This window comes from Castanea sativa, chromosome 3 (genome assembly GCF_040712315.1).
Source record: "Castanea sativa cultivar Marrone di Chiusa Pesio chromosome 3, ASM4071231v1".
In the NCBI taxonomy this organism is placed as follows: Eukaryota; Viridiplantae; Streptophyta; class Magnoliopsida; order Fagales; family Fagaceae; genus Castanea; species Castanea sativa.
The window spans coordinates 22,527,190-22,662,618 of record NC_134015.1 but is presented as its reverse complement, the minus strand read 5'-3'; the positions used below and the strand labels follow the sequence as shown (position 1 = coordinate 22,662,618).

The 135,429-nt window shown below is 36.0% G+C and overlaps 11 protein-coding genes and 1 long non-coding RNA gene across 16 annotated transcripts in view; 4 read left to right on the top strand and 8 right to left on the bottom strand.

The window, feature by feature from the left end:
* The first annotated feature begins 3,731 nt into the window (after positions 1-3,731).
* Positions 3,732-9,884, top strand: LOC142626698 (glucan endo-1,3-beta-glucosidase 3). Of its 3 annotated transcripts, XM_075800406.1 has the most exons (5): positions 3,738-4,239; positions 5,868-5,928; positions 7,406-8,659; positions 9,006-9,033; positions 9,210-9,884. In XM_075800406.1, exons 3-5 carry the CDS (start codon positions 7,447-7,449, stop codon positions 9,364-9,366), a joined length of 1,398 nt encoding a protein of 465 aa, XP_075656521.1. In that variant the 5' UTR covers positions 3,738-4,239; positions 5,868-5,928; positions 7,406-7,446; the 3' UTR covers positions 9,367-9,884. The 3 variants fall into 3 exon arrangements, with proteins under 3 accessions (XP_075656522.1, XP_075656521.1, XP_075656520.1); XM_075800407.1 differs by lacking the exon at positions 5,868-5,928 and having other exon boundaries at positions 3,732-4,239; positions 7,406-8,677; positions 9,210-9,270; XM_075800405.1 differs by lacking the exon at positions 5,868-5,928 and having other exon boundaries at positions 3,739-4,239.
* A 15,129-nt stretch (positions 9,885-25,013) lies between these two features.
* On the top strand, positions 25,014-28,256 carry LOC142627569 (uncharacterized). 3 transcript variants are annotated; one of them, XR_012842880.1, is made up of 4 exons: positions 25,014-25,127; positions 26,678-26,760; positions 26,950-27,043; positions 27,835-28,256. It is a non-coding gene; the product is annotated as an uncharacterized LOC142627569 (long non-coding RNA). The 3 variants fall into 3 exon arrangements; XR_012842881.1 differs by having other exon boundaries at positions 25,069-25,304; positions 27,835-28,187; XR_012842882.1 differs by lacking the exon at positions 25,014-25,127 and adding an exon at positions 25,172-25,308 and having other exon boundaries at positions 27,835-28,187.
* Positions 28,257-38,096: 9,840 nt separating this feature from the next.
* Positions 38,097-41,430, bottom strand: LOC142627529 (F-box protein SKIP28). Its single transcript, XM_075801409.1, has 2 exons — positions 40,738-41,430; positions 38,097-38,908 (listed from the first exon to the last, which is right to left on the bottom strand). The coding sequence occupies exons 1-2, from the start codon at positions 41,143-41,145 to the stop codon at positions 38,309-38,311; spliced, it is 1,008 nt and encodes a 335-aa protein (XP_075657524.1). The 5' UTR covers positions 41,146-41,430; the 3' UTR covers positions 38,097-38,308.
* A 635-nt stretch (positions 41,431-42,065) lies between these two features.
* LOC142629686 (dynein light chain 1, cytoplasmic) lies at positions 42,066-47,368 on the bottom strand. Its single transcript, XM_075803727.1, has 2 exons — positions 46,733-47,368; positions 42,066-42,403 (listed from the first exon to the last, which is right to left on the bottom strand). The coding sequence occupies exons 1-2, from the start codon at positions 46,964-46,966 to the stop codon at positions 42,245-42,247; spliced, it is 393 nt and encodes a 130-aa protein (XP_075659842.1). The 5' UTR covers positions 46,967-47,368; the 3' UTR covers positions 42,066-42,244.
* Positions 47,369-63,978: 16,610 nt separating this feature from the next.
* Positions 63,979-64,512, top strand: LOC142628689 (uncharacterized). The gene has a single exon (XM_075802734.1). The coding sequence runs from the start codon at positions 63,979-63,981 to the stop codon at positions 64,510-64,512; it is 534 nt and encodes a 177-aa protein (XP_075658849.1).
* A 503-nt stretch (positions 64,513-65,015) lies between these two features.
* Positions 65,016-65,549, top strand: LOC142628688 (uncharacterized). Its single transcript, XM_075802733.1, has one exon. It carries the CDS (start codon positions 65,016-65,018, stop codon positions 65,547-65,549), a length of 534 nt encoding a protein of 177 aa, XP_075658848.1.
* A 762-nt stretch (positions 65,550-66,311) lies between these two features.
* LOC142628687 (serine carboxypeptidase-like 42) lies at positions 66,312-67,778 on the bottom strand. Its single transcript, XM_075802732.1, has 3 exons — positions 67,521-67,778; positions 66,544-66,651; positions 66,312-66,400 (listed from the first exon to the last, which is right to left on the bottom strand). The coding sequence occupies exons 1-3, from the start codon at positions 67,759-67,761 to the stop codon at positions 66,312-66,314; spliced, it is 438 nt and encodes a 145-aa protein (XP_075658847.1). The 5' UTR covers positions 67,762-67,778.
* Positions 67,779-72,410: 4,632 nt separating this feature from the next.
* LOC142628686 (serine/threonine-protein phosphatase 7 long form homolog) lies at positions 72,411-73,927 on the bottom strand. The gene is made up of 4 exons (XM_075802731.1): positions 73,374-73,927; positions 73,234-73,273; positions 72,654-73,055; positions 72,411-72,563 (listed from the first exon to the last, which is right to left on the bottom strand). The coding sequence occupies exons 1-4, from the start codon at positions 73,925-73,927 to the stop codon at positions 72,411-72,413; spliced, it is 1,149 nt and encodes a 382-aa protein (XP_075658846.1).
* Positions 73,928-90,137: 16,210 nt separating this feature from the next.
* LOC142626811 (protein PLANT CADMIUM RESISTANCE 3-like) lies at positions 90,138-92,011 on the bottom strand. Its single transcript, XM_075800527.1, has 4 exons — positions 91,750-92,011; positions 91,395-91,466; positions 91,090-91,302; positions 90,138-90,530 (listed from the first exon to the last, which is right to left on the bottom strand). Exons 1-4 carry the CDS (start codon positions 91,937-91,939, stop codon positions 90,448-90,450), a joined length of 558 nt encoding a protein of 185 aa, XP_075656642.1. The 5' UTR covers positions 91,940-92,011; the 3' UTR covers positions 90,138-90,447.
* A 16,284-nt stretch (positions 92,012-108,295) lies between these two features.
* Positions 108,296-110,907, bottom strand: LOC142626810 (protein PLANT CADMIUM RESISTANCE 1-like). The gene is made up of 4 exons (XM_075800526.1): positions 110,535-110,907; positions 108,936-109,007; positions 108,643-108,855; positions 108,296-108,509 (listed from the first exon to the last, which is right to left on the bottom strand). The coding sequence occupies exons 1-4, from the start codon at positions 110,716-110,718 to the stop codon at positions 108,427-108,429; spliced, it is 552 nt and encodes a 183-aa protein (XP_075656641.1). The 5' UTR covers positions 110,719-110,907; the 3' UTR covers positions 108,296-108,426.
* A 22,776-nt stretch (positions 110,908-133,683) lies between these two features.
* On the bottom strand, positions 133,684-134,112 carry LOC142628685 (uncharacterized). The gene has a single exon (XM_075802730.1). It carries the CDS (start codon positions 134,110-134,112, stop codon positions 133,684-133,686), a length of 429 nt encoding a protein of 142 aa, XP_075658845.1.
* Positions 134,113-135,030: 918 nt separating this feature from the next.
* LOC142628684 (uncharacterized) overlaps positions 135,031-135,429 on the bottom strand; it is an 892-nt gene continuing 493 nt past the window's right edge. Inside the window, exon 2 of the mRNA XM_075802729.1 lies at positions 135,031-135,429. This exon is cut by the window's right edge and continues 88 nt beyond it. Coding sequence (XP_075658844.1) covers positions 135,031-135,429 — 399 coding nt within the window.

Sequence of the window (135,429 nt, the reverse complement as noted above, 5' to 3'; positions counted from 1 at the left end):
CTGGATTATCTGGGAGAAGTTGTGTCTTCCGAAGAACGAGGGGGCATGGGATTCCGGGAGCTCAGTAAGTTCAATGACGCCCTTTTGGTCAAGCAAATTTGGCGCTTGTCAAATCATGAGGATTCTCTGTTTCACAAGGTTTTCAAGGACAAATTTTTTTCCGAACTGCTCAATCTTAGAGGCAACAAGTCACCATAAAGGTTCATACGCTTGGAAGAGTATCCTCCAATCCAAGCATGTCATTGAATCGGGTTCAATCTGGAGAGTAGGTGACAGTAAGTCTATCAAAATTCGAGGCGATAAATGGTTACCAAACCAAAGCTTTAGAAGTGTCATTTCCTCGATTTCCTCTCTTAGCCCTGATTCTATGGTGAGCAACCTGATTGATGATGAATCTCGGACCTGGAAGACTGGTCTGCTAAAGCAGGAGTTCCTACCCCATGAAGCTAGTATTATTGCTGGCTTGCCTTTGAGTATCAATTAGACCTTGGACAAACAAGTTTGGTTTCCTTCAAATAAAGGAATTTACTCTACTCGGAGTGCATATCAGATGCTAGCTAAGTTTGAAAGGGGTCTTACTCCAAACTACTCTAACATGGATCGAAGTAAACAAATGTGGACTGGAATTAGGAGCTTGCAGGTCCCCCCTAAGGTAAAACACATGCTATGGAAGCAATACATGAAGCTATCCCCACCCTGCTGAATCTGTGGAAACACAACGTGGTCTCTTCAGTCACCTATCCTAGATGCCACTCGGATTGTAAGGATACTATCCACTCCTTATGGAGTTGCCTTGCTTTGAGGGTCATTTAGGAAGCTAACGCAGTTGGTCAAAAGCTTTTAAAACACAAATTCACGAGATTTACTGACCTAATGGAGATGTTAGTGGAGTTGGGTGATAGTTTTGATATCAACCTGGTTGCTGTGATCTTTTGGATGATTTGGGAAATGAGAAATTCTAACCGTGTGGGGGGCTGCTTTTTTGACCTTCGAACCATTTGAGTTAAGGCTTTGACCTTTCTACATGACTTTTCCTCGGCTCAGCTTCCTCGTCAAGTGCAGCCCTCAATAGTACTAGATGGATTCCTCCTAATCCTCTAGTGTATAAGGTGAACTTCGACGGGCAATCTTCAAGGAGATGGGTGCTGCTGGCTTAGGAGTGGTTATCTGAGACTCTACAAGAATGGTTATTGGCACTTTGGCTGAAAGAATTCCTCTGCCATGCTCAGTAGCCACAGTGGAAGCATTAGCTTGTAGAAGAGCAGTTTTATTTGCAAAGGAGATGAGCATTTTTGAAGCCACAGTCGAGGGGGATGCTGAGATAGTCACTTTGGCACTCAAGGATGGGAGTACCAGCAACCCAGAATTTGGTCATATCATCCAGGATTCCCTTGTTCTAGCAAATGATTTCCGTTTTTGTGTTTTCTCTCATGTAAGAAGATTAGGCAATACGGTTGCCCACTACCTTGCTAGGAAAGCTAAATATGGTAATGAACTTCAGGTGTGGATTGAATCCGTCCCTAATGACATAGCTCCTCTAGTGTATCGAGACTCTTTGTAGTTCCTTTCTTTCCTTTCAATGAAATTGGCATTCGGGTCTGGATTCTAAAAAAAAAAAAAAACTCTCTCCTTAACACAAGACAAAACTCATAAAATAAAAATTAAGGGTATGTTTGGTAACTGTTTTTCCCCTTATTTTTTGTTTTCAAAAATAATTTTTTATTTTTGAGACTAAAAAACTTGTTTAGCAACTCAAAATGGGCAAAAAACAAAAACTGTTTTCAAAACTCAATTTGTGAAGGAAACTGAGAACATGCATAAGACTGTTTTTAGTTTCTAATTTTCAAAAGTCAATAAAAACACACATTTAATTTAATGAACTTCTCTCATTTAATGAGTTAACATTAAAGTTCAAATCCTAGTAACAACATATTTTAATATTTTCAATTTTTTTCTTCAAAATTTTTTTTTTAATTTCAACTAACCAAATATATTTTTGATTTCAAAAATACAAGAAAATGTGAACAATATATATTCGTAAGCCTTGCTCTGCACTAATATGCTTATTCTTCGAAGGTGTTGGAAGCTTATGAATAAGGTCCCTTAACCATTACTATAGTCAGTGTCAAATTTTTAATAAGTATTCCATCTTTTTAAGCCTCCAACTCTCAACTCTGCACATTGCAAGATTATGAACTGGAAAAAAAAAAAAAAAAACCATCTCAAACTTTCACTTGTGCTACTCCGTTTATTGTCCTCAAGTACCCACAATGAATTCGTCTTCTACTGAAGCAAATCCCCACTCATATATTTCCATCTTGGTAACATTTTTTTTTCCTTTCATTATTTCTATTTCAAGTTATTCTATTACCATTTTCTCAACAAAAAAAAAGTTATTCTATTACCATAACATTTTTTTTCATAATTCTAACGTGACAGATTGTGAATAGTTATCTATTTTGGACATAACAAATTTATGACATAACAAATTTCTGACATTTCTTTTTACCACTCACAATATCATATCAGAGTTATGACAAAAGAAAATTATGGTACTTTGCTAGGTAAGAGCTTGGGCCAACATGCCTTTGGGTATGAGTTCGAGTCAGGGATGAAGCCAGAACTTGTTGTTAGGAGGGGTGGTTTTATTGTTAGTTATATGCAGTAGCTTCAGCTTTTGGCTCTATTGCTTATAGCCGGCAAATGCTTTTTATTTATTTATTTATTTATTTTATGTGTGTGTAGAGTGTCTTTTGTTGGTAAGGACAAAATTATTTTGTTTAAAGTTTTTTAAAGGGCTAAGATGTTTGTTTTTGGTAAAATTGGTTGATTAGTCTCAATTTTTTTTAGTTTTGCTACTGCCTATTGGTAATTTTTGTTATTGGACGAATATTTTGGGCTTGTATATATATATATTTTGGATGTTAGATCTATAAATTTTTTTATGGACTTTTAAAATAAGGAAAATACTAGATCTACAAATTTTTTTACAAATTTTTGTTGTGATTAGTGGTTATTAGTAAGTAAAAAAGTGATGTAAGTGGTGGACTCAGATGCAAACTAATAAGAATAGACTCAGATGCAAACTAATAAGAATTTGCTACCTCAATAGTCTGTAAAAATGTTGTAAAAAAATTTGTAATTGTAGCGTTTTTCCTATAATGATAAATAAGGGGGACAAAATGTATTTTATTGAACAAAATTGCTAAAATTAGTACCTAAATATATAATGATATAATTATATTATTTAAAAAAAAAAATTAGGGGGGCCAGCCCCCTAGTCCATGAATGGCCCCGTTCATGATTCAAGTCCTCCATTAAGTGCGAATTGTGACTTCTTTATACCTTACTTGCAAACTTGCAAGTTGTTCACTTAGATCATTGATGATTATAGCGTAGGATCTTAGTTCAAGGATGTTTAAGGTGCTACTATAATTATCGCTTGATAACAAAGGTACATTGATCAACCTATCTAACCATTTTTTGCTCAAATAAAATAAAAGAGAAAAGAAAAAGAAAAAGAAAATTATGGTCCCAGATCTTCTCTTCTATACTGCCGGTATGCAAACAACTCTTTCCTTGCCCCTCGTGGGGCTTACCTTGTCTAGAATACAAAAAAACAAAGAAAGAAAGAAAGAAACAATAAAATATGTCTGTGTCCGGAACATAACCGTTGAATCCAGCTACAATACCACGTCATATACTGGTTTCCTCGTGGATCGTGACCCTCTGACACGCATTGGATTCACATACAAAGCCTAAAACATAGTTTAAAGCCCGGAAGTGAAACCCCACGCCCCAATTTCTTCTATTCTGTGCTACTCCTCACTGCTCACCATGCACCCTCATGTCACTCTCAGCCGTTCGATTTCGGTCAAATAACTCTCTTTTTCTTTCCCACCTCAAAAAACCCAACTGCTCTAAACTTAAACTAAAACTTAAACTAAAAAGGAGCTCAAAAACCCTTCTGCTTATATATAGTTCCTCAACTTTTACGCACACCTCAAAAGGAGCTCTCTTTTCTCTCTGTCTCTCTCTGTCTCCAATATTTTTTATTTTATTTTTTGGTTATCTCTTTTGGGTTGGTTCAGATATCCTTTTTTTTCTTGCTTTCTCTGAGATTGTTCTAAGTGGGTTTGTGTTGTTGTTTTGGAAGATTAAGGATTTCATACTGGGATTCAATGGCTATGCTGTTGCTCTTCTTCCTACTAGCAGTCTCTGTGGTTTCAGCTGATGAAGGTCAGCTTCTTTCTTTCTATTTTTGCTCTCATTGTTTTCCTTTGTCTTTTTATTTGTATTATAACTTCTGGCTATCCATTTTCTTTGCTGAAACTGAGCTTTTGTGTGCTCACTTATTGCTTATCTTGCTTTATTAGTCTATATATGTTTAGCATTTTGATGATTTAAAACTAATGGGTCTCATTCCCTTATACCATTTTTGATGTACTATCTGCTAATAGCCTTTTCTTTTCTTCCTTCCCCTTTCAAGTTGCATTATATGTGTGCTTGATGTGTTTTCTATGTGGATTTACCTCTATTTTATGGGTATCATATAACTTTTGTTGAAATGAACAATTTCTTTCCCTTCATCTTTAAATTGGGGGAAGTAGTAGTTCTTTTTATGTGTCCCATTGATTCAAACTCAGTTATGTAAAATGCCCACTTTCCTATTTTCCTCTATAATTGTATAATGTATTGGCTAACTATTGAGCGATTTGAACAAACAGTTTGTTGGAGAGAGAGAGAGAGAGAGGAGTAGACTAGTCATGGTGGTTATCTTTCTTTCAGCTGACCAAAGCAGGAAGTCTCTGTAGAAAATCTTTCCCTTTTATTTTAAAATCTCTGATCTGTCCTTAGGCTCTTTAATGGGCTATACCTTATTGCACCACAGCTCACTTGTCAGCGCTTTAGCACCTTACTACAGTTCCAAAGAAAATGTGGGACCAAAACATCTTCAGTGGAGTGTATGAATTGGAAATCCATGTAGTTCTTATTCAAAAAAAAGGGCACTATTGTCATTCTGATTCTGGAATCTAATATACTGGACGGTTGGTCCACTGTATTATGTGCATAAGCCCACACCTTCCTCAACTATTCTGAATACGGAATTGGCTATATCTAAATGACACAGATCTAAACCTTGGTGTATTTTAGAGTACAAAATTATAAACCATTTCATAGAATCAGGTAGGGTGATTGTAATAGTATGGTCATAGTCGTCTTTTCTCTATTGTACTTTTTAGGGAGTTGTATCTTCAGAAATTATGGCTGGGGACCACAGTTCATGAAGCAAAGGTCATTAGTTCGAATCTCCCCTTCCTCCTCCCTGATACCAATTGTCTCACAAGAATCATTTTGTCTAACAACTCTCCCTTCACCTAAATTGCCCTTATTAAGTGGGGTCCAACATGTGGGAATATATATTTTTTTTTATAGGAGGCAAGGTGGAGACAAGGTTTGAACCCAAAACCTCGTGCTCTGATACCATGATAAATGATTGATTATCCCAAAAGCTTAGGAAATGGTGAATTAAATTTTTTAATCAAACCCTTCCATTAGGCCACAACTTACAAAAAAAAAATGCTGAATCTTCAATTAGAAAAAAAAGTGTTCCAGGATTCTATATAATGGTTAAAATTTTATTTCTTGGATTTATGTAGAGTGCCATGTAATCTTTGGTGTGGCAGGCCTCCTAAGATGATAATTTGTTGGAAGCAATGCTACAAATCTTATGTGATGCTCACCGACCAGCCAGCCAACATTTAATAATTTGTACTTTCTTGCCAAAAATTTATTGATATGCATTTATGAATCTGTTCTAACGTATACATTGGATCTTTTTTGCCAAAACATTATTGATGTATTAGGAAGGAACAAGCTGTGAATGACCTTGAAGTCTGTCATGAATGAATGCCAGGTGTTAAGGTGGTGAGCAACTGAGCGCCACATGACTTTCCACCTAGGAAATTATGTGGTTTCTTAAGCTTGGTCTAGATATCTTAAATCATTTATATACATTTTAAGTTATGGGATTACAACCCCATTCCCTCTAACTTATGTGTGTATGTTTTTCTCAAAAAAAAGAAAATTTGAATTTTTCATGTGTGGGACCATGCAATTTGTGCTCTTAGTTAATGTTTGTTATTTTCTAGAAGCATCTAAACACTAGGATACTGTTTGATTACTTTGATTAGCAATCAGAGGTAAGCAAAGCTCCACTATTTTGATGCATGAATGTGCTACAGATGGCCAAAACTGTGATTTCTGATGATGGCATTCTATTGTTATACACACACACACACACACATCCTTATATATATACCAACCCAAGTATGGCCCAGATATTTAGCATCCTAAATTTTGTTGGCTGCTCATTCTCTTTCTAGTTGTCACTTGTCTGGAAGCTCATCATAGCTGTTTGATTGTATAATTTTTTATGTCTTGAACAGAAGAGGAAAACATAAAAATCCAGATCTCAATAGCAAGATTAGTAAATTATTGTCATCCATCAGATTTTTCCAGTAGCAGACATACAATGATGTCAGAATTTTATAATGCCTCTTGTGTCCTGTGTATTTCTATAATTTAAAGACTGTTAACTTTAGTTCCAGTAAGTGTTGCGATATCTAAGATCAAATTAGTCCTCAAGCTTAATATCTGACTTCAGAGGGACAAATAGCCCCATAATCTAGGGGCTGATCATAACATATCCCTTCCAACTAAATATTGGAGTGACAAATTTTGCTCATTGCTTCATGATGATTCTTGGAATTGGTCTGATTGGATTGGGTCTTACCCAGGTGTTAAACTAGACCCACTTAGATTAGATGGATGTTTGGTAATATCTGAGTTTTATATTTTCTGTTTACGTTTGATCAATCATGTATTTGTGGTTGGCTATATCATCAGCTTTACTAGTGAGACTTAACACACTAAATATTCTTGTTGATTATTCAGAAACTATGTGAATGGTAGATGATCATTTGGGTTTACCTCATTGTACCGTATGTAGCTTAAACTATCACACGGTAACTAGTGTTATTGCAGTTATAGCCAGTTTGTTAGGATTATAGGATGATATTGGAATATAATTAACTTTATCCTTGAAACTTAGAGCTTAAAATCTGCTTGTTGATTGTTCATAAAAAATATGTGAATATCATTTGATCAAGTCGATATTATAAGAAGGCCAATGGATGATATTGAAAGTCTTCTGAATGATTAGATTCTTTTTACTCTCATCTCAATATTGCATACATGTTTGATTGTTTGTCCACATTAAACTATGGCTTTGTTGCACAAAGTATCGTACTTAAGTGTTGTGCTTTATTGAATATGGAACATAATCTGTTTCCCATGGGCAAGGTATATGTCTAAGCCTTCAACCTTGTTTTTCCTTTTGCAGATGCCTTCATTGGAGTAAATCTTGGTACAGACCTCTCTAACATGCCAAGCCCAACTCAGGTAGTGGCCCTTCTTAAAGCGCAGAATATTCGACATGTCAGGCTCTATGATGCTGACCAAGCCATGCTCCTTGCCCTTGCCAACACAGGCATCCAGGTGACTGTTGCTGTTCCCAATGACCAGCTCCTTGGGATTGGTCAGTCCAATGCCACTGCAGCCAACTGGGTTACTCGTAATGTTCTAGCTCATGTCCCTGCTACCAACATTACAGCAATAGCTGTTGGATCTGAAGTCCTAACGACCCTCCCAAATGCTGCTCCAGTCCTAGTCTCAGCGTTAAAGTTCATCCACTCTGCCCTTGTTGCCTCTAATCTAGATCGCCAAATCAAAGTCTCCACTCCGCACTCTTCTTCCGTTATCCTTGACTCGTTCCCACCTTCCCAAGCCTTCTTTAACCGCTCATGGGATCCAGTCATGGTTCCCTTGCTCAAATTTTTGCAGTCTACAGGATCATACCTTATGATTAACGTGTACCCATATTATGATTACATGCAATCCAATGGAGTGATCCCATTGGACTATGCATTGTTCCGCCCTCTTCCTCCGAACAAGGAAGCTGTGGATGCTAACACGCTCCTTCATTACACTAATGTCTTTGATGCTCTTGTTGATGCAACTTATTTTGCAATGTCCTATCTAAATTTCACCAATGTCCCCATAGTAGTTACTGAGTCAGGTTGGCCATCCAAGGGCGACTCAGCTGAGCCAGATGCAACCGTTGAAAATGCCAACACTTACAACAGTAATTTGATCAGGCATGTGCTTAACAACACAGGGACTCCTAAGCATCCTGGGATTGCAGTTAGTACTTATATCTATGAGCTTTACAATGAGGATTTGAGACCTGGCTCAGTCTCTGAAAAGAACTGGGGGCTTTTCAATGCTAATGGTATGCCAGTTTATATCTTACATTTGACTGGTGCGGGGACTGTTTTGGCCAATGACACCACAAACCAAACCTTCTGTGTTGCAAAGGATGGCGCCGATCCAAAAATGCTACAGGCAGCACTGGATTGGGCTTGTGGGCCAGGGAAGGTGGATTGCTCACCTTTGTTGCAGGGGCAACCATGTTATGAACCTAATAATGTGGTGACACATGCAACATATGCATTCAATGCATATTTTCAGCAGATGGCCAAATCTTCTGGGACCTGTGATTTTAAGGGGGTGGCCACCATCACTACAACAGATCCAAGTATGGAATTCTGACTAGGTTAAAGTGTTGTATTTTGTCTTTTGTTGTAGAGATGGCTCAATATGCGAGCTCAAGTTAATAACCTTGGTAGCAGAGTGCGTGCATCAAGAATGAAAGCCAGCCTTCAAAACAGGGGGAAAAAACTAAACAGTCAAAGTGCATGCATGTGTCTCATCCCCTCCCCCCAACCACCCCCCCCCCCCCCCCCAACCCAATTTTCAAGAAAGAACATATAGTATAACTTGGTTTTAAGGTCAAAGAAAACACTTTTTCATTTTTACTTGTTTTTATACTTGCTTCTAGCACCTTAAAAGTACTAATGTTTGTTTTTTGCCGATTCTTGCAGGTCATGGTACTTGTATAGTTCCCGGAAGGTATGAACTGAAACTTTTAATTATATGGTTCTGTGCTACTTATCTCTTTGTTAATTGCTCAAAATCTTTATTTTCTCCAATGAACATCCATTTTTACTTCTTGATTACATCTTAAAAGTTTTGAAATAAGTTACATATTATGGCACTGAACTTCTCTGTCTGTTTTGTGGATGTAGTGTTGGGAAAAATGGCACGATTGTAAATGGCACATCACTGGCCCCATCTTCAAATTCTACCTCTTCTGGCTGCCTATCACAATATTTCCATGGTGATGGTTCTTTCACGAGCTCTGTGATTGTAGGCATTTTAGTTTTGAGTGCAGTTTTATTGTGAAAACTTCATGCATTTGTTTGCAACTCTTTCGACAAATGTTGGAATTGTTCAGAGATATATGCGATTCTGCATCTGTTGAAAAAACTTGCAGCATACCCAGTTTTGTTCCTCTGGAAGAGGATTTGAAGGGTCATATATATCCGGCAAGTAGTTAGTTGATAGTGATTTATCTATTGGATTCTGTACAAACAAACCGGAAGGGGATTAAGTGGGGATTATTTGTGTAACTAATCTTGTTGAGGCAAAAATTTGGTTTCCACTAACGTATTCTTTGAAGGGTGATCTGGGGACCTGACCCTTAAATTGTGGTACATGATGATCTTCATTTGGTCCCCCAATATGTTGGGAAGTTGTTTGCTTCTCAACAATGATGCTGTAACTTACATTTCGATTCTGTAGTGCCTTTCAATGCAAAAGATTCTGGATGGGCCCTATGGTTGACCTCCAATCATGGGTTGCCTAATTTGTAAACCCGTCTGTCCCTAGTTAGCAGATTAGAGAGACATTTGCTTTTCTTCCTTTTCACTGTCTCTTTCAACTCTTTTCTTGCCTTCTTCTTTTCATTTTATTTTTGGTTTCGTAAACTCTCTTTTCATTTTTGTGGGAAAATTTTCTACTCTTACAAACAAATTAGTAGATAAATAGGAAGTAGCACCAGCATGGGGTTATACCCAATATTAAGGTATACACTTGTGAATAAATCTTACATTTGATAATAATGAGAAGAATGTGGGGTTAATATAATATAATTGGATCCAAACTTATAAGCTTAAACTTTTGGGATTTTTGGTGTCCTTATGTGTTATATTACCTACTCAATTAGAGGTCCCTCTAAAATGTTATCTTCTCAACATTGAGTGCGTTCTTATGGGTATGTATAAAAATAAACGAAATGAAGTGCATATTAATCTTGCTACTTACTTAGAGCTTTGTAGTCAATAAATTTTAAGCGGTAAGTTGTTATTTTTTCTAGGTTGAGTACCACTGAAATTAAATTTATACCCACTAGTAACCGTCAATAACAATTTGGTACTTAGACTTTGTTATGAAAATATTGTCAAAACATTGTGGATTTCGCTTATGTTATTGTCAACTCTTTAAAAAGCCCTGCAAGGATATAATGTGAAGTAAACAAATTGTTTTTATTTTAGAGAAAAAAAAGAAAAGAAAATATTTTTATTACTTCTTAAGTTTCTTTCATCCCGATGCAATAAATTTACTTCATGTTTTAATTTTTTTTTTTTAATGAGATACGAATAACCAATTTGTTAGAATATGGATTTTTTTATTATTAAAATTTATATTTGAACTAATAATTTTTTTTTTTTTGGTAAGAAAATCTGGATTTGTTTTAAATTGATTGGAATTGGTTTCAAATATGATTAAAATAGAACGTGTTAGGTGGATTCAAAATATTTTTAATAGGTTATTACACATTCAAAGTGATACATATAAAAATTTTTAATTTTTTTTTGTTTTTTAAATTTAGATTCATGAATCTACATGTAAAGATAACTACTACGAAATTAAAGATGTTTTGACACTTGGCTCAAACTTGAAGTCCATTTAAAATCTGAAAATACTTGCATCTAATTAAAGATATTTTGGGATGCAATTAGAATCTAATTTGAATTCTTCTTTGAAATTTCACTTTAATATATCATACGAGCAAAATTTATGTCAGAAGTTCGTTTGAGAGAAGTGGCAGTTATATGTTCTCTCTCGTGCAAGATATTTTGCAATGACATGCAAGCTTTTTGTAAGGTATTTCAGATTTGCTTAACATCTTGCTCAAGCAAAAAAGCAATTTTCTCAATCGAAAGGCAATTTTCTCAAGAGTTGAAAGAAACAATTTGATGCTTCAAACTTTACAGAATTATGCATAGAAGTATGCCTTCAGTGAAGGTTGATTTCTTCTAATGCCTAGTAACAATTTTAACAATGTTTTGAAAGTTGTGATTTTTTCAAATGTGGCATTTCAATTTTACTTTTTTATGGGTGTCTCTTGATTTTTCATTTAAATAATTATATTCAAGTTAAGAGCTTTGTAGCTCAACCAGTACTTCTTGGTGTTTATAAAAGAGATGTTTATGGTTCAAATTCTCAACCCTTGTTATAACGGTGAAATTTATCCTCGAAAAAGAACAATCTATATTCAGTTTTTTATTATAGAAAAATTGTACAAGGAAATGCCGGAATTCTTAATTAAGATGCTATCGGTAGAGTTTAGACTTTTATTGCATCCTTGGGACAATTTGCTTGGAACCTGATAACAAACTCTATTTTGATTTAGGACAATTATTGTAGGCAACGATTCATTATTCCTCAAAACCAATATTTTTTATTCTTCTTCTCGTTCAAACCTTATTTTCCTAATAGAAAAAGGGTTTGGAAATGTTTTATTTGTTTGGAATTGTGTTTAAAGGTTTGATGTTTTTTTTTTTTATAATTATTTTTATAGTAGTCCTTTTTGTACTTAAAGTTTAATGTCTGTTTATATCAATTTTTTTTAGTGAAAAGTGTTATGTCCATATAACAAATCATAGATGGTTAGTTGTTATTGATTCTAATTTGAATTTATCCACTGAAATTACTTTTTTTGCACCACCACTAGCAACCTTTAACAAGAAGATGGGTTTTAGGTCTTGTGTAATAGAAAGTAGTTCTAAGTTTTATTTGTGGTTTATAGGGTTACTTTGTATTTCATTTAGTCGTTGTATTGTGATGTTTTGTCATAGAATTGATGAAAAGGGGGTTTCTTTGGGTTCATGGATGTGTTGGAAAATCCTAGTTTCAAAAGAATCAAAACACATTAAATTTAGGTTGTATAAATAGAAATGTGTTAGAGTTGAGTTCAGAAGCTGCTTAAAGATGACAGGGTTATCATCTGCTTAAGTATGATGAGTTGATGATCTTTTACTCATATTTTTTACACTAGAATATCTTTTTGCACCTCAAAAAAAAAAAAAAAAAATCATTGAAACTTTTTTCATTGGAAAGTATAAATGCTACTCAAAGATGACGATCTTATCATCTGTTTAAGTATGATGATGATCTTTTGCTCATTTCTTTTTATACCAGAATGTCTTTTTGAGTGAAACTTGTTTCATTGGAAAGTATAGATCCATTGATTTATAATGAACACCAATTTAACCAATTTTGATTTGAAATTAGTGAGAAATGCCCATTTGAGATTGGTACAACAATATTGTCCTTCTAAGTTTGCTTGAGTGAAATTGTGATAAAAAGTAGGCAAAAATGCAAAACTGACCCTCTAACTTTCACCTTTTTTTATTTTAGTTTTTGAACTTTCAGTTTTGTCAATTCAGTCTTCTAACTTTCAATTTTTGTCAATTTAGGACTCCGTTACAACTCAGTTAGTGCTGCTGTTAGAACCACTAAAACTCCGTTACAACTTAGCAACATTAGATATATATTAGTGCTAGGCTGGCAAATCACCAACCGTCCATTAGCTTTCATTAATGATTCTAGGGTTTTAGGGCTTGAATCTGATGGCGGAGGCGAAATCTCGTCCCTACTCAGCTCCGTACTTTGACCATGGCGCATTTCGCGTTGACTTTTCTCTTCGCGAACTTGCTCGTCTTCTTCTTCATCTTCTTCGATTTCTTTTGCTCTGGCTGGTCTGCATCTCCTTCGCTTGTCCTCTATCTGAGTCGATGTGTCAGTAGCGGCTTTTCCTGCGGACTCGCTGGAAGAAGACTCAACCTTGTAGACCTTGTACTTGTGGAGATTGATCAAGCTCCATGACTGGTTCCTTCGTCGCATTATCATTGTCGGAAAATCCGAATCCTAGCTGGACTTGTTTGTCTTCGGGGTGGTGGCCTCAGAGATCTTGACGAAGATAAAGACGTCGTAGGCGTAATTGTTTCGTGGAGCTTAGGGCTAAGATTGAGTTTATAAAACTCTGAGCCTTTGAGAACGTATTCTTGGCCATGAGCTGGGTATATGAAATCGTTCTCTGATAAGTCGTGCCAAATGAAGCCGTTTTTGTAGCTCCTGAATCTGAAAACAAAATCAGATATGAAACTGAAAGTAGCAAAGTAATTAGATCGAACGACTTAGATAGTAAGTGAGTGCTACCGTTTCGATGGGCGAAAATAGCAAATTAACCATAATTTTCCAACTATATAGTTAGTAGTTACTGATTACAAACTATATTTTTTATTAGCATCTCGAGTCTAAAAGACTCGATTTTGGGCCTACAAAATCGAGTCTTTGATGGTCGATTTTTATGGTCTAATTCTGTCTGGTGTGACATTTTTTCCACGTGACAACTACTTGGAAATCGAGTCTCTAAGACTCGATTTACATCCTAAACCTTTCTGCTTTTCCTCCTTATTTTTTCTACGTTTCACATCTCTATCCTCATTACATCTCCATCTGCTTCTTTCTTCCTCACTACCACTTCATTTGTTCCTTTCTTCCTCTTCATGCTGATCTCCGCCACAGACTCAGGCCGCGCGCGACCCAGGCCGCATCGAGCCCAGGCTGCATCGCGCCCAGGCCACGCGCGACAGCGGCGACCCAGACTGCGTCGCGGCCATGACGCGCGCGACCCAGGCCGCGTCGCGCCCAAGCCGCGCGCGCCCAGGTTGCGCCGCGGCCTGGGTCGCGCGACCTGGGCGCGACGCGACCTGGATCTGGGCTTGCTCTGGATTTTTTTTTTTTTTTTTTTGTGGTGAGTTTTGCTCAGTCATGATCTTCGTGGTGGTGGATGGATGTTGTGTGTTTCCGAGAATAGAGGTTAAGAGAGTTAGACTAATTTTTTTTGCCTTGTAAATCGAGTCTTAGAGACTCGATTTCCAGGTAGGCTCCACGTGAAAAAAATGCCACATCAGACGCACATCAGATGTGAAAATCGACCCTAAAAGAGTCGATTTTTAAGCCCAAAATCGAGTTTCTTAAACTCGAGATGCTAGTAAAAAACATAGTTTGTAAACAGTAACTACTAACTATATTCTTCAGCAACTATGGATAATTGCCCATTTTTGCCGTTTTGATGACCAATAATACAAGTTAGCAATTCCTTTGTAATGGAGTTTTAGTGGTTCTAACAGTAGCACTAACTGAGTTGTAATGGAGTCCTGAATTGAAAAAAACTGAAAGTTAGAGGACTAAATTGACAAAACTGGAAGTTAGAAGATTGAAATGAAAAAAGGTGAAAGTTAGAGGGTCAGTTTTGCACTTTTGCTTAAAAAGTAATTCGACTTTGAGGGCTTGACGACATAACGTAATGATTTCTGTATATAGAATCAACAATTCGACAGTAATTGAGAGAAAAGAGGTTACCAATACCATATCAAGATTACATTGAGAACAAACATTCTTAATCCTAAATAGTTCAAAATTTCTCTCCCTAAAATGTTTTCCTTGTGAGGCATTTTTCCAAATTTCTCTTTGGAAGTTCCTCTCCATGGTCCTTAATCATGAGATTATTTTTCAGTTTTACACACCGTAGATTGATAAAGGTATTTTTGTCCAACCATACGTCTTTGAAACTTGTCGCCCTTCGGGCTGTACCTCCCTCTAGTGGGCCCATAAGGGTTTAAAATATGCTGGTTTAAAAGGATGGGCGTTGACAATGCAACCACCCAGCGTCTCTAAAGGTGCTATCAGTAACTACTTGAGTAGGCGACGAGCGAGAATATCAACTTGAGCTGACAAATGAACATGGGACCAGGCCGATGGATGGAAGTGGGACCATACCAACAATTATTGAGAAACCCCACGTAGAAGGCAGATGAACCTGACAGACAAAGATGCAAGCCTGACGAATTGATGCCCCTAACCTCGACAATTGATTCATGGGTCCCATAAACCTTTACGTGTACACCACTCATAAATCCCTACTTGGCAATAACTTGCATAAAGCGTCCGAAGACCCTTCTACACGCTCGTATCATCCTAATATGGGAAGGAAACCCCGAAATCTTGGGACATTAAACTCCGTATCCTCCATACAGGGAAAAATCCAATATCCATGGGATCCTAGTCAATCTTACACCACTATATAAGCACCTAATCTCCTCTTGCCTAAAGTATGCAGAAAATCCCTAGCTCTCACACTATTGAGTTCTTGGTGATTATTCTTTCACCAATTTAATGTTCGGAGAGTCTTTGGCTAATACTCCACCGGTACTCTTTGCGGGTTCTTGGTTTTCTTGTTCCTTAGGTACCCCATTGGAGCACCCGTGGACAATCAGTTCACTGACGATTTTTGTGTATCATCATAGATGTTCATCTAAAACATAGAAAACCTAGACCTCTACCAGTGAGTTTATTGGTAGAATCCTCTAGAGAGTTCCTTGAGGCATTAGAGTTTAGGGTTGTTGAGAATGATGTTAGTTTCTAGAGAAAGTGCATGTAAAAGAATTCTAGAGTTTTGGGGCCATTGCAGTGGGAAGGCAAGTGAGCCATTTGCTGAGGTTACATAGAGAGTCTAAGATTGCCAAAGTTTTGCAAGTATAGGTTATTGTAATATTATGTCTTCTATAGTGGACTTAGCCAACACACTACACACACACACACTATAGGAACACTCATAACAGAATTATCAAGGGAATTCACTCACACACAGCACATACAGTATTTACAAGGCACCAAACCCAAATTTTATTACTCAATATTCAAGTACAAAGGAAGCCTGGAGAATACACACGAAATTCTCTAAGCCAAAATACACATTTTGCTGTTGACAACCCCAACAACCTAGGCTATATGCGCAGAAATAACTGTCACAGCAGTTACTGCCAAGTAACTAGCCCATGTCTAGGACTTGCTGCCACATGTAGTTTGACTTAGGATACCTCCAACTGATGCTGTCTTGTCCTACTCTTTTTTGAACAAGTGCTTCAATGGTTTTCCACTTCCTTACCAAATTTAAGTGCCTTTACTGTTTGATTGTTATTGCTTTTAGATAGCTGCAAATAAAATACTTGTGTGGGCTACTTGTTTGGAATAAGTCAAAAATTGATCAATTAATATGCTTATTGGTTGTTTGGGGGTCAAAATATGGGTTTTTCAATTGGTTACATGTCATTATGAAACATGTAGGGGACAAAATAAGAATTTTGAATCTAAATGAGCAATTTTATTAAGTGTAATGGTTATCACTTATCACACACATTGTGTAAATGCACACAAGTTAAAATCAAGTTTTGAAAACATGAATTTAGTTATAACAGTAAAATCGTGTTTTGAAAACACGATTTCACAAGTTGTGTATACGATTGTATGTAATTAATTGTGTGCAACAATAATTAACCTTTATTCAAAATCGAAGTTTTATTTTAATGATATAATATAAATAGAAATTATTCTATAATAAGACCCACGTTTACATGAGCAAAAAGTTTAGTCCTAAATAATTTCACTAGTTTCTAAATAATAATAATAATAATTTTACCAAATTATAGCCAATGAAACTAATAAATGGCTGTTATTAACTTGTCATCCCAAATAATTGCGTAAACCAAGTCCTTTTTTGCTTTTCTTTTATAATTTTCACGATCTTTGGCACGCCATTCTTGAAAAATCCGATCCTCGCAAAGTACCACGGTACATATGGTCACACAAATTACATGTTCTTTGTTGTTATCAAAGTCTGCGCAAGAATTTTTTTTTTTTTGAGACAGAATTTCAACCTATGACGTCCGCTCCTGATGATTGCTCTTTATCATCAGACCAAGACACCAATCAGTTTTTGGTGTAGGCGGGATTGAATTCCAAATCTCTTATACAACCATCAGAGACTTTACTAATTGAGCTAACTAGAACCCACAATATTTGATGCACTCTTCTTTATCTTTTAAACTTCTCCATATCAATATGTGAAGCTACAACCATATTGTGAGGTGAAAGGGGAAGAACAGAGGGAGAGAGAAGATCATTGGCTTTCATTGCAACAGATACAACTATAATAAACAATGTCACTATTGCCAAAAGTCTCTTCATTTCAATATTATCCATTCCTCTTATGCAACTCTTAATTTTTTTTTTTTGATATTTGAAAGTTGATACCATATATAACTTTTTAGACAAATGGTTTTATAATGCACATGTTATATTGAGAAGTTTCAATATAACAATATTTGGGTAAAGCTTTGATACAGTACCTTAAGTACAGTACCTTAAGTTCTTTTCTTAAAATTAAACCACCTGTCAAATTAAAAAAAGAAGAAGCAAACGGCGTTAAAATTGTGCACGTCTTTCTTTCTTCTTCCTCCTTTTTGCCTGACCCATGAGAAAACCCAATGGCTTCACAGTTTAGATCTCTCAAACTTCTCACCCCAATCTCATAAATGACTTCTCATCAAAATCAAGCAAAAGAAGGACAAAGGGGCTGGAAATCGTTGCTGGGGACGATCAAAAACAAGGCTAGCTCTTACTATTGTGAGCCATCAACTGCTATTGCTTTCAAGAAACTGTATACGCTAGGATTTAAGGAAGCTATTTGCATAGAAGATTTTGTTGTTCATGCGGTAATGTCTAGCATTAATCCTCTTCAATCTATATCTATTAAAATATAAAAATTAATCCTAAACCAACACTTTGTTAAGATTTGGAGTTTTCTAAGAGACGTTATTCATCTATAGGCAGAGGCACAGAGCATTGAGATGTTTTTTGAAGAAACAATAAATAGGAATGGCAACGGGTCGGGTTTAGGTAGGGTGTTTTGAAACTCAGACCCGACCCGCGGGTCCTCCCCTATTACTCGGACCCGGCCCGTTTAATAAACAAGTCTTTTTTTTAGCCCCAAACTTGGCTAGTCGGGTCTCCGTGGGCCTCATCCAGCCACTTCTGGGCTTAATCCGTGGCCCAATCCAACCCAATCTTATATAAATAAATAAATAAATAAATAAATAAATAAATAAATAAATAAATAAATAAATAAATATATATATATATTTGTATAAAACCCAAACACAAACAGCAACACAAATCAATCATCATTGTTATCAGTCTTACTGAAATGAGATTCTTAGACAGAAAATAAATAATAAATAAACACAAAAAATAGAAGAAATAAAATTCCCTTAATGGATCAATTTTTACATTAACACAAACATCAACTCCTATTCACATTTTTGAAGTTATCTTAGGCGCTATAGTCAACTAAACCAACACAAAATACACACATGCATTACATTCTATACAGATTGAATCCTCAAACAAATACCCAAAAACAAAAACTACTGAGAGATGAAATAAACTCAAAAAAAGAATGAACCAAAAAAAAAAAAGAACTCAGACCACTAAAGCTCCATCGGCGGTGCTTTGATCTAACAACACGACCACATCTCTGTCCGATCTAACAATCCCATGCTCCGATCTATGGATTTCATGCTCCTCCGTGACAAACGGCAACCACCACGAGGGTGAGGGTGGGTCGGTAAGTGAATGAGAGGGAGGGTGAGGATGAGATGTGAGTGAGAGTGAGAGTCAGTGAGGGGACGATGAGATGTGAGTGACCGAGAGCGTGAGCGTGAGAGTGAGAGTCTGAGTCAGTGAGGGTAGGGTGAGAGAGGCGATTGAGTTGAGAGAGAAATGAGGGATATGAGTTTAGGGTTAGAGTTGTGATATATATATATATATATATATATATATATATATATATATATATATATATACATATATATATATAGGTAGGTTTTTTTTTTTTTGTAATTTTTCATTTATCTAACCGGGTCGGGTTGGGTTCGGGTTTGGGTCAGGTTTTTACCAAAACTCGGACCCGTTTCGGGTTTAAAAAAAAAAAAAAAAAAACTCAAACTTAACCCTATTCTTTATCAGGCTGGGTACCCGCGGGTGGGTAGAAATTGCCATCCCTAACAATAAAGATCAATAGAGCCACTTAAATGGAAGGAGCAATCCAAAAAGGTCGTTTCCTGGTATAAAGCTCCAAATCCCATTTGAGGTTCTTACGAGATTTTTTTGAGAGATCTAAAGCCATCGATGATTCTGAGATTGAGTGTGAGAAGTTTGAGAGATTTGAATGAGAGATCTAAAGCCATTGGTGCTTCTAAGATTGAGGGTGAGCAGTTTGAGAGATCTGAAGCGTAAGCCATTGGATTTGTTACAGGTCAAAGGAGAAAAAAGAAAGAGTATTTTTAACGCCGTTTGCTTTTTTTTTTTTTAATTTGACAGGTGGCTTAATTTCAAGAGGGGAACCTAAGGTACTGTATCTAAGCATTCTTATAAGATAAAGATAAATTTCCTATTCAAAATTTATGGATAATTTATCTTTCTTGAAATAATTAATAAAATAAAGATAAATTTTCTATTTAAAATTGATGGGTAATTATCTTTATTAAAATAAATAAATAAAATAGAGATAGTTATTTATCTTTGTTGATTATTATCTTTATCAAAATAGATTAATAGAGATAATTATCTCTAAGCAAAATTTGGGCCAATCAGAGTACTACATATTTTCAAGCATATCAATTCAAAATGGAGTTTATCCTTTGAAACTACTATAAATAGAGGGCATCTGTAGACATCACATTTTGTACTCCTTACAACTTGGGCTCCTATTCTCTAATGATGCTTAAACTCTAAGACCTAAAGCTAGTTTGGAGCCCAATCAGATATTAAATTGACTTGAATAGTGTTAAAATGGAAAATATAACGTTTTAAATAAGCAAAAATCTATTTTTGAAAATAAAATGACCAAAGTGGCCATTGGCCTGTGTACGCGGGCCAAAGCATGCGTAGGTAGGCACATTCCTGCTATGTAGTTAGGGTTTTAGAAGTATATGAAAGACAAGTTTTCTACAATAATGACTGAGATTTGGAATGAATCCCACATTGTCTAGGAGCCGTTCCAAACCACATTTTTTCAACTAAAAAAATCTTTATATGGTACATTTTCAAGACACATAGAAATCTCATAGGAAAAACCTAGGATTCATCAGAAAATAGTGAATCAAAAGGAAGTTTTTTACAAAACACCCTCAAGTAATTTTTATTTGATTGGGACATTTTCTGGTCCCAATCCTTTGAGTTTAAAGTTTCCAATCACTATTTTATTGAATTGCGATAGATTTAACTGAGGGGAACGATTAAAATCAAGCTTAGGAACTTTTGCTTTAAGGTATTCTTTCTTTCTTCCTTTTTTTCTTTCTTTTTAGTTTTAATCTTGCTTCTTTGTGCAGTCTAGGTTTTTATATGTTTGCTTATATTAGTTTTATAATTTTGTTGTGTTTTGAGCATGCTAGATAGTTAGAATTAGGTTTTTGTATGTGCTTTGTTTTCTATTTTGGGTTTTTGGGTTAGGGTTCTTGAACAAGTCCCAGGCATGCATGTCATGAGCATGGTTAAATCCTGTGTACGCAAGCCTCTGGTTGGGTATGAAGGCACTTGTCCAGAAACCCTAATCTAGATTCCTCATGATGTTTGCTAGGTTTGTTCAACATGCTTCCCCCCCCCCCCCCCCATTTTTTAAAGTTTGCTCACATGTTTATACATGCCTGTACCTCTGTCTTATATATTTGTTTGCTATCACATGCTAGATAAGAGTTTTCCTTCGTTTTGATACCATACCATTCATTCACATGCTTATTCATCAATGCCATAGGTGTTGTGTTACTGAGAGATAAATAAAGGGTAAGTCATGCATTAGAAATGTCCATGCATTTGTGTTTTGGTTTTATTTCAATGATATGATGAAACATGCTTAGATGTACGACTAGGGTTTCTAATGTGTTAATGCCTGGTTAGTGATATGCGTTGTGTTTGATGATATGCTTTCTGCCTTGTTTTAGATGTATGATGGGGTTTTCACATGCTAGATGAATGCTAGGATTTCTTTTGTATGTTTTGGCTCTCTTTTGTTTGGTGGATAGATAAGTATGTTTATTTTGGGATGAAAGATGTCATGTTGTATGTTAGATGCATGTTAGTGTGTGTGTGAATTTAGGACACAAGTGTTGAGTTAGTTTTTAATAGGGTTAAGGTATAAGACAGAATGATGGGAGGCTAACCTTAGGGTTGGGCGATCTTGGGTGCCTAACACTTTCCCAAGAGCATACCTAAACTCCGAATCTATATCTCTAGTAGTAAGATCAAAAGGTCCTTCCTCGAAGGGATGCTATATATATGGTTCCTAGACTATTGCAAAAACTAGGTGGCGACTCTCCCCTTGTGTCCACAACATCCCCTCTCATTTTCAACACCAAGTTTTCAAGAAGCCAAAACTCTAGATAAATTCTGTCTCTAAAGCACCAAATAATTTCAACCTAAAATCCAAGAATCTTTGAAGAACATTTGAAGGACTTGAAGAACAACAAATCTCTAACAAGCTCAAAGCCAAAGATTTGTTGTAAAGACTGTTCAATCCATCTTCCAACCAAAGCTAAGAGCATTTCTTGTTCAAGTCAAGTTCAAAGAAGATAGAATTAGAGGAGTATTCTTTTGTAAAAGGATCGAAACAAAGATTGTACTCACTATTTGATTAATATAAAATTATATTTGTGAAACACTTTTTCAATTGTTTGATTTTCTACTATTAAGAATTTTGTGTTTACAGTGATATTATCATTATTTTTATATTATAAATAAAATAAAAGAGTGATTCAAAAGAGACACGTGAAGTGACTTAAATTAGATAGACACGTGACTCAAAATTGGACTCAAATTGAAATCTAATTTAGAATTTAATTGGATTTAGACTTTTCAATTTTTACTCACAATAGTTTATTTGACACAAAAATTAAAAATTAAGGGTCCGTTTGGATAGAGCTTATTGCTGAAAACTGAAAACACTGTAGCAAAATAATTTTTAAATGTGTGAATAGTACTGTGGGACCCATTTTTAATAAAAAAAATTCTGTAAAGTGAAGTTTGTGGGTCCCATGAACAGTACACAGGACCCACAAATGTGCTGAAAGTCAGCAAATGCGGCTACTGTTCATGCACAGTAACATGAACAGTAGCCTTGTCCCCCTGACCCGTGCTGCAGCAGCAGAAGAAGAAGAAAAAAAAAAAAAAAAAAACAAAAAACGCAGACGCAGACGCGGAAGAAGCTGTATCCAAACTCAGCCTAAATGGGATACATAGTTTACAATTGGACTTCAATTGAAATTAAGTTTAGATTATAATTTAAATTTCTCTTAATTTTGACTTTTAACATATATATATATAATTTATATATATTATATATATATAATTTAAATTTCTCTTAATTTTGAGTTTTAACACGCGCATATATATATATGTTTGTGTGTGTGTGTGAATTGTTGTGCCTCAACGCATTTCAAGGAGAACTAATTAGCTCTAGATTCAAGTGGCAATCCAACTGGGGGTAGACAGAGCTTGGACGAAATAGCAAAATAACCCTCAGTTTCTAACTATATAGTTAGCAGGCCCGGTTTGCAAACTATATCATAAACTAGCATCTCGAGTCTAAAAGACTCGATTTTGGGGCTATAAATCGAGTCTTTAATGCTCGATTTTTATAGTCTAATTCTGTCTGATGTGGCATTTTTTCCACGTGGAATATACCTGAAAATCGAGTCTTAAAGACTCGATTTACAAACCCAAAAAAAATTAAATCCAAGTCTTTTACCATCTGTTCCTGAAATACACAGCAGCCATCAAAATTCATCACGACAACCATCAAAATTCATCACCATGGGAAGATCACGCAGAACCCAGTACGCACAAAAAAAAATAAAAATAAAACCATTGCCCAGATCCACGGTGACCTGGGTCGCGCGGCCTGGGCGCGACCCAGGCCGCCGCGCCCCAGGTTCGCGCTACCTGGGGCGCGGAGGCCCGGGTCGCGCGACCTGGGGCGCGACCCAGGTTCGCGTTGCCTGGGCGCGACCCAGGCCTCCGCGCCCAAGGTCGCGTGAACCTGGGGCGCGGCGGCCAGGGTCGCGCCCAGCGGCGCGAACCTAGGTCGCGACTGGCCGCCGCGCCCCAGGTTCGCGCGACCTGGGGCGCGGAGGCCTGGGTCGCGCGACCTGAGGCGCGGCGGCCTGGGTTCGCGTGGGTCGGCGGCGGCTGGCGGCTGGGCAGATCAGCGTGGAAGAGGAAGAAAGAAGCAGATCAGATCAGGTGAGAAGAGAGTGAAACCCAGAAAAAATAAAGAGAAAGAAGAGGATATTTTAAAGGATATAAATCGAGTTTCAGATACTCGATTTCCAACTAGACGTCACGTGGAAAATATGCCACATCAGATGAAATTAGACTATAAAAATCGAGCATTAAACACTCGATTTATAGCCCAAAATCGAGTCTTTTAGACTCGAGATGCTAGTTTATGATATAGTTTGCAAACCGGGCCTGCTAACTATATAGTTAGAAACTGAGGGTTATTTTGCTATTTCGTCCACAGAGCTTCTATTTTCTTATTTTTATTTTTATTTTTAAAGGAAAGTAAGATCTCTTTCGTGGGCCCTCTCTCCAACGAGTTTTTTCTAGGTGTTGTTGACGTGGACTAGGAAATTATGTCTCATGGTTGGCTGCCATTGGAACAAACTCTAAGTCCAAGAGTGTTCGCCTTAAGTCATTCATTTTTAGAAATATTTTATGAAAAATTAAAAAAATTGCATTGGAACAAATTCTAAGTCCAAGAGGGTTCGCCTTAAGTCATTCATTTCTAGAAATATTTTATGAAAAATTAAAAAAGTTGTAAAATTTTTTAATATTCGATAAAACTTTTTCCAAAGTAAATATACACGGTTTTGTATTTTATTATTTTTTTTCTACATTTATGGGGTCCTACTATACTATTTCAGCTAACTTTTACCTTTATTTACAGTACTTTTACAATAAATTTTCAGTTTCAGCAAAATAAGCGGTATCTAAATAGACCTTATTCTTAATAAGGCAACTAAAAATATGTCCCAATTAGATTGATTTTTTAAATATTTGTTAGTATTCTTTTCAAATAGTTTTGAAAAAAAGGTAGGGGTATAATAGGAATATTAGTAAATTAGTGAATTTTATTTTTTTAGAAACATGACAATATTTTAGGACATCCCAAAATGGAATAAAGGACAAACAAACAGGGACGAAGGGAGTAATAAAAAAGAATAAAAAAATGTTATGTAATTAAAATATAATGTTGAATACATAATCTTATGTAAGTGTTTTCAAAAAGTGGTTGCGTAAAATATAAAAACTAGAACCTTATGCTAAAATAGACAGAAAGTGGAGAGAGAAAAGACTAATGGAAGGCCTTGCGGTTGGAATTCGATCTGAACCTTTGCATCTACTCTCTCTAGGAGAATGAATAAGCCTACACCTGGTGTCGATGTGTGTACTACCGGGGCCTTGATGAGGCAATTGTTGTGGGTATAACACATTTGTTGAAGCATTACTATTCAAATCACTCAACTTTTACCAAACATCATGTAAAACAATGGTTGTTCAAATTACACATAGTATAATATTTGTTACTGTTGCACCATAAAATAATTTTCTATTATATATATACATGCACACACAATTTCATCTTTCGATTAGATTCTTATTATATCTTACATGTTTGCAAAATATCAAAATTATCAAAAATCAATAACTATAACATAACGCGATTCTACTGTACCATCCCCAATCCTAACCATTAATTTATAATTGTTTCAATCTTGGCCATTCACATAATTATAATGGAAACCGGTTATTGGTAAAGTAGGTCATTGTATATAATCTAAAAAAAAGCTACAAAATTTTAAGAACGTTTTCGATCAGCAAATCAGAAGCAGCTTGAAGATAGAAATAGGTTGTTGCAGGTAATTTGTCTCTACAATACGATTCTGTCGTTTCTTGCCCTATTGAGTGGGGAGAAATCGTAGTACCTGAGATCAAGCAGTGATTTTTATGGCAAAAAAAATTTGTTCTTCAAGAAAACAAATCCATATCCAGTAGAAGAAATTTCCGACTCTAACGGGCTAACCAACCATCCTCAAGTTGGTATTTCATAGTCTAGATCCCTACCTCTAGATTGGCAAAATATGGGTTCTTTAATTCTTTGTAGGTCATGTATCTGTTTGAGAAAAAAAATTTCTTTGGTTTTTTCAATTCAATTAATAATAGAAATTTATGCCATGTAATTGATATTTGACATGTACATGCCATAAGGTTCATTTCCTCTCTTTCTTCTTTTGATTTTATTGGATTTTATGATGTGAGAAGATAATGTTGAATTGTGATTGAGTTAGTAAATAGGATTCAGGATGGAGGATTTTTTTCATTTAAAGTTTGAGTTTTATTTTTTTTTTAAATTTTTTTTATAAGAGTGCTTATTATGCATGTATACATGTTTGTAAAAATGCCAAAAAGGGCTTTTGTTTATTCATTTATTTATTTTTTCCTCTGAGCATAATGTTTCCTTTCCTTAGTTATTTAATAGACAATTGTAATGTTTTTGATGTGTTTGGATTCGGTTAGCTTCATGTCATGGCAATAGCTATGCTTGGCCGAGCTTTGCATTTGAGCCTGAGGATAATGTCTTAATTAATCTAGAAAAGAAAGAAAATCATGTCTAGTATTCTATGTTAATGATTAACTCATGTTCTTAGTGTCTTTTTAGAGAAATAGCCTTGATTGGTCCAAAAGTCTACAAGTGGAAACTATCATGATAACTATCATCATCATCATCATCATCATCATCATCATAGTTTCCACATGTAAACCCTTGAAAATGATAATAAACAGTCAAAATAAGAACTTATGGAACCTTCGTATGAAAGTAGTAATAATTCTAGAGACTTACAACATCTTTCTTCCATAAAAAAATTGAAACAAGCTATCCCAATAGACGTAGTAATTCAGCACAAAAAAAGAAAAGAAAAAAATGATGTAGTAATTTATAAAAGCAGAGAACTTAAATAGTTTGCATTTTTGCAACAAATATGATATTGATGGGTACAACAATGTTTGCACTGTAATTTTCATCTAGGACTTCATAATATGAGGACAGTTATGCATAATGCAAAAGAACTCTTGAGGTTTATGTCCATGAGATTCGCTTCTCATTAAATGGTAGTAATAGTTGCTCTGTTTGCCAATACAGTAAGGTGACTTCTACACTAAATTGGTATCATGAATACTATTGATATCAAAGACTAAAGTTCAAGTTATATAAAATAAAATTCTTCAATTGACTCAAGAAATTTGTTGGTTTCTGAAGGGTGCACTAGTTGATTCACATAAGGGGAGTTGCTATTTATACAATACATCTAGTACTAGTTTAGAAAGCTCTTTGTGTGTGCATGGTTGGTTTAGTCAAGTTTTTTGTGCACTAACTGTTAATAACTTCTTTATCTGATCATACTTTCAGAGAATAAGTTGAAACAAAAAAGCCAAATCAATTTGCAGAACAAGAAGAAGAAATCTCATCACAAGAAAATCTCTGGTTTCCAGGTAATCTGGTGGCTCTACCATCTTGTGCTTTTTATGAGATTATTATAAATTCAACTACAATTAGCTTGCCGATTTCTTTCTATTTTACTCTCTCCTTGTTCAGCTCACTTGGAAAGATGGTGTGTATGCTTACTTTGAGAGACAAGTTTGGTTGATACTTTTCAGTTGCTGATCAGTTTATCTAAACAGTTTGCTCCAGGTAGTTCATCAAAAGTTCTCATCACATCTGCAGATTCACGAATTCGGGTTGTTGACGGTATTGATCTGGTTCATAAGTTTAAAGGTATAAATAAGATACATCAAATTGTGTCTTCATTTATTGTTGTTACTTTTCTTTTTTTGTTATTTATTAACATGAAAATGCTTGATACATGAAATTTTTTTCTTAAACCTGATTGACATGATTAATTTGATTGTACCTCCAAAAGTTGATGCCTTTCTTCATTTCTTGAAGTTCTCAATGGTACTTTCATTATGCAAAGCGTTAAAACTTGCTTTGACCTTAATGGCCCTGGTACTCTATGGCTAACTCTTAGATTTAGGCTGTTATAGTTTTGACTTGCAACTATTAAAATATTGTAAATATTTGATCTTTAGGAAGGACAATGGTTAACTCACTAATTTGGAGAGCAAGAATTTATTGTTAACTTTTATGGTGAAACGCCACCGTGGATCACAAATTTTTTTTTTATAAACCATTGTAGTAGCCTTTTAGTTACAATATGCTAAACTTGTGACCTTTGGAAATATGGTGTAGCACAGATGTGCTTGACTTGGTGCTCTTTAGAGGCGTGTGTAGAACTTACCTATAAAAGAAACTACATAATAAAGTAGTTGAACTTTTTAATAAAATTACTTATCAAAAAAATAAATTAACAAATTAGTTGGAAAAAAACTTGCTGTCAAAAGGCGTGAATCTTTGAGTTGGACCTTATCAAAAACTTATCAATATTCTTTTATAAATTTTAAGGATATTGATTTATTTATAACTCTTGTGTTCCTTTTGTGTTTATCACTTTAGTCATAATGTCTTTATTATATGCTTTATTTGATACATTCCCCTTTGATGTACAGAAAACTACCAAAATTCTCTATGCAACGGGGTGTACTCTTATGAGCATCTCATTTTTCTAAGTGTTGATAGTTATACCATGTAAATGCAAATACTTTAGTTACCACTTGAGCTGCAAAAGGGACAATAATAAATTCCTACAAGTCAGAAGTTGCCATGTTGAGAACTTAGGAATGAAAAATCCAGACATGTAGACCAATTGTAAGATCTACATGATGGTCCTTTTTTCAATTATTGCCATGATGGTATTCAAATATAGATGTGAAGAAATACATTGTAGTGGATTTCTTTGTAAATGAATTTTTTCCTTCTTATGATGAGCAAGTAGCAGAGTAAGTAGAAGTGAAGATACTTATAATGGATTTCTTTGTAGTTTTTCAGCTTCCTTTAGATACTTTACAATAAGAGACTTGTTTGTAGTACATGAAATTGGGTTGTATATCATTTCAAGTTATTGTTATTATGAGGTAAAAAACACTATATTTAGGATTTAGCTCCAAGTGCAAGTAGGTGGTATGTTTTCGTTGGACCATCTATGGCATATACAAATAGAACTCATGAATTATTTATCCTTTCGTATATAAACTTGTGGAAAAATGATTTCATAGAGCATTCAGATCCAGAGAGCAAAAATATTATAACACCCAAAATTTGCCCAATCAATGCAAAAAATAAAATAAAGTAAAAAATTACATTAGTTTATGTATCAATTGTGCAAAATATGAAATTTAAAATTTAAAATATTTTAAAATAAATGGCCAAGAGGGGTAATATGTGATGTTTGTTCTACTGAATTACTTCCCAGGGCTAACTCAACTATATGACCGTGTGCTAACTACTTCCTGGTATTGCAGTTTTCAAGCTATAACAAGTTTTGTCCATGTTTAAAGATTACTTTGAGAAAATATTTAGATACATAATGCCTTTCATTTCTACATAAATTTATCACTTATGGAATCATCACATAATGTCCTGCTTTTTTCCCCATTTCCTTTGTTTTATTGTCCAATTTATTTTATTTGAGTTAACTCATTGCTTCTTTTTTTTTTTTTTTCTCCTTAGAAAAATACAAAAGCATGTGCTTATAAAAACAAACTTATTGACAATTGGAGGACATTGAGATCTTGTGTGGGAGGAATAGAGCTCCTAGAGTTGGTGTAAAATATATGGATGATGCAATTGAAGTTATGACTGAGGAAGGAAAAAAGTGATGAATTCTCCTATTGCACAACAACACGTCAACATTTAGTATCAATAAATTATGCAATTGAGCCTTGCCAAAGAAAAAAGAGTAGAAAAGATCCACTTTGAAACAATTTTTTAATTTGAGATTCTTAATGTTGTTAAAAAAAAAACCATGCATTTTGGGTACCCTCTCTCTCTCTCTCTCTTTAAAATATTTTAGTTGGCCAGAGTTGGTGAGACATTTTTTTAGTTGGCTATGATGGAAGATATTTAATCATTATCTTGTCAATTTGTCTATTAATGGCTTCTTTGTTTTGAATTTTGTGTAAAAAACACATTTTGGATATTTTATCTTCTCTCTTGAAATACAACTTTTTAGCTGTTCAGAACTTTGAAACAATTTTTTAGTTTGAGATTTTAGATGTTGAGAAAAAACTCATGCATTTGGGTTCTCTCTTTATGTTGATATTGAACATTTTAGTTACCAATAGTTGGCAAAAGAAGAAAAAATTTAGTTGGCTATGATGAATGATTTTTAGTAATCATCTTGTCAATTGGATTATCAATCGCTTTTTTATTAGCTCATTTATTTATTAAAAAATGTTACTAAAATTGAAATGTAGAAGGTTTAAGAAAAATAATAATTGGAAAAATATTTTATTGATCTTAAATCCATATCTAAATCCAAATCTAGGTATCCAAATAATGGAATTTCAAATCCTTCATTGTATAAAAAGACCCAAACAAGGAATTTGAAAATCAATGAATTTCAAATCAAGGCTTTTTGAATTTATTAATTTTAAAATCAATGGGTTTCAAATCAAGCAAATAAAGTGGATGTATAAAATTTGTAGAACAAAGTTTAACTATAAAAACCTTACTCAATAAAATAAAAATTACTACATATTTTAAAAATTTAACACACATGCCAAGTTTTGTGTCAATTGAATATTATTTACTATATAATCTATAAGCTTATATTTTATTCATAATTTTAAACTGCAAAAAGTTGCAACTTCAACAATTTATTGATGACATAGCTGTTGATCTTTAATTTTCTTGAAATTTTGCAAGCATGCAGGATATAAGAATAAGATGTAATCCAATGGTGGATTTGTTAAAATTCATTTCCAATAAAAATATATTGAGTAAGGTTACAACCAATTTCGTAGTCTAAAGCTACAACTAATTTTGTAGTTAAACATTGTCCAAATTTTTATTATCATTTTGGTCTTGCAAATAAAGGTTTTAGAAGGTATTTTGGTCATTTTTAGATTTCAAGGGTCCTTTGGCCATTTTTTAGGTTTCAAAGGTATTTCGGTAAGTTTCTAGGTTTCGGGGGCATTATGGTCATTTTTTAGGTTTCATGGTCATTTAGGTCGATTTTTTAGTATCTAAGAGTATTTCAATTTTTTTTAAGGTTTAGAGGGTATTTTAGTCTTTTTTAGGTTTTAGGGTCATTTCAATTATTTTTTAGGTTTTAAGGATACCCAATAATTTTTGAGAGTTTTGCGTCTATTTTGGTAATTTTTGAGTGTTAGGATGTGTTTTGGTAATTTTAGTATTTTAAAGGGTATTTAATAAATTTTAGATATTTTAGGAGTAATTTTGTTATATATATATATATATTCGTCGATTATTAGATAATTCGATGGGGTTGGGCTGGTTACGCCCATATGTAATATTGGTATGGTTTAATATGACGATAGAATTGTCAAATGTGAGTAAAAAAAAAAAACCATTGAATGTGACAAAAGTACGATCACATATGATGTTGGTACAGCCCAATGTGACAATGAAATTGTCAAATGTGAGAAAAAAATAGGATGTCACCGAATGTGACAAAAGTATAATCAGATTTGACGTTTGTACTATCTAATGTGAGAAAAAAAAAAGGGAACTACCATATGTGACAAAAGTATTGTCAAATGTTATGCTCGTATCGTCGAATGTGAAAATTGAACCATCAAATCTGAGGAAAAAAAAAGGAATCACTGAATGTGAGAAGAGTACAGTCACATGTGATGTTGGTACTACACAATGTGAGGACGAAACCGTCAAATGTGAGAAAAAAAAAAAAGAATCACCTAATGTGACAAAAGTACAGTCACATGTGATTTTAAAACTGCACAATGTGAGGATGGTGGAATTGTCAAATGTGAGAAAAAAAATAAGGGAACCACTAAATGTGACAAAAATACTGTCAAATGTGATGTTGAAACTGCACAATGTGAGGTTGAAATCATCAAATGTGAGAAAAAAAATAGGGAACCACCAAATGTGACAAAATTACTGTCAAATGTGATGTTGGAACTACACAATGTGAGGATGAATCCGTCAAATGTGAGAAAAAAATAAGGGAATTACCAAATGTGACAAAAGTATTGTCATGTGATATTGAAACTGCACAATGTGAGGATGGAATTGTCAAATGTGAGAAAAAAAATAAGGGAACCACCAAATATGACAAAAGTAATGTCAAATGTGATGTTAGAACTGCACAATGTGAGGATGAAACCATCAAATATGAGAAAAAAATAAGGGACCACCAAATATGACAAAATGTGACAAAAGAACTGTTACATGTGATGTTAGAATTGCACAATGTGAGGATGAAACTGTCAAATGTGAAAAAAAAGGAATCACCAAATGTGATAAAAGAGTTGTCACATGTGATGTTGAAACTGCACAATGTGAGGATGAAATGAGAAAATGGGTTTTTGCCCTTTTTGTTTAAAAACAATTTCCAGCAAAATGCCTAATTTTTCAAACTATTTAGGGAAATGCTCCTGTTTTGAAACTCGATTTTCTAAAAATCGAGTTTCAATTTAAAACTCGATTTTTGGACAATTGAGTTATAGCGAATTGAAAATTAATTAATTTTTTTAACATAGAACTCGAGTACTTTACATGGAACTCGAGTTCCAAAAAAAAAAAAAAATTCTATGTCCTCGTTCGCTATAACTCGATGTTCCAAAAATCGAGTTATACGTTTGAAACTTGATTTTTAGAAAATCGAGTTTCAAAACAGAGACAGTTCCCTAATTAGTTTCAGACATGGGGTATTTTGCTAGAAAGTTTGTGAGAAAGGGGTAAAAACCCATTTTGGCCGAGAATGAAACCATCAAATGTGAGAAAAAAAAAAGAAAAAAAGAGAACTACCAAATGTGACAAAAGAACTGTCATATGTGATGTTAGAATTGCACAATGTGAGGATAAAACCGTCAAATGTGAGGATTTGGTAACCTGGTATAGCAAGTTGCATACTAGTGGATACCATACTGTTAGGAATCCAACTACTGTCCAACTGTATGTGTGCATGTGGAACTGATGGTCAGGGTGTGTGGTGCTGATGCCCAATGCTTGTGGTGCTGCAGAGTGTGCCTAGGCTGATGATGTGGGGGGGCGTGTGTTGCTTATGGAGCACGCGTGCTCATTTGATGCAGGGTGTGGTTCCAGTGCAGCTTGGGAGTGTATAGGATTATGTTGTAGATAATGAGTGTATTGGTTAGTTAGCACTGTATACCTATATTGTAGGATAGTGACACGTGTATTAATGTAATGGTGATGTGGCAGGTGTATGTTAATTGATGTAGGAGTTAGTTAGAAGGATTAGCTGTCAAGGTAGTTACACAGCTAGCATTGAGGGAGTGGCTGACAGTATTAGACTTGGGAAAGGGTTATAAGGGATCATTAGAAGAGTTCTGTTAATTGAATACTTCCTTTTTCTCTATTCTCTATATCTCTATATCTGTCTCTGTTTTCTTTATCTCTATTCTTGGAGGTTAGTTGTCCTCGAATTCAACTATCAATTCTCACATTCCTTTCATTTGGTATCAGAGCTTGGCTTTTCTTGGCTATAGCAGAAACACAATCAAGCACTGCTACTTAGGAAGCCATTGCTTCACTCAGGATTGCGTCTGATCATTATGCTAAAGAAATTCAAGAAATGCGAACAATTCAAAAAGTGCACACGTGAACTCTGAATGAGATGAATCAGCAATTGGCAATTATGGTACAAAGGCGTGGTGGTTCAGATCAAGAAGTATTGCCCCCATCTCCAACAAATGGTGGAACCAGACATGCCAAATCTTCATCTTTTGCTCTGTCACGCCTTGTGAAATTGGAATTTCCAAGGTTTTCTGGGGAAGATCCTACTAGTTGGGATTACAAAGCCAATCAATATTTCAAGTATTATAACACCCCAATTGTAGAGAAGTTGATGCTTGCTTCATTTCACATAGAGGGTGAGGCTTTAATATGGTTTCAAGATAGTGAAGAAGCTGGTCTTTTTGTTGATTGGGAGTCATTGATTCAAGCCTTGCACATCAGATTTGGTGCAATAGTCTACGATGATCCTATGGAGACTCTCACTAGGCTAAGGTAGACTGCTTCAGTGGCCTTGTACAAGGCTCAATTTGAGGTTTTGTCCAATAGGATTAAAGGCTCATCTGTTTCTCATAAATTAAGTTGCTTCCTTAGTGGATTAAGAGATGAAATAAGGCTGCTAGTGAGGATGCTCAACCCAAAATCATTAAATGAGGCTTTTGGTTTGGCAAAAATACCAGAGGAATATTATTGGAGTTGCAAGCAAAGTGCTAAGTTGGATCAGGGAAAGCCTTCTATTTTGGGTGCCCCACCTAAAACTACTTCTCTTTTGGAATCCAAAGCCAGACTGCCAATTAAAAGGATTTCTCCTGCTCAAATGGAAGAGAGGAAGAAGAAGAGTTTGTGCTATAATTGTGATGAGAAGTGGGGTCCGGGCCACAAATGCAAGAATGCAATGTTATTTCTTTTGGATTATGAGGAATTAGCTCAAGAAAACATCAACTCAGGGGTGCATATCATTGAATTAGAGGAGAATGGTGTTGTAGATCAGATTGGGCAGGACCAGAGCGTGTTGAGATCACTCTTTATGCATTAAGTGGCACTCCTACTTCAAGCACTATATGAGTCATGGGGAGGATTAAGCATAAGTCCTTTGTCAATCTCATTGATTCAGGTAGTACCCACAACTTCATTGATGCTGCCTTGGTGTCACATTTGCACATTAATGTTGATACTTCTCAAGTTTTGGAAGTTAAGGTTGCAATGGTGATTTGATCAAGACTCAAGGTCTTTGTGAGGAAGTGCCTATCTGGTTGCAAGGGAATTAATTATTGGTACATTTGCATGTGTTGCCAATGGGGGGGGGGGGGTGTGATTTGGTTTTAGGGACTCAGTGGTTGGGCACTTTAGGAGTCATTCACTGGGATTTCAAGCTGCTTACAATGAGCTTTTGTTATAACCACAGGCAGGTTTTGCTACAAGGTTTGAGAGGTACAAGTTCTCAATTGCAAGATGAGGATTCTTTTTTGAAGCAATTAGTTAAGAAAGGGTTGGTTTTACACATTTGCTTCCAGCCTCAATTGTCAGCTGCAAATTGTTCAGCTCAGGTACTTGAAGAAGTAGTTGCTTTGTTGGATGAGTTCAAGTCAGTTTTTGCTACACCAGAGGGGCTGCCTTCCTTAAGGGACCATGAACACCAAATCAATTTGAATGAGGGAGCTCAAGCTATTTGCCAGAGGCCTTACAGGTACCCTTATTACCAAAAAAAAAAAAAAGAAGTGAAATTAAGAAGATTGTTAAGGAACTACTATTTGCTGGTTTAATTAGAAACAGTAGCAGCCTTTTTGCTTTACCAGTCCTTTTAGTTAGAAAGGCTGATGGTTCATGGAGAATGTGTATTGATTATAGGGCTTTAAATCAAGAAACCATTAAGGATAAATACCCTATACCTGTCATAGATGAGTTGTTAGATGAGTTGTTTGGTGCAACTATTTTTTCTAAATTGGATTTAAGGTCCGGGTATCACCAAATCAGAATGAGGGAGGAGGATATTCCCAATATTGCCTTTAGGACTCATGAAGGTCACTATGAGTTTTTGGCAATGCCATTTGGCTTAACCAATGCACCTTCCACCTTCCAATCCCTCATGAATTCGAAGCCTTACTTAAGGAAATTTGTTTTGGTCTTTTTTGATGACATCCTTGTATATAGCAAGAATTTGAGTGATCATGTGCATCACCTTAAATTGGTGTTGGAAGTTTTGGTGAAACACCAATTGTATGCTAAACAATCAAAGTGTGTGTTTGCTTGTAAGGAGGTGGAGTATCTAGGACACCTCATTTCTGGTGATGGGGTTAGAACAGACCTAAGGAAAAAAGATGCTATGCAGCAGTGGCCAATTCCTAAAGATGTTAAGGCCTTGAAAGGATTTTTGGGCTTGATAGGCTACTATAGGAAGTTTGTTAGGGGGTATGGTCAAATTGCTGCCCCTCTAACAGCCTTATTGAGAAAGGATTCCTTCATTTGAAACTCTGAAGCTTCTCATGCTTTCCAACTTCTTAAGGATGCAATGTCCAATCCTCCTGTTTTGGCTTTACTTAACTTCTCTAAGTCCTTTGTGGTGGAGTGTGATGCATCTGGTGTGGGTGTTGGAGCTGTCCTAATGCAGAACCAAAGACCAATAGCTTGCCACAGGCAAGCATTAAAGGGTAAAAGCCTTGTTCTTTCAACTTATGAGAAAGAATTGCTAGCTCTAGTAGTGGTTGTGAAGAAATGGAGACCTTATCTCCTTGGTAGGCCATTTGTGATTAAAACAGGCCATCAAAGCCTTAAATACTTGCTTGAATAGAAGGTTGGGACCCCTACTCAGCAAAAATGGATTACTAAGCTTCTTGGCTATGCAATTTTGGTTGAATATAAACATAGGAAAGAAAACTTGGTGGCTGATGCCCTTTCAAGGAGGGGGGCTGTTGAGGATGTGGCTGTTGAGGGTGTTAATGTGGGCACCCTTTGTATTATTTCTTTCCCTACTCCCACTTGGTTGGATGATCTCAAGAAGACTTACAATTCTGATTCTACAATTCAGAAAATAATTCTTGCTATTTAGTCAGGCAGTGATATTCCAATTGGGTTTACTTTTTGTAATGGCTTGTTGTTTTATAAGGGTAGATTGTTTTGGGTAATTCAGCTCAGGATTTGAAGACTCATGTGTTGCAGTAGGTTCATGCTAGTCCTCTCGGGGGTCATTTTGGCTATTTGAGGTCTTTTCAAAGGCTTAGGAAAGATTTTTTTTGGACTGGTATGGTGAGGGACTTAAAAAAGTTTGTGAGGGAATGTGATGCTTGCCAAAGGTTGAAGAGTGAAACTTGCTTACCTGCTGGTTTGTTGCAGCCCTTGGCTATTCATAATAGGCCTTGGCTAGACATTAGTATGGATTTTGTGGAAGGGTTGCCGAAGTCTCAACTTAAGTCAGTTGTTTTTGTGGTGGTGGACAGGTTCACCAAGTATGTGCATTTCATTCCTTTGGCTCACCCTTACACTGCTGCTAAGGTTGCTCATTTGTTCATGCAGTATGTCTTCAAGTTACATGGGATGCCCTCTACAATTGTGAGTGATAGGGACCCAGTGTTCACTTCCAAATTCTAGTCTGAGCTGATGAAACTACAAGGAACTACATTGGCTATGTCTTCTTCCTATCATCCCCAATCTGATGGGTAGACTAAAGTGGTAAACAAAAGTCTGGAGAACTACCTGAGGGCCTTTGCTGCTGATAGACCTCATTCTTGGGTGGAATGGCTGCCTTTAGCTGAGTTTTGGTTCAATACTAACTTCCACACATCCATTAAACTCACTCCATTTGAGGCACTTTATGGCTATCCCCCTCCTAAGGTTGTGGAGTATGTACCTGATGTGACAAGAGTTGCAGCTGTTGATTCTTATTTGCAAGATAGGCAACAACTTTTTTCCTTGCTGAAACACAATTTAAATATGGCTCAAGAGAGAATGAACTAGTTTGTTGACAAAAAGAGGGTGGATAGGTCCTTTGAGGTGGGTGATTGGGTTTATCTTAGGCTTCATCCATACAAGCAGTTCTCAGTGTAGTCCAGACAGTTTGGGAAACTTGCTCCACGTTTTTATGGGCCCTTTTAGATTGTGCAGAAGGTGGGTTAGGTTTCTTACAAGCTTGCTCTACTTGAGGGGTCACAAATTCATCCTGTATTCCATGTTTCAAGTCTCAAGGCCAAATTGGGTGCTCATGTGATTCCTAGACCTACTTTGCCTGCTGTGTCTGTAGATCAGATCATTGCCCCTGAGCCTGTGGCTGTTTTGGATTCCAAAACTCATCAGTTGAGGAGCAGGCTCATCACTCAAGTGCTTGGGCAGTGGCAAGGTGAGAGAAAGGATGATGTTACTTGGGAGAGCTTGTTTGAATTGCAAAAGAAGTTTCCACACCTTGTGGGCAAGGTGTTTTGAAGGAGAGGGCATTGTTAGGAATCTAACTACTGTCCAACTGTATGTGTGCATGTGGGATTGATGGTTAGGGCGTGTGGTGCTGATGCCCAGTGTGTGTGGTGCTGCAGAGGATGGTGCTACAGAGTGTACCTAGGCTGATGATGTGGGGGGCGTGTGTTGCTAATGGAGCATGCGTGCTCAGTTGATGCAGGATGTGCTTTCAGTGCAGCTTGGGATTGTATAGGACTATGTTGCAGATAATGTGTGTATTGGTTACTTAGCACTGTATACCTGTATTGTAGGATAGTGACACGTATATTACTGTAATGGTGATGTGGCAAGTGTATGTTAACTGATGTAGGAGTTAGTTAGAAGGATTAGCTGTCAAGGTAGTTACACAGCTAGTATTGAGGGAGTGGCTAAGAGTATTAGACTTGGGAAAGGGTTGTAGGGGATCATTAGGAGAGTTTTGTTAATTAAATACTTCCTTTTTGTCTATTCTCTATATCTCTATCTTTGTCTTTTTTTTTCTTTATCTCTATTCCTGGAGGTTAGTTGTCCTTGAATTTAACTATCAATTCCCATTTCCCACATTCCTTTCACGTACCTCAATAAAAAGGGGGGGTATGGTAGAATTACCCATTTGTGTTATATATATATATATATATATATATATATATATATATATATATATATGTAATTGTAAATTATATACAACAAGTTTATTTATCAAATAGTAACATTTAATTGATACGAAATTCTGACATGCTTGTTAAGAATATAAAAAACATATAATCTATTGGTGAAAAATTTAAACTTTTAATCTAATAAAAAGTTAATAAGTGGAGTAACATTAAAGCAAGAGTTACGTGAGATGCATCTCCAATTCTCATTAAGTTGTACATATATACGACTGATGAACTAATACGAGTGATGAACTGATATGAGAAATAAGATTTTGAGGTTGATTATGACATTCTACAACTAGAGTGTGCATGTCAATATTCGACATTAGCAGTACCAAGCACCCAACATCGCAACAAATTTCACATGACAAGCATCACAAACGAAACCAGTAGAGCTGGAAAGCCTGTGTTGGTGATTGATGTGTAGCTTGCAATATGGCTGGTTACATAAATTACATTTAGGAAGCTGCAACCAGCAGTTTGAACACAAGTTGTCACCACACGCAGTGGCTTCCAGTTCTTCAGATTCTATGATGCATCCACCACACTCTTCACACCTCGGAATGCAAAGGCTGCATGCCTTGCAACCCTTATTCTTGCAGGTCTCTCGTGGACAGTCATATACCATACTTACATTGTTGCACTTTGGGCAAATATCCACGTCAATGTCGATCATAGGGTTACTTTCTTCATTTCTAAACTCTGGGGAATTCCTGTGATGAAATAGGATAGGTTGCTGCCTTTGATGCTCCTGCTGAGGCAGTTTCATTTGGAAAAACGAGCGAATTGTGTTGAGGTGATCTTTCTTTATGTTGTAGATGCCATGTATCCTTAGACTTTTTAAACTCTGATGATTTTCGGATAATGTCTTTACAGCTCTAATGACTCCCTCAGGGGTTAAGCCAGTGCATTCTGGTAGGAAGAGCTGAATCCATATGCAAAGAACAATAATGCAGTTAAAAACTGTCCGATAATATATGTTTGTTACATGAGTGTCTTCAAAGAATGAGTAAGGCACTTTTCCCCCGAAAGGATTCATTGATGGGATGCATATTTTCAGTGAAAAATGCTAAAAAGTAGCATCAATTTCATTATAAGATGGCAGAATGCTTACAAACTGACATAATAAATCAAACGATGTTATGGTTGAGAGCTTTTGCAATTCTGGTACATTAATCAATTAAAGTAATTTTGATCACAATTTTTTTTTTTTGGGGTGTAAAATCTTGATACAGTAAATCAAACGATGTTATATGCAAAAATGTATGAATCAAGTATAGCATAAACTAATCTAAAAAAAAAAAAATGCAGCGTAAACTATGTGCACAGAGGGCTGTGTCCAAATAAATCCCCATTCCATTGATTTATGAATTGAATCTAGTTGATTGTTGGGAGCAATTGTGTTAGGTTCTAAGACTTTAGAAACTGAATGTATTAGAACTTCATTTTGTATATGCTGACAAACCATGATCAAAACAATGAGTCTAGGTTTAGGCTTGCTTAAAACGTGTTTAAGTGTAAGTTTGAATCGAATGTTTTGTAGGAATTTACTGTGTAAATTTGCAAGGCTCAATTGATCGAAAATAAGGCTCAATCAATCGAGAATTGTGGATCAGCAAATTTTGCAAAAAGTTCAAATGCAGCCCAAGCTCATATAACATGTAGGGTTAAGTGTTTTATTTCAAGTATAAAGAGAAAAATCCTAACCATGTTTTAGAAGTCTCTAAATAGTTTTGTGTTTTTTCTAGTGTGAGATTTGAGATGTGTTTACCTTAAAACACAAGGAAAGCTCTACCAAAATCTAGATCTGAAATCAAGTTTTGGTGGTGATTCAGTTGTTGCACAAAGATCTTTCAAAGTACAAAACCTTTGAGTGGAGTCTCAAAGTCACAAGTAGGAGAACTTGTGTTTAGTGCAGATTCAAGAAAAGAAGTAGTTTATGGACTCAAAGCTGTCACGTGGTCGTAGTAGTAGGTTTTTTACACGAGGTAGCATTAGGATGTTAGTGGTTTAAGTTTTTTTGTAAAACTTCAATTTTTTTATAGTAAATTTGTTTTTTATCTTGAGGATAATTAGGTCAAATCCTCTTTAGGTTTTTTACCGGTTTGGTTTTCCTAGGTCATCAAATCTTTGTGTTCTTTACTTTCCGCATTCTATTTGTTTTGTTCACAATTGTTTAACCTAGACTTGAATGACAAACTTGTTAATCAACTTGGCTTAATATTAAGTTAAACATATTGTGTTATGGGGTCTAAAACTTAACAAATTGTACAAGGCCCTGTCCAGGCAGCTGTAGAGGCCAATGCCTAGGCTAAATGGCAAAAGCATATCACAGTGCCTTTTTATTCTTCCCTGTGGAAGTACTGTTTTTAATAAGTTGTGCTGGTGCAGGATCAGCTCACTTTTGTACCCAGATTGATAACTGAGTTGAACCGCACTATAAACATATACATAGTACGTACATATATTATATTGCTCTACAACTCAATTTAGCACCCAAATGAGCCAATCGTATCATGAAAGAGGAGAATAGACAGACTTTTATGATAGAGGAAATCCCAGTTGCCCACCACCAGGCAAATCTTATCCATTGCCATCTCTTAACAATCCAATGCAAATTATTCATGGCTATCAACTGTCCCAAATATGAACTACTTCATCCAATTAAAGCACCAAAAATAAAATTGAAACTGCAAAATTAATTGGAGATGGAACATAAAGAAACATCAGACATCAATTTTTTGGTTTTCATACCTTGTTGATATGGGGGTTCTTCCTTATGACTAGCTGAAGCCCATCATCTGTAATCTTCTCACAGTCTATCAGAACCAAAGTTTTCAGCCTACCACTCGCTTTTGAAGTGATCTTCATCAGAATCTCATCAGACAACCTTAAACTTAAAGGCCTTTCAACAATGATATTCAGCCATAGCAGTACATCATTGTGCACTGCATCTCTTAATGACATGCAAACTTCACTCATGGCAAGAAGCTCATACAAAGGAAGGTAAGCCAAAACAAGGAACAAAGACTCATGGGGTGGCCCTGGTTCTACTTCCTGTGTATACTCGTTTTGGGAACTTACAGATTTGGATGAAAGTAGAGTTAGTGAATTATGCATGTCTTCATTTTTGTTGTCCTCCACAACATGTGAAATTTCCATGTCCGTGGGTTTGAGAATTGACAATAGAAATTCAAAATAAGAATGATTTAAAGGAGTTATATAAGCTGCATGAAGCAACGGAATGAGAATTGAAAGGAAGAAGGAAGGAACTTTTATTTTACTTTGCAGAGAGAGGAGAGAGTTTGAAGTTAAAGGATAAGAAAGGCTACAACAAACTTAGTAGTTAAGAGTTTCAAGACTAGGATGATATAAGCCACATGTGCAAGTTGTGACTTGTGAGTCTGTGAGTCGGTATGTAGAATTTTCGGACGGAGTCTTCTTTCCTAGCAAGTAAATGAATATTGCTAAAGCTGAATTCAAGAACGAATTTACGATGGTGACAAACTAAATAAATGTAACATGTAATCCAAATTTTAAAATATTAGCATGTAGTTAAGTATGATTAAGGGCATGTTAGATTCAAATCACATCTAGCATAACAAAGATATACTGTTCAGTAACTTTTTATTAGATTAATATTTTTCAAGTCTACCCTTAAATTGCATCTTATCTCACTACCGAGTCTATGAATTCATGTATTAAGTATATTCTGAAAAAGTAACAACTAAATTTTTGATTGATATATAGATGGGATGCTTCTTAATTTTCAATTAATATCAAATATTTCACAAGCTTGACGGGTCTGAGGAGTACCTGACTATATGACACCGCATATTTGATGAAATGTTTGGCCAATAAAAAGATATTTGTTGGTGACTTGGGGTGACATTGACCAAAAGTTGCACCAAATATAAGTTGAAATTAACACACACACGTAACCAATCACTAAGAGAGTTGTGTTCAAGCTTTGTGGAAACGCTAATTAATTTACTCAATTTGAAAAGTGAGGCATAACTCTATGTTTTACAGAATGAAAGTATGTAGCAAAATTGACTATAACCTAAAGGAATATTTTGCAGTTTATCATAAGAAACTGGCACCATTTATGCACTTAGTATAACGAGAGTCACCAATCTAGAACGATTTAAATACAACACAGAATATAAAATGTTTCTGTATATGGCAGTCTATAATTTTACATTCAAGTTGAGCGTGGAAATATTTAATTTCATAAAACACAGTGGATACAGCTCAATTGTTAAGACTGTTCTAAAGGCTCAACAGCAGTCTTGAATAGAAGGATGTAAACCTTGTCAACTGAAAAATACAAGAAGCCCCCTATGGAATGTGTGACGTATGAGCCAAAGCTAGTTCCCACAATGCAGTGCCAAGCTGGACCATATGATGAATCAAATTCCTGTCAAGTAAAAAAAAACTTAATCAGAAGCTTTCTGCATAATAAAATTAAAAGAAGAAAAAAGGCAATATGATTCCTTAACAGTAAATGGTCTTAGAACTTTTCTGGAACAACAGGGAGAACTGGCAGCAATTTTCCAGTGGCCATATTGGATCCATGAAATTTCATATATTCACAAAGAGCACATTCAAGGAAGTGAACCAAAGTATTGGGTCTAGATTAGAGAACTCTCTCTCTCTCCCTCTGTTCCTTCTTTTCAACACCACTCTGCCATAGAAGCTGCTGTATAGAGGTTTAAAATCAAATCTTGTTCCGCTCACATCACCAGAAATATCAATGTTTGGTTCTATGATCATATACCAATCATCATTATTATCTCCATGTATTCCATGATGATAGGTCAGACTCATAAAATTAATTTTATTGCAATCTAGCTTTCTCAATGTTTGGGCTAATATCAAATGTTGTTTGCAATGCCCTAGTAATTCCAATGGATTTATATAGCAAGGATTAAAACACAGTTGAAGACCAGTTCCACATACATATCAGACAGCCTATTTCTTTTAAATCAAGACATCAAATGCTCTTGCTTCTCCAATTAAGGTCATCTTGAAAAGCAGTACCATAAAAAAGAAAAGCTCAAACATCGTCTAGGAAAACCTTTTTATTTTATTTTATTTATTTTATAAATACAGATCACACTTCTAGGAAAAAAAAGAAGTAAAATCATCAACCAATTAGCTTGATGGCAGATCACTTAAAATTACAATTTTTACGAATCAAAAGTTATCATTTTTTTTTTTTGATAAGGTGAATTACAAGGTTCTCATAATTGCTACTTGTACCATAAGTCTCAATTACCCACTAAGCTAGGATCCATTTTAAGGTTAGCTTGTCGTATATGTATTATATTATACTCTAATATCACCAAGCCTAATAATTTCAGCTATTTAATGTTCATGCACAGCAAGACAGATTATTAAAAAAAGGGAAAAAATGGTAACAATTGTTAGTGTATTTCATACAGTTGATTGTTTTAGTAGATATCATTATATAAATGCAAAAGAAGTTTAAACCTAGAAACTATCAATTAGTTGAGTTTGTGTTTCTCATTTCAAAACTGTTTTTGATTTCACAAACTCTAGATGATGCAACCTTTACCATTCATGAGCCAAGCACTAGTGATGCACTATGACAACCAACTGGTTGACTATACTTGAATTTTTGGCAATTTTGTGTTTCACCACACATCCTGTTTGAATTCAATCTTCACCTAAAAATAAATTGACAAAAAAAATGGCAATTTAACACTTGACAAGTAAATATAGAAAATGTAATGATGACTTTTATGATGAATGTGATGATGAGGGGGAGAGAGAAAGGAACAGGAATGTGATTGTAGCAGAAAAAGTACAATAGAAAAAAATCTGACAAAGGGATTTGATAGCGTGAGGAAGAATATGGTTGCATTCAATAACATATTTTCCCAACCAAAAAAAGAAGAAGAAGAACCATATATTGACAAGAAGAACAGAAAAGAAACCATGGAGAATAAGAAAACCAGGAGAAAAGAATTATATTGAAAGAATCGCTAGAGGCTATAATTTTTCATGCATCTCAATCTAGAGGCAGAATAATGGCAAGTCCAAGCCAGCACAATCGTAAGTGGCAAATCTATTGGAGGATGGGCCTTTAATTCAAGGATCAACATTCTGCTACAATCAATATAGGAATAAAAAACAGTAGATAAATATAACTAAGAAGACTAGTTTAAGGATAAAGGAGGGTTTTAGGTCCCACAAAAAGAAAAGAAAAGAAAAGAAAACTGAGAACCAAAAAGGTGGTATGAAGGGGGCTGTGGAGAGTATCCATGAATAATACCGATAGTGGTAATTTTGATATTTTGAAGATTTCTTATGAAAATTGATGGTTAGGGTTTTATAGGATATGATTCTTACGAGTTAATGGTGTAAAAATAATGTCTGGATGTGGCTGAAATTTGAAGAAGAAAAAAAAAGATGAGAAAAATCTTGGAGTCTCACCATTAGAAGACAGAAAAACATATTGAAATGGTATTAATCAAAACATTATGTAACCTTAAAATTAGGGCCAATGGCCTATTGGCCAGATGACATTCTACCGCCTCTTTGGGGCTTGTTTCCAGAGTTCTATCCCTCCATCTTACTATTTGCAAAAACAGAGAGAAACACCCCTCTAGAATTAGAATTTTCTATCATGTAGGATCTATTTTTAATCTACTAGTGAATATTTTGTTCTCAAATAAAAGAAGTAGCCTTAGTCCCCTCATCCTGTAAATCCCCACAGATGCTACACCTACGGTGAATCCAACCTTAGATCTCCTCCTCTTAATTAGCGAATATCATGTTGGCTTCACAAATGATTAAAATTGCCTCTCACATCATGATCTAATTACAACTTTAGAAAATTTTACCAGCATAAGGCCTAACTACATGCCAACATCACTGCATCAGTAATCTTCTCTTTCAGTACTATGAACTAGAACCATGTATTGTATATGCTAAATTGATACCACTATATTAAGATATTCAAACCAAGCCTTAATGCTTCTTTTTCATATTTTTGCTTTGACTCTCAAGCATTAAACCTTAGCTATGACTACCTTTATAAAAAGAAAGCACCTTTGTAACTTCTCTTTTGCCATCTATGGCAACACATCCCCTCTCTCTTGTTGCCTTCCTGACACGAACAAATTCCATTGCCTTTTTGACATAAACAAAACCATAATGTTGACCATCTTGCCAGACAGTTCATTTTCGGGTAACCAATATAGCCTAATTAGTTACAATTTAAGAATTTTCTCAAAAAAAAAAAAGGTTAGAATTTAAGAAGCTGGATCAAGCTTATGCTCTCAAACACGACCAAATTGGAACCAACCAAGTCAATAGCAAACATAAAAACCATGTTATGATATTTGTATTTTCATGCATTTGTATTCTCCATCCAAAAACCATACAATATAGAACTAGACTCCAAGTAAGAAACCCAACTTAATATACACCCCTCCTGATGAATTAGGATTAAATTCAGAGTAAGCTGACGCAATGAACCTATGGAACCACTTGTATTGTGGTTTACTTTGAAATTGAAATGTAGCCATCCAAATAAAGCATTTGATCTTAAACTAACAAATGAAGTTCATAACAAGGAAGGTTATAGTAGAAAACTGCATGTGTGTGTATGTGTTTTGTAGCTTAATATGAAATAACCAAGCAATTGGATCAGTATACAAGTTGCTCAGTTACGGCGCTTGTCTAAATTCAAATGGTGATACCAAATAAATTTATTAGAGACAAAATTAAAAAGCACAAGAGTGTGAGAGACTTCTTAATTCTTATATATTTCAGCTTAATCCAACTAAACAGTTGGGCCAAGTGTAAGTTACTTCACTTAATACATACAAATTACAGTAAATTAAAATTTGGAATCCAAGAGTGAAGATTGAAATTGAAAAAGCCACCAGCTCAATTTGACGGTACCAAACATTTGGAACACTTCAAATCTAGCAATTACGAATAAAGAAAATTAAAAATCAATTAAGTTTATTCTCAATATAATGACCAGAAAAGAATTTAAAGAGAGTCAGAGAGAATATTTTAAGCTCAAGCTAACACAACTGACCATTTGGACCATCCCTACACAAAGTTATTTGAGATCCCCACTAAAAATATTTAAAATAACAATCCAGATAAACAGACTGACAAGATAACGATCGTCACCAGGAAAGACAGAAACAGAAACACTCTAAAGCTACTAAGCAATTACACCTTCACATAGATTCATTCAATCTGCCCAGTCCAAACAGGCAAAATATAAAAATTAAAAACAAATGTAGATCCAGTAACCCTATTAGACCACATATAAACACCAGAAAAAACAGAACCAAAACGAATAAAAGAACATTCCCTTTTCAGCTCAAACCAAGACAAATAAGTCATTGGACCACCTCTATAATATATCTATTCAATACCCTTTGCTCTAAAACGCACCAATTAACAATCAAAATTAAATTATCCTATAAGTACAAAACAAAAATCAGAACCCACAAAGAAAAAAAGAAAAAAGAAAAAAGAAAAAGGCAAACACATTCGGCTCGAGTCCAAGACTAGCAAAGACCAAGCAGGACCACATGCACCACACTTAATTTGATTCACTACCCATCACTCCGATCACTCCAATAAACTAGTATCCAAACAAACCCAGCTCAAAAATCTTTTAAAAAAAAAAGTAAAAAAAAAAAAAAAAACAAAACCAATAAGAATAAAAGAAAAAGAATAACCAATTTTTGACCTTCTTAAGCGCGAGAGCAAGGCGTTTACTGTCGAGCTTGGAAGGCATGGAGTCGAGGTGGTCACGTGCGCAACGAAAGGCACGGTTTTGCAAAGCAAGTGGCATGTCAGAGGCTCTGACGCGAACGTTGAGATAGTCATGCGGATCTTCTTGCTCTATCGCTTTCTTCTTCTGTATCAAACTGCTGAGGAACTTGCTCCTCCTCTCCAGTTCTTCCTCTGCTGATCCCTCCATTTCTTCTCTCTCTTTTCTCTCACTCACTCACTGCTTCTTCTTCTTCTTCTTCACTCTCTCATCACTCCCACACTTAATCACTCCCGCTACAACTGTGTTTTAGTGTTCCATTTGTTTGAAAGAAAAGTAAATGTGCAGAGGAAAAAGAGAGTGTGAGAGTGGAAAAGGAAAGGAAAGGAAAGGAAACAAAGGTCTCGAACGTAATGTTTATATGTTTGTTGGGTTGTTTTTGCTCTTTATTCTTTTTCTTTTTTTCTTTTCTTTTGATGCGTTTGTTGGTGCTGTTGTTTTTGTTTATTTTGTTGCGTATGGACGAGGAGGTTGGGGCTAAAGGCATAGAGAGGGTAGAGGGCAGAGGGGACAAATTAGTGTTTACTTTGATTATTGGGAAACTGCCGACCAAGACCCAGAGGAAGGTCCAAAAGCACTAATAATAAATATGGTAAAGTTTAGAGTACTACTATAACCGAGAACCTTGTGTGACTTTAACTGTTTAACAGTCTCATGTGCCCTTACCTTTTTAAGTTTTCACTGTCATTCTCTGTTGCAGTAATCTTAGGGAAGTTTATTGGTGATTTTATTACTATTGTTAATAAATTATTTAAAAATTTTTTTGATATCAATTTTATAAAAAGTAGAAAAAATTGTTAAATTATTAATTATTTTATTTCTTTTCTTGTAAAAACTATCCTAAATTATTAGTTTATTACAAAATATTCTTATAGCATCTGTTAATTTTGTTCCATAATCTTATTACCATATACTTTCGTACGCTTTGTTAAAATTGTTCTACGTGATGGATTGTGAGTTGTAAAAAAAAAAAAGTTGGGCTCATGTAAAGCAATATATAATTATTTACAGTTTTAAGGACAAAGTAGGTATAAAAGTAGGAAAATGCTCAAGTGACTAACTATTTAACAAACTGCTAATGTGGTAAATAATTATTGATAGGTAATGATGATGCCGAAAAAATCACCAATAAGCTGCACACACTCCTAAATCGAAACAACACCTGCAAAACGAAAAGAGAAGACCTAACAGAGGGAACCGGTGTGGTGCCGGCCAAAAACCCTCCGAAGGTCAAGTTAGAGTTTTTCACGACCCTAAAGTACCAGATTCGAGTTAATAATGCATACCTTAATTTATGAGGGTTTTAGAGTATTTATAGTGGTGTAGGATTAGCATCCATGCTTTGACTATGAAGTCCTTTCCTTCTAGAATTGGAACTCTTTCCTTTTAGATACCTTTTAGAGTTCTTTTCCTCATAGGAGTCCTTTGATCAAGGCTAAACGTGTGATGCAAGAATTCTTCTTATACATGGTCATGTGGAGATCAAGTCAGGCCACATCAGCCTTACTTATATAGCGTGAATCCTACTTAAGGTTTCTTGGAAACAATCCTGGAAGGATGACCACTGCGTCATACTCGATCCATCCACTTTGGATCCGTCCACCTTGACCATGTTAAGTATGAACTGTCATCCTTATGTCGTCATATCAACCATGTAGGTCCGTCATGTTCATTTTTATTCCCTTTCAGTACCCCCTCATTTCATGAGACCGTAAACTTTCCTCTGCGGTTTCATAGAATGACGGTTAATTTTGACACTCGACAGGTATGTTTTGACGGACAGGCTGGAACGTTATCATAAATGCGCCGGGGAAACGTGGTGGTATTCTACTGGTTGTTCGTTGGAAACGATGCGCCCCTTCGTTTACCGCGCTGTTCCCTCTATATATACTATCCACCGTTTTCATTTTTACACTTTGGAAAATTTTCTGATGATCAGAGCGCAACCGTCCACATCGTGTGATCCGTTGCCTCTAGAAGTTGAGATTTGTCGTCCTCTTAGATCTTCCGTCGCATTTCCTTGCCGTCCACCTGTGAGTATCTTCTTTACTTAGTTTCTATTCTTTATTTCGCATGTTGGTCCGTCGTCGGTACAGATCTAGAGTCTTAGGTTTCCTTTACCTGTCATCTGTAGGTGTTAGAGGTCTAGTGAGGCGTCAAGTAGTCAGTCTTATGTCCGCGAGGGAGCGGGCTACAAAGAGGTGTTCTCGTCAAGTCAAGCAGACCAGGACACCTCCAGCGAGGAGAGGGAACCGTTAGCCAGCTCTCATTCCCATGTGGAAGATGATGAGCAGGATGAGGACGGGTCAGAATATGACTCGAACGACGACTTAGACGGTATAGATCCACCGATCCAGTTCATCATAGGCCCTGATGGTTTCAGAGAATTCGTCCTGCTCCTCTTGTGGACGGTGAACAACTTCGTTTCCTCCATCAAGCCAGCGCACTTCAATACACTAAGGCAAAAGTACCAAATACTTGACACCATACCCATCCATCTACCCTTGAAGTCAAAGAGATGTTACTACGACGGTCTTGAAGACGTCGGTGTTTACGAGCAGATGCTAAAAGCTGGCCTGCGCTTTCCTCTGAGTGCCTTACACCGTCGTCTTCTTCAGTACCTGGGTTTGGCCATCACTCAGATCTCACCAAATGCTTGAAGGGTTTTCCTGAACGTCGAGGTGTTGTACGATGTAATGTCTGATGGGGCGAGACGGTTAACAGTGGAAGAGTTCTTTCATTGTTACCGCCCGTCTGAGATTACCAAGTCGAAGGGCATGTATAGCTTTGTGCTGAGGAGTCCAGTGCTTAGACTAGTGTCCGAGACCCCCGACTCCAATAGTAACTGGAAGGGTCGATACTTCTTCCTTCGGGGAGATAACTGGATGAGTCGTCCGGGTGACGATGAACACATGCTAGTAGATAAAATTTGGGGGATAATGCCCCCGTCCGGTATGAGCCCGTCTTATTCTTAACCATGACGATGAACACATGCCAGTAGATAAAATTTGGGGGATAATGCCCTTGTCCAGTATGAGCCCGTCTTATTCTTAACCGTTCACTCCTTTTTTTATGGAATTATTCTTAGCCTTTTTCTTTTTCTTTTTTTTATTTTTATTTTTTTTTTAGCGAGGGACAATCCACCTATTACAACAGAGCAATTCGGCTTTCTGGAGAAAATCTTTCAAAAAACTAAGTTGTCGAAGAGGACTTGGATAAAGCTCGTCACCTTAGATACGCTGCACTGGTATTGTGATGGTCCTGAACCTACAACTGCAGCCCGTCGATACGATGCAGGAGTACGCAAACGTAAGTTTTTTAATCCTTCCGTCGTTATTTTACTTATGCTACTTTTAACCGTCTTCTTTTGCAAAAATGGACGATGCAAGGAGAAGGGCCATTATCAAACAGCAGGCAGCCAAGAAAAAACAAGGAGGTGATCTTCCTCCTAAGATGGGTCCGTCTCTCCCGGCTACAAAGAGACCTTCCACTGAAAAGTGGGACCGTCATAGTAAAAAACAGAAGCTGGTGACGGGATTACTTGCCGGTCAAGGGTCCGGCGTGGTAAGGTTGCCTCCCAAGCTAGGGATAGGTAAAGGCAAGGGTCTGATGACCAACCCTGACCTCGTCAAGGAAAAACCACCTGTCCTGCTCCGGGAAGATCCCCAGTACGCTCTCCGTCGGATCAGATCTATAATCACGGAGGAAGACTATGAAGATCTCGAAAAACCATGCTATTGAAGCTATGGGGGAGACATGTTTGTTTAGCTAGACTCAGGTCAGTACCCGTCATATATTTACTTTGTCTTGTTCCTTTATACTTCGAACTTACTTATTGATATTGGTGCAGGGGGTCCTTATGGCCAAAGGCTTGATGGACCATTGTCTTGCCCAAGAGAGAGCTCTTGAGCGGGTTCGTGCAAAGGCGAAGGCGACGGTGGAGGAACTGGACGAGTTAAAACTTTGGAGAATTCGTCATGAAGAAAAATTGAAAATGTCAGAGCAGGCTTGGGAGAATTTGGAGAAAGAGGTAGAGTTGCTGAGGGAGACGGTAAAAGCTAACAAGGACAACATCCGTTCAGCCAAAATTGATGTTGTTAAGGAATACCGTGACTCCGACTCCCTTCTGGCCGAGCTTGGCTCCTTCTTTGGCGACGGGTTTGACAATTGTCTCCGTCAGGTGAAGGCGTCATTTCCCGATCTGAACCTGGCTCACATCAATATAGACGCCAAGGCCCAGACCCCGGCTCACCTCGTTGATTTTGAAGGGACGGATGAGCTTTTCGGCGAAGGTCCTGGAGACGATGGGGTTCCAAAGGTTGATGATAAAGAATCCGTTGAAGTTGACACCCGCCAGCCGTTACCAGAAGGTCCTGAGGCCAACGAGGAGACCGTCATAGTTTAGGACTGATGTATATTTTGTAGTGAACAAAAACAATTTATCCGATTTCAACCGTTGCCTTTTGTTAACTTTGTTTGAGTGATATGTATGGCTCTCTTTTTATAATCTTGTTGGTCTTTTTGGTGATATGTGGACTTAACATATTTTTATCTTTCTTTTGATAACCCGTCCACATGGTGGACTTTATGCATTTTCATCCTTTTGGATGATCCGTCCACCATGTGAACTTGATAAATTTTCATCCATTTTGGATGATCCGTCCACTACGTGGACTTGATAAATTTTCATCCATTTTGGATGATTCGTCCACTACGTGGACTTGATAATCTTTCATCCATTTTGGATGATCCGTCCATTATGTGGACTTGATAAATTTTCATCCATTTTGAATGATCCGTCCACTGTGTGGACTTGATAATCTTTCACCCTTCTTGGATGATTTGTCCATTATGTGGACTTAATACATTTCATCCATTTTGGATGATCCGTCCACTGTGTGGACTTGATAATCTTTCACCCTTCTTGGATGATCCGTCCACTGTGTGGACTTGATAATCTTTCACCCTTCTTGGATGATCCGTCCATTATGTGGACTTAATACATTTTCATCCATTTTGGATGATTCGTCCACTATGTGGACTTGGTAGATTTTGAGCAAAACATATTCCATACGTTCTGAATAAAACTCCTCTTATTATAACGGACTGGTAGACTAAATTGTTCATAGAAAATAAAAATAAAAAACTTTGTCTTTAGGAAGTAAAAATCATGACTAAATAAACTGGAAATGAGGAGGTAAATGTTGCTGTTGTCTTTGCCCTTTGTCTACTGGTAGTATTTTTTCAGGTGCTCCGTGTTCCATGGATGGCTCAGCTTTCTTCCGTCTAGTGTCTCTAAGTAGTACGTTCCCTTCCTATGCCATGAAGTGATCCTGTATGGTCCTTCCCAATCAGGACCCAGTTTCCCTTGGGAGGCATCCTTTGTAGGGCCGAGTACTTTTCTTAAGACCAGATCTCCCACCTAGAAATCCCTGTCCCTAACCTTGGAGTTGTAATGCTTTGCCATTAGGTCTTGGTATCGCGCTAATCTCTGTGCAGCTGTAGCCCTGACTTCGTCCACAAGGTCGAGCTGTAAATGCAAAGCTTCGTCATTCTTGCTCTTATCGTAGTTCTCCACACGGTAGCTTGTTAACCCTACCTCTACTGGTATGAGAGCCTCACTACCATACGCCAATCGAAACGGTGTTTCCCTTGTCGGTCTTCTCGCCGTTGTCCTATACGCCCATAAAACACTTGGTAATTCGTCCGGCCATATGCCCTTTGCCCCCTCGAGCCGGGTCTTGATAATCTTAAGCAAGGACCGGTTCGTGACCTCAACCTGTCCGTTGGCCTGCGGGTGGGCGGGCGATGAGTAGTGATTCTTGATCCCAATCTGGGAACAAAAGTCTCTGAATGTGTCGTTGTCGAATTGTTTCCAGTTGTTCGAAACTAGCACCTTCGGAATTCCATATCTGCAAATAATACTTCTCCATACAAAACTATGGATATTCTTCTCCGTGATAGTGGCCAGAGCCTCTGCTTCCACCCATTTGGTGAAGTAGTCAATACCAACTACTAAGAACTTCAGCTGCCTCATCGCTGTCGGGAACGGACCCATGATGTCTAACCCTTATTGTGCAAACGGCCATGGGGCCGTCATAGGGGTAAGTTCTTCCGTTGGTTGCCTTATGAAATTGCCTTATGAAATTGCCAAATCGTTGGCACTTGTCGCAAGCTCTAACATATGTGTGGGCATCCTTCTGCATTGTTGGCCAGTAGTATCCTGCACGGAGTAGCTTGTGCACTAAAGACCTTGATCTAGAATGGTTTCCACAAACTCCTTCATGTACCTCCCTCATCACGTAGTCTGCTTCTTCGTGGCCGAGGCATCTTAGATATGGTCGGGAGAATCCTCTTTTGTATAGGACGTCTTTAATCAAAACGAACCGGGCAGCTTTAACCTTCAACTTCTTTGCGTCCTCTTTGTTATCGGGTAGCTTGCCTTCCTTGAGATACGCCACTATTGGAGCCGTCCAACAACACTTATTGCTTACCTCCTGCATGCTAATGTCATCTAATAATGATGAGAGCTGGACGAAGGACCATACCTGTTTAGGGATGATCATGTGTTCGGCCGAAGCTGCCTTTGCGAGTCGGTCGGCTTCTTGGTTTTCCTCCCTTGGGATTGGAATCATCTTGACTTGGAGGTTATTTGTTCGACCCTTCACTTCCTCAAGATATCTTTTCATCCTTTCATTCTTGCAGTCATAGCTCCCATTAACCTGACTGGTCACGATTTGAGAATCGGAGTAGACGACCACATTCTTAGCTCCTGTCGCTATCGCAAGGTTCAATCCCGCTACTAGGGCCTCGTATTCCGCCTCGTTGTTGGTAGTAGCGAAGTCCAAATGGATCATGCATTTGATTTTGTCTCCTTCCGGGGTGTGAAGTACAACTCTAACACCTCCAGCATGTTTATTGGAAGATCCGTCTGTATGGACTCTCCATATGGGTGTCTCTTCTGCCCCCTAATCTTTTGTGATAGTGAATTCAGCAATGAAGTCTGCCAATATCTGTCCTTTCATGGCTGCTGGGGTTGGTATCGGATATCGAACTCACTCAGCTCGATCGCCCATAGCGCCATCCGTCCGGCAGCTTCGAGACTACTCATTGCTCTTCGTAAGGGTTTATCTGTCAGGACATTTATGGTATGCGCTTGAAAGTACGGTTTAAGTTTCCGAGCTGCGGTTACTAAAGCAAATGCTAGTTTTTCCATTTGGGGGTACCTCTCTTCTGCTTCTCTCAGTGCCCGACTTATAAAGTACACGGACTTTTGTACCTTACCTTCTTCTCTAATAAGAGCTGCACTGACCACTGCTGGGGAGATGACAAGGTATAGGAATAATTTTTCCCCTGGCATAGATGGGCTAAGCAACGGCGGAGCGGAGAGATACACCTTTAACTCTTTAAATGCCTTTTGGCACTCGTCTGTCCATTGAAATGATCTTTTCAGTGTGCGGAAGAATGGGAGGCATTTGTTCGTCGCTCTTGATACGAATCTGTTTAAGGCTGCTATCTTGTCGGTCAAGCTTTGCACTTCCTTTACCGTCCTTGGAGGAGATAGTTCCGTGATCGCCTTTACCTTTTCTGGGTTGACTTCAATGCCCCTCTGGGATACCATAAATCCCAAGAATTTTCCCGCGGTTACTCCGAACGCGCATTTGCTCGGATTCAGCTTCATTTTATATGACTGAAGAGTATCGAAAGTCTCCTGGAGGTCCCTCAGGTGTTCGAACTCCTGCACGCTTTTTACCAACATATCATCTACGTAAACCTGCACGTTTCTGCCAATTTGGTGTGTGAACATCTTGTTCATCAATCTCTGATATGTGGCTCCTGCGTTTTTAAGCCCGAAAGGCATCACTTTGTAGCAGAAAAGCTCCTGACTCATTACGAACGAGGTTTTCTCCTGATCAACCTTGTTCAATTTAATTTGGTTGTAGCCAAAGAAGGCATCCATGAAGCTCAAGAGTTCATGTCTTGCGGTGAAGTCTACCAGGGTGTCAATATGTGAGAGTGGGTAATTACCCTTAGGGCAGGCCCTATTCAGATCTGTGAAGTCAACACACATTCTCCATTTTCCATTTGCCTTATTGACCATTACTACATTTGCCAACCAATCAGGGAAGTACACCTCTCGTATGCAGTTCGCTTCTTGTAGCTTCCGTACTTCTTCTGCTATGGCTCGATCTCGTTCAAGGGCGAACACTCGTTTCTTTTGTCAGATAGGGGAGAAAGAGGGTGACACGTTCAACCTGTGAACTATGATCGACGGGTCTATCCCCGGCATGTCCTCGTGACTCCATGCAAAAACATCTTGGTTTTCCTTGAGGAATAATGCGAGCATTTTTCGGACTGTTTGGCTGGCCAAGGTGCCAATTCTTGTGGTCCGTTCGGGCCTAGAATCATCCAGGTGTACTTCTTCTAACTCTTCCACAAGTTCTGCCACTGTTCGCTGTTCCTCGACGCTCATTGCTTATAGGTGGTCATCCATTTCCATCATGGCGATGCAGCATTCCCGTGCAGCCACTTGATTTTCGCGCAACTCTCCAACCCCGTATTCAGTGGGGAATTTGACCATTAGATGGTAGGTCGAGGTAACAGCCTTCCATGCATTGAGAGTGGGCCGTCCAAGGATGGCGTTATAAGCAGAAGAGCAGTTGACCACAAGGAAAGCTACATCCTTGGTTACTTGCTGTGGGTAATCCCCAACCGTCACAGACAACGTGGCGACTCCCAAAGGATAGACCCTTGTCCCTCCGAAGCCAACAAGGGGTGCATTCGTTGGGACCAGTCGTTCTCTACCAATCCCCATTTGCTGGAACGCGGGGTAGTAGAGGATATTCGCTGAGCTTCCATTGTCCACCAAAACTCAATGCATGTTGTAGTCTCCTGCCCGTATGCTGATAATGAGCGTGTCATCATCTAGGTGGTGAAGGCGTCACGCATCTTCTTCCGAAAACCCGATGCTGGGGTTATCTCGTCGCATCACTTTCAGTGAGGAACCTGTCGACTGGACGCTTTGAACCATCCCTAAATAGGTCTTTTTGGCCTTTTTGGATGACCCTGCAGAAGTAGTGCCCCCTACAATCATCTGTATGTCTCTTACAGGTGGTCTGGGACGCTTGTTCTCCCGTCGGGGATTTTGTTCCTGGAGTTGATCCGTTCTTTCCTTCCTCACAAACCTCTGCAACCTTCCTTGCCTAATGAGGGCTTCAATTTGCTATTTTAAGTCATAATAGTCCGTCGTATCGTGGCCATGATCGCCATGAAAATGGCAGTATCTATCTTTTGGCCTCTTGTTCGGATCTCCTTTCAACTTGCCAGGAAACGTCAGGGTTCCTTCATCTTTGATCTGCATTAACACTTGGTCGATTGGGGCTGTGAGAGGGGTGAAGTTTGTGAATCTTCCCGTGGGCGGTTTGGGTCGTCGATCTTCCCGTCGCTCTCCAGTTCTAGCCATTTTTCGTCCCTTGTCCGGTCGTGTATCTTCTTGCCTTTCCCTTTTTCTATGTTTTTCCTCTTGGGCCAGCAAGGCATCCTCTACGTTCATGTACTTTGTTGCCCTGTAAAACACTTCGGACATAGTCTTTAGGTCATTCTTATACAGAGAAAACAGGAACTTACCCTTCCGCAGCCCGTTTGTGAATGCTGCTACAAGTATCTTATCATCTACGTCGTCTATTGAGAGGGCTTCCTTGTTAAAGCGGGCTATGTATGATCTTAGAGTCTTGTTTTCTCGTTGTTTAATGTTCATTAGACACGCGGTAGACTTCTTATACCGGTGACTCCCGATAAAGTGTGATACGAACTGTGCGCCTAATTTCTTAAAAGTGCCGATGGAATTAGGCGTCAGCCTACTGTACCATTCCCTCGCAAGTCCTTTCAAGGTGGTGGGAAAAGTCCTACACATGATTTCATCCGGTACGCCTTGAAGATACGTTAGGGTCTTGAAAGATTCCAAGTGATCTAATGGGTCCTTGGATCCATCGTAATTCTCCACCTGAGGCATGTAAAATTTTGGGGGAAGGGGGCATGAACTTACGAGCACTGTGAAAGGCGAATCTGTTCTATGGACTAAGCCGTCCAGGTCGTTGGAGATTCGACCTCTGAGGGCGTTCATCATCACATCCATCCGTTCCCTCATCTCTTGCATCTCAGCTGCTATGTGAGTTGGTAAGGTGTCCGAGATGGATGGTTGGTTGGTGTCCTGCTGCTCCAGTCTACTCGGAGCGTTGCTACCCTCAGGCCCTTCCGTGTTCCTTCCATCCGCGCTAGCACCTTCCTGGTCTTCCTCTGGTGCGCTTAGGTGTGCATTCATTTGTCGCAGTTGCTCTTCTAGATCATGATTCTGCTTGGTTAGGCGCTCAACCGCCGCCGCAAGCGTTTGGACTTGCCTTTCTAGAGCTGTAACGTGCGGTTCGTCACCTTGATTATTGGTTGTTGCCATCGATCGAGTGAGTACCATGCAACTTTTTGTCTCAGGGATAGAGCAAAGGCTAATTACCTCCCAGCACTGATTTTCTTTCCCACAGACGGCGCCAACTGATGATGCCGAAAAAATCACCAGTAAGCTGCACACACTCCTAAATCGAAACAGCACCTGCAAAACGAAAAGAGAAGACCTAACAGAGGGCACCGGTGTGGTGTCGGCCAAAAACCCTCCGAAGGTCAAGTTAGAGTTTTTCACGACCTTAAAGTACCAGAGTCGAGTTAATAATGCGTACCTTAATTTATGAGGGTTTTAGAGTATTTATAGTGGTGTAGAGTTAGCATCCATGCCTTGACCATGAAGTCCTTTCCTTCTAGAATTGGAACTCTTTCCTTTTGGATACCTTCTAGAGTTCTTTTCCTCATAGGAGTCATTTGATCAAGGCTAAACGTGTGATGCAAGAATTTTTCTTATACATGGTCACGTGGAGATCAAGTCAGGCCACATCAGCCCTACTTATATAGCGTGAATCCTATTTAAGGTTCTTGGAAACAATCCTGGAAGGATGACCACTGCATCATACTCAATCCATCCACTTTGGATCCGTCCACCTTGGCCATGTTAAGTATGAACCGTCATCCTTATGTCGTCATATCAACCATGTAGGTCCGTCATGTTCATTTTTGTTCCCCTTCAGGTAAAAATGTAATATTAGTAATAGGCTCAGATGATAACTAGTTATAATTTACCACATCAATAATTTATAAAAATATTGTAAAATAATTTGTGTACATAGCATTTATAGAATGAGTGGTACTAATATTATTTATTGTTTTATGTTCTTGTAAGTTATAATTAAATGAGTATGTCTTTGCTCCTTTCATTAAGGCAAGGAGCAATTTGATTGATATGAGAGTACTTCGCCTCATCAATCGTTGCATTTGTTTACAAATTCTGCCCCTTAAGCAATTCTAAAAAGTCGGGCAACCTTGATATATCTTGTGGTTTACAAATTGATATTTAAAGGTTTAAATAAACATTTTAAAACATTCTAAAAAAAAAAAAAATTTTAAAAAACATTGAAGTTTAAATAAAATATTTTAAAAGTTTAAGATTTAAATAAAATATATCTAAAACTTTAAGATCTGAAAAGTAATTTACTTTTTATTTTTTAAAAAATGAAATGGTGAAATGAGATCCAAGTTCCAATTTTCCCCTCTTATATGCATTTTGTTTAAATTGGGCTGAAAAAATGAAATTTTCTCAAATGTCTAAGTTTTTACCCTTCAATTGATAAAATGTACCCAAAAAAAAGTTATATGCTATATAATGAAAATTGGGTCCTAAAAATTGTGGTTGCATCAAGTAAATACCCTATTTGATTGTTGTGTAGAGTGTTTTTAATCTTAGTTTTATAATAACAATTTGAATGTACGTGTTGTGTTCCTTTTACATTGTTACATATGTTTTTGTTCAATTATATTTTCTCATCTTTAATTAATAGTTTTTTCTTCTTATAATAACTGTAAGGATAAAGGGTTCACAAATGGATATTGGGTTGTGGGTCGTGTTTGATGACATCAAGTCATCCGAGAACACGTAGATACTAATGAGGGCATATAAGTTAAGAGTCCATGGAAGAAGTCTGATCATAAGTGGTTGGGAGTGTAGTCCGAGGAGAAACACCTCTCCAGCTAAGTAGGGTAGAGGTCAAAAGTCCAACCTCTTGTCAAGAATAAGGCACCAGACGATCATGTTGGTAAGGATAAGCATCAGATGGGGATAAGACAAAGGAGTGATAAGAAATATTTTAAAAAAAAACTACTACCACCGCATTGAATGCTCTGCAACTAACTTTCTGGCTGCATTAATGTGGAGGTGATACCTGAATAGTAACCTCTAGCCTTACAGCTACCCATAAAGACTTCAAGAAAGTGCTGATGGGACAAGTATCAAAGCCAGCAATCTGATCTACACATTGAGGGCTGAGATGAAGTGATGAAGGGGAATATAAAGAAGGAAATTCCCATTACAAGAGGATCATCAGATAACCTGTGGAAAAATCACTGTACAATCAAGAACTCTAACTGTGTTTAAGTCTAAGAGAAATATATAAGAACTACCATCCTTGGACTTTGCCGATGATAATTTTCTTTGCACAAAACTGTTTATTCATGCTTTCCAGTATCTTTTGGCCTACTGTGATTACAGTCCAACTCATTGGAGTTCAGTTTCTAACCTACTCTCTACAAATTCATTGTTTTTGGCTCTTTGGACCCTTAGTCCTTTTCACTTTTGGGCTTTGAATTCAAAACTTGTCCTTACAATAACTTTATATATATATATATATATATATATATATATATATATTTAATATTTGAGATAGAAATCCTATTTTAACCTAATTTAAGTGTATATATATGCGAAATATCTTCCTAGAAATTTGAGCCTTGACCTTTAAACCCCAATCTTATGGAGTGACCATCACGTCAATGATGCGTGGTGGTTATAACTACTACGTTGAATGTTGAATATGTTAGGATGTGTGCTCTTAAATCACATTGTATGATACTATGTATGACATTATGTATGACTTAATGTTATGATTAATAAAGTTGTTTTATTAATATCTAAAATAATGGTAACATGATTATTTGGACATTATCATATAGTCCATGAGATGCATAGTATGTGATTTATGTGAAAAATCACAGAAGATATAAATCATAAATTTTTTGTAAACTCAGAATTATAGTTCGTAGTCGTTGATGAAATTGGGCATTTCATCTGCAAAGACTATATATCAACTAAGATGATTTGTCTTGATCATGAAAGTGGAAACTTCTAGTTGGTATGTTGATATGTTTTAAGAGTTAAGACATATTGAACTGGACCGCTGTGAGATTTATTATTCTCCTAACGACTGTTAAATGAATAACAAATCTCACGACTTCTATTTGCATGAATTCTTAATCCTAAGAGAATAGTGGACATGATTATGAGGTGTAGGTTGCTTTGATATATTAGGAGTGAGATCTAAAGTTACGATCAAAATCTCAGTATGTTGGGTAACCACATTTAGTGTTGATGGAACATATATTTTCAAGAAGGAATTCATATTCTCTTAACGGAGATATAAAATATTCCCTTGAGATAAGTTTAATGGGTTTGGTTATTCAGAGTGTTAGGCCTAACCACTTTAGTAAGGAGATATTAAAGTATAAATTTTTGAAATTGGATTTCATAAATATATGATGAATAACTTAAATGATTAAACTGGGTACTCAAGAATTAAAATGTAGTAATTTTCAAAGTGGCAGTCTACATTCATGACTTTGTATTACTACGAATATTTTATGAAGGGGTTGCATGTATAATAAAGTCTTGGGATATAATTTATTAATAAGACCTAGAGTGCAATTATATTTATATAGTGATATTAAATATAATTAATGGTAATTTTGGACTTGTCAAGAGTTGACAGAAAAGCCCTAATGCCCATTGGAGCTAGTGTCTTATTGGTCCCTTTTGGTCTCACTCCAAGCCACACACTAAAACCCAATTGGAAAGGCCGAAAATGCCATCCCAATTAGATAATCAGTTAGTTATAGAGGGAGAAACATACAGAATTTTTTATAAGAGAAAGAGAGACATCATTGTCAAATGGTGTGTATGTGTGAGTGAAGCCACTCGATTATTCTCTCTTGAAAATTGATTGAGAGACTACACTTCTTGGGCGTAAAGTGGAATTGGAGTGAAGATTAAAAGTGTTCCTAAGTACTTCTAATATTTTGTTTTGGATTTTACCAAACCAAGGTACGCTATCTTGTTCTTAAATTCTAAAATTTACATAGTGCATGTTATCAATCATGAATGAAATAGATCCATGTTTGTTAATGCAAGATCAGATTTTCCAACAATTGGTATCAGAGCTAGGTTTTCATATCATGTTTGTATAACATGTGATTAGGTTTTAGAATTTAAGAAAACCATTATCTTTGTGTTTCAAATTTTAGCATAAAGTTTCTTAAATAAAAATGGTATATCGGTCAAAGCATGGTCTATAACTAGGCAAAATTTGGGAAACAGTACAGGTAGGGAAAAATTTTAGGACGAAAGCATGCGTTCAAACTTAATTAGTAAGTTGGACTCTTTTTGGAAGTCGAGTTTAGTATACTCGACTTCCGGGTAACTTCACACATGTTTTCTCTGTCTGACGTGGATTAAAAAGGTAAAAAAAGACCCCGTTGAAGTCGAGTTTAAAATACTCGACTTTTATAAGTCGATTATAGTGAACTCGACTTCAAGGGCGCAAAAAATGCGCAAAAAATACCCCGAGAACTGCATTTTAAGGGTGCCATGAACACATAAAATCGAGTACAGGGTACTCGACTTTCAGTTAAAGTCGAGTATAGGGTACTCGATTTTTAGTTAAAGTCGAGTACCATGTACTCGACTTCTGGGCATTAATCCCACCAGTGACGGTAAAAAATTTTAAATGGAAATCGAGTATACTGTACTCGATTTCCAATTAATTCTGCAACTACCTCAACTGCCTCAGATTATTAGTCTGATGACTCTTAATCCTTTACTCTCACTTCTCCCACAACTCTCACTTCTCCCAGCTCTCTCCCACGTCCAAATTTCTCCCTTTCACCACACATCACATTCTACAAATTAAAAAGGTTGTTTTCTTCTTCTTCTTCAATAAGGGAGGTAAATTATTCAAACATTTTAAATATATATATATATATTTTTTTTTTTGTTATACCTGGTTATTCAACCTTGTTCAAATTTTTTTATTATAATAAATTACTAACTTTTTCAGTTGATGATGTGTTGTTTTTAATGGTAGTTTATTATTATGATGGGTTGTTATATTAGTATGAGGTGCTGTATTTTTTTTTTTTTTTGATCCCAGCAAAGAAAAGTTTCAGCTATGTTATAGTGATTCAAGAAACATGAATTTGATGGGCTGTAATATTATTATGATGTGCTGTTTTTTTGTTTTTTTGTTTTTTTGATCCCAGCAAAGAAAAGTTTCACCTCTCTTAATATTACATTGTAAATTATAGTGATTCAAGAAACATGAACTTGATGGGTTGTTATATTATAATGATGTGCTGTTTTTTTTTTTTTGATCCCAGCAAAGAAAATTTTCAGCTCTCTTAATAAAACATTGTAAATTATAGTGATTCAAGAAACATGAACTTGATGGGCTGTTATATTATTATGATGTGCTGTTTTTTTTTTTTTTTTTTTTTGATCCCAGCAAAGAAAAGTTTCACCTCTCTTAATATTACATTGTAAATTATAGTGATTCAAGAAACATGAACTTGATGGGCTGTTATATTATAATGATGTGCTGTTTTTTTTTTTTTGATCCCAGCAAAGAAAATTTTCAGCTCTCTTAATAAAACATTGTAAATTATAGTGATTCAAGAAACACGAACTTCTCTTATTAGTTGTAAGGTGTAACGTATTAATTTTTTAAAAATTTGTTTATAGTTGTTTAAAATTTTTTTTAATGTTAGCGACCATGTTATCTTTATATTTTCCTTGAGGCAATATTTGTAGTTCATATCGAATAAAGGTGTTATATCTTGTAATGAGTTCGGTTGATTTATATCTATATTATGGTGGGGAGGTCTGCAATGATGTGACTTATGGAGTGACATATGAAGGGCCTGGTACAAAGTTAGAAATTATTCAGCTAAAAAAACGGCGGGAGATCAATTTGAAGAAGTTGAAAAAGAAAATTATGAAAGAGCTGAATTTGGACCGTCGGTTGCAGGACATAAAAATTACATATCGTGCTCCTCTTGCAGTGTTCAGTGACCGTATTGTCTTCACACCTATTGAAATAAAAGGAGACAAGCATGTTAAGATTATGTTTGACAGGATAAACTCTACGCCCCAATTAAAAGCTGCTGAGTTGTATATAAGTGTGGAGCCTCGTATAGAAGTTGGCGGTGAAGATGTGCAACAAACAACTTTGGAGGGTGGTGGCGGGGAAGAATTCCAATCATTACATGCAGATAGTCATCTGACTCTTACCCCGTCCACTATAGTTGAGGGTTATACACTACCATGTCAAGAGACACCAACTCCAATGGAGGCTTGCAGATCTAGTTATCAACAAGAACTTCTTCAATCTCTAGGGGGGGAAGGTGAAGACGAAGACAGAGATGATGTTGATCATGGTAGAGATGAGTATGAAGAGATGATTGGGAGAGATGACTTTCACGAGAATACTATAAACTATGAAAATGTTGACAATGTCTGTGATGATGTCGTGGATGATCATGATGATGATGCTATAGAGTTTCAAGATGATATAGGCGATGGTGATCATGCTACAGTCCCTACATATGAAGCTCATGGCCTGTCATTCCATGCAAACACTTGGGATAATGTTATTGATCCTTCAAGTGTTGAGATATCATTTTCATCAAGTTGGGGGCGGGGAATGAATTTTAGCAAAGGGTTGATTTTCCCTAATAAAGAGGCTGTGAAACAGGCATTAATAGTTTACTCTCTGGATAACAACAAGAATTATATAACTGAGTGGTCCAACTAGAAAAGATTTTGTATGAAGTGTGCAAATGAGTCATGTGCATGGAAAGTCCGAGCATTCTCGCAACCGAAGCTTAACGGATTATGGGCTGTCAAAGTATTTGGCGGTCCTCACACTTGTCCATCAGTTGGGGTAAACAAAGATGGCAGAATGATGGATTCGAATTTTCTTGCCAAAGAACTGCATAAATATATACTTGACGATCACACCAGCAAAATAAAGGATCTCCAAAATCTGATGAAGGAAAGGTTTAACCACGATATATCATACTACAAGATATGGGATGCGAAACAAAAGGCTATTGCAAACATACATGGGAATTGGGAAGAGTCGTACCAAAAGTTGCAGAAGTTGTTGTTGGCATATAAGGATAGCGATCCAGGTACACAAGTAAAGTTTCGGTCGATCAACGGGGACATACCGGGTACTATTATATTCAAGTATGTGTTCTGGGCTTTTGCTCCTTCCATTGCTGGATTCGCACATTGTAGGCCAGTGATTAGTATTGATGGAACTCATCTTTATGGAAAATATAAAGGAAAGTTGTTGATTGCAATGGCTACCGATGCTAATAATGAGATTTTTCCGCTTGCCTTTGCGGTTGTGGATGAAGAGACGGGGGCCAGTTGGGGATGGTTTTTAGAATGCTTGCGGACTGCAATACGGGATGTGGTGGCATTTGCATAATATCAGACCGACATAAAGGTATAATATCATCCATTGCCCAGTGGCCCAATAATTATGTTTCGGTATATCATAGATATTGCATTAGACATGTGGCCAGCAACTTCAACACCCAATTTAATGACAAATTCTTAAAGTCTTTGGCCTTGAAAGCAGGATACGAGCATCAAGATCGCAAACTTGAAAAAATATTGGATTGCCTTAAGGAATGTGAACTCAAATTCAGTAAGGATCCCAATCCCAATATAGCAAAAAAGAAGCCGTACTCCTATCTAACGAAGGAGGGTCTAGATAAGTGGACACTGTCACATGATGGTGGACACCGCTATGGGGCAATGACTACCAATATGTCTGAGTGTTTCAATGGAGTTCTAAAAGGTGCACGTGGACTACCCATATCTGCATTGGTTGACTACATTTAGTGCAAACTTGTCGCCTATTTCAATGATCGGCGCACTAAAATATTGGGTGATATTCAACATGGTCAGAAGTTCAGCAAGCATGCCATGGAGAAATATGAAGCAAATTACGAAAAAGGGACAAGACACTATGTGAGGCCATTTAACCAGCAGAACGGTGTATATCAGGTTTGCACAACACATAATCCACACAGCTCTAATGGGGGAGACCATAGTCATGAAGTAAGATTGCTGGAGAACACATGTACTTGTGGCAAATGGGAAATCTATAAGATCCCTTGTTCACATGTGATTGCAGTTTGTATCAGGGAACATGTCAATGCAATGAGGTATATTGACCCATGTTATACTTTACAAAAGCGACTTGCCACCTATTCACATGAGTTTTGTGTGCCCAAGGATAAGTCATTATGGCGGGAGGTTGCCGGCCCAAAGTTGTACCCTGACCTTGAAATGTTGCGAGACAAAGGTCGACCTACGTCAACAAGAATAAGAAACGAGATGGATTGGAGGGAGAGTCAACCCAAGCCGAAATGTGGAGTGTGTCACGAAGAGGGCCATAACCGCAGGAGATGTCCGAATGTGATTCGCGCATCAACAAGCAGCCATGTTCCAAACTAGGTAAGCAACGCATGCAATTCAACTAAAATCAATAGCTATGATCTTGAAAAAAATCAATTTCTTTTCATTCACATCTTTGCACATATATCCTCATAAAGTAGCACTGTGTTGTTATTTGTTACTTACCATAAAACAATACTGCATTATCTATTAAAAGTTTATGTTTGTGAGGAGCCACAAAATTACATTAAATGTAATGTGCAGCGTGTTCCTATAAGGCAGATCATGTTAAATGGATTACTGCAAATTTGCAAGTTTTGTTAATTGTGGCTGTTCTTTTCCATCAGTCTTAGGTTTCCTTTGGTAGATGAACTAATTGTTTCCTAAAAACTGAGAAACAATAAACAATTAAAAGCTTTGTTCAATAATTTACATTGTACCTAGAAGAATGACCACAAATTCATCTTTAGCCAACTTCAAACAGAATAAACAAAATTTCGCTCAACTAAAAAACGTAATATAACCTATAACAAAGAATATTTTAGAAAAAAAAAGGCTAAGTAAACTACAAAAGTCTTCTTTAAAATTAAACAAATAGAACCTATTGTAACAGCCAAATCATGTCATTGTCACAAATCATGTCATTGCCATAGGAACAATGCTGTGAGACTTCTCATTGTGTTATCTGGATACTTTGGATGGAACATAATAGTCACACTTTTGAAGGTGTGGAGAGATTTGTGGTTGATCTTTAGGCCTTTTTCTTGCGTTTTCCTACTTCATTAGTTGATTTTATGGATCATTTGTCTTTGGTTGTAATCGTTAGGAAGCTCCCCAAGTATAATCTGAACTTGTGTTCGAGTATGACCATCCTACTCCAGCCGGTGACTCAACAAAAAGGAGATTTGATGCTACAGAATGAAAAGAATAGGAACAATTTGATGGATGCATTAGTATCACAATTTAAAAATTTTAAACAAAGGGAACTTTAGTCCATACTACATGATCCAGCCAAATGAAAACAAAGTTCCACATAATATGCTAAGTGACTTACCTCTACTCCATGACATTGAATTTTTTCGAAGGCTTCGACCATCACCTCTAGGATAAAATGGACCCAACTCTGTAAAGGCACCTCCCCCAATAGAAGAACAACCTGGACCTGAACAGAGAAAATTACATCAATAATTGTGTATAAAAGTGTCAGACTTAAAAAATAGTTTCAGTTTTTTGTCCCTGTAAACGAATGAATTTTATTTAGTACTAATAAAATTTACATCCTTTCTCATCCTTATTAATCAAGCCCATGACTCTTCAATTGCAAGCTCAAGGGACAACAAAATTAGTGCTCTCCCCATCTCACTTCTAAAACTAACAAGAGAACCAGCAAATAGTAATTTAGTAGAGTTCCATTCCCTAGGATCAATCAAAATTGAGTTGCTAAATGTCTGAATCTAAAACATAGATTTTACATTTAAAAAGGTTTAAATGTTATGTATTCACCAAAAGATTAGAGATGAAGTGCCTGTTGTCAAATTCCAAGTTTTACATTTGCCAAGGAAATATTCTGCTTCGCTTTTTTGACTGACAATTGGCACACTGTGTCATCCTTAAAGAAGCTAAATTGAATTCTAAATTCTAAACAGGACATCTTTTTTTTTTATTTTATGCTTTAAGAGTCCTCAAATTTGGGCACCTAATTATTTGGAAAAGGCAAAAAAAAAAAAAAAAAAAAAGAAGCACAGATGAGGGAACAAAATTTAATTTGGCATAGGGAAAAACAAACAGAAAACTTGAAAAGAGTTAAAAAAGAGAAGAATAACTTTCCACATAGGAAGGGAAAGTAAGTAAGCACAAGATCCAGAAGTACAATGAAGTAACAGGTTCAAGATTATGAAAAGAGACAAAGTAGAAGGAACAGTCTCACTTAAATACTTAAGTAACAAACATCATATGATGAGGAAGTTAAGTGCAAGCACAATTGAACAGGAACATACAATAATATATAAGAAGTTAAAGAACAAAACCAACCTCCATTGAGCCACAGAGCTAGGGGCTTCTTGTCAGGTTGGCTCTCTGCCTCAACAAAATAGTAAAACAGACTCCTTCCTGCCTTGACATCCACATCAACATACCCAGCATACTGTCTAAACTCAACCTTAGGCTGTCCAGGCAGTTTCACAACCAGATCCTCAACTGGGTACCCCTTCACACTAACCCCCAACAACACCAACAACACAACCAAAACCCAACTAAACCAACAATGACCCATCTCAGGAATTCTCAAGATACTCCTAAAAAACCCCACTCTTCTATTCATTCCCTTGAGAATTCCCTCTATGACAGCAAAGAAGTAGCACAAGTATGTATAACCCAAAAAAGAGTTAGTAGTAATAATTAATGAATATAATGCATTTTTCAAAACAAATTCAGATTCTGTTATACCATATCTGAATGGAGTTTATTTGGTCATAACAGGCACGTGAATTCTGCCGTGCTGCGTTGCTTTAACGAAAAAGACGCAAAATATTTCTAAAGTTAATAAGACTGGTTTTTATAGAAGTTGCTATATGTGCTACATTGTCCAGCACATAGTGCAAGGTTAACAAGTTTTTTTTTTTTTTAAGTAAACGATGTTAAGAAGTTGCAGGCTACAGCTGGGGCACTAATTTATTGTGTCTCACCTTGGCTGTTAAAAACTATAAAACTTGAAAAGAGAGGGTTAAAAAAATAACCATTTTCAACAAATGCATGTAATACCCTTCTTATATCCTAATGAAACTTTGTATAAACTGTTAAATATACCCATTACTCTATTTACACACCACTTGAGAGAAAGAGGTGAAAAAGTACCAGGGTGTACTAAGCGGCAAGTTCCAGTTTTGCATCTTTCAAAATTGAATGTTGATAAAGAAATCTATTGAATCCAGATCATTCCCTTCATCAAATCCATCACGATAGTTCTCCATGGATACAACTGTACAACCAATAACAGATGCCACCTTTTCTGCTAAGCTTCAGGGACCATTAGATTTACGTTACAAATTAGAACCATTCACAATAAAACAAGCAGAAAATGCTTTCACTCTACACAAATCTGCAGGGGAATAAAATATTAAAGCATTACACAGCATGTATACCTTGTTTTACCAGAACCGCTTGGACCACCAATGCCAACTGTAACAAGACCATCTTTTTTCTCTCGTAGTTCTTGGATAGATTTTACTAATAAGTAATATCCATGATCAACACATATTCAACACATTTCTATATATGTGGTGTGTAAACATACTCATCAAAATACTGATTGTTAATAATAGCTATCAGCCAGGCCCATTAAAAAATATTAGAGCAAATTATCAATATGAAGACAAAACCACAGCATTATATATATATTCTACATAGGTATCCTAATTTCTAATATGTGAATTATCTTGGTACTACCTCTTCTCTGCACCATACAGCTCCAACTTATGGACATCAAAACGGAAGATTCAGACACAAAGCAGCATCAAGAACACAAGTGGCCAAGCACCCCAACTATAACCACAACATAAACAAACACATACACACAGATGGGTGATTCCAAATACCCTTCCCACAAGTAGAAAATTAGATTACATTAATAAGTAGAAATGCATGTTCTCATTAAAGAAAATTAACTACAACACTCTCAATCCTCATGCAAAACAGTAATTATGCTAGAGGGGAAAAAATGGGAAGGTAAATCATAGACTATAGATACAGGAATTGCCACTCTAAATCTGCTGTAAAACCTTCTCAGCAGCTGCCATTGTTTTCTGGATATCTGCAGGAGTATGTGCCAAGCTTGTAAATCCAGCCTCAAACTGTGAAGGAGCAAAATATACTCAACTGTTTCTTTCCATAGCTGGAAATGCACTCTAAATTAGATGGTTGGCTTTGCAAGATCAAAATATTCTTTGTTGTTTTTCATATCCTATTACCTTTGAAGCTTATGTGACTTGTCTTTATCTGATTTCTTTTCATTGGTTTATAAAGGTGCGGCAATGGAGGTAAACATTTCTCATCGAAGCCGAAATTTTGACTACTGCTGATCTTGCACACCCTAGTCTCTTTAACAATGGAGAGTCAATATTTACTAGTCCAGAAAAATCAAGACTGCAAGAGCACTGAATCAGCATGACCAGCAAAAAAAATGGATGACCAGCAAGAGGACTGTTATTAAGTGTTTTGTTTGTTTAAATTCTGGAATTAGACTGTCAGTAACCTCTAGACTGAATTTCAAATACAGTATTTAATTTTTAATTTTTGATTATGAAGTTGTTCCAAAAATGGATGTTTAGGATAGAGATATTAGAGGGTCTTTGTCATCTTCAATGACTGATTGGTTAAGTGGCAGCAGCTTTTTAATGGAAAAAGGCACTCTTTCTTGATGGCAATAGAAAATACTAGATAACTAGATAAATAACTTAGGCTCAGACCCTTTGCTTTTTAAAAAAAAAATAAAACAATACTTTATTAGAAACATAAGTTTGGCTCAGACCTGTGTGATGATGAAGCTGATATTTGTAATGCAAGAACTAAGAAGCCTGCTACATGTAAGCTTGTTTAGATGATTACACAGTGCCACCATGATCTTTTCAGACTCAATTCAAAAGAAAACATGTTCAGAGAATTTAAGAAAAGTAGAAACTTGTAACTAGAAAGGCACAAGAACTAATAAATCAAAAGACTAAATTACAAGGATGTGAAATTAAGGTCAACATTCTTCACTAAAACAGAGTAACTACAATAACATGAAATAGACAAGAACATGCTATTTTTTGATAAGCAACGAAGGTTGCTGATTGAACAGTACAGTTTTACAAAAGAAGATGCCCATTTGGTCCTGCTTGCCCACCCCAGTCAAGCTATCATCAACAGTGCGGCCTATCATTGCAGTGCGGCCTGCATAAACCACAATATACAGCCAAATCAAGATTAGTACGATATAGCATCTTATATATATACACACACAAACTAGGTAAGAGAAAACAAATGCACTGAACAAACCACCATTGGGAATATTTGAGTTAGTGCCTATAGCTGAAAAGCTGCTAATGTAGTAAAGGTGTTAGCTTTGAGATTGAAATTAGTACTCAAGTTCATAGTTTCAATCTTCTAGGACATGGAATTGGAGAGCATCCCATCAACCTGACCAGAAAGATGCAGGAAGTTCACCATTTAGCTCATTAGACCTCAAATCTAAGTGGGTCAGCTCTTTCAAGTTCCCTAAACTTAATGGAACCAAACTAGATACCTTATTACCAGTAAAATTCAGCTTCACCAAACTACTCAGCTGGCCTGTGAGCTGGGATTGTCACAAATCTTTCCCTACTCAGCTTCACCAAACTACTCAGCTTCACAAATCTTTCAAGTTCCCTACTCTTTCAAGTTCTCACAAATCTTTTATCTCACACAACCACAACACTGCTCATATTATAAAATAATTTTTGATAAACTACATAATTTTTGCTGGTTTACAGTTTACAAAATGAATTTGATTGAGATAGTTTACAGTTTTCATTACTAATTGATATTGGAAACCTCTGTTCATACCATTTACATTGTTTAAACTCATTCATTGATGGAAATCTTTCTCCTTTACACATTCTCTCCCTCCAATTTCTCAAGTCAAATACACTACTCAGCTGCCTCTCAAAAGTCATACCGTTTACCTTTTGTTTAAGTCATTTATTAATGTCAATCTTTCTCCTTTAGTAATCCAATTAACTAACAGAATTTTTCTTAGCAAGCAGAGAAAGTAACAAACAGTCTTAGCAAACTCAATAATCCACCAGTCCAAAAACCTTGAACCTCTATCTTTTTTAGTTCTTTGAATGCTCTGGGTTTCAAAACTGTGGTGTCATCTACTGCATCAACGATTGTGCTAAAACAACTTAGAGATCAACATGCCTAGGAGTAATTCTATACTCATTTGTTCTGAAAATTTACAGAATTATAGATAGCAGATAATAAAGTTAAATAAGTAATAAATAATCAAAATGACAGAAAAAATACCTAAGGTTACATATCAGATATACCCAACAAAATTGCAAGTTTTGTAAAGCAAAAAATCAAGCAAAACTCAGACTTATAACCATAAGAAGTCTAGCTAAGAAGAAAAAACAAATTGGCTATAAAATCAGAACTCACAAAGGGTTAGCTGCATAGGATTCCAAGACTGCAGCAGCCCTTATAGGATTCCAATAGTCATGATGCACCATCCCCTCGTTTACTTCTTTTCTGGTTGCGTCTGGTGTATTGTTTGGCCGGAACATGCTCTGTTACCTGCTCATAATGTTATATTTTAAGCTGTCACAAACAAACAAATTCATGCACAAAGAAACCCAAAAAATATATGGAATTACAAAAACAGAGTAAACCACTTGGAATACCAGGTGGGAACCTGTGCCGCATCTCTTTGGTTGGATGGCGCGAGTCGATTTCCGTTTGGGTGGAGCGTCAGCGTTTGCATCCTGTGGCTGCTCAGCTTGGTCACCTTGCCCCTGCTCAATGTCACTTTCATGTGGATGCGTGGCTTGTGGAACATGTATCAAGGTAGAGGAGGTAGGAGGTGATTGTGTCTGACTTGGGCTGGTAGACATAAGCTCAACGTGGGGTGTTTGAAGGCTAGGGGTGGGTATAACTATCTGGGGGGAGCTATAGGACGGGGCCATGGGTGAGTGGTGGTCAACGGTGGTGGTGTGTGGGGAGGACTCAAATTCAGCATGGGTAAATAGCGAGTGAGATCCAGTGTCAATGGGAGGGATGGGTGGCATGGGAGGGCTGGTTGTGTCCTCAGGGGTGGACACAGGTGGAACAGGAGTCACAGTGGCCAAAGGAGGGGTAGGGGCAGGTCGATAACGTGTCATTGGAGCAGCTAAGCTCGTGCGGGCCCTACATCCGGTATTTCGATCGGTTTGCTGCTTCATCATTGGCTGGCACCTCGATACGATCAACCTCATCCACATCCTCAAGGGCCTTCTTAATGAACTTATATTCATAAGATTCTTCGTTGAACCAGTTGAGGATAGCCAGTTGGGTTGCAAGCTGTCATTAAATCACGGGCATATATTAAGTACAACACATACATAACATCAAACATAACATATAAGTGAAAAAGTAATTAATGCACATTACCAAAATGTCCATCTTAGCACTAGTGCGGTCGATATACAGTCGAGTGATTCTACGATACCACACCATATATGGATGATGACGTGACATCATCTCCTCCATCCTGGGTGCATTACAAACGTATTCGTCACGATCATTCCACTTCTGAATATGGACTGCATGTTCCACTGACCAATTTTTCTCTACCTTGCCCCTCGCATCTATTTTGTGCAAAGCATGATTGGTATTAGCATCTGTGGGTTGTTCCTGCTTTAGCCTAAACTGTCGCAGGACACGATCGGGTAGGTGGAACTCTACAAGCCAAAAACATATAAGTGGAACGGTTGACCTCCATACGTTACTTCCCTCAATGCTAAAACTAGGAGGAAGGTGGCTCAAGTCATTTCCGTATGGCTCCCACTTAACCTACAAAAGCCACCAAGTAAAGCAAACACATTCAGTCTATTCCCATAATTTGCATAACAAGTACCACAATAGTTGGCAATGAAAAACTTTTTGAAGGACATAAGATGTTATGGATGTATAAATATTATATCTGGTCGGGCCGTGTCGTGGCAATTTGATTGCGATATGCGGAAAGCACGTGCGTGGGAGCATTCTTTGTACACATCGCCCATGTCCACCTACAAGCAAGTAACATTGCATGGTCATTAGCATCATCTGTTTACGTATAAAAATGTGGCATAATACATGAGTTTTACTAATTATGCAATAGATACTTACTTCATAGCAAGAGGAATTGGTGGTAGTGGTGGACCATAAACACCCTCGGGTTGGGGCACCATCTGAGGGGACATATGTGGGAACCTAACATATATCCACAATTGGACCAAAATCAGTGGTCCGCCAATCTGCTTTGCCTTCTTGTCGGTTGCATTGCACAGCTGCCTATACAACCATGATAAGGCTGCACTACCCCAACTATACTTGCGTGGATTACGAAGGTTCTGCATGAACTTTAACCACATGAGATGGACCCTATCTCCGGACTTGTCAAGAAAAACCATATCTCCTAGTAGGGCTAGTATATAACAACGAGCATACTGATGAACTTGAATCTCATTGGCATTCGGAGGCAGTGGTTGTCTGATTCTTTCAACAAGTGCGGGTATTAGAATCCTTTGACCTTTTAGCACAGTTTGAGGGCCATTTGGAATTTGAATTCCAAGCATTTCAGCACACACGTCTTCCCAAATTCTTTTAGAAGGCCCAACCATTGCCTCACCCTCAATGGGCAACCCCATGATAACTTCCACATCTTGCAATGTGATCGTCATCTCACCATGTGGTAGGTGGAATGTATGGGTCTCTGGGCGCCATCACTCTACAAATGAAGTGATCAGTGCATGGTCAAGCTGTATGGATGGGACCAAGTGCAAACCCTCTAGACCAAGTAACCTCACAATGGCAAGGACACGATCATCTACCATAGGATCTTGAAGTCTCAATTCTTCATGGCGACTTCGACAATCCAGTGTGCCAGGAGGATCCTACAAATATTATAACAATAGATGAAAAACGTATGCAAATATTTAGTATTTATGGCTAATTAGAGTTGTGACATGAATGCATAGTTACATAAAACTCATGCAATTACATGTCCCCCAGGGTTCCACAGTAACTCAGATCGATGTTTAACTTGTTCCGTCAATACACTACGATCAATAGGTCCAGGATCTATCGTCATACTGCAAAAAGTTTATGTGTCATAAGGCATAACAAGAAAAGGAGATCAAAAAAGTCAAGCTCAAGCAGAACATGGATAAAGAGGAGCTATGCTCTACTAGAACAATATTAATCAAGGGAAACAATACAAATGACTTGGCTTGAACTGCCACATTCGTTTGCCCACCAACACAAAAATTGAATTAGTCCTAACATATTTCAGTCAACCATTAGCACATAAGAAACAACTAACATTCAAGAGCACTATCTACACAAAGTAACTAAGATACTATTAAACTCATAGAAAAGTAATCATGATTTGGGCAGATTATATAGGTGGAAGAGGGAGAAAGAAATAATTAGAAGATTCAGAGGCATAACAAGAACAAATAAAATAAAAACAAGTATGTATCGAAGTTTTAAGTCGGTGCTTCTGTTGTTTTGAGTAATTGACAAGTCTGAAAACTTCTAGTTTGTTTGAGAAAGCTACAAAAATTGAATCATTCCAGATAGCAATGTACACAAACATGATTTGGTTGATTATATAGGTAAATCATGATTTGGTTGATTATATTTGGGCAGATTAAATTCATAGAAAATAAATAATTAGACGATTCAGATGCATAACAAGAACAAATAAAAACTAAACCCAAATCTCCAAATCACTAAACCTAAAAACCAAATCAAAACCCATTTCAGCCAATAAATAAAGAGAAACAAATCACATTAGAGAGAGAGAGAGAAAACAAACCTGCTGGTTGATGATGGATGGAGAAAACGACGGCGTAGGAAGAGAGAGACACCGGAGAGAGAGACAGTTACGGCGTATAAAGAGAGAGACGCCGGAGAGAGAGACGCCGGAGAGAGAGAGTTACGGCGTAGAAAGAGAGAGACGCCGGAGAGAGAGACAGTTACGGCGTATACAGAGAGAGACGCCGGAGAGAGAGAGGAACGGCGTAGAGAGAAGGCAAATCGAGTATACGATACTCGGATTAGAAGACAAAAAAACAAATTTTAACCGCAGTGGAAGTCGAGTACAGGATACTCGACTTTTTTGGAAGTCGAGTATCTGGTACTCGTTTTTAGTAGTTTTACTACGGTTAACTGTTTATTCATAAGTCAAGTACACTGTACTCGACTTCATAAGTCGAGTACCAGTTACTCGCTTTTATAGAATTCCACCTGGCTTTTTTCCTCTTTTTTTAATCCACGTCAGAAATATTTTTAGTAAGAAGTCGAGTATACTAAACTCGACTTCCAAAAAGAGTCCAACTTACTAATTAAGTTTGAACGCATGCTTTCGTCCTAAATTTTTTTCCATCCTGTACTGTTTCCCAAATTTTCCCTCTATAACTACCCTTGAGAGTAGTGATTGTCAATGGACAATAACTACTTTCTTTGAATGGACATCTTGGCTTTAGTTGGGTGCTGTGTCTTAGCCTTCATGTGCGTGAAGTTTATGGTTTGAATATAGTTATTCCAATAACTATCATGTGCGTGAACCGATTCATTGCACCACTTGGACTTTCTTGCACCGATTGGCTATAATAGACAATTTAACTTTGATTGCTTATCATCTGTAGATTGTTTACCAAGCTTTCAAGGCCCACAGTTGAATTCATTTATTGCACTTGGTTAGTGCACCTTGCTTTGCACCGCTTGGATGATTTATATATGAGATATATAGAATGAAGTTCCATACCCTTCTAGATGACTAATATATATATATATGAATCATGGCATATGAATGTAACTGGTATATAACTTTCATATACGTGCACCTTGTTTTGCACCGATTGCATATAAATGTATCTCTTGGCATGAGTTTATTATAATGCTTTATAATTAATATTGCCAATTGTTATTGATTTTTGCTTAACGTACATGTTTGAATGAATAGCTTTCATTCTTGAATGATTAACATGTAGATGTTAGTCTAGTGATTTATATTTATGATCAAATAGTATATATTAATGCTAGAATTAAAGTATTTTAGTTTCCTATTAAAATCCTTTAATGAAATTTATTCCTAATGAGATTAGGATTATGTTTTTCAAGGGTTTCTAGCATTATTATGGTTCTTGATCTTAAAAACTTTTAATTTAAAATATCTAGTGGGAGAGAGATACAAGGGTTGCATCTCATGGCTTTCATTATCTGTTCATAGTAGTATGAAATATATACTTTGTCTTTGCTTCGAGCTTAGCATTCCATGCGAAGAGTATTTATTTCATGGTGCTACAAGATTGAACTACCTGGTTTATAGTGGTTTGATCAAACGCCTTGTTTTAGCCTTGAGTTTTGCAATCCATGCGGAGGGTGTTTTGTATCATGGTACTACAAAATAAACCTGTTAAGGGAGATTAAATGTGGCTACACATGATTCTAGACAATGGTATATACTAGACTAAGTATTATAATATCATCTATGCTGAGTTCTTACTATTTTTACTTAGAGGCTAAATGTACGAAGGGTATATTATTAGTATTAGATAAGAGTTATTATGATAACACTTATAATGAGAATAGTTCTCAATCAATCATAGTATTTAATATTCACTCTATTCTGAGGGATATTGAACATAAGATTGGGTTGTCGTTGCATATTTTATATTATCGTTTTATTAAGATTCCATAATATATGTTTATATGCTAAATTGACAATGTCTAGTTTACTAATTATATTCATGTTTGTTATTTTCAGATTTAAAATCATGGCATCATTTAGCCCACTTGTTGCTATTCTTAATTAAAACAAATTGTCTGGATCCAACTATGTTGACTGGAAAAGAAATTTGGACATTGTTCTTACTGCTGAAGAGCACAAATATGTGCTTACTCAACCATGTCCTAGCTTTCTATCATTAGATGCTCTTCTTGAGGAAAAACAACGATATGATCCTTGACAGAAATCTAATGAGATGGCTAAGTGCTATATCCTAGCATCTATTTCCAATGTTCTACAGTATCAAATGCAGGATGTAGAACTAGCTTCAGACATAATGCTAAGTCTGAAGGAGATGTTTGGTGAGCAAGGTCGTTAGGCAAGGCTAGAAACTATGAGGCAGATTTATAATACCAAGATGGCTGAAGCTAATTCAGTGAGGGAGCATTGTCTTAGTATGATCTCTAATATGAATATATCGGAAGTTTTAAATGCCGATATTGATGGAGAATCCTAAGTGAATATGATACTCCAGTCATTACCAGAATCATTCAAGGAATTCAGACTTAACTATAATATGAACAAAAATGTTTATTCATTGTTTGAATTAATGAATGAGTTAGTAGCGGCGAAAGGCATCCTTGGTACTTCTGATGTTGATGCCAATATGGCTGAAACTTCTACTTCTCAACCTAAGTCGAAAGGTAAGGGTAAAAAGAAGAAGGACTTCACCAAGAAAGATGGTAAACAAGTTACCTTAGGAGTTGCAAACAAAGGAAAGAAAACCATAAGAAAGTCTTTTCATTGTGGTGAGAAAGGGCATTGAAAGAGGAATTGTCCAATATTTAAGGCTGCCAAGAATAAAGGTATGAAAAGTACATTCCTTCTTGAAACATGTTTAGTACAAAATCCCATAGATTCCTGGTATGTCGATTTAGGTTGTACTAATCATATCTGCAAATCTTTGCAAGGGTTTCAGGAGACCAGAAAGCTGAATGAAGGAGAAATGTTTCTTACCTTGGCTGATGGGAGCAGGATTCTAGTTGTAGCTATTGAAGTGTTTAATTTATCTTTTGAATCTAGATTTTTAATATTGGAAGACTGTTTGTATGTACCTAATGTTCGTAGGAATTTAAATTCTGCAACTTATTTAGGTAAACATGGATATTATGTTATCCTAAAAGACAATGTTATAATAAAGAAGGATAAAATGTTTATCTGTTCTGGCATTATTGTAGATGGTCTTTATATTTTAACTTATGATAAGCATGAATTATACAATTCTGAATTAGATAATAACTCTCATGTAAAATCCTTAAAGAGAAAGTTTCCTTCTACAAGTGATGCATATCTTTGGCACTTACGTTTGGGTCATATTAATTCAAACAGAATTCAAAGACTTATCAAAGATGGACTCTTAGGGCTCATGGACTTTGATGGTTTTTCAGTTTGTGAATCTTGTTTGGAGGGTAAAATGACCAAACGACCTTTTAATGCAAAAGGTAGAAGAGCCTAAGAGTTGCTAAAACTAGTACATTCAGATGTATGTGGTCCTATGTCAATCTACGCAAGAGGTGGCTATGAGTATTTCATTACCTTCACTGATGATTACTCTAGATTTGATTATGTGTACCTAATGAAACGAAAGTCTGAAACTTTTGAAAAGTTCAAAGAGTTTATGACTGAAGTTGAGAATCAATTTGGTAAACGCATAAAGGCCATTTGATCTGATCGAGGTGGCGAATACCTTCTTGGGGATTTCAAGGATTACTTGACTGAAAATGGGATTATATCTCAGTTGACTGCACTTGGAACTTTACAACAAAATGGTGTAGCAGAAAGAAGAAATAAGACTCTTTTAGATATGGTTAGATTCATGTTGAGTTATTCGACTCTATCAATTTCCTTTTGGGGATATGCCTTAAGTATTGCAATGTATCTTCTGAATTTAGTACCTTCAAAGTATGTTCCTAAAACACCTGTAGAGTTGTGGACTGGGCATAAGCCTAGTATGAGACATCTCCATATTTGGGGTTGTTTAGCACATGTGTTGAAAGGAAAGTCTGACAAGTTACAGTCTAAAACAGAAGTGGTATTCTTTGTAGGGTATCCAAAAGGAACTATTGAAAGTTTATTCTATAGTCATAAGGATAATAAAGTATTTGTTAGCACAAATGCCAAATTCTTGGAAAATGACTATATGAATGATTATACTCCTAGAAGTAGAGTTGTTTTGGTTGAAATGAACGAACATGTAGTTGAATAACCAATGGATGAAACTAGGGATAATGCGGATGTATTAGATACACCACAAGATATTACTTAAGAGATGACTAGTACACAGATGCCTCGTCATAGTGGGAGAATTGTTCGGCCGCCTATAAGATTTATAGGTTTGGGAGAAACTTATGAAGCTATCTCAGAAGAGGCTGAATCGGATCCCTACACTTATGAAGAGGCAATGAATGATAAAGATGCACATCATTGGGTCCAAGCTATGAAATATGAATTGGATTCTATGTATTCCAATCAAGTATGGGATCTTGTAAAGGCATCTAATGACATTAAACTTATTGGTTGCAAATGAGTTTAAAAGAGGAAGAGAGGGATAGATGGAAATGTTGAAACCTTTAAAGCAAGACTAGTGACGAAAGAGTATACACAAAAAGAAGGTATTGATTATGATGAAACCTTTTTGCCAGTAGCCATGCTTAAATCTATCAGAATTCTCTTATCTATTGCTGCTCATTATGATCATGAGATTTGGTAAATGGATGTTAAGACTGCATTTCTTAATAGCAATCTTGAAGAAGAAATCTATATGATGCAACCGGAAGGTTTCATAACAAAGAACCAAGAGCATATGGTATGTAAGTTGAAAAGGTACACTTATGGATTTAAGCAAGCATTTAGGTCATAGAACATCAGATTTGATCAAGCAATCAAATCATTTAGTTTTGAACAAAATCTTGATGAACCATGTGTGTACAAAAGACATTGAGACAAAATAGTAATGTTCCTAGTGCTTTGTGTTGATGATATTCTACTCATTGGAAATGATGTAGGGGTAATGTCATCAGTAAATGTTTGGTTGTCAAGTCAATTTGATATGAAGGACTTGGGTGAGACTAATTTTATTCTAGGGATCAGGTTTTGGCGAAATCACAAGAATAAGATGTTAGGTTTATCACAAACTGGGTATATAGATAAGGTTCTAGAACGGTTGGCATGCAAAACTCCAAGAAAGGATTACTTCCTTTTAGACATGGAGTTCCTCTGTCTGATAACCAAAGACCTAAGACTCTTGAGGAAGAAAATATAATGAGACAAGTTCCTTATGCTTCTGCAGTTGGAAGTCTCATGTATGCCATGCTATATACTAAACTAGATATCTATTATTCAGTTGGCATGGTCAGCCGATATCGATCAAATCCAAGACTTAAACATTGGTAAGCTGTAAAGCATATTCTCAAGTATCTACGGAGAACGAGAGATTATTTGTTTATTTACTACAGTGAGGATTTGATTCCCATTGATTATATAGATTCAGATTTTCAGTCAGATCTTGATTTCAGAAAGTTCACTTCAGGTTGTGTGTTCACCTTGGGAGGTGGAACCATAAGTTGGAAGAGTGTTAAGCAATCTTGTATTGCAAACTCCACCATAGAAGCTGAATATGTTACTACTTATGAGGCGGCAAAGGAAGCTGTTTGGCTCAAGAAATTCCTTTCTGATCTTGGTGTTGTGAGCATGGAGCAAGTTCCCATCACATTGTTTTGCAACAATAGTGGAGTGGTTGCACAATCCAAAGATCTAAGGAATCATAAGAAAGGAAAGCACATTGAGAGAAAGTACCACATTATTAGAGACATTGTTGCTTGAGGAGATGTAATAGTAGCAAAGATTGATAGTGCAAGTAATCTAGCGGATCTCTTTACCAAAACCTTGCCACAAAGGATTTTTAAGTCACATTTAGAGGGAATAGGAGTTAGATTAATACACAATAGTCTTTAGGGCAAGTAGGAGAATGTTAAGATGTGTGTCCTTAAATCCTATTGTATGATGTATGTATGACTTAATGTTATGATTAATAAAGTTGTTTTATTATTATCTAAAATAATGGTAACATGAATATTTGGACATTATCATATAGTCCATGAGATGCATAGTATGTGATTTATGTGAAAAGTCATGGAAGATATAAATCACAGATTCTTTGTAAACTCAGAGTTATAGTTCGTAGTTGGTGATGAAATTGGGCGGTGATGAAAATGGGCATTTCATCTGCAAAGACTATAATGTATCAATTAAGATGATTTGTCTTGATTATGGAAGTGAAGATTTCTAGTTGGTATGTTGATATGTTTTAAGAGTTAAGACATATTGAACTGAATCGCTGTGAAATTTATTATTCTCCTAACGGCTGTCAAATGAATAATAAATCTCACGACTTCTATTTACATGAACTCTTAATTATGAGAGAATAATGGACTTGATCATGAGGTGTAAGTTGCTTTGATATATCAAGAGTAAAATCTAAAGTCATGATCAAAACCTCAGTATGTTGGGCAGCCACATTTAGTGTTGATGGAACATATATTCTCAAGATGAAATTCATAATCTCTTAACGAAGATATAAAATATTCATTTGAGATAAATTTAATGGGTTTGGTTATTCAAAGTGTTATACCTAACCACTTTAATAAGGAGATACTAAAGTATATATTTATGAAATTGAATTTCATAAATATATGATGAGTAACTTAAAGGATTAAACTGGGTACTCAAGGATTAAGATGTAGTAATTTTCAAAGTGGCAGTCTACATTCATGACTTTGTATTACTACGAATATTTGATGAAGGAGTTGCATATATAATAAAGTCTTGGGATATAATTTATTAATAAGGCTTAGAGTGCAATTATATTTATATAGTGGTATTAAATATAGTTAATGGTAACTTTGGACTTGTCAAGAGTTGACAGAAAGCCCAATGCCTATTGGAGATAGTGTCTTATTGGTCCTTTTTGATCCCACTCCAAGTCACACACTAAAGCCCAGTTGGAAAGGCTGAATAGACCAACCCAATTAGATAATCAGTTAGTTATAAAGGGAGAAACATACAGAATTTTTTATAAGAGAAAGAGAGACATCATTGTCAAAAGGTGTGTATGTGTAAGTGACTCTACTTGATTATTCTCTCTTGGAAATTGATCGAGAGACCATACTTCTTGGGCGTAAAGTGGAATTGGAGTGAAGATTAAAAGTGTTCCCAAGTACTTCTAATCTTTTATTTTGGATTTCACCACATCAAGGTATGCTATCTTGTTCTTAAATTTTGAAATTTATATAGTGCATGTTATCAATCTTGAATGAAATAGATCTATGTTTGTTGATACAAAACTAGATTTTCCAACAGAATAAAAACCCTAACTTGATTATAACTCAAAATTCTTTTAAAAAACATTAATTGGCTGCTACATAAATTGTGGGAAGCTTGAGTTAGAGAAGGACAAATAACATAAATTGTGTGTTTTGTGAAGTTTTTGTAGTAGTTAAGAGAATAATGGTTGTTCAACTCCTTACTTAATAGGATCCATGGGGTATTTAGAAGAGGGCCTTAAGGCTAGTGTTTGTAAATTGAGTGATGGCTTCTATGCCATCTCATTCCCCTAGGTCAACTAAAATGATTGGTGTTGTTTCTTAAGAACCCTAAATTGATTACTAACAACCCCCCTATTTGAGGTCGGTTGAAGTGACCAAGGAAAGGCTAAAATGCTCTTCTTACTCATGGTCAGAGTAGTCTTCTCTTTATATCAAATAACATTTTTTCATGCCTTTCTTGGTAGTTGAGAGCATTAAATGTTGATAAGTGCTTAACTAATCCAACAAAGTTTCTCAAAAAAGCATCTCACGATCCCTTTTTTTGGGGGGGGGGGGAGGGCGAGGTTGGATCTTCTTCCAATTCAAGGCCTTTTTTATTTTTCCCACGATTGACTGGAATATATTTCCAATTTTGATCCCACTCCACATGGTTTGGGTTTAGTATCCTTGCTTTGAAGCCCGGTTGTCACCATAGTTTGATTGACCAAGTTTGATCTCAAGTGCACGTGATTGGAAGACCTGGACTGAAGGGGAGATTGTCTCCTAATTCAGCAAGGCAGATGGTATCTCATGCACCCGACACATATGAAAGTTTGTCTTCAACAAAGTACCTTGGTTAGGGGATGAATGATAGCCTCTTTGCCATGGTTAGAGTAGTCTTCTCCTTCTATATATATATATATATATATATATATATATAATCAAATGATGATTTGTGTATTTTTTTCATACTTTTTTAATCATATATATCCAAATTAAGAAAATAAAAACATCTTTATTCATTTTCATTTTATTCAATCCTTTCTAGATTCACAATATTATCAATTTCCTTCTTTAATAACCTCTTAAACACATTATAGATTGGATGTTTTAGTTACAAATCTATTGGTTTTTAGAAACAATTTTGTTCAAATTTTCAATGACATTTTGTCACCCTAAGTTAAAAAAGTCAGAAAGAAAAACCATTAAGAAAATATGCATATACATGTGTGTGTTTATATACTCTAGAGGCATTTAAAAATCCTCGTCAACAATCCAGACTTTAGGAACCAGTGAATTGAAAATGAAAACATAGACCCAAGAAAAAGAAAAAAAAAAGTGGAGGACTAATGATTTCACTTTTTGAAAGTTCATACTTTCCGTACCATCATATATATATATATCAATCTTTCCTATTATTTTTCATATTTGACTTTTATATATTGATATATGTACAGTAAATAAATATTTCCTGTGGATTAACAATTTGTATATTTTTCTACCAAAATAAAAAAAATAAAACAATTAGTATATATATAATATAGATTGCGGCACACACTTAATCATAATAAATTTCACAGTTGTGACAAATTGTTAATGTAGATCTCTGGTCGTGGTGCGTTAGTAGGAGTCCCAAACTGAGTCACATTTGTGGAGTTAAGATTTGCCTGATTCGAGTCATAGTTTTCTCAAAAATGTTGTGCCACAACGTGGATAACCCTAATGTATCCAAAGATGCCCCATGCCATGAGTTTTGCGAGTTCAAGTGGGTCGGGTCAATAATTATACGCGTGAGCACTGGGAGCCAGAGGGGGGGCGAGGGGGGCATCTGCCCCCTGACTACTAATTTTATTTATTTTTGTATTAGTAGTCACATGGAGGGGAAAAAAAAAAGACTTTTACTTGTTGAAACTTGAAAGTGACCAAACCAACTATTTCACTATTTTTTATATATCATTATTTACACTATTTTTACTATTTATGATACTTTTCACAGCATTTTATTTTTGAATGATGCTAGAGATATTACAAATTTTACTACTTATGTCTTACAAATTGGCATGTCACCAATCACAAAAAATAATTTCAAACATTTATTCATTATATTTTTTAAGTAACACTAATCATATTTTTACTCCATCGATTTGTAAATTTTTTAGTAGCTATGAATTGTATGTTTTTGTTTATTTATTTTAATAATATGAAATATATTCATATTTGCTTACAATTGTTTATTTATTTTGTTATTATTGTTGATTAATGTTTTTTAGATAAATTTTACTTTTAGGGTGCGTTTGTTTCGACGGTAAAGTAATTTCGGAAAATGTTTTCGGTATTTGCGGGTGTTTGGCAACACCGAAAATTTTGGTAAAACGGAAAATCAAACCCATTGACCGGAAAATAAACCCTCCCCACCCGGAAAACGTTTTCCATGTCTATTTTACCTTCAAATTGAAATTTTCCAGAAAATTATCACACAGAGCACGAAGAGAGAGAGAGAGAGCATGAAGAAACAAAGACACAGAGCACGAAGAGAGAGAGAGAGAGCACCCAGACCGCGCCGGCGAGATCGCGCCTTCGCCTTCGCCATCGCCATCACCATCGCCGCGCTGGCGCGATCTCCCCTTCGCCATCGCCGTCGCCGCGCCGCGCGATCTCGCCTTCGCCATCGCCGCACCGCGCCGGCGCGATCTCCCCTTCGCCATCGCCAGTCGCCTCTCTCTCTCTCTCTCTGTCTTCATTCTCTCTGACCAGATTTGGTTTTTGATGATGAGCTTTTTTTTTATTTTTGGGTTTTGTTGTGCTTCATTGAGAAAATTTGATGAGTTTTTTTTTTGGGTTTTGTTGTTCTAGATCAGGAAATGATATTTTTTTGGAAGTTGAGAAAATGTGAGAAAATGTGAGCAATAAATACAAAATGTATTTTCTATAATATTTTCAAGATGACAACCAAACACCTGAAAATATTTTTCAAAGTATTTTTCAAATGTTACCAAACACCTAAAAATATTTTCTTTTCCCGAAAATGTTTTCAGCTGAAATTATTTTACACCCGAAAACCATTTACTGCCGAACCAAACGCAGCCTTAATATCACATTTTAATTTTGCCCCCTCTAGACTAAAATCCTAGCTCCGCCACTACGCGTGAGACCTTTTTTTTTTGTTCATGAAAAAAAAAAAATAATGTATTGTCAATGATAGTTAAGCTTAAAATCAAAACATGCCAACTCAATAATAGTAAAATTTCCTGTTAAAAATGTTATTCCTATGGCATTACGAGGGGGAAAAAATAAAAGAAAGAAGGAAAACACTTCTGTCAAACCAAATCCAGTCTAGATTCTAGAATGTCTAGTTTCAACTGTCAAACTTTTGAAGCTATTTTAAATCTTTATCCTTACGCATTCTTTAATATATTCCGCAACTATATTTGTATTACATTATCTAGAAACCTGATCGGAAGGTTAAAAACAAAGTTTGACTAGAAATAAACGAATGGATTTAGGCTATAAACCAATCCTAGAATGTGGACTGGAGTTAGGAAAAGGCTTTAAAAGCAAAAGGTTTCGTAATGTAATTAGTGCCGATTCTCTCAATCTCAAGGTGGGCCTAAGGTTTCGAGACAAAACAAACGGCAATTGCGGGATAAAGCTGGCGCCGGTCCCCATAAACTCAATTGAAAAAAGTCGGTAGAGTCTTTTCATTTTGTCCCTCCTTTAGTCCATTCCCCTCGTGAGTTCATTTGGACATTGACCAGTGATAGTCCAATGGCTCCACCTATCATTAATTTCCTCCTCTTACGATGATATGTAGGGTTTTGTTTTTTTTTTGGGGTCTCAAAATGATGATAAAAATGAACAACACTTAGCGTCCATCATGTCCCTTATAAGAGGCTCAATCCAAAATAATCTTTGTTTTTTTAAACAAAAGAATAAAAATATGAAATCGGCAACATAATTTACTTCTTTGAATGTAGGGGTAAGTTTTATGAAAGAATGTAGGGGATAAGTTTTATAAAGGAGAATTAAAACAAGGATTCCAACTGAACAATATTATAGATGTAATTGTAAAAAAGGCTGACTTTTTTTCTTCTTCCTCAATAAAGTCTTTTATTCATAAATTCATAAAAAAATAAAAATAAAGGAGAACCAAACCAAGGATTCCAACAAAACAGTGTTACATACGAGTGGAAATTAACCAGATTTGAACTTACAAAAATTGAACAACCTCTTCGAATAATTTGGTGGGGTTAATGGGAAGAGAGGCAATCTAAAGGTTAAGTTAGTGGAAAGAATTTTGGAGAAGAATTGTAGATTAATGAGGTATAGAGAAAATCATAACTTTATTTTTAGTTTTTCCTATTATTAGAGAGATTTTAAAAAATTTTGAAGGGGCCATGGGCCCCCAATGCATAAGGTGGCTCCGCCCCTGTGACAACAACCATTTAGAGCTATCCAGAAGGGATTTAAAAAATGTTGGTTCAATTAAGAATAAGTCATTTGAATGAATGCCTGTTCCAACAAAATATATATAAAGAAAATGAAAGAGAAGAGGATGTCATGCCAAATCTGGCCAACTAACTGAAGGTTCCAGCCTTCCAGGTCCGTTTAAAAATAAAAAAAAATTCGAAGAACTTGAAAATTGGTACTTTTTGATGGAAGATGAAAAGAAAACTATGGGTATTTTGGTTGAAACTGAAAACATTTCAGTTGATTTCAGACATACTGCTTACCCAGCCAAAACTTTTCGTAATTAAGCAACCTGGGACCATTTATTTATTTATTTATTTTTTTGTGGAGAAAGAAGCAAATTGGGACTTAAAATGTTGTTGAAATTAGAAGTTTGAATGGACGCCAAACCCAAGACCAGTTGACAAATCAAGGTTTCGGCTACTTGCTTGCACGAGGACTTTTCATTAATATTAATGCATAGATATATTAATAATTACATATATTAATAATATATGCTCGTATGATGTATGAATTAATAAAAACTAAATATTTAAAATAAAAAATTCAATAATGTTATAAAAAAAAATTACACATGAAAAGATATATCCTAATTAAGGCACCTCAAGAAATCACAGTGTAAGACTGAATTTCATTAAAACAAAAAATTATGTTAGTTGATTAAAATAATATAAAATAAATAATAATTTTATTTTTAAAATTACTTGAAACATTGTAATAGAATTTTGACTAGAGTAGTATTATATTTCTTGAAATTTTTGTAATAAATTTTTACATGAAATAAATTATGTTAATTATTTTTAGACAACACGAGCAAAATATCTTGTATGATGTGAACATTTACGCTGAGCTATGTGTCATTCACGTAACATGTAGGACAATTTCTTTTTTATTATTATATAACTAGTAGGCAGTACTCATCTACGCAGTATTGCACAAAAAATTTTTGACAACAAATATTTATATTTAATAAAAATTTAATTAATAATTATTAACATAATATACAAAAATTCAAATTAAAGAATTTAAAAGAAAAAAATGTTTTTATATTATTAAAAATTTGCTTAGGGAATATAAAATCTAAATTAATTCATAATTTATTTAATGTTGTGTTGCTTTATCCAAAAAGATGATGAATTCTAACTAACTCTTAAAACAAAATTAAAAAATATTATTAAAATGATGATATGAAAAAAATGCGAACTTTAAAAAATAATGTAAAAAAAGAAGAATTCAAATGCTTGTATTGTTAATTGATATCATTATATAGGAGCATATCACATACAATTTGCTAATTTGCAATCCCAATTATATGACATACTTGGCCTAACTAGAATCAACCATATATGCATATTAAAAGTTCAAGTCACATCCACATTAGCAAAATTAACAGAACTATATTGTATGTTGGTTTGAGATCTTCACCACCATTAAGTAATGGAGAGAGAGAATGACAAGTTTTAGTCCATTTGTTATCAATTTATTTGACATTTTATAGAAAGCTGGCTGAAGTATAGTTGTATTTAGGGAAAAAAAAAACAAGGTTTTAAAAAATTATACATAAAATGACATCTTATATATTAAAAAAAAAGAAAAGAAAAAAAAGAGAGAAAGAAGTAATACCTCAATTTTTCCATGTATTACTGATAGTGGAACCGCTAAATATGGCTTATTGGACACTTTTAACTATCAGATTAGGCCCCATATAATCTATCACTATCAGTAAAGCATAAATGTCCTTATTGAAAATTAAAATGCTCAAGATCAAGAAAATGCCCGTGTTTAAATCAAAGAAGTCAATACCGTACCGGAGGCTGTACTGATTTGGCCAACGGTAGGATATATTTCGAGTACCAGTTAATACCGGTGTACCATTTTGGATTTACCGCAATTTATATATATATATATATATATATATATGAATTTATATAAATAATTAGAACTTATTAATCTTAAAACATAATTTAATATATTTAATTAAAACTTAAATTCCTATTTATTTTGTTTATGCTACTAGCCCATGTCCAAGCTATTTTAAACCTCTATCCAAGCCCAATATTTTATTTGACTGCCCAATAAAACTTTCAGAGCACAAAATTGATATTGAATGATAAACAATTTTCCATGAAACAAGAGTGGCGGACAGCTATTGGAGTAATGTTTGACTATTTGTACAATTTCTTATAGTTCCAAGAAAGCTTTTTAACCATTTACTTCAATTCAAAAATAATTACCCATCACATGAGGGGTCAGTGAGTCTGCCAGTCACACACTTACACAGCAACCAGCACTTAAATTAAGACCCGTGTAAAACAAAAATAAAGAAGAAAATAAACCAGAGGAGCAGAGCAAATGAATAAGAAAAAGACGATGATGAAGAAGAGAGATAGATCAACAAGGTGAGGGTGACAAAGAAGCATGTTTACTGCGTAGGCAACGTGATCGGCGCTAATCTAGTAAGTTATTGAGAGGAGGGAGAGCGACTTTTAGTTTTAGATCTGATAGTTAACTCTTTTTTGTTTCAGTCCGGTATGCATTTATCGGCTGGAATTCGGTATTAGCTCTAGTATGACGGGATCAAACCGGTAAGACTGGTATTTAATCCGGCACAAAACAGAGGCATTTTTGTACTGGAGTAGGTGCCGGTACAAAAATTACCGGTCATACCGGCTGGTACGATACGAGATTCACTACCTTGGTTTAAATATGCTATATAAGATGCCTTTACTAATATTAGAATATAATGTGCTTCCTTCTAAGTCAAGTTTTGAACTTCTTGCCCTACGAAGGTGTGATCCGACTCATCTGAGTGAGTTACGTTAGAGTCCAAAGTTGACAACTCCCATTGTTTTGAAAAGACTCGAAGAGCCACTCTTGCAATTTGAAGCGACAAACCTCTAACAAAAAAGCCAATTAATGCCAAACAGGCAAAAAGAAATAGAGGAAGTAAAGAGATAATGAATTTGGTTCAGGAGAGAGAAGAAAAATGTTTTTATATGTAGGAGTTAGTTCAAATAAAATTTTTTTGGATTAATTTTAAAAAAAAGCAATATATATATTTTTAAAGATTTTTTTAATGTGAATAAATTGGCCCAAGGTGCAATTGCTAAGGCTTGATTTTTTAAATATTTAGTATTTGTTTGGATCTGCTTATTTTGTTAATCACTGAAAGCTTTTTGTTGAAAATACTATAGATAAAAGTAAAAGTTAGTTGAAATAGTACGATGAGATTTATGAATAGTACCAAATAGTACAATGAAACCTATAAATAATAGTAAAAATAAACTAAATAGTAGCATACTTGATGAAAGTGGATGGGAGGACAAGTAATGGAAAGAGATGTAAGATGAAGAAATGAAATGAAAAACTTGAAGTATGCGAACAAACAAATGAAGCACACCTTCATCTATCTTTTATTACAGATGAAGCACACACCTTCATCTATCTTTATTACATATGGTGGCACGTGCCACAAAACAAATGGACAATACAAGCGAACGAAAAATGGAGCTCTTAACTGATACAACAGTAGTATTATTATTGCAATCATGACTCGAAGACACAAATCTTATGAATCTTCTTAATTATTAATAGGCCAATCAACAATAAGATCATAGATCGATGTTTGATCAATATTCTAGCGATTCATGCTTCCTTGGAACACTGGAGCTGTTGTAGCCATCACTCCACCAGTTCGTTGCTCCACATTTCCTTTCCAGCCTAAACAATTTCCCAAAAAAAAAAAAAAAAACTCACCCTCAAGAGTAACCCTAGAAGATATATTATACAACCAGTTATTATTATTATTATTATTATAATTTTTTGGACTTTATTTCATTTTATATTATTCATAGGTATATATTTTTTGATCTTATTATTTATAGGTATATCCACACTTATTTTTATTACAAAACCAGTCTAAGTGTGTGAGTGTTTTTTTAAAATATTAATAATGCGGTAAATTAATTCACTCATCCTCAATAGGAATAAAACCATTTTCAATTTACTTACTAGCAATACGACCTTTGTATTTTTATGAACGACTATATATGTCATTTGGGTCAATATAAAAGAATGTGAAACTCATTTAGAAACTACGTTTTGAAAATATAATTAAACCTTATAACATATTGTAATTTTTCTTCTTTGATGTTATATATTTCTACCTACAACTTATCATAGGTCCAAGATTTGCAAGGATTTTTTTTTTTTTTTTTCAATTACTTGTAAACAAAAAAGAAAAGAAAGGAGAAGAGAAGAGAAGCGTGTTTTTTTCAACCTATGGTCATGTCGAATCCGCGGGCTTCAAGTTCACGATACTCTTGGCATAAGGCACATGGCTCGCAGCAGAAATGAACCAAGCAATCCCCACAAGGCTTCTCCTCTAACATGTACTGCTGCCTGATTTTTGTGCGATATGGGTACGAGTACAAGCATCCACAGCCAATCAAATTGGCTATTAGTGCGTAAACTACTTCACTAAATCCAGTAGCTGCAACACAAATCACCATGCCACACATCTTAAAAATCAACACCACCAAAAACTATCACCATTTACTTGATATATATTCACTGTATACTTACTTTTTGATCCTTTATCAACAATATCTGCAATTCGACCAAAGGTAATGCATGGGCACCAGCATGTCAGGCAACCTGTGAAAAATACCGAGCAGCATTGTAGCATTTAACTTTAGTAAAAGTATATGAATAATGAGGGCGACTCTTATAGTAATATTTTTCAGAACTTTTGTTCTTACGATTATTGATATGAGTTGTTTTGTTGGGAATAATATCACTTTCATCTAGGTTTATCAGTGACACAATTTTTATAACAATGTGTCATGTTATGGAAAAAAAAAATGTAAAAAGTGTTAGTGTTTGTAGTTTCACTGATGTCTTGTAGGGTGTCATGCGAAAGTGTTAAGCTATATCTTACAATTTGAGACGTCATGGCAGCAGTCGTAGAGGCCAGAGGACCAAGGGACTGGAGCTTGAAATGAAGCTGGCTGGGAATTCTCGTGGTATTGGCTTGTCGAGTTCATTGGAACACCAGTCACGGTGGCCTGAGCAAATGGTGGCGGCGCATGGGAGTATTGCTCTGTTGAACTTGGGTTTGATGAATACATGATGAGTTGGTAAATGGGACGGCGTATTGATTTGAACAAAGAGGGTTTAAAGGCTGAAAGAATTATGAGGAGGCGATACTTGGATAGGGATATATATATATATTTAGATAGATGCTGGGATTTGTTTTTTTCGTATAAGTAAGGATTAAGAAATGGTGACTACAGAATGTTCATGTTTTACAAGTCAAGCGCAGCCATGGCTGAAACTCTCTGCTTTTTTGACTTTTGAATCACTAAAAAAAGTTCGGTAAACCATATTATATTGTACACAGAGACAGGGCAGTTGAGGATTAGTTAATGTGAGAATAATCATAGAGCTAGGGACTATGTCCACCCTTGTATGAGATCTCCACAGTAAACTGCTTTATTTTTATTTTTATTTTTATGCATGCGAATCTGAAAAGGGTTTGATAACCAGTGTATCGGGGCCAATTCTATTTCTAGGACTAGAAGCCTTGTCTGTAAAATAATACAAAAGAGAGTAGGATTCACTTGATCCGACCAAGAACATCACCTAAACTAAGATGTTAAAAATACTGAATGAATAGTATTATATTTCACAAGTAATAAAATATATAAAAGTACTTTTATATAAGAGGCAGAATATGTAGTACAAGTAAATAAGGTGGGTTTAAAGTCCACAATCTATTACACGGTAACAGCCCCCCTCAAACTCAAGGTGAGTATGAGACCAACTTGAGGTTGACAACCAAAGCACAAAGGCGTTCCTTAGGATGTCACTTAGTGAAGATATTTTGTTAGGTTCTAAGACCTTAGAGACTAATGTATTAGAACTTCAATATGTATTATGTTGGCAAACCATGATCAAAACATTTAGTCTAAGTTTAGGCTTGCTCAAAGTTTGGTTTAATGAAAGTTTGGAATAAAGTAATTTTTGCAAGGCTCGATTGATCGAGAATAGACTCGATCGATTGAGAATTGTAGATTAGGAATTTTCTGCAGAATTTTAAGTTAGCTCAAACAACAGTTCAAACCCATTAAGGATTAAGGTTTCAGATATACTTCTTCTAGTATATAAAGAAAACCCTAAGTACGTTTTTGAAATGCTTTTTAGAGAGAAAATAGTGTGCCTCTTTTGTAGATCTAGGGTTTTGTACCAAAAAACTCTCTAAAGTCTTTATTAGGTTGTGTGTTGAATCTTTTGTGAGATTTAGAGGTGTTTATCTTCATACACACACATTGAGTTATCATTAAGAACTTGATAGTTGTTTTAGTTGTTGCACAAAGAACTTTCAAGAAGATCAAGATTCACAAGTAGGAAAACTTGTGGTTACTGCAAATCAAGAAAAGAAATAGTCCGTGGACTCAGAGTTATCATGAGGTCGTGTTGGTAAGTTTTCTACTCGAGGTAGCAATAAGATGTTAGTGGTCTAAGTTTTATTGTACAAACTTCAATTCTTTCTAGTGGATTTGCTTTTTATCTTGAGGATAGCTTGGATAAATGCTCCGTAGGTTTTTTACTGATTTGGTTTTCCTAGGTCATTAGATCTTTATGTTCTTTATATTTTCCGCTGCTTTTGCATGATATGATTGTTTTGTTTTGACCTAGATTTGAATAATAAACCTAAGTATTCACTTGGTTAACTAATTAGGTTAAACAATCTAGTTTACATGGATTTAAAACTCTACATATATGCAAATTGATCTTTAGAGTAGACCGAGAACAGTTTGAGAGTACCATGGACAAGATGATAACGGATAAAATGGTAATCGATCTCGATGTGTTTAGTCTATTCATGGAAGACATCATTGTGAGTAATATGAATGACACTCTGGTTGACACAATAAATAGGAGTAGCAGAGGGTGTGGACACGCCTAAGTCCTTAAGAAGCCATCGTAGCCAAAGGAGCTCAGATTTAATATCAGCAAGGGTAGGATATTCTACTTCAGTACTGGAGCGGGCCATAAGGGTTTGTTTCTTGCTTTGCCAGGAAATTAGAGAACAGTCAAGAAAAATGCAATAACTAGTGGTGGACTTGTGATTAGTGGGATCTCCTGCTTAATCAGCATCAGAGAATGCACGGAGAACAAGAGGAAACTAAGCAGAGTAGAAAAGTCCATAGAAGAGAGTGCCATTCAGGTATTGAATAATGCACTAAACTTCAACATAATGAGTCGATCATGGAGCAAACAGATACTGGCTCACCTGGTGAATAACATAGGAAATGTCTAGACTAGTGACTGTGAGATAAACTAGGCTGCCAACCAATTGTCTGTAAAGAGAGGGATCAGAAAATGGTTTCCCCCCCCCCAAGGGAGTCAGATGCGCATTAAGTTCAACTGGAGTGTTAACAGTCTTTCTATCAGTGAGTCCAGCTCGAGACAAAAGTTTGGAAGCATACTTGGCATGAGTAATATAAAGACCATTTGTGGAATGAGTGATTTCAAGACCCAAGAAGTAGCTGAGATGTCCAAGATCTTTCATCTCAAACTGGTGACTGAGAAAATCCTTGAGTTTTTGAATGTCAGTGAGATCATCACCAGTTATGATAATATCATTTACATATAGGAGAAGAAAAATAGTGCATTTGTGGGTGCGCAAAAGAAATAAGGTAGAATTATAATGATTGGTAATGTAACCCAAGCGAGAGATAGTAGAGCTGAACTTGATAAACCAAACTCGTGGAGCTTGTTTAAGGCCATAAAGTGCACGATGAAAGTGACAAACCTTGTTCGGTTCAATAGAGAGACCAAGGGGAGGTTGAATAAAACTTCTTCACTTAAATTCCCATTAAGAAAGACATTTTTGACATCCATATGAAAATAGTCCCATTTACTAGCAGCAGCAATAGCTAAGAGGGCACGAACAGATGAGATTTGGGCAACCAGATTAAAGGTCTCTTTATAATCAATCCCATACTCCTATGTAAAACCTTTTACAACAAGACAAGTTTTATATCGTTCAGTGAAGCCATCAGATTGAGTCTTAATCTTGTAAATCCACTTACAACCAACCACAGATTTTTCAGGGGGGAGCCACCAAATCCCAAGTATGGTTTTTAGATAATGCATCAAGTTCCTCTTTTATTGCAATCTGCCATAAATGGTCAGTGGAGGCCTCACGATAGGTGTGAGGATCATGCAGTATAGCGAGGGTAGTATAACAATGATAGTCAAGTAAATGTGCAGGAATGGATCTTACTCGAGTTGAGTGACGAAGTGGAATGTCTTATGCAAGATCTTCAGGTGGAGCAGGAGTAGGGGACCCAAGCTCTAGGTTGGGTGGCTCATCTTCAACCTGTTCATTAGAGGGTAATCCAAGAGAGGCATACAAAATATCTGGTGGTTGGACAGAGAAGTCTATGGGAGAATCAGGAGTAACTATAAAAGGAATATGTGGCTCATATGGAAAAAAGGTCTAAGACAAATGAGGTAGATAGGGAGACACGAAAGTGAAAGAGCTTGACAAAAGAGCAATATTTCCAAAAGACAACATTGCGGGAGATACGAAGACGATGAGAGACAGGATCTTAACACTGATACCCTTTTTGAGTTTCACCATAGCCAAGAAAATAACAAAGTCTAGACCGAGGCTCAAATTTTTTATGCTCATGTGGTTGAAGAAGAATGAAACAGGAAAAACTAAAGGAGCAAAGGTGGTGATAGTTTGAAGGTGACCCAAAAAGGCACTCATATGGAGTTTGATTTTGGATGACAAGATTGGGAATGTGATTAATAGCATGAAGAGCAGTTTTGCCCCCCAAAAAAGGACCAGAAACTTTGGCAGAGAAAAGGAGAGCACGAATAATGTCAAGAATATGACAAAATTTTCATTCAGCTCTACCATTTTGCTGAGAGGTACCTGGACAAGTTAGTTGATGAACAGTGCCATAGGAATGGAAAACAACTTAGAAAGCATATTGAGTGTATTTAAGAGCATTATTAGATCAAAAATTTTGATACGTATGGAAAATTGAGTTTCAACCATTTTTGTAAAATATGAATATATTTGCAATAATTTAGAACGATCTTTCATATGAAAAATCCAGCTATAGTGGGAATAATCATCAACAAAGATAACAAAATATCGAGATCCACCAATACTAGAGATAGAGGAAGACCATCAGACATCAGAATGAATTAGGTCAAAGATATCAGTGGACATTGATTCACTAGTATTGAAAGACAAAGTTGGTTATTTTCCTAATTGTCATGAAACACAATTAAAATTTTCTGTGGACACTGAACCTAACGAATCTCTAAAAGCCAAGTGTTGTACATGAGAGGAAGATGTGTGACCAAGTTGGGCATGCCAAAGTGCAAGGGAAGGAATAGAAGAAATTGCAGTAGCAGCAGCAGCAATAGAAACATGAGCAACAAGTGGAAGATAAAGGCTGTCCATTGGAAACATACGCCCAACTCTGGGACCGTTTCCAAGCTCCTATCTTGTCCTCGGATCCTGCACAATACACCTAGAATAATCAAAGGTAATGCGATAACCTAACTCATTTAATTGTCCCACAGAAAATAAATTGTAAGAAAGATTAGGAACATTAAAGACCCTAGGAACCGAGAGCTTGGATGTCGAGATAGAACCTATATTATGACCAAATAATGTGGAATCATTAGCTGCGCGAATATTAAGAGGGTGTGGTGCAGGTTCAAGTTGAGAAAATAATGATGAGTAAGGTGTCATGTGGTTACAACAAGTAGAATCCATAAGCCAAGAGGAAGGAGATATACCAGATGAAACTGAGAGAAAAGAGGAATAAAATGCATTACCAACTATATGAATGGTTTTAGCGATGATGTTTTGAAGGTCAACTATGGAAATGGTGACAGTGGATCCAGAAGACTTGGACTTTGTAGAGATGGGAGCCATTGGTTGGAGACTTTCGGTGTTAGTAACAATAGCAGCAAAAATGGAAACAACTGATTTGTTGCGTTGATAACAAGTTTTAATATTATGGCCAAAACGTTTGCAAAAAATGAAAAAAACGTTTGTTGGATTGTCAGCGACGATTGTTGCAAAAGGAAGAAGAAGTATCCTTATTCTTCATTTAGAAGCAAAATATGCAAAAATAGACTGCAAAAATGAAATCTACGCGAAAACCTAGGTAAGGAACACTTGGATTGCAAAAAGTAAACTCTGAAAAAAGTCAACGATCAAGTTAACCAGCAGAGCGATGATGTCAGCAAGAGGACGTGGATGATGATGTAAGTGAAGACAGGCGATGACGTGTGTTGTAGGGACTGATGTAATTAGGATGACGTCTCAAATGATGTCAGCAGTTTCACGCATGTGTGGCGCATGGGCAAGTAAGGCGAGTTGGCGCGTAAGGCACGTGGAGCATTGAAGCAGAATCGCTGACGGCGCGTGTAGCGTGTGTGGCGCGTGTCTTCGATGCAGATTACTTTGGGTAGCACGTGAGAAGCCCAATGGCATCGGTTCTTCTCCGAGGATGTAGATCAAAGGAAGATGATTCTGATGGTATCGATGACGAGAGGATCAGGGCAAAATTGTTTGGTGGCAACTAGAACGACAGTGGTCTACAGTGTAAGATGATGATGGCGATTCTGATAGTGATGTCGAAGACAAAGGCATCGGAGAACATTGAAAAGACAGGACTGCAGATTGCACACCAAAGAAATCAGAGCACTGACTCTAATACCATGTTAGAAATACTGAATGAATAGTATTGTATTTCACAAGTAATAAAATATACAAAAGTGCCTTTATATAAGAGACAGAGTGTGTAGTACAAGTATATGTATAGTACAAGTAAACAAGGTGGGCCTAAAGCCCACAACCTATTACACGTTAACATAAGAAATGTGCAAGGGAGTCAGGACTTTGGTTTGGCAGCTTTTGCGAGAGTGAGTTTGGCCTGAGAGAAGCCATGATTTGATCCGAACACAAGAGAGTGAGAGTACAAACTTGGGTCTTGTATCTCGAGCTCGATCGGTTTGGAGGGTTAAGCTCAAACAACCAAATATTGTGACGCAAAGCAGGCTAAAACGAGAGTCAAGCGCTATCTATCATCGGTTTAGGATTGATTGGACGAACCAGCGCAGCTAGTTAGCGTACCCATGGTTTAAGGTTAATGGCGGCTGGTGGACAATGCATATTCACGTGAGATGGGATGATGGTCCCTCCTTTTCATGGTGCATTTCGTGGGTGCTCGTGTGGAGGGGATGTGGATGTAGAGTGTATGGTGTAATTACCAATCATTGAAATTTCTTAAAGGAGTGGTTGATCACCCAAGTTTTGAAAAAAATGGTTTTACTCCCCTAAATTAAATAAAATAATATGTGGAACCAAAAAACAAATTCCGGATTTAATTCTGAAGGTATTAGGCACCCTAACCCTATAAACAGCACCTAAATTTAGATTATCCCTTAAAAATGTGTGCAATGCTATAAACAAAATACTTGCCCAATCTTAGGGGGCATATGTCCCCATTATAATTCATGCATCAAGAATAATATACAAAACTTGATATTAATGGTTTTGATTTCAGAGAAAGAACAAAGTTGATTTTAGTTCAAAAATCTTTTTGTACAACCCGTGACTAATAGGGGATGATGTTAAGATGGACTTGAAATGTTACTGGCACCCATTGCAGATATGTTTGGAGGGGGTCCTAGCCATTATCAGGATCTCATTATTCTATGGTAAATGATGTGGCCCATCTTTTGATGAAGTTTGAACTAGTCGATCACATAAAGGGAGACATCCTTGTGATCTCATTTACTAACAAGGTTTTGAAAAGAAAACCTTAATGTGGTGTTTCGTACGGAAAAATTAACATTATTTTTGACATTTAGATTTCTGAAAATGTGATTTCTTGCAATTTGAATTCTTAGGAATATGAGATGATAATGTTTGGTTTATTTCTAAGAATCTTAAATGAATTGTTTATTTTTCCTATTATATCCTTATATTTGAATGTGAACTACCAAGTTTTTAAAAAAAAATCTTCCTCTAAATAAATATAAAACAAAATATAAACTTAAAAATCCAATACATTTCAAAATCCAAGACCTTCCAATACGTTTCAAAATCCAAAAACACACATACAAATATGATGGGTTGTTGAAAACTAAAAATCCACACATTTTGTATCATTGTATAACAAACATCAAGAGCACTAGATAAGATACAAATCATTGACATGTACTGTAACATATGAATCTAGAAACAAAGCCATTAATCTGAAGAAAAAAAAAAAAATGAAGCCACCAATCCAGATCTATATTTCTAGCAACTAAACAAAACCAGGACCTGAAATACGAATAGATACATTAAAAAATTTCTATGAAAATAAATTCATTAATAATTTGTTGAGCAACACACACACAACAGTAAAAGTGAATACCTGATAATAATGGAGGGTCCCCTTCAAACTTTTTTTTCAACACGTGAAACCTTAATAGAACTTTGTTAAAGAATATATCAACAGAGTTGTCTATCCTGTTTATGTTGTTTTGGCCGGAAAAAATATTAATGATTTGTTTTATATTTTATCTTAATTGCTTAAATAATAAGGAAAAGGGGTTAAAATTGTCAATTTATAAAAAAATACAATTTCCTTTAAGTTTGGGAATTTTGATACCCACATGTTTTAAAGGGAATCCACATTCCTACTAAGAGGGGCTTCAAGGGGGAATCTAAATTCTCCTGACATTTGATTCCCTAGCGTGATTTGTAACCAAACATAAGAATTTTTAAACATTCCTAAGAATCCTAAAATATTACTCCGTACTAAACGCCACATAAAACTAGGGTATTGGTTTGCAAAAATATTAGTTTTTTCAATGTGGAAACTAGAGCAGGAATTTTGCAAGCGTTCGTTTTTTGAAAAAGGGGAACCAAAACCAAGTATCCATTTGGATACACGTTTTGAGTTTCACGTTTCAACCTTTTTTTTTTTTTTTTTTTTGCACGACAACTTTTTCACTGTCACGGATACTGTTTATGAATAGTAGTCGGTATTGTTCAGCACTGTGTGGGAGACAAAATTACTGTTCTGTACTGTTCATAGGACCTACAAAGCTCTTTATTTAGAAAAAATATTAAAAATAGGTCTCACGATACTATTCACACATTTAAAAATGATTTTGTTACAGTATTTTTAGTTTTCAGTTTTCAGTTTTTAGCAATAAATTCTATCCAAACGGACCCCAAAGTTCAATTTTAAAAAATATTGGGTTGTAAAAGCTTAAGATTTTCTTAGTGGAAAATCATAAAACCAAGGTTTAGTCACAATTTTAGATATAATTTCTACATTTGAAAATTATGATTTTTAGTGGAAAATCAAGAAACCAGGATCAAAGCAGAAATTTGGACATAATTTCTACACTCGAATCTTTTTCTTTTTTAATTTATTATTTTTTTGCTAAAAAAATCAGGAAATCAAAATTAAGGTAGAATGTTGGATAATGGATATCATTTTTGTATTTTGAAAACTATTTAAAAATAAAGTTTTTTTTTTAGTGAAAAGTCAAGAAACCAGGATCAAATCAAAATTTTGGATAGAATTTTTGCATTTGGAAATTTTTTAAAAAAATTATGATTTTGTGGAAAATCAAGAAACTAGGATCAAAGCAGAATTTTGGATAAAGTTACTATGTTTGGAAAATGATGATTTTAGTGAAAAACCAAGAAACAAGGATCAAGGTAAAATTTCAGACAAAATTTCTATACTTTAAAAATATAAAATGAAGATTTTTTTTGGGTGAAAAATTAGAAAACCGGAATTTTGAAATAATTTTTGCATTGGTTTATATGATTATGAAGGATGTATGCATGTATGCATAGCTATGTTATAGGAGAGGGGTTTAAGAGCAATGTATTGTTTAAGTAGACAACGTCTACTGGGCTACTTGATCATAAAAAACAACTTAGCATTTTGACAACTAAAAAGACCATAAAAAAAAAACGTGGTGGATGTGTAGCAGTCAGCATGCCAACAACATTTTGGCGGTATTTCGGTAGAGTTCAATCCCAATTGCTTAATGGCCTGTTTGGATGTTTAAAAAAGGAGGGGAAGTAGAGTAGAGGGAAGGGGAGTAATTCAATTACTTTGTTTGAGAGTTTTTTAAGGAAGGAGGGGGAGGGGTTTGGAGGGGTTTGAAGGGGTTTCAACTACTTCCAACCCCCTCATTTTTAATTCCCCCAAATTGGAGAGATTTGGAGGGAGAGTAGAGCACATAAAATTATTGATAAAGTAAATTACCTAATTTACCCTTATTATATTTATAAAATTACAATGTTAAAAACAAGGGGAAGGGCTAATTACTCCCTTCCCCCTTACTAATTATAAAAACATCCAAACAAGGTGGAGGGTAATCATTCTCCTCTACTCTCCTCCCCACTACTCCCCTCCCCTCTACTCTCCTCTACTCTCCTCCTTCTCTAAACTCCCAAACAGGCCATAAATTGCAATTCTCAACAACAAAGTTGGAGTCAATGTCCTTTGCCTTTTCTAATTGTAAGGGATTGTTGGTGCGAGGAGTTTTGAGGTTCGCAGAGAGACTTGGCAATTTGCACTAAGGTGAATATCTTTGTGTGCAAGCTCGCAGAAATTGCTGCTATGTTTGGAAGTTTTGAGAGAGAGGAGAGTAGAGGGAAGGGGAGTAGTGGAGAAGAGAGTAAAGGAGAATAGTTATCCTCTACATTGTTTGGATTTTTTAGAATTAAGTAAGGAAGAATGTAATAATTAGTTTTTTCATTTGTAATTTTGTTAATATAGTAAGGATAAATTTGGTAATTCAATTGGTCAAGTATTCTTATGCTCCACCCTCCCTCCAAATCTCTCCAATTTTGGGGAATTAAAAAGGAGTTAAAAGTAGTTCAAACCCCTCTAAAACCCTCCAAATCTCACCCCCTCCTTCCTTAGAAAACATCCAAACAAAGTAACTTAATTATTCTCTCTCCCTCCACTCTACTCCCCCTCCTTCTCCCAACATCCAAACATTAGCTAAAGCTCTAGTGATGAGTAATATCTTTATGAAGTTCTTAGTCGTGAGACTCTCTATGTAGTAATTCATTGATGCTAATGTATTAGACATGCTACTATGTTTCCTGGACGGACTCCTAGATATCCACCACCTAGCTACTTTGGTGGTTTGATAGTAACCCCTATAGAGTTCTTAGTCGAAAGACGTTTGACAATAGCAATCTCTTGATGTCAATCAATCATATATCCTGCAATTAACCCTGGATGAACTCTATGAGACTCCCAAACTACTAAAGACTACTCAAAAGAAAGAAAACTGAAGCTCCTTTTAAGCATGGAAAGGCTTGCGTCGATGCTTGATGCCCAAACAGAGGGGTAGGAGGGCCTATTTATACATGCTTTCCTATATTTGCCCCTAACTTCTGAGGGCATTTTGGGACTCAAAATAGGGAAAATACGTTATAATTGGAAATTTAATAAATCATCTTTCCAATGACACCAAGTTCGAGTTATTTAGAGGTTGCTTTGAAAAGTTATGACCTTGAGAAGTTGGTGCGGTCATAATTTTTTATTATTGTTGTAGTGAAAGTGCAGGCATTTGCATGGAGGCCTTATTGAACTTGGAATTGAGCATGTCATACGCCATTGGAAAGCCTATTACACATAAGTTTTTATTTTTTTTATATACTTTGGTTGGGGCATTTTGTATGATTTTCAAAGTTATAAGCCGCCGAAAGTATTTTCGAGGGGTTTCGCTGTATGTGATTTTTGTGAGTTTTCTAACAAATTGGTTGTTTGGGATTGAATATGATAAATTTTATTGTACAAGCTTTCCAAAGATATGTGATTTTGCACAATTTGGAGATCATTTGGTCAGGTTTTGATTAAACCCTAAATTCAGTTGGGATTAGAATTTCGGTTCTAGAAGCTTTTCTCATTTTTGTGACATTTTGTTCCTTTTACATTCGATTTTGGCAATCCATTTATCAATTTAAAGGATTTGGATTAAACACACATTAGAAGTAGAATCGAATGATCGAATTGTTGGTCAAACTACATATCTTGCTTTGGAACTCCCATATTAGACGAAATTTAGCAAAGTGATAGTGTTTGAGTGGGTTTTGCGGCCACGTTTTGCCTCTTGGGTGGAATTAAGGTTGTTTTAAATTTTTAGAATTTTCTTAGTTCTTGTGAACAACAGATAATTGGCTTCTAGAAGGGAAAAATGGGGTAGCAATAGATGCCCATTCTTGCTTTAATGTGCTTGACTACAGGAAAGCGCAGACAACAAATTCTATTGACATAAAGGGCCCATAAATCACCTCAACCGACCTTGGGATGTGGGTTGTGAGTAATCACCATGCTTCATGGGTAGATGCACTAGTGGTCATTTCAATCGAGCCCAAATAACAGAAAAGACCAAGAAACCATCATCGTTACGTGTGGAAAGAGTTCCAAGCCCCATATATAAAAATGCCCTAAATTCCTTCTGTCAATAGCATTAGTATCCGGTTTGCTAAAAGGTTAATTCTTAGCATCTTAAAACCTCAAACCACAAAATATGTGCAACAACCATATTCTATTCATAAGTCATACATTTAACATAACTGAGTTACATTATTTGACTCCAAATTAAATGTCTTGTCATAATTTTCAAAAATCTATCTTATTTTTCCTGAGTTTTCTTCTTAAAAAATACAAAGGACCACAAAAAGTTATATAATTTTTGCCACAACTCACCATGTAGCAAGTTGTGAGTATTGAAAAAAAAAGTGGTGGGTCTATATTTCACCACTCACAACTTATAATGTGACGAATTATGCCAAAAGTTGTGTAAGTTTTTGTGTTTTTAGCATTATTACTTATACACCACCGCGCACCTTTGGTGCGGTGACACTCCACAAGTATAAGTGCTTGTGGGGTGTAAGGGGCAAGGGTCGGGGTTAAAGTCTCCAAGAGGGAGCTTCACACGCATATACTCTTATATTAGGCTAAAGTAAAAATTTTATCTTATATATATATATAAAAAAAATTATTACTCATACAGTTCATAATAACTCTATTATTATCTCAAACCCTGACAAATGGACATTAATTTGAAAGGACAACACTTAATTTATAATAAATATTTCTCTATCAAAATTCACTATTTTAAATAACTTTCTAACTAATATATTTAGGGAAATGTCATACCATTTAGCCCTATTTTTTTACTTTATTGTCGAATTAATACGTATATTTTATTCATAACATTTAACATAATTGAGTTACTTTATTCTTTTGGATCCAAATCAAATGTTTTGTCATAATTTTTAATAATCCATATTATATTTGTTGAGTTTTCTTTTTAGAAAATGCTAAGACCACAAAAAGTTTACAACTTTTATCATAAACTCCCCATTTTACAAGTTGTAAGTAGTGGAGAAAAAATGGTGAGCCCACAAAAATTTATACAAATTTTACCACAACGTATGTGGCGAGTTTTGAGTAGTGGAGAAAAAGTGGTAGATCCATGAGATTTCACACCTCTACCACTTACAACTCACCATGTGGCGAATTGTGATAAAAGTTGAGCAAATTTTTGTAGTTCTAACATTGTTTTTTCTTCTTTGTAAATGAAATTTTATGAGTAGTAACTTACATACTAACTTTGATCATATATGATGTCTTTTCATAAATAACTAGGAGAATGATTTGAAGTCCATATGCTCTAATATGATTATTTTTTACTCTATTCATACCAATATCATTTTTAAAAACATTTAAAATAGGTACTTTGATATGATAGAGTATTATTTTGGATCCTTGTCTCACGTTCATTTTTAATCAATTGTTGTGCTACTAGTGTACTTGACTTTTGTGACAATTTGCATGTTGACATAGAAATTGTTACAAAACGTTTTGGACCTATCCAAAAGCCTTTTCTTAAACTTCATTGCAACTAACATTAAATATTTTAAAAAGCACTTATTTAAAGAAAAATATTTTTAAAATAAATCATTTTATTGATTAAGTTGTTCATATTTAAAGCTGCGAAATCAATCGACTATATATAAGATGTAAAGGCTTACACTTGAGTGAGTGAAAATAAATGGCTACGAATTTTATAAGAAAACTTATGGTGGCAATTATGGAGTTGGTTTTCCTTTTCCGTTTTGAAGTGCATGCCAATCATCTTGGTTCAGCCTCTTTCCATCCCTCTTCATTTTCAATTCCATTTGATCATCTCTCTAAAATTGATAAAATTCAAAAACCACATCATGATTGCCTCATAAAAAAATTTAAACGGTGTGAACAAAGAGTAGATAAAATAGAGCGTGCAATATGTAATTATGTATTGGTTGGGCTTTCACAACCTGCACACCTGTGACCCTTGAGTTAAAAGATCCATCAGCTGTGGACATGGTAATGTGTGCACGCTCTTGTGATAAAAAATTTTCTGATGACTTTGAATATTCAGATTGTGTTATAAATGTTACACAGTGCATATTAAGAATCCTTAGGATGTTATTTATACAGAATGCAGGGGCTACCTCAAACTTCGATTTGGTAAGTACTCTTTCCCTCTTTCCCTCTCTCTCTCTCTCTCTCTCTCTCTCTCTCAAGCATAAGAATGTAGTTATATAAGAACAATATATTTGTGAGTAATCAAGGTGTGTCATACATGACCGTTTGGCTAGAATACATAATTTCTAAAACCAAATATGTGCATTTATTTCAAAACATTTGAAATTTATACGTCCAAATCTCACAACATTTGAAATTTGAAAAGTTTTGAATGAAAACTTGTTTTAAACCCTTGAAAGTCTATTTTCTTGATTAAATTCACATTATTTCAAGTTTAAAGGAATTGTTTAAATATTGATTATTAAAAAAATTATTTTACTTGAATTGTATTGAATCATTATAATGATGTTCCCAAAACCCATAATATTGTAGTTAAAAAATATTTTTGTTGTTGTTGTTGTTAGGACTGAAAATGTATGATTTTTTTTTCTGGGTAAAATTGTGATGTCTACACAATATCGGTACATAATAATGTTTTTTTAATCAATTTTCTTATATATTTCAAAGCAATACTTTTTTTCATATCAATGATTCTTTGTAATACATCCCAACTTGAAGAACATCATTTTTTTTTAATATGAATTTATATGCGAGGTAAAAGTTCATCTTCATTGACCTTTTATAATTTATTATTTGTTTTTATAGGTAGGATTGTATCTCAAACTTATGACATCTGCTTCATGATGATTGGTCGTTATTATTAAGTCAAAACATCAATTAGTTTTTGGTTTAGAAGGAGATTGAACAATATATTTCTTATTTAACAATAAGACACTTTACTAATTGAGCTAACTAGAACCCACTAATTTATTAATTATTTTATGAGAAACTTCAAAACCTAAAAAGATGCAATTTATTTGGTTACTTACAATAAAAATCTATTGTCCCCCCCCCCCCTCTTTTTCAGAGAGTGTTTTACCCCCTTAAGTTTTTGGTGAATCTTTTTTTTTTTTTTGGTGAGAATCAGTTTTTGGTGAATCTACCTATGAAAGGATTTTTTTTTCATATATACCTATGGAACAACAAATTTGGTATTCAAAAAATTTTAATTTACCTTCAGTTATATTAGTCTTTAATAATGCCTTAGATACCCTTTAATTTTGTTAGCGGTTTTTGTTTGGTCATGTGTCATTCAAAATTTTAGATATCACACGGTCTAAGAAGTTGCATCCTTAGTACTTGACATGGCTTTAATGAGAGGTTAAAATGACAATATATGTGACTTCCAAGTTCCAACCCTTCATTTTTTTTCTTCAGGCCATGTGTCAATAAGCCTCAATCACAGTAGAGTACCTGTTGTGTTTATTGTCATGACTAACTATGATTATTCATATTCACTCGGTAGTTTCTCAAGGATACGATAGAGGATCTTACTCTTAATTTCTAGAGTTAATATTTTTGAGCTCAGTGTTCCATATTGTGTGTCATGTGAACCTAGATAGAACATGCTTTAGTCCATACATTAATTCTCACTCATACTCTTTCTAATCCATCACACCTTGTTTTCCATTATTTTTCTAATATAAGGTTTATGTCCGAATTCTTTTTCTTCTTTAAATTTTAAGGGCCGGGGAGAAGAAATGTTTATTAGGTTTCTCGAATATAGATGATGTGTATTCAATTTTTGTTTGTTTCTTAAATCATATATTTGACATGTGCGAATTTAATATATAGTAAAATAAAAATACTAATGACATGTGCAAATTGTATGAGCTTTTGAATTAAGTATCATATTTCAAGTATTTTTTCAAACTATCATTGATTTTGATTTTTATGAGAAAACTATTTGTTATTGCTAGGATTTAAGAATTATAGTTTGCGCTGACAAGCATGTGATCAAAATATGTCTTGTTATAGTTCTTTACAGTCTATAAGTTTGTCAAGATAGGCGCTCAATGTCCTGCAAATTAGTGTGCAAATCAAGAAATTTCGATTCATCGCGATTAATTCTCGACCGATTGAATACTTTTAGAGTCAACCAATCAAATTGAAATCTTGACAAATCGAGCTGTTCTTTCACTAAACTACAATTTTAGCTAGTTAATCCATCAAGTGTTTAGGGTTCAATTCTACTTGACCTAGTATATAAGTAAACCTTAATACATGTCCAAGAAGAATTTTGGAGATGCTCTTATATAGATTTAAAGGTTCCATACCTTCTACTCTCACAAGACCTTAGTTCCAAATACACAATTATTCTCTCTCACAAAGAATAAAATACCCTATTCACTATTGTATTTGACTATAATATTCTTGCACTATTTCTCCTATGGGCTAACCCTTTCTTTCAATACAACTGAATTAGTTTGCTGCGCACACATATATATATATATAATAGCAAGGGACTGTGCTTATACTTGTTGTGCACAAAATCCAAAACCAGGTTGGTCTTTGTTTTCATGTGCTTGTTATGCACGGCCAACTCAATATCCTGGTAGTTTACGTACCTAGAATTGTGTCTAACATCAATTGAACAAATACGCCACCAACTCAACATGTAGTGATATTTTTTATTTTGTTTTAATAATTTTTAGGTAGGAAATTTTCTAATTCTTTAATATTTTTTGGTTTTCGGAATTTTTGACCTATAAAATTTGAGTTATTTGATAGCACGTTCAAGTAATGACTTTTTTCATGAAGTTGTAACACCAATTGAAGTTAGACATGAGTAATTTATCCAATAGTGCAGTTTCATAATCAATTTAAGATTTTATAAAATTATTTTAAATTACTATACAAACATGTAGGTTTCGTGTATAGTACGAGTTTGCAACTAATTTATTAAATTTTGATACAAGTACCGTAGTATTATTTGATAGCAAATATTTTATCATTATATGACATGTTTAAAATACATGAAAAAAATTCCATAAAAAAATTCCTTGTTGACTTTATATATGTAAAGATTTTAGTGCTACAAACTGGAGGACAATATAATCTTTAGCACTCAGATTACTGGTTTAATCAACAACAAAAATAAAAGTATGATGCACTCTCTATCGATTCATGCCTCCTTGGCTCACAGGAGCCGTTGCAGTCATCACTCCCTGGGTCCGTTGCTCCACATTTCCTTGCCATCCTAAACAATAAAAAAGAATACCATATTAAAAATCACCAGCAAGAATTTAGTAACCCCGAAAAAATATTCTATATCAAACAGCGCGTGTGTGTGTGTGTGTGGTGTGGGAGAGAGAAAAGAAGGTTGCTTTTACCGATGCTGAGGTCGAAACCTTGGTGTTTGAGCTCGCGGTACTCTTGACACAGGGCACATGGCTCACAGCAGCAATGAACCATGCAATCCCCACAACAGCTCTCCTCCAACTTGTACTGCCGCCTCATTTTGGAGCGATAGAAGCATGAGTACAAAAATCCACAACCAGTCAACAGATTAATTAATGTATACAGTCCTCCGCTAGCAGCACAAGCTGCAATACATACAAATCACCCATCAGTCACCATCACCATCAGCCCAATAATTAAAACCAAACTCACCAAACAAACTTACACGTTGCTCCTCTATCTACAATCTCCGCAATTTGTCCAAAAGTAATACAAGGGCAACAACATGTTATACAACCTGTGAAAAACACCAATAAACAACAGCTTGTAAATTCTCAGAATAGTGTTGCAGACACAGTATTTTACATTATTTTTCTTGTTGCCTTCTTGTTGGCTTGTATTTTTCCTCTCTTTGAACACAATTTTCTAATTTTCTCAACAAAAAAAGATAAAGTAAAAAAGACAACACATAACCAATTTAGAAATTATTAAATTGATCAATTTGTATTGATTCTTATATTTGCCTATATATCATGATTTTAAAATTTGGGTCGGAATCAAAAAAAAGAGATTTAAGATTTTTAAAGTCAGGTCGAGGTTAAACCGAAGTTAAACTGTGATGATATCATAATTAGTTTAATAATTAATTAAATATAAATAAATATATTAAATTAGTAAAAATAATTAAAAATATATATTTTTCATATTATAATTTTCATAAAACAAATAAGAAATATTAAATCCTAAACAACATAATAAATAAACAAATATATAAGTATAATAGTGTATAGCAATATTATATATAGTAATTTTTTTGGGGGTAAAGATATCATAGTTAATTTACTTATTTTAAAAATTAGTTAATTTACTAAGATCATTACTGAAGTACTAAATAAAAAATAGATAATTCAAAAAAAAAAAAGTAACTAAATAGAAAATCACCACTGTTTTCAAATTTAAATCTAATATAAAATATTATTAAAACATTAAAAAGGAGGCTTGATGAAGCCTAAAGCTCTTAAAGCTACTGCCTACTATGGCAGCAGTGGTACGGTAGTTCTATAATACACGTATATCAACCAAGCTAAAAAATAAATATAATAAATTAAATGAAAAGAAAGAGATTATTTACTAGGCTATAAACAACGCCATTACCAAACAGAAAAAGACTTCATCAACCAAAAAAAATCTCAGCAAAAGAAAAGAAAACACAATGGTCCGAGTAAGGGAGAAAGAGTCTCAGTGCCACTGTGCACTGATTTGGAGAAATCTGACCGCCGGTCATCGACTGAAGGCTGCAGCGGTCGATAAGGACCAAAGTTTTGGATGGGTGGATTGTTGAGGCAGATTATCGAAGAGTTATATATTCTTATACTACTATTTTCATTTTAGTTCTTTGTTTTGATTTATTTTTTACTGGAGGTTTTCTTAAAAATGGTGAGAGGGTGCTATAAATAACTTCTTCTTCTCTTTTCTTCCATTTTTTTTAAGCTTGGCTTGAAACTGCAAGAACCGTCTACGGTTTTAAAAACCGAGCAGTTCAACCGCAGTTCTTAAGGTCTTTTTAACATAGGACGATTCTTAGTGAAAAGTTCCCGGTTAACCGGATCAGACCGTACGGTCCTGTTCGGATTTCAAAACGATGCTATATATTACTCATACAATTTTATTATCTACATTAAGCATCTATCATATCCATAAATAATATATTTGTTATGAAATATTTGGTGACTCTAGATTTGTTGAAGATCATAAGATTCATATATATATATATATATATATATATATATATTATGACACATGCCAAAAGGGTTAAATTTCTTACAATTTCCGACATCATCGCTGCAGTCACAGAGGCCAGTGGACCAAGGTACCGGAGCACTAGACTGAACCTGAAATGGAGCTGCTTGGGGTTGATATGTGTTCACTGGAACACCCATCACGGGGGCCTGCCCTGGGGGTGGCGCGTCGGCATACTTTTGGGGAGCACTTGGTTTTGATGAATACATGACAAATGTATGTGTTGTTGAAAGGAAAAAGGCTGAAAGAGAATTTGAGAGAGTTATAGAGATGTTTTTGTTGAGGTGTGGGACGAAAGTGCTGGGTTTATATAGGAGTATTCTTAGTTTGTTAAGGAAGAAATTAACTAAATGTGAACAGTACTTGTTTTGCGTGTCATAAAGCCGCCATGACTGACTCATTTTTTTTTATTTAAAAAGATTTTGGCTGATTACAACAATGTCTCAGTGACTCAGTCTATTCTTTTGCGTGTGTTTACCGATGTCTTTCTTCTTTCCAGTCAATCTGGGTGTAACAAAATATTGGAAACCCACAACTGGACGCGGTTCAAGATTGATCAGCTGTGAAGAGCAAATGGAGAAAATTTAGTACACCATGTAAGATATATTCTATAATATGATTTGAATAATACGTTATTGAGTGATATATCAATATTTAGAGTTGCTTTAAGTGTAATTTGAACCAAAATGTGTCGTAAGCCGCCATGATGGACTCATTTTTATTTAAAAAGATTTTGGCTGAATACAATGTTTAGACTTGTTTGGATCACCATGATTTTGAGTGATATTACTCATTTTTCATCACCGAGTTTTCAAAACTCTTGGGTCTCACTGAAAAAATCTTATTTGGCTTGATTTTTGGATAATGTTTTTATCATTCAAAACTCAAAAATTTGAGTGATGGATGATGGAAATTGAAAATAGAATTCTAGTGGTTTCAGTTTCTAAAATATGAGTTATGGTGGCAAAAGGTGAGTTATGTGATTGAATTATGTGACCAAACAAGAATTTTGGAGTTTTTGAGATAAGGTGAGGTTTGGGTTATAAGTTACGAGTTTGAATTTGAGTTTTGAGTATTGAGTTATGAAAACTGAGTCATGGCCAAATCAAACGAGTCCTCAGTGACTCAGTCTATTCTTTTGCATGTGTTTACCGATGTCATCTTCCTTTCGGTTAATCTAGTAGAAAAAAATACTAGAAACCCACAAAATGGATGTGGCAGTTCAAGATTGATTAGCTAATTGATATAATTTAGCACCATTAATTACTAATTTCAAAATTCTTTTTGCCACAACTATGATATGTGACTGAGTGGGAGTGGTATAAAAAAATAGTGGGTCCATGTGTAAGTGATAGGCAATCACTCACTGTCACATCAAAGTTGTGATAAAAAGTTGTGAAGTAGTATGTGGTTTTAGAACTAATTGAGCTAATTTGAAATAATGATTGATATTAAAGTCATTTGCATGTTTTGCGCCCAATTTGGGTAGGACTAGAGTTATTGCTATTGTGGCTTTGAAATCTCGACCGTTCAAAGAATCGGATAATAGATAGGTTCAAAGTTTTTGAAATCAGATTGAAATTGAATCGTAATGACGTTATAAATAATTTAATATTTAAAATAAAAATAAAAATATTATATTAGTAAAAATTGAAAATTTTACTAAAATAGTACAAATAAATACTGAGATCTATATTACAATATTATTTTTAATATCATAACTTTCATAAGACAAATAAAAAATATTAAATTCTAAACAAACATAAATAGATATTGAATTTTATATATTTAACATTTTTGGTTTGTTGTAAAATCCAATAAACATTATATATTTTAAATGAGAATAATTAACATTTTTGTTAGAACTCAATATTCTATATTTTTATTTTTATGCAAACTCATGTCTAAATTATCTTCAGTTGTGTCCAAGCTTATTTGAATACCCAATAAACTTTTTTTTGCAAAACCTAATAAAGAAAATTAAAAAAAAAAAAAAGGTAGAACCTCAAAGTTTATTAAGAACCTCAAAGTCCCGGATCCATCGACCATTCTCCATAAAATTAATTAAAAAAAAAAAAAAAGAACACACAAAACAAAAGCTAAGCGGCATGAAGAGAAGAGTAGTGGTCGACACTTGATAGCGAGGCATTGGATTGTCCGCCCCTTTTAAAAAACAAAGTTCAAGAGAAAATGTTGTGGTCGACAGTGATGCATAGAGCAAATTAATTTGATGAAGGAAAAGTTCGTCAGTCGTTATGAGTTCGTCCAGATAGTGCTAGTCACACTACGACGTCGTGACGGAAGCGAGAGCTCACTCAAATGGTCACCGGTGTGGTACCTGCCACAATACCTCCGATGCCAAAGTTAGTGTGGAAGAAGATAACAATCAAAATACCAAAAATAGCTCAGTATATCTTGTGATTATGTATATACCTTGCATTGGTGTTGTGAGGGCTTTATATACCTTTTTGGATTCTAGCCGTTGTGGTGTTAATGTCTTCCTTGATAACGTCTCTAGCTGAGTAATGGGATTTAATATGTTTCCAACGGTTTGTCCAGCTAGTCTTGTAATGGTCCAGGACATTATTGGCAGCATTGAATGGTCTTAACATTTTCGTCCGTGATGCGGATAATCGGTCAGGTTCGTCTGTGGAGGTGATCTCGTCCGTGTTTTATTTCATCAGTCCCATCATAATCAAAGGGCACAGTGGTGCATAGAGAGCAAATCAAAGGGCATAGTGATGCATTGAGAGCAAATCAAAGGACAAAAAAGCAGAAATAAATCAAAGAAGACAGAGAGAGAGAGAGAGAGAGAGAGAGAGAGAGAGAGAGAGAGAGAGAGAGATTAACCGGAGGCCATGACATGATCCAAGCACTGACTACAAACCGAGCCCTGATGTTGTCAAAAAAATTATTCTCCGGCAGTGCATTTACTTAGTTGAAGTTATTCTCAGGAAAGTTTAAAAAAAAAAAAAAAAAATTAAAGCTATGCTATAAAGGAACCAAGCGGTTCATAAACCATTCATGCTCTGTCAAATAAAAAACAAGTCAGAGTATAGATTTATTTATAGGCTTGATATATATTTACTAAATAAAATCATTACACCTTGATGTTCAGTATCAAAAAAAAATCATTACATATATTTTAATAATGATATGGTCCATATGAGACTACTACCCATTAATTACCTTAATATTTCCATTTCCTCTAAACAAACCAATCACCACTTGTTCCTCAAAAAAAAAAAAAAATACCAATCACCACTTTAGATTTTAATTACATTTAAAAAGAAAAAAAAAGTTAAGTAGGTCACGAATGGTCATTACATGTCAAATATCTAATGTCAAGTTATGAAACATATTATGTATTTTCTGTTCATAATAGTTACAAACAAGTCTTTTTTCTAGTTTTTCACCATCTAGCGTGGATGTAAAAATTGTGTTTTGAACAATTGATGAAACTATATCCTTTAAATAAGAAAGGATGAATGACTAGATTTAATTATGTAAAGTTGTCATTTGAATATATATAATGGCTAATCATTGGTGGGACAAGAAGTAAGATAAAATGAGTATGCAATTTTTTATTTGATTTTTGGAGATTTAAGCACTTGATAACTTGATAATGTAATTTCTTAGAACTCAAGCTTAAAAGCTTGACTTGAGCTAGAGTTTGAGCTTGATATTAAGTTTAAGCTTGGCTTGACTAATTAATCAATCCAAGTCAAGGCAAGCTCAAAATTTTTGGTTTTCTCACAATTGAGCTCAAACTTAAACATTATTTTAAGCTTATCTCGAGATCAAGCAAAGCTTAAAACAAGCACTACTTGGAAAGGCCTAACTTGTTTACAACCCTCGTAATGTAGAGAGTTTTGTAACTCAGTAAAGAATAAGGGGACGTTTGGTTCATTGTAATGTGATCTTTTTGTGATGCACATTATCATAATGTATCATTTGATTTTTTCTAAGATTACAGTAATTTAAGATTATAATATATATTACATCACCTTAATCTCATTATCTTATTAATTAAATGAGGGTAATCTTACATTACTTAATAGTGGGGGATATAATAATTTATACAATTGACAAAATTACTTATACTGATAAATTTTATTTTATTCATGATAATGATTAAAATATCAAGAAACCTCTAAAAGACCCAACATTTTCTAAAATGACAAAAATACCCCTAAAACCTCAAAAATAACCAAAATGCACCCCAAAACCTCTAAAATGACCAAAAATCTCTAAAATGACCCAAAATACCCAAAAACCTCTAAGCCAACTAAAATACCCTCAAAACCTCTAAATGACCAAAATCCACCTAAAACCTCTAAAAATAAGTAAAAATATATTGAAACTTCTAAAATGACCAAAAATCCCCTGAAACCTTTAAAATAACCAAAATATTCCAAAAATTACTAGAATAACCAAAATACCCTTAAAACCTCAAAAATTACCAAAATAACTTGAAAACTTTGTTAGGTTCTAAAAGTTTGGAACAATTGGCAAATCGTGAACATAAACTTGTTTAGATATAAATTCTTAGATCTATAGGTATAATTAGACAATGTTCAAGGTGTTGCAAGTCAGAATACAAGAAAAAGGAAGATGCAGGTCAAGATTTAGAAACATGCCAAGATCGACTGGTCGATAAGAAGGCTTGACCGATGGAGACATGGATCTACAGAATTTAATTTTGGCCCAACAGCTCATTAAGCCCACTAAGTGATTAAGGTTTCAAATTTGGTTCTCCTAATATTTAAAAGAAACCCTAAGGCATGTTTTGAAGAGACTTTGAAGGTGTTCTTTTGAGATTTAAAATATATTGTGCCTTCTCCTTTCAAAATCACTATCGGAATTCCATCTACACATTATTAGAACCGATAGATCTAAAGTTACTACAAAAAGATCATACATAGCTAATGACTTAAAGTTTTGAGTGGGATCTCAGAGTCACAAACATGGGTATTTGTGTTCAACAAATTTAGATAGAAGAGTCCGTAGATTCAGAGCTGCGTGTGGTCACGTGAGTAAGTACTATAAGAGGTAGTTTTAGATTTAGGGAAAAATCTATTGTAAAATTTCCATTCTATCATAGTGAATTTGTTGCCTTGAGGATAGTTTAGGTTAAATCCTCCAAAGATTTTTTACCTTGAAACTGGACTGTTTCATTGGTTTTCCTGAATCATCATATCATTTGTTTTTTTTTACTTTTCCACATTAGGTGATATGATTGTATGTACTTAATTTAGATCTGAATAATAAACCTAAGTATCAACTTAGTTAATTAATTAGGTTAAACAATTTGAGTTTACAGGGATCTAAACAAACTAACAAACTTCATACCCTAAAAACATCTTAAATGACTAAAATACCCCCCAAAACTTAAAAAATGAGCAAAAATACCTTGAAACCTTTAAAATGAAGAAAAATACCCCAAAACTTTGAAAATAACCAAATTACTCCTGAAACCACTAAAGTTACCAAAATACACCCGAGACCACTATAATGATTAAAATACTCGCAAACCCTCTAAAATGACCAAAAAACCTATAAAATGACTAAAATACCCTTGAAATTGCTAGAATGGTTAAAAATACTATGAGACCTCTAAAATGACCAAAATATCTCAAAACCTCTAAAACAATTAAAATACCCCTAAAATATCTAAAATAACCAAAATGCTCTCAAAATCTCTAGAATGAGCAAAAATACCTTGAAACCTCTAAAATGTCCAAAATACCCCGAAATTGCCAAAATGACAAAATTACCCACAATACCTGTAAGATAACCAAAAAAATCGATGGTTTTAGGGTATTTTTGGTCATCTTAGAGGTTTTAGAGATATTTTAGTCATTTTAGAGGTAAAAGAGTATTTTGGCCATTTCAGATATTTGATCCTTTTATAGCTTTCAAGTATTTGGGTCCTTTTAGAGGTTTGATGGTATTTTGGTCATTTTATATATTTTCAGGGTCTTTTTTGGTCATTTTAGGGATTTTAAGGGTATTGGGTTCAGTTTAGAGGTTTGGGGGTATTTTGGTTATTTTAGAGATTTTGGAGATATTTTGGTTATTTTAGAGGGTTTTTGTGTATTTATGGTCATTTTAAGGTTTCAGGGTTATTTTGGTAATTTTTGAGGTTCCATAGGTATTTTGGTTATTTTGGAAGGGTTATGTGTATTTTTGAGGTTTTAGAGGTAATTTGGGTCTTCCAAGGGTAATTTTTGCTTTTTTTTTTTTTTTGGTATTAAGGCCATTTTTAATGAATTTGTTATTATAATAATTTTAATTGTTACTAAAAATGTTTATGAATCAAGTATATCTTCTCATAGAAAAGAAAAAAAATATTGGAATGTTACAATCTTGGATTATGATGGGAATGTAATTAATGAACCAAATGGCTTATTCTTATATTGTTGTAATGTGATTCTATTAATCAAAGATTACAATACTGTAACATATACTACAATGTAATGTAGCATTAAGAGAACCAAATGCTCCCTAGGAGTTCAAATTGACATTCTCCGTGTTCAACTTAAAACTAATGGGTAATATTGAGATGAAACTTGGACCCAACTTTTGAGAGATTTTTATTTTATTTATTTGGTCACCATCTATGTATTGAGAGTTATGTATTATGACATAAAAGGATTGATAGTCATGCATGGTAGAATTTTCGGGTCCGTGGTACCTAGTGTGGTCTAGCCCACACCTTGTCAAAGCTCTATGCCCTTTTAATGGGGTTACAACTGGGAAAAAAAAAAAAGGTGGGGAGAGAACTGAATTCTAGCTTGTTTCTTTAGTAGAAAAACATGAGAGAAAACTTGTCTTACAAGCTTATGAAAGGTCAACCTTTCATTGATGGGACATGACTTTGTGCGTGTGGGAAACGCCTTGGAGAGTAAAAAAAAAAAGTTGAAGCAAAGAAAGGCCATGGGGCCATTTGGTGATGTGAATTGTGAGGTTGAGACATATACACAGACTTTGAGAGCTTCCGCGAAAGGTGCAGTTTGAGAGAGAGAGAGAGAGAGACACCGTAAGGGTGTATTTGGTGGGGTGAATTTTAGGGAGGGTGAAAAAAAAAAATATTTTGGTAGGTGTTTTGTTTGAGGGAGGGGAGGGAAAAAAAATGGGTGAGATTGTTTTCTCGGCAGACTTATCAAAATGTTTTCTCCCCAAAATGGGGAGAAAGCTAGGTGGAGATGCATTTTTTTTTACCGATAGAAATGCCTATATGCAAGTACACATGGGCTTCTTCCAGTTCTTTTTTTCTTTTGATTTTCTAGGTCCTAGGCGTGATAGTTGCTTTTTTTTTTTTTTTTTTTAACTAGACGTGATTTTTTTGGGACATGATTTTTATTTTTTTTAATAAATTTGAGTGATTGCTTTTTTTTTTGTGGGGGTTATTTGTCACTTTTTTTTTTGTTTTAATTGGGCATTATTCTTAAGTAAGGGTATATAAATAAATTTATTTAAACTTATTTTTTCCATCTTTTTACTTTTTTACTCCTAACCAAACAAAAATGAGAGAAATTAAATTTTTTTTTTTATCTTCCTACTATTTTCTATCCTTCTACTTTTCTACCCTTTTAACCAAACAGACCCTAAGAGCGTGAGAATGAAAAAGGAAAAAAGAAGTGTTTTTATTTTTATTTTTAATTTTATTTCTTTACTTAAGGCTTCAACTATACATAAGGAAGTAAAATTGGTGGTGTTCTCTTGGAGGATTTTTTTAGTGTTGAGATCATAGAGAGTTGAAGTGTTAGAAAGGAAGATTTTGCTATTTGTTTTGTAGTGAAATTGTATTTTACTCATTGAGATTATTATTATTTTTTTTGAAAACATTGAGATTATTTGTTGTATCTCCAATTTATTGTGAACTCAAGTTTGATATAAACTTGAGTATTGCAATCTTTGTTTTCATAGTGAATTTTTTGGAGTTGGCCTTGGTTTTTCTTAATAGCTTTTCATGTAAGTTTTGATGGCTTTGTATGGTTGTGTTTTGATGGTACTTGTTGAAATTTTGTTTCCATATATATTGTTATTGGTTGGTAGTAATTTATTTTAGGCAAAAATGCAAAACTAACCCTCTAAATTTTAACGTTTTTCATTTCAGACCTCTAACGTTCAGTTTTGTCATTTTAGTCCTCTAACTTTCAATTTTTGTCAATCTAGACTTCTATTAGAACTCAATTAAGGTTGCCATTAAACTCACTGAGAAACGACGTCGTTTTACCCTTCTTCTTCTTCTTCTTCTTTTCTTTTTATTTTTATTTTATTTATCAATTTTAGAATAAAAAGAAAAAAGAAAATCTAAAAAAAAAAAAAAACATTTTAAGGTGAACTACGTCGTCGTTCCCCTTCCCTTGAAATTTTTTTTTTTTTTTTAAACCCCTTTCCCCTGGGAAAAAAAAAAAAAGACACATTGAGACCCAAATCCCTAACATTGAGAGAGGAAGAATCAGTTAGAAAGAGAGACAATTTGGGGTTGCCAGTTTGAGAGAGAGAGAGAGAGAGAGACTGAGTTCCTTTGAGAGAGTGGTTGAGTTGGATTGAGAGAAAGACTGAATCGGTTTTCCTTGGTGACTAAAGGTGATTGAATTGGTTTACCTTCAGAAACAGCAACATCTCATATATGCCTTCGTAGCTCCAGCTCCGGCCAAGAATAGTAAGTTTTAATAGTGATAACTTTCAGATATTGATGCTCCTATAAATGTAAGTTTTAATACCTGATCTTTCAACTTTGAAAACAAAACAAATATTTACTTAGAAGCTGATAAGAATAATGATTGAATACCTGTTGCCTCCATATTGGTCTCGCCTGCCAGTATCTCAGTCTCTTTCTGCAACTTGGTCTATCTCGGACTCTCAATCTGACTAAGCGTCTCTCTCAAACGAACTTGGCCTCTCTCTCTCTCAAATCGCCGACCCCAAATTCTCTCTCTCTAACCAATTCTTCCTCTCTCAATGTTAGGGATTTACGTTAGGTTTGGGTCTCAATGTGTCTTTGTTTTGATTTTAGAGGAAGGGGGTTTTCAAAACAAAAAAAAAAAGATTTTAGGGGAAAATGTTTTTTTTTTATAGGATTTTTCTTTTTTTCTTTTAATTCTAAAATTTATAAAAAAAAACAAGGGTAAAACGGCATCGTTTGTTAACGAGTTTAACGGCAACCTTAACTGAGTTCTAACAAAAGCCTTGATTAACAAAAATTGAAAATTAGAGGACTAAAATGACAAAACTGAAAGTTAGAGAACTGAAATGAAAAACGTTGAAAGTTAGAAGGTCAGTTTTGCATTTTTTTCCTTTATTTTAATTCAAACATAGACTTTTAGGTTATTTTCCCCAAAGAGAATTACTGAATTAGGCATACCCAGGTCCTTTTCCTCTATCGCCCTCCACACACGCCAGAAGGCCACCGAAGAATCAATAAACTAATTCACTAGAGAAAGAAAAATCAAAAGATGTATTGTAACCTCACTGGTTCACAATATAATGAATGTCAAGTTGTTACTGTTTACCCAAAAAAATAAAGGGATAATTACACTTTGCCCATCTGTGATTTTCTTCTAATTTGATGTGCCTACTCATAGTTTAAATTTTGACACTTTACCCACTTGTGGTTCCCACCGTTACTCTGCCGTAACCCACCTCTCCCTCATCCGTTACTCTAACACTAAATATGTAAAAAACCAAATCCCAAACAGATCAAAACACACTCACTCCCAAAACTCACTCACTCCCATCCAACCCAACTTGCTCACCAAACGAAGATCCTACACAATGCAATGCACTTCGGTTGAGACTCTAGATCGAGAAGCATCTGGGCATTGATCGTGCAAGTAACCCGAGGAAGAAGGAGCTTTGATTCTGGGTTCATCTGTTGCTTAGGTGAGTTCGGGTGAGTTCATTTTGCAATAATTATATTTTTGATTTTTTTGTATTTGATCCTTTTGTTTTCTCTTGATTCTGAGTTCATCTGTTGCTTGGGTGAGTTTCAAGTTTTGGTTTTTTACTTTCATATGCTCTATTCATCTGATTTTTTGAAACCTAGGGTTTAAAATAAAAAAAATTTGAAATTGGGTTGTTGCAAGGACAATTTAAATGCAAATCTATGTTTTGTTTTGTTTGTTTTTTTTGTTTTTTGTTTTTTTTTGTATTCATCAATGTGGGGCTGCTGGACCCTTCCTCATCAATGTGGGGCTACATGAACCTAGGTCTCTTTATCTTGTACTTGTACTGTGAGGGAACTTGTTTTAGTTAAAGTTAATACCTTTGCTATTTATTGAGATTAGTGTGCTTATAATTGCCATGGAGAAAATGATGAGTGTGTTAATTTATTGGTTTGTTGTTTGTAATGATGCTATTTGGGTTGCTTTCGGTGATATTTGAGCATAATATATTAGTATATATATTTTTGGTGGGGTTTTAATAGTGATGGTGAAATGATGTGTAGAATTGGGTGGGTACTTGTTGGATTTTTGTAGGGATTTGGGTTTTTAGATTAGCTGATTGTGTTGTTTGAACTGACTGAAAATGGTTGTTACCAATGAATTTTCAAGTTGTTCGACTTAGTTGGAAGATGACTATTTTATTTTTTATTTTTTGGGTTGTTTGACTTTCTATCTTGAATAGTTTTAGACAATGTGCTCTTTCACCGTTGGCTAACTAAGTGGTGTTAGGATGTTATTTGTGATTTGTGATTTCAATTTGAGATAGGAGATTAGATAGGGTAATGATGCAGGTTAAATACCACTCTCATAAATAGTGACTGGAAGATCCTTTTGAGCTTGATTAATTGAGGGATTGAGAAGAACATAAACAGGACTTTCTTTGATATCCATCAACTGTTAGAAAAGAATGGTTATCACAATTAACTAACATTTGAAACAACTTCTTAATTAGTTAACAGTAGTCTATAATAGTACTAAAGGCAAAAATTATGTATGTTACAAGTTTGACTTCAAGTAGCTTTGCTTTGATGTACTATCATAAATTGATCTCAGGGGTTACCAGAGATGGTGATTTAGTACTCTTGCAGGCTAGCTATCACACTCTTTTGGTTGAGTTTTAATTGTATTGATGGTACTTAAAAAGTTTCTATTTTATTTCGCTAATCATGGTACTGGGGTTTTTATTCATTTAGCTTCCCCTATCATGCTCAATTTCACAACCATTTTCATGCTCAATTTCACAATTAGGCCTTGCATTGTTTATGTATTCCCTATCCCTAGGGCAGTAGAAATACCACTCTTTTTCTATGTCTTCATCAACTGGCAATGGCTCTACAACTAGTGGTTTCTACTGTGCTGGAGATGCTCATTTATGTGCCCTTGAGAATTGTGCCCTATGAACAAGTCGAAAAGCTGGTAACTATGGAAGAAGATTCCTCGGTTGTAGTCAATTTAATGTAAGAAACAATTACATTGTTGTATTTGAATTGAATTGAATTATTAGTTGTGATTAATTGTGAACTGTGAAATTAATTGTTATAATTGAATGATCAGGTTGGTCCCAAATGTGGCTTCTATCAGTGGGTGGATAACGAAACTTGTAAGAGTGATCGTGACCGTGACCGTGAAAGGATAAGTATGCTTGAGAATGAACTGTAGCTTGCAAATCAGAGAGAAATGACAACTAGGGAAATGGAAGAAAGATCTAATCAGAGGGAAAGAGAAACTCATGAGCTTTATGTAGAAGCTAGGGAGAAACTTAAGAGGGTTAGAGAGAGTGAGAGATTGTACAAGGTGGCACTAGTTTTGTCATGGTTATTTTTCATTTTTGTAATGATGTTGTTGTGTTTTGCCTCAGTGAACAACAATGTAAGGGATGTTGAAATGTTATTAGGTAATTGAAATACAAAGTCCCTGATTATTGTATCTATCTCCTGATTGATATATATTGGCACAAAGTGTTATGTGGAAATGTTGACAAGGTCATACCTTTTGTCTATCAGTGATGAAGACCAAATTAAGTTGCTCTGGATTCCCAATGTCATCTGAAAACTGCATCTCTAGCTATGGCAGAAAGTATTTGCCCCCCAAATCTCCCTTTCATGTGGCACCCATCTAAACTAATGATTGGTCTACAACCTCCCAAATAACCAACTTTTTGTGCAATATACCTGATATACATTCTCTTAAATTTGGGCTGTGCATTTTCATCTTCCATTTCAGTTTGCAAAATAACCTTACTTCCTTTATCATATAATCTTATTATCTCTGCATAATCCCTAAGCTTCCCATATTGCAGCTGTTCATCCCCAGTAATCAAGTCAGTAGCTTTCCTTTTTGCCCTATACACCTGATTGTAACTTATGTCAATTTCAAGTGCTTGCTTCACATGATGTTGAACACCAGCCACTTTCCAATTGGGATTTTTGTCAAACTCCTTCATAAACTTCTTTGCAACATAACTTGAAGTCACTTGGCTGTGTTTGAAGGATCTAGAGTAGGTGCACTCTGGATTGAATGTTTTTATTTGGAATGTCAACTCCCCAGGTAGTTGAGATGCATAACACCTCCATCCACATTCATTTATGCAATAAACTAATATCTTCTTCTCATTCAGCTTGAACTTGATATCTACTGGCTACTTTATAGCATATTCCCTCAATGCCTCCCTAAATACCTTAGAATTTGGAAACTTCATTCCTTTCTTTAACTCTGGCTTTCTCATGTCAGTTTGGACATTAAACTCAGGTTCTTTTGCAGTAGTTGGTGCTGGCTGATCATCATCAGACCCTACTAGACTTTCCATGTCATCTTCAAGAGGTAGGTCAATCCATTTACCCTCTTCAAGAGGTGGGTCATTGTTAGCTGCAGTAGTCCTATGTGGGGCTGCATACATAGGTAGATCCATGTGTAGATGGCCCATCATCTCCTTCAGAGGGCCTATGTGGGGCTGCTGCATTGACACTAACTCCATCATGTGTAGATGGTCCATCATCTACATTTCCAAATACATCATCATCAAAATCTAGCCCCTCAAACCCTTCCTCCAACCAATCAAAATCTTGTCTACCACCTCCTTCAGCATCCACATTAACTCCCTCATGCATCTCATGCACATCATCATCATCATCATTCTAACCCACCTCATGCATATCTTCACCATTCTGAGGTGCCTCATGCGCATCATCATCATTTGCTACTTCCTTGTTACCAAATGGTTGTTCAACTGCAAGTGGCGCCTTACCACCCTCAACATGTAGTGTTATCTTATCTGTAGGCCATGCAGCATGAATCTCACACATATAAACTACATCATCATCTCCATCTATAAGCCTTAACCCTTGCTCCAAATTACCTCCAGGAATAAGATAATGAAATCTACTTGTACTAACTGTCCCCACATCAGAACAAATATCTTGTATTTCAAAATAGCTAAGTTTATCTGGGTCAACATTATCAATAAAAGAAGAACTACCTTCTAAATATACCAAATCTGGGTTCCACACAAATTGGCCACCATGATGAATCTCAAAATTGAATGTCAAGTTAGCCATCTGCATATAAAATACAACAGAATAAAGTATGAGATGGGCTTGCATGTGGAAAAGTATCATGTGGTCCTATGGTCCACACAAAGCACAACACAGAAACAGACAATATTATTAAAAACTTTTTTGTTCTGTTTTTGGGAGACAAACCCATGGAAAGGGAAAGCAGAATTGAACCTGTCTACATTGCCCCTTTTTTTCATTTTTTTTATGACAAGAATATTCCTTTGATGGTGACTCAAAAATGGATGTAATTGGCATATAACATATTTTTATGACAAGCATATTCCTTTTTTTCACATTTGGTTTGAAAATCAGAGTATATATGTTGGCACAGAACATATTCACAGTATGTAAAACATAGTAATCCTCAGATTTAACATAACAAAAAGCTTGTACTTTAGGAAGCAAAAACCAGTTGTTTAACAAGTTCCATGGTAGATCATTGCTTGTACTCAGCTTGTACTTTAGGAAGAGAAAACCCAGTTTGATGAAATTGAAACATAGTTGTTTAACAAGCACTACCAGTTCCATGGTTAAGCAAAAACCCAATTTGGAAGAAAAAATTTTAAAACCTAATTTAAAACCCTAGGTTTCAAAAATTAAAAATTAAAAATTCTGATCTACCTGCAATAGTTGAACAGAGGAGCAAAACCCAGTTATCTCAAGCTCCCATAGTTGTCTCCTTCTTCCTTGGCTTGGTTTGCATTCTCGATCAAAACCTAGTTATCTTAAGCGAAGCGAAGCGCATGTCTTAGGTGATTTTGATCTACCTGCCACAGCTGAACAGAGGAGCAACTATGTTTCCTTCTTCCTCAGCTCGGTTTGCAAGCAAGATCAAAACCCAGTTATCTCAAGTGAAGCCTATTGTAGGATCTTAGTTTGGTGAGCAAGTCGTATGGGAGTGAGTGAGTTTTGGGAGTGACTGTGTTTTGATCTGTTTGGGATTTGGTTTTTTACATATTTAGTGTTAGAGTAACGGTAGAGGGAGATGTGGGTTACGGCAGAGTAACGATGGAAACCACAGGTAGGTAAAGTGTCAAAATTTAAACCACAGGTAAGCACATCAAATTAGAGGCAAACCACAGTTGGGCAAAGTGTAATTATAAAAAAAAAAAAGTCAAGTCATTACGTGTCACTTGGTTTGTTCAATGTTTTGATAGGTCCTTTTCCTCTATCGCCCTCCACACACGCCAGACGGCCACCGAAGAATCAATAAAAATCGGGAATTCTAGCCTTTTGCCTTTAATTTTTAAAAAATTTAGCAATATGCCCCTGTTTCGAAACTATATAGGAATATGCCTCTGTTTCGATACTCGATTACCTTAAAATCGAGTTTCAATGAAATACTCAATTCGTAGAAAATTGAGTTATGCCTGATCAAAATTAAAAAAAAAAAAAAAAATTGCATGGAACTCGAGTTTATGAAGCTCGAGTTCCAAAACGCGACTATAGGGCATCCTGGTATGGGGAGATCACACTTATAAAAAAATTTGCAAGAAAACGCTACTATAGGGCTTAAAACGTTACTATAGGGCATAAAAATGCCACTATATGGCTCCCTGAACCTGGTATGGGGCGATCACACTTAGAATGCGTTTGGGAGCTGTGTTTTGTGTCCACGTCTAGACGCAAAATGCGTTTCATTAATTTTTTTTTTCGTTTCGGCTGCGGGGGGACAAAACCGCAGTGCTGCACTGTGCGTGTACTGTTCATGTACTTTTTCAAATTTTTTATATTAAAAGTAGGTCCCACGGTACTATTTACACATTAAAAAATTATTTTGCTACAGTATTTTTCAGTTTTCAGTTTTAGCTGCGTCCAAATGGACCCTTATAAAAAAAAAATTGCAGGAAAACGCCGCTATAGGGCTTTAAAACGTCACTATAGGGATCCCTGAAATGGTATGGGGCGATCACATTTGCAGGAAAACGTCACTATAGTGCTCTAAAACGTCACTATAGGGCTTAAAAACGCCACTATAGGGCTCCCTTGTTTACACTAAAAAAAATTTGCATGGAACTCGATTTTCTAGAACTCGAGTTCCATGCTTTTTTTTTTTTTTTTTTTTTTTAAAGTTTGATCGGGCATAACTCGATTTTCTATGAATCAAGTATTTAATTGAAACTCGATTTTAAGGTAATCGAGTATCGAAACAGTGGCACACCCCTATATAATTTACAAACAGGGACATATTGCCAAATTTTTTAAAAATTAAGGGTAAAACGCTAGAATCTCCATAAAAATCAATAAGATGTATGGATGCTCTAGTCAATGCGTAGATGCACTAGTCAATGCGTCATTTCAATCAACCTCAAATAACAAAAAAGACCAAGACACCATCATCGTTATGTGTGGAAAGAGTTCCGAGCCATATAAAAAAATGCCCTAAATTCCTTCTGTCAATAGCATTATAATCCGGTTTGGTTTGCTAAAGGATAACTTCTAGCATTTGAAAACCTTAAACCACAAAATATGTGCGACAACCATATTCTACTCATAAGTCATACATTTAACATAATTGAGTTACATTATTCTTTTGACTCCAAATTAAATGTCTTGTCATAATTTTCAACAATCTTTTTTTTTTTTGCTGAGTTTTCTTCTTAAAAAAAAATACAAAGAACCACAAAAAGTTACATAACTTTTGCCACAACTCATCACATGGCAAATTGTGAGTATTGAAAAAAAAAAGAAGTAGGTTTATACTTTCACCACTCAAAACTCATAATGTGACGAATTATGCTAAAAGTTGTGTAAATTTTTGTATTCTTAGCATTATTACTAATACAGTTCATAATAACTTTTTTATTATCTCAAACCATAACAAATGGACATTAATTTGAAAGGAAAACACTTAATTTATAATAAATATTTCTCTATCAAAATTCACCATTTTAAATAACTTTCGAACTAATATGTTTAGGGAAATGTCATACCATTTAGCCCTATTTTTTACTTTATTGTCGAATTAATACATATATTTTATTCATAACATTTAACATAATTGAGTTACTTTATTCTTTTGGCTCCAAATCAAATGTTTTGTCATAATTTTTAAGAATCCATATTATTTTTGTTGAGTTTTCTTCTTGGAAAATGCTAAAACCACAAAAACTTCACAACTTTTGTCATAAACTCGTCATTTTACAAATTGTAAGTAGTGGAGAAAAAATGGCGAGTCCACAAAAACTTATACAATTTTCACCACAACGTACGTGGTGAGTTTGGAGTGGTGGAGAAAAAGTGGTAGATTCATGTGGTTTCACACCTCCACCACTTACAACTCACCATGTGGCGAGTTGTGATAAAAGTTGGACAAATTTTTGTAGTCCTAACATTGTTTTTTCTTCTTTGTAAATGAGATTTTATGAGTAGTAACTTTCATACTAACTTTGATCGTATATGATGTCTTTTCATAAATAACTAGGTGAATGATTTGAAGTCCATATGCTCTAATATGATTATTTTTTACTCTATTTATACCAATATCATTTTTAAAAACATTTAAAATAGGTACTTTGACACGATAGAGTATTATTTTGGATCCTTGTCTCACGTTCATTTTTAATCAATTGTTGTGCTACTAGTGTACTTGACTTTTGTGACAATTTGCATGTTGACATAGAAATTGTTACAAAACGTTTTGGACCTAGCCAAAAGCCTTTTCTTAAACTTCATTGCAACTAACATAAAATATTTTAAACAGCACTTATTTAAAGAAAAATATTTTTAAAATAAATCATTTTATTGATTAAGTTGCTCATATTTTAAAGCTGCGAAATAAATCAACTATATATAAGATGTCAAGGTTTACACTTGAGTAAGTGAAAATAAATGGCTACGAATTTTATAAGAAAACTTATGGTGGCAATGATGGAGTTGGTTTTCCTTTTCCTTTTTGAAGTGCATGCCAATCATCTTGGTTCAGCCTCTTTCCATCTCTCTTCATTTTCAATTCCATTTGATCATCTCTCTAAAATTGATAAAATTCAAAAACCATATCATGATTGCCTCATAAAAAAATTTAAATGGTGTGAGCAAAAAGTTGAAAAAATAGAGCGTGCAATATGTATTGGTTGGGCTTTCAAAACCTGCACACCTGTGACCCTTGAGTTAAAAGATCCATCAGCTGTGGACATGATAACGAACAATATATTCGTGTGTCATACATGACCGTTTGGATAGAATACATAATTTATAAAACCAAATACGTGCATTTATTTCAAAACATTTGAAATTTATACGTCCAAATCTCACAACATTTAAAATTTGAAAAGTTTTGAATGAAAACTTGTTTTAAACCCTAGAAAGTCTATTTACTTGATTAAATTCACATTATTTCAAGTTTAAAGGAAATCGTTTAAATATTGATTATTCAAAAAATTATTTTACATGAATTGTATTAAATCATTATAATGATGTACCCAAAACCCATAATATCGTAGTTAAAAAATATTTTTGTTGTTGTTGTTGTTGTTAGGTCTGAAAATGTATGATTTTTTTTTTTCTGGGTAAAATTGTGATGTCTACACAATATCGGTACATAATAATATTTTTTAATCAATTTTCTTATATATATTTCAAAGCAATACTTTTTTCCTATTATTTATTTTTAATTTTTATGCTAGTTGTAGGTAAGCAATAGAAGGTTAAATATCAATGATTCTTTGTAATACATCCCAACTTCATGAACATTTTTTTTTTAATTATGAATTTGTATGCGAGGTAAAAGTTAATTAATCTTCATTGACCTTTTATAATTTATTAATTGTTTTTATAGGTAGGATTGCATTTCAAACTTATGACATCAGCTTCATGATGGTTTGGTCGTTATCATCAAGTCAAAACACCAATTAGTTTTTGGTTTATAAGGAGATTGAACTACATATTTCTTATTTAACCATAAGACACTTTACTAATTGAGCTAACTAGAACCCACAGATTTATTAATTATTTTATGAGAAACTTCAAAACCTAAAGAAATGCAATTTATTTTGTTACTTACAATAAAAATCTATTGTTTTCCCCCCCTTTTTTTAGAGAGTGTTTTTCCCCCTTTAGCTTTTCATGAATCTACCTATGAAAGGATTTTTTTTTTTTTTTTTTTCATACCTATGGAACAACAAAGTTGGTATTCAAAAAATTGTAATTTACCTTATGTTATATTAGTCTTTAATACTGCCTTAGATACCCTTATAATTTTGTTAGCGGTTTTAGTTTGGTCATGTGTCATTGAAAATTTTAGATATCACACGGTCTATGAAGTTGCATCCTTAGTACTTGACATGGCTTTAATGAGAGGTTAGAATGACAATATATGTGACTTCCAAGTTCCAACCCTTCATATTTTTTCTTCAGGCCATGTCTCAATCAGCCTCAATCACAGTAGAGTACTTGTTGTGTGCATTGTCATGACTAACTAATATTATTCATATTCACTTGGTAGTTTCTCAAGGATACTGTGCGCGCCCAATTATGGCTTTTGGGGCTTAAAAGGAGTTTGGGCTCACAATCTATTTGTATTGCGGGCTTTTGGATTTCCTACAAGGGGGGATACTATGCTCGACAACCCATGTACCTAGGTCCCCTGTGCTCTCAAGACCACTCTCCCCCTCTTTCCAAGGTGATCACTTCCTCTCCTTAGTCTCTTCTCTCTAGAAACGCCAGCCACTTCAACTGAATCTTCCTTGCCGATTTATAGCCAAAGTTAGTGGAATGGTCATGATCATTCTCCTGGTGGGTGGAAGGAGAGGTCCTAAACTGTTTCTCCTAAGTGGATGCTTAATTGTGTGTGAGGGAAGGTGGCAGTGGCATTGGAACTAGCTTCTCCGTTAGAATTGATGCTCGGCAAGGCCATTCCCTAGGCAACGGAAGGAAGGTCCAATACTATTTCACTTAAGTGGATGTTTGGTGATGGGTGGGAGAAGGTGACAGTGGCATTGGAACCTACTCCGCCAGTAGGTTCTCTACTCGACAGTGGCCTCCCTTAAGTGATGCCGTGCATTTTGAGTTCAACCTACTCGGAAGACATATCTGCCGGAGGCAGTGAGACTTCACACTCGCTGGCCATGCCGTGAGTGTTTTTACACGTGATTAGCGTAAGGTTCTTACACGTGTTATTACCTCCATGGGCCTCTGTGTAAGTGGGCTTGAAGGAGGGTGACGCTTGTACAATAGCCCCCCTTGATTCATGCTCTGCTTCAGGTGATGAATCAAGGATCCCGGTTAAGTCATGATGACGACTTCCCGTGAATGTACACTCCCTATACGCGGCCAGGGTAATCATCATAGTAGATTTCTCAAAAACGGTGCCGTGTCAGGTCGTCACATCAGTAATTAAAATTTGGTAGTTGGTGAACCGTCCAACGGTTCGTGAACCATTCGACGGTTCGCGAACCGTCTGATAGTTCGTAAATCGTGCCCACACGATTGGGGAGGTTACCTAAAAAGGAATTTGGGAGGGTTTTCCCACTCCTTGCTTCATTAAATGCCTCAAAATCCTATAAATAGCCCATTCTGGGCTCCCATTTCACTTTTCGTGTTTCTTTCACTCCCAATCTCTCCTTTGCCGAGCATTCCTCTTCTGCGCAAAAACTCTTCCTTAGTTCTTCACTCCCTAGAGCCCAAAGTAAGTTTTCTCTACCTCTCTCTCCATTTCGATTCGCTTCTGTTTCATACGTTAGGAATGGGATTTTCTCATCTTCTCACCCCTGGGGCTGCCTTGGCTAGTTTTAGAGAGACCTTTGGTGTCCCAGAGGATGTCGACATTGCGTACTGCAATGTTGACAGTATCGAATTTCAGAGGGCGGCTAATTCGAACGCAGTCGTCTTTCCATTGATGTCTATACTTGAGGGTGGGGTTAGATTTCCTGTAGACCCTCTCATCATAGGTACCCTAGGATTCTATGGGCTATGCCCCGACCTATTTCCCCCTAATTTTTATAGAGTTGTTAGTCGTGTCAGCCGACTGAATCAGATGTTCGGGCTGTAACTGAACCACCATGACATCAATTTCATGTACATATTGTGTGGTAATTTTACAACCAACTATTATTTAAAGACTAGAGATATGCGAGTCCGGCTTATCTCTTGTCTGCCCGACTCCAATAGAAACTCAGCTGGAGAGTTTGTTCGGGTGCGCGGTAACTGGTTCGCCAGCGAGCTACTTTGCCCACTTTCGCCACGTGCAGTCGGTCGATACCAAGAATCTTTGCCTATTCCAGTTTTGTATCTTTTATTTGTGAGTTTAATTGATTGGTTTGTCCTTAAATTTGTTGCAGAATCAAAAAGTTTCCTGCCGGACTCCTGAGTCATACACGCGCGAGATCTCAATTTTGTCCTTAGGTCGGAGATTTTCGTGCACGAGGACGAGCAACTTTGGGCATCTAAATTGATCCTTGGCGTTAACCCAGTGTACACCACCTGGCAAAACTTTAGCCAAGCGCTTTCGATAGACAGTCCGCTCCTGTCGTATATAGACATTCGGCACAAAAAATTCCTTCCACCCGCGCTTACTACTAGCGAAGCCCAAGACCTCGGCCCCCGCTATACCACCGCAGATGACATTGCTCTAGTAAGGGACGAGTCCGTCGAGCGAGTGTCCCAAAACCAAAGAAGACACAAAGCCATCGAACAGCTTGAGAATGTTGCCCCAACAGCCGAAGAAGAAAATGCCGAACGCATAGGTACTTTGGGCGTTAAATTCGGCCAGCGGAAAGAATGGTGGAGCAGAGGGAGATGACCCTTGCTCGGTTCATACCCGGGGCCAGCCCCATGGCTCAACCTTAATCCCCCCAAGGGATTGTCCCGGCTCTTCCCGTTGGTGAGACAAGAAAGAGGAAACGAGTCTTCGATAAGAATACTCCCATCCCAGGTGACACCCTACCTAAGACCCCACCCCGCGCAAGGGGCGGGCCCAGGATCTAGGAGACGCCGGTTGTTACTCCACCAGCGGCGCAGGTCGGGACCACTGTGGCGTCTTCGTCTCAGCTTGAGGTCGGTTGGCAGCCTGTTTTTCTGTTAGGCGATAAGCCCTTACCGGCAACTGCTAGCATTCGGCTATGGGACAAGGGCGAAGGGGGGCGGGTAGCTCAAAGCTTGGTGCAAGGCCTCCTGTTGCCCGAGGATGTCCACTACTTTTCGGATGGTGATGACGAGACACTTGTTAGATGGCTACAATGGCATACCATCGCTGTAATTTCTTATTCCGTTTATTGCATACATTGTAACAGTTGGCTTTCCTCCCATTTTCACCATTTTGTTACTTTTCTGTTTTCAGGCCGCACAGTTGACTGGCATTATGGACGGGAAACTGAAGGATGCAACCGAGGCCATCGAGTGGGAGAAGGCATTGAAGGCTGTTGCTGAGGTTACTGCCAGGGAGAAGGGGGAGGCTGCTGTGGCATCTGAGAGGAAAGAAATTGATGCCGAGAATGCCTGGCGAGTTGCTGAGAGCAAGCTAACCCACATGGAGAAAAACCTGGGCAAGACAGAGCTCAAGCTAGCGATGGCGGATAGCTTAAATCTAGCCCAAGCCGATCAAATTTCTGAGTTGAAAGAATCCCTCGTGGCCTGTGAGGACAAGTGGTACAATGTGGGCTTCTCGGAGGCTGAAAAATATCTGGAACCAATCATTCACCAAGCTCGAAGCCATGGATTTGGGGGAAGGGTGGTTTGCTGCTCTTCAAGTGATGGGGGTGGCCGAGGATTCCCCGTTATGGAATCCAAAGCAAATCCCATACCCGGCGCCTCCACCCCCTGTTCAGAGTCAAGCTGATGCCACGGAGGAGGAGGAGACTTCGAGTATGAGGGACCTTGTTCGTGCTATCGATGCTCATGTGGAAACGGCTGACCTGGAGGTTACAAGCAATATCCGTATTGGAGCTGAAGCTGTTCAAGACCAGACCCCTTCAATGACCTAGACAGCCAGAAATGGATCTGAGCAATTCTTTACTCCCCCCACACCTACTGACTATGCCATTTGAAAATTTAGCTTCCCCCCTCCCCTTTTTTTTGGTTACTTTTGGCGAACCTAGATCGCCGGGCTGTGGCAATTGAACAGTTTATTTACCGTTTTGAATGGTTTTAATTGGTTTTGTAGGGACCCAAATTTATGTGTTTCATTCCTGTTTTTAAATTCACCCATATTTGTTCGAGAATTGCCGACTTTGCATATGATTAAGGTTAGGCTGCTCATCATACCTTACTTTCTCACTCACGGTAGGTGGGAGCAAATTTTCTGCCTTTAGGATCTTTCGGTTTAGGTTTTCGTTGCTCGGTGCTGAAGATCGAACCGAAAGCAGATCCCGTCCTTAGCAGATTATTAGCTTAAGGTTTCCACTCACTCGGTGATAGGAATCGAACTGAGGAGTGGTTAGTGTCCTTAGAAAATGATAGCTTTAGGCTTCCACCCCCTCGGTGATAGGAATTGAACCGAGGATAGGTTTCTGTCCTTAGATGAATGTAGCTTAAGGTTTTCGCATGCTCGGTGATAGGAATCGAACCATGAAGGAGTTGCCTTTATCCTCGTGATTCTTTCCATATTTATTGCCCGGTGATAATAACTTAATAGTAATGGGTTAAATGCATGTGCATGAATAAATACCGTCATATTAACTACGTGGCAATGCAAAATTACATCAAGTTTACATCTTTGGAGAATAACCGGTCAATGATAGAACTTTTTTAAGTTGTGAACATTCCATGGCCGGTGAAGCAGTTTTTCCTTCAAATCCTCCAAGTTGTACGCCCCTGCCCCTACAATAGCAGTCACTCGGTAGGGCCCTTCCCAAGACAGAGCTAGCTTCCCTGCATTAACGTCTTGCGTATTCCCTATGACCTTACGAAGTACTAGATCTCCCGCAGCAAACTCCCTCTTCCTCCCAACTCTATTGTACCTCCGAGCGAGCTTTTGCGGATATTCTGTCGGCCGGATGGTGGCCACTTCTCGATGTTCTTCTAGCAAGTTCAGTTGCTTCACCATTAGCTTCTCGTTCTCATCCGGAGCGAATCCTACGACTCGGGCACTACATAGGTTTATTTCAGCGGGGATGACAGCCTCTGCCCCATAAGTTAGGGAGAATGGCGTTTCTCCCATGGATCTCCTTGGAGTTTTCCGGTATGCCCATAGGATGCTTGGCAATTCCTCGGCCCATCTTCCTTTGGCGCCCTCCAACCTCTTCTTTAGCCCGTTTACGATGGCCTTATTTGTAGCCTCTGCCTAGCCGTTGCTTTGTGGATATGCCGGAGTAAAATACCGATTCTTGATGCCGAGGTCACTGCAGAACTTACGAAAATCTTTGTTGTCGAACGGCAGACCATTTTTTGACACAAGAGACTTCGGAACACCAAATCTCGTTACAATGTTTCTCTATATGAACCTCTTGACATTAGCATCTTGGATGTTTGCCAACGCTTTTGCTTTCGCCCACTTCGTGAAGTAATCTACTACCACCAGCACAAATCTCCGGTTGCCCGTTGCCCTGGGGAATGGCCCTACTATGTCTAACCCCTACCGAGCGAATGGCCATGGGCTGTTTACTAGGTTCAAGTTCCCGACAGGTTGGTGGATCACTGGGGCGTGTATTTGACACTGCTCACATTTCCGTGCTTGTTTGGTTGCATCTTTCCTCATCTGCGGCCACTAAAACCCTTGAGTCATTGCTCGGTGAGCCAATGAGCGTCCCCCCACATGCCTACCGCACACCCTCGTGTAGCTCGGCCAAGAGCTCTTTAACTTGATTGGGATGAAGACACTGCAGGTAGGGTCCTTCGAATGATCTTCGGTATAACTTTCGATCGGCGGATAGCCAATACTAAGCCGCGGTTTGTCGTACTTTACCTGCCTCTTTTTCATCTTCCAGGGCTCGGTCGTTTGCAAGGAAATCATTGATGGCGTCCATCCAGCATCTCTCAGCTATGGTGACCTATGCAACTGGTGCTTTAGCGATGATACTCGGTTTAGCCACCAACTCTACCCTGATCAATCAAGGTACCATGTCAGCTATTGATGATGCTAGCGTTGCCAAGGAATCGGCGTGCCGATTCTGCCCCGGGCTACCTGTTCAATCTTGACATTTGAAAAATTACCCATAATCTGCTTTACCAGCCATAGATATTCAATCAGCCGAGGATCTTTGGATTCGAAGTTCCCCTGCACCTGATTTACTACTATGAGAGAATCCGAGTAAACTTCCACCTCTTTGGCGCCCAAATCCAGGACAACTCTAAGTCCGGCAAGCAGAGCTTCATACTCGACCTCATTATTAGAAGCCCTGAAACCTAACTTGAACAAGTGCTCTAGCTTTAGCCCTTCCGAGGTGATGACCACAATTTCAGCCCCTGCTCCTGGCGTATTGGATGCACCATCCACAAATACTTTCCATGGCCTGACCTCCACGAGGCAAACTATATC

Coding starts and splice junctions, on each gene's coding strand:
- LOC142626698 (XM_075800405.1), top strand. CDS start 4,182: ATGGCTATGCTGTTGCTCTTCTTCCTACTAGCAGTCTCTGTGGTTTCA. Junction 8,660..9,005: donor CATCACTACAACAGATCCAA/GTATGGAATTCT, acceptor CGATTCTTGCAG/GTCATGGTACTTGTATAGTT. Junction 9,034..9,209: donor ACTTGTATAGTTCCCGGAAG/GTATGAACTGAA, acceptor TTGTGGATGTAG/TGTTGGGAAAAATGGCACGA.
- LOC142627529 (XM_075801409.1), bottom strand. CDS start 41,145: ATGGAAATTTCACATGTTGTGGAGGACAACAAAAATGAAGACATGCAT. Junction 38,909..40,737: donor AGAACCCCCATATCAACAAG/GTATGAAAACCA, acceptor ATATGGATTCAG/CTCTTCCTACCAGAATGCAC.
- LOC142629686 (XM_075803727.1), bottom strand. CDS start 46,966: ATGGAGGGATCAGCAGAGGAAGAACTGGAGAGGAGGAGCAAGTTCCTC. Junction 42,404..46,732: donor TTGCTCTCGCGCTTAAGAAG/GTCAAAAATTGG, acceptor TTTACTTGACAG/GAATTTGATTCATCATATGG.
- LOC142628689 (XM_075802734.1), top strand. CDS start 63,979: ATGGATTCGAATTTTCTTGCCAAAGAACTGCATAAATATATACTTGAC.
- LOC142628688 (XM_075802733.1), top strand. CDS start 65,016: ATGGAGAAATATGAAGCAAATTACGAAAAAGGGACAAGACACTATGTG.
- LOC142628687 (XM_075802732.1), bottom strand. CDS start 67,761: ATGGGTCATTGTTGGTTTAGTTGGGTTTTGGTTGTGTTGTTGGTGTTG. Junction 66,652..67,520: donor AGCTCTGTGGCTCAATGGAG/GTTGGTTTTGTT, acceptor TTCTCTGTTCAG/GTCCAGGTTGTTCTTCTATT. Junction 66,401..66,543: donor TTCAATGTCATGGAGTAGAG/GTAAGTCACTTA, acceptor TTCATTCTGTAG/CATCAAATCTCCTTTTTGTT.
- LOC142628686 (XM_075802731.1), bottom strand. CDS start 73,927: ATGACGATCACATTGCAAGATGTGGAAGTTATCATGGGGTTGCCCATT. Junction 73,056..73,233: donor CAAAGAATGCTCCCACGCAC/GTGCTTTCCGCA, acceptor TGGCTTTTGTAG/GTTAAGTGGGAGCCATACGG. Junction 72,564..72,653: donor GTGCTAAGATGGACATTTTG/GTAATGTGCATT, acceptor ATTTAATGACAG/CTTGCAACCCAACTGGCTAT.
- LOC142626811 (XM_075800527.1), bottom strand. CDS start 91,939: ATGTATTCATCAAACCCAAGTTCAACAGAGCAATACTCCCATGCGCCG. Junction 91,467..91,749: donor CTGCCATGACGTCTCAAATT/GTAAGATATAGC, acceptor TATTTTTCACAG/GTTGCCTGACATGCTGGTGC. Junction 90,531..91,089: donor CGGATTCGACATGACCATAG/GTTGAAAAAAAC, acceptor GAAATTGTTTAG/GCTGGAAAGGAAATGTGGAG.
- LOC142626810 (XM_075800526.1), bottom strand. CDS start 110,718: ATGTATTCATCAAAACCAAGTGCTCCCCAAAAGTATGCCGACGCGCCA. Junction 109,008..110,534: donor CAGCGATGATGTCGGAAATT/GTAAGAAATTTA, acceptor TGTTTTTCACAG/GTTGTATAACATGTTGTTGC. Junction 108,510..108,642: donor AGGTTTCGACCTCAGCATCG/GTAAAAGCAACC, acceptor TTTATTGTTTAG/GATGGCAAGGAAATGTGGAG.
- LOC142628685 (XM_075802730.1), bottom strand. CDS start 134,112: ATGGGAGAAACGCCATTCTCCCTAACTTATGGGGCAGAGGCTGTCATC.